The sequence below is a fragment of the Oncorhynchus nerka genome, linkage group LG6 (genome assembly GCF_034236695.1).
Source record: "Oncorhynchus nerka isolate Pitt River linkage group LG6, Oner_Uvic_2.0, whole genome shotgun sequence".
Classification (NCBI taxonomy): domain Eukaryota; kingdom Metazoa; phylum Chordata; class Actinopteri; order Salmoniformes; family Salmonidae; genus Oncorhynchus; species Oncorhynchus nerka.
The window spans coordinates 48,921,512-49,047,962 of NC_088401.1; the positions used below are offsets into that span (position 1 = coordinate 48,921,512).

Below are 126,451 nucleotides of genomic sequence, written 5' to 3' on the forward strand. Positions count from 1 at the left end.
ATGAAGAGCACTTTTTGCCAGTCCTGTCTGGTCCAGAGATGGTGGATTTGTGCCAATAGGCAAAGTTTCTGCCAGTGATGTCTGGTGAGGACCTGCCTTACAACAGGCCTACAAGCCCTCAGTCCAGCCTCTCTCAGCCTATTGTGGACAGTCTGAGCACTGATGGAGGGATTGTGCGTTCCTGGTGTAACTCGGGCAGTTGTGGTTGACGTCCGGTACCTGTCCCTCGGTAGTACTGATCCTGTGCAGGTGTTACACATGGTCTGCCACTGCGAGGACGATCAGCTGTCCGTCCTGTCCTAGCACTGTCTTAGGCATCTCACAGTACGGATATTGCAATTTATTGCCCTGGCCACATCTGCAGTCCTAATGCCTCCTTGCAGCATGCCTAAGGCACGTTCGCTCAGATGAGCAGGGACCCTGGGCATCTTTCTTTTGGTTTCTTTCAGAGTCAGTAGAAATGCCTCTTTAGTGTTCTAAGTTTTCATAACTGTGACCTAAATTGCCCACCGTCTGTAAGCAGTTAGTGTCTTAATGACCGTTCCACATGTGCATGTTCATTAATTGTTTATGGTTCATGAACAAGTTTGGGAAACAATGTTTAAACCCTTTACAATGAAGATCTGTGAAGTTATTTGGATTCTTTCTAATTATCTTAGAAAGACAGGGTCCTGAAAAAGGGACGTTTCTTTTTATGCTGAGTTTATATATAATGGTTTTAACGGTGTTGTTATTCTCTCACATTTGTTTAAGAAATCTGTATTAAGAATATTGGTAGCAGTAATAGTTTATCATAAATTATTTATTGTGTCTGGATTTCCTGAATCAGAAATGCCCTAAACTAAACTGTCTTTCTGGTCTCTCCTCTCTCTATGGCGAAAGTGACCACAGATGGTGTCTAGATGCATGGAAGGGATAATTTGACCAAGAACAGTGTGAACCTCATCCCCACTAACCAGCTGAAGCAATGGTGTTCAGTTTGGTCCTTCACCACTTCTACCATGAGACCGGAATCCGAGCCAGCATGTACACAGCATCCAGTCGAAGCTATCAACTGCCTTTTACTCTCAGGAGTGAGACACGGGTCCACTTGGAGTGAGCATGGAGAAAGATCCCATTCAAACTTGCTGGTGTACTTGTAGGAAAATGGACAGGACATAATGGACTGTAAAGGACAGTGGCGGCTCAGGTGAGAGACATTATCAAGGGTCATCCACTTTGAACATGTGCCATTGAAAGGACAGTTATTTGGATTTTTAGGAATTATCTTTGAAAGACAGGGTCCTGAAAAAGGGACGTATCTTTTTTTGCTGAGTTAGATACTTTTGTACCTGTTACCTCCAGCATCTTCACCAGGTCCTTTGCTGTTGTTCTGGGAATGATTTGCACTTTTCGCACCAAAGTACGTTCATCTCTAGGAGACAGAACACGTCTCCTTCCTCAGCAGTATGATGGCTGCGTTGTCCCATGGTGTTCATACTTGCATACTATTGTTTGGACAGATGAACGTGGTACCTTCAGGTGTTTGGAAATTGCTCCCAAGGATGACACAGGTCTACATTTTTTCCCGAGGTCTTGGCTGATTTCCCATGATGTCAAGCAAAGAGGCACTGAGTTTGAAGGTAGGCCTTGAAATACATCCATAGGTACAACTCCAAATGACTCAAATGTAAATTAGCATAACAGATGTTTCAAAATCCATGACATAATTTTCTGTAATTTGCCAAATACTAAAGGCACAGTCAACTTAGTGTATGTTAACTTCTGACCCACTGGAAGTGTTATACAGTGAATTATAAGTGAAATAAACAATTGTTGGAAAAATGACTTGTGTCATGCACAAAGTAGATGTCCTAACTGGCTTGCCAAAACTATAGTTTGTTAATTAACAAGAAATTTGTGGAGTGGTTGAAAAACAAGTTTTAAATGACTCCAGCCTAAGTGTATGTAAACTTCTGACTTCAACTGTATGTCTATTTCACACATGTACAAGTGTGTATTGTACGCATGCATGAATTGGAAATGTGTCAAGCTTATAGCGTCATACCCAGAAGACGAGGCTGTCATCACTTCCAAAGGTGTACTGAGTCAAGTACTGAGTCAATTTTCTGAATACTTATGTAAATGTGATATCTCAGTTGTTTATTTTTAATACATTTCCAAAAAAGGCTAAAAACCAGTTTTTGCCTTTTCATTCTGTGGTATTGTGTGTAGATTGGTGGGAGGAAAAAAGCCTATTTAATCCATTTTAGAATAAGGCTGTAATGTAACAAAGTGTGGAAGAAGTAAAGAGGTCTGAATACTTTCAGAATGAACTGTACACAGTTGAAGTCGGAAGTTTACATACACTTAGGTTGGAGTCATTAAAACTCATTTTTCAACCACTCCACATTTTTTTTGTTAACAAACTATAGTTTTTGTAAGTCGTTTAGGACATCTTCTTTGCACATGACACAAGTCATTTTTCCAACAATTGTTTACAGACAGATTAGTTCACTTATTATTCACTGTATCACAATTCCAGTGGGTCAGAAGTTTACATACACTATGTTGACTGTGCCTTTAAACAGCTTGGAAAATTCCAGAAAATTATGTCATGGCTTTAGAAGCTTCTGATAGGCTAATTGACATCATTTGAGTCAATTGGAGGTGCACCTGTGGATGTATTTCAAGGCCTACCTTCAAACTCAGTGCCTCTTTGCTTGACATCATGGGAAAATCAAAAGAAATCAGCCAAGACCTCAGAAAAACAATTGTAGACCTCCACAAGTCTGGTTCATCCTTGGGAGCGATTTCCAAACGCCGGAAGGTACCATGTTCATCTGTACAAACAAGAGTACGCAAGTATAAACACCATGGGACCACGCAGCCATCATACTGCTGAGGAAGGAGACGTGTTCTGTCTCCTAGAGATGAACGTACTTTGGTGTGAAAAGTGAAAATCAAATCACAGAACAACAGCAAAGGACCTTGTGAAGATGCTGGAGGAAACAGGTACAAAGGTATCTGTATCCACAGTAAAACAAGTCCTATATCGATATAATCTGAAGGGCTGCTGAGCAAGGAAGAAGCCACTGCTCCAAAATTGCCATAAAAAAGCCAGACTACGGTTTGCAACTGCACATGGGGACAAAGATCGTACTTTTTGGAGAAATGTTCTCTGGTCTGATGAAACAAAAATAGAACAGTTTGGCCATAAATACCATCGTTATGTTTGGAGGAAAAAGGGGGATGCTTGCAAGCCGAAGAATACCATCCCAACCGTGAAACACGGGGGTGGCAGCATTATGTTGTGGGGGTGCTTTGCTGCAGGAGGGACTAGTGCACTTCGCAAAATAGATGGCATCATGAGGCAGGAAAATTATGTGGATATATTGATGCAACATCTCAAGACATTAGTCAGGAATTTAAAGCTTGGTTGCAAATGGGTCTTCCAAATGGACAATGACCACAAGCATACTTCCAAAGTTGTAGCAAAAGGGCTTAAGGACAACAAAGTTAAGGTATTGGAGTGGCCATCACAAATCCCTGACCTCAATCCTATAGAAAATTTGTGGGCAGAACTGAAAGTGTTTGCGAGCAAGGAGGCCTACAAACCTAACTCAGTTACACCAGCTCTGTCAGGAGGAATGGGCCAAAATTCACTCAACTTATTGTGGGAAGCTTGTGGAAGGATACCCAAAATATTTGACCCAAGTTAAACAATTTAAAGGCAATACACTCAACTAGTATTTGGTAGCATGTAAACTTCTGACCCACTGGGAATGTGATGAAAGAAATAAAAGCTGAAATAAATCACTCCCTCTACCATTATTCTGACATTTCACATTCTTAAAATAAAGTGGTGATCCTAACTGACCTAAGACAAGGAGTTATTACTAGGATTAAATGTCAGGAATTGTGAAAAACTGAGTTTAAATGTATTTGGCTGAGGTGTTTGTAAACTTCCAACTTCAACAGTATATATATATTGCCTCCTAATATAATACAATCTGTGTGTCACTTCATTGGCCTGCGCTATTGTTTGTTTGAATTCAAGAGAAGATTGATCTCAGTATGTCAGTGTCAGTAGCCACTCAATTCTGTCATTTGTGTGGTATTAAAAGAGATTCAGCTAATGCCTTCTATCATGTAAATTATGTAGAATTGCATGAAATGCATTTTTTATATAAAAAAAATAATAATAATAATCCGGCACTGGGAATTCCAGCTATAGGAATTCCATTTAATCCTCTCTCTTTCTTATATAAGATGAACGTCTCATTCAGTCATGTTCAGTGATGTGCTAATTTGAGTAAGATGTCAAACCTGTCAGGAATACAGATTACATTCGCTTAAAGCACCAGGTCGGAATTTCTCTATTCCCCAGTCGCCAATCATATTCTTTCTAAAAGATGTTCCCATGGTAACACATCCGGATCTGTCACTATACTGTCAGATGCATGTTTTATAACTTAAAACGTAACTAAAATATATTTAAAAAATACCTTTTTACATTAGGACAAAGGAACGCTATAATCTCAAGAGACAATAATGAAATACTGATCAAATCTAAATGCAAAGCGACACAGAAATATGTGGTTTATTTATATCATACTGGAGAGACACCTACGGATGCATCTATAAGCAGTGTTGAATCTAGCTGCTAATCTAATTACGGCGTGATAATAAGCAGCTACCCACACACGGGGATGCATAACTCATATCTTCTACAATGTATATACCACATCCCGTGTGTGTGTGTGTGTGCGTGCCTGTTTGTGTGTATGTGTGTGCATTCATGCCAACGCTCTGACAGGGGATGTCTTGTTCTGAGGGATAATCCTGTGTGAAGAGTGAAGGATGATATTTTTTTGTTTTCCGACAATAAACACTCCAGATAAGGTTTGAATGACAGTCAACAGAAACCCAGCAGATAAGGTTTGGCACAGCGGCATATGGCACAACAGTGACAACTAACACTTCCCATACTGTTGATGGTATTATCGGTTGACGCTTTATGTCTGACTGACATTGGTGATAGGCCTCTCTACCTAGAACTCTAAAAGCCTTGTGAATAGAAAGCCACATTTCTGACGTCAAAGGATGCAGCCTGAAAACCCCGTTGAGCTTTCATTTCCAGGATGAGAAGTATTCAGAGGAATCTTCAAACGGACAGAAAGGCTTAATAAAACATGAGTAAACAGAACTGGGGGGGGATTTGAATGGAATCTGCTGCTACAATACAGAACAGCACATCGGGGTACACAGGGGTGGGGGGGGTGGGGGGGGGTGTATTCTCGCAGAAATGTAACCGTGCATAGACATACATATCATAATCACACACAAACCTCTCTCACTGCATTGATCGCCTTCTCTTCTCACTCACCCTCTCTTCCTGCCTTTCTCTCTCTCTATCCTGTGGTAGGAGCTGCAGCTGCGGTAAATCAACCTCATATGGTTTCCCCTAGCTACAGCTACAGTATGGTTCTTCTCTATATGCTACTCAGTAGAAAGATGCCCAGACAGCTCTTACAGAATACGTCTCCCCTCTCCCTCCAAGGCCTCTTGCGTTAACAGGGCCTGCTCCCATGCTAACAAGAGCCCTCCTCAATCACACTCCATCAAGCAACAGTCTGCACTAACCACTGAGCTCTCCCCCTCACCCCCACCCTGACGCTTTATTATTTAAAACACAAGGATCCGAGTTGCCATAGAGGCCCCTTAGTCGTCATGGCTACAAACAACTGCGTAGACGTAAGGAGCAGGAGGACGGGTTGAGGAGGTGCTCGAGGGCCTCGGAGAGAGGTTAACCTCTGCAGGGCTGAACTTTCCATCTTCATAAAGAAGTCACTGGCCTCTGAATAAGAGGTTAAAGAAGAGAGGTCAGCTTTAAATATTGTTTAAAAGACACGTCAGAAGCAGTGATAAGGGTTAAGATTAACGTTTCTGTCATTCTAGCTGCACGTTTCCTTCCAAAGTCGCTAGTCTCTAAGAGACAGGCCAGTTCAGAACCTTGGACAGGGCTATGTGCTTTGCTGGACTCAGCTGAGCCACCAAGACCAGAATGTATCCCCTCTGTTTTTCTACAGTAATTGAAGTGACTGAAGACTATGCTTCGATGTGCAGGCCAAAGGGTAATTTACATAGGATAGATAAGTCTACAGTTCTACCAAGGAACAACACAAGTTGACTAAATTACTGAGGAGACTCCAAAGTAGATCCCATCTATCCCATAGCCACATCGATAGAATCTTGCAGATCTATTCCAAAGTCCTAATTCTATAAAGCATTCTAGTCAACCCATGATTCCTCTCACTACTGCACTGCACTGCAAATTATCTGATCATTACAGCTGACCTGACCTGAGTTGAGCTGAGGTGAGTTAAGGGAAAATATAGATCCATTATATGGCTGTTTCCTGTGATCTAGGATCAGTGTCCCCGATAAAGACTGGGTTGTTCCTGCCTTGCAGCTGAAGCAGAGGAGGATCTAACACTGGATCACTGATCAATACTGGATCGATAGCTGTGATCTGATGCTGGAAACCGTGTTTTAACCCTAAATCGGAGGGAAGGGAGAAGCTGGTGGTTAAAGAGAGAATGTGTCCTGATAGCTCTTTGTCCTTCATTGGACAAGTAGGGTCCTATCAACCATTCATGGATTTTAAAAAGAGAAACAAACCGAGCACCTACATTTCATGTACAGTGCTAGAAAAAGGATACTATGATTCAGATAAGGTTTGGAAGATGATGGAAGCAATTCCTGCCGGTTACATTTTTGCTGATGACAAGGTACACCACCCATTGAAAACACACTTACCATATAAAATAGCTAATAGCCCCATCTGGTGGTCAAATGTTCCATAGCAACATCTGTGTGTGTGTGTGTGTGTGTGGCTATGGCTTACCTCCAGAACTCAGCTCTCTAGCCTGCAGTGTGTAAGGTGCATTAACACAAACTGTACTAAAAGCTTTCAGTTCTAATGAAATGTTTATCTTTGCCCATGTTTAAGTGACTCACAATAGGGAAGCTGTATCCTCCTGCCTCTGTCTCCAACCTCATCTCTCTCTGTGGTTAAACAAACTGTAAAATAAGAAGAGGTTATCACATTTTCACTATACAGTAAGCCAACCTCTCAGTCTAAATCCCCCCTCTCCCACTGTGTACTCAGGGTAAAAGCTATAGTCTAGGAGTTGTGAGACTATGATTCGTTTCCTGTAAGGTAGGTTGGTAGCTGCCCACTGGTTCTGAGTATGCTCTGTGTGAGCGTGCGTGCGTGTGAGTACTCTCCATAGATCAGCTGAATGGCCTGGGCTAAACTGTGGGGTGACTGACCACCATCACTCTTCTCACACTGTTAAATGCGACTGACACTTGGTTCACTGCATCCCACAGAATTAGCATGGACAGGTGCCATAAACCAAGAGAGTGTGGGAGAGGGAAAGGGGGAGGGGAAAGAGAGATAGAGAGAGAACAAACAGAAGTAGAAACAGATTGACTGAGATAGAGAAACTACCATATCTATTGGGTGAAATACCACAGTGTGCAACCACAGCAGCAAGATTTTTCACCTGTTGCCACATGAAAAGGGGAACTGAGTGTCAATTGACACGGTGACGTCTAAGTCAGTCCAGAAGTGTGCCAGCATTTGTGCCATTGTACCCTGGTAAAGGGGAGTGTCTAACCCTGTATGCTCCAATCAGGAAGCATTGCCTGGCAACCACTTTCATTCCTCTCCGGTGTCGGGGGGTTTATTGCAGTGTGTGTGCCCGCATACAGTATCTATTTTTGTGGTTGTAGCTAGTTCTGAATGTGTGTGTCTTCAGGAATGAGCCAGGCTGAGTTACACTCTGGTCAGTCCCTCAGGAGCTGTTATGGTGCAACAGCTGAAGTCAGGGCTGCTTAAAGACACAAACATGCACGCTCACACACACGCTCTCTCTCACACACACACACACACACACACACACACACACACACACACACACACACACACACACACACACACAGCTGCTGAGTGAGAGCTGCAGTCCTTTCCTCAGACGGCCACAGTACTCCTGCTACCTGCCGCCCACCAGCCGCGTCAAGGACACCGAGGAGAACCAGGCAGGGGGTCCTACACACACTTCCCTCCCAAGGACTCGGCACTCCTTCCAGGGGACAGCCAGCAGGGACCCTCCCTTGCACCTCCAGACAGACTTACAACCAGACTTCAGACCTCTCCTTGACTAAACTGACAGCAGAGGAAGGTGTCACTACTGCACCCCTCGAACCCTCAGCACCCCCCTCACCGTGCCGGACCCCCTAGGGTGAGGTAGTGACATGGAGCTGCCCTGCCTGCCCCCGAAACCCCCACCACAGCCAGCTCCTGCTCCACCGACCCCTTGTACGACAACTGTCTACCCCATGCCGGGAGAGGGAGGGATAGAGGGTTTAGGGAGATGGAGAAGGAGAGAAAAAGGGAAAGTGGGGGACTTTGCAACCCTGCTGTAACTGGAATCCTTCACCCCTCCTCCCCCCCTGGCCTGGCCCCAGCTGCAGCTGTGGTTCCCACACTGGGAAGGGGGAGAGATGGAAGAGGAGGGGAGAGAGGGGCTGGCGTGCAGCCAGCTCACAGTCACTGCAGCTGGGGAGGCCTGGGAAGGCAGGGCTGGGACATGGGGACAAACAGAGGAGAGAGAGGAGGAGGGAATACGGGAGTGCAGGAGGTGGAGAGCGTTCGGCATCAGCAGAGCCCCAGCCCGAGCGACGGAGACACACACGAGAGCGCTCTTTCCGTCTACGACAACCTCCACGCCGTGACCCCCACCGAGGACGCTGCCATGGAAACCACTGTGACCTTCCCCACGCCCCAGCGTTTCCTGAGGATCCCAGTGCCGGTCTCGGTGTTGATGGAGGATGGAGGGGTCAGCGGGGAGAGTAGCTCCTGGTCTTCCTGTGAAATCCTCCTTGCAGGGAGCAGCGCCAGCAATGGACCAGACCAGTACCAAGACCTGGACCCAGAACCGGACTTTAACCAGGACGAGCCCATGTTCCAACTCCAGCCATTGATCCAACCACAACCCCATCGACCAGATAACTTCTCCCATCTCCAGCCCCTTGTCCCACCTCTACAGGCTTCTGCCACCCATCCAGTCGAGCCTCTCCAGCCTTCTGGTCCGATCCCTGTACCTGTCCCTGGGGCCCGGGTTCCCCCTCCCCTGCCCTTGGCAGACCCCTCAGCCAGCGCCCTCCGCAGCCTCCTCACCAGCCTCCAGCAGCAGATAGCCAGGCAGAGAGAGGAGTATGAGGAACGCATACACAGGTAAGAACTTCGTATCATGATCTAATGTGCAAACACATATAATGAAAAACATGGTGACATGGTTTCTCTGTGTACTTTCAGTGATAAGGAGTTGCAAAGGTTTTCTATCCAGATAGAAAACCTGTGTGTGTCCACTCTGCTGTTTCCCATGACCGCCCCTCCCCCCTACCCCCACATCCTGTTTACTGACAGATATCAGTCATGGAATATTCCACAAACACTTTTCCTGCCCTTTCTTCTATATTTATTTGACATGTCATTAGTACGCACACAAGGAATGAATGCCACAAATGGCATATTAAAAAACACCGAATTCAAAACCGACAATTACACACTTCATGAAATTGTTTTCTTCGGGTGGAGTAATATTATGCTTAAAAACCCAATGCTGCCATGACTGTCTTTTTGAAATAGAGGCTGTTTGTGGGGTGGATGGGAAAAAAAAAGCTATATAAAAAGGTATGTGCTAACCTAGACACTAACACATACCTCACTACTGCTGATATAGACAGACAGTGGATGCCTGGTCAGATTGAGACTAAACTGGCCATACAACTAAAATTAGGAGCATACAGCACACAGGGACGATGACGTCTGACTGTCACATAGGCTAATTCACCATCCTTAGCCCTAACCCCACTCGATCGAGGTGTTGGCTCAGGACCCCTCTCTCTTCCTTACCCTTTTCGCTCTCCTCTCCTCCTTCTCACTCTGTCCCCCTTACCCACTCTCTCCTTCGAACACTTAAGGAAATGCAATTGAGATTCTCCCATGATTCCTCACGTCTTCGCCTCGCCATTTTAAGAGGCGAGAGGACGCAATGAACCAAGGAAATGCAATTGAGATTCTCACCAAAAGTCTGGAACAGAGGAGCGAGGTGCTACAGGGAGAGGTGTTTGACCTGATGGCTAACCTGGCTCAGCAGAGTTAATGTGCCACCCCCATTTTCCTAATATTCTCTCTCCACCCCCCACCCTTTGTCCCCCCCCCTTCCCAGTCTGGAAGAGAGGAACGAGGCTCTCCAGGTAGAGGTGTTTGACCTCAGGGCCAACCTGGCTCAGCAGAGGCGGTGGTACTCTGTGGTCCAGGCTAAGATCTTGGAGTCAGAGAGGGGCCGGGCTGCAGCAGACCTCCGAAACACAGCCCTGCAGAGGGAGATGGAACAGTTCTTTGACACCTTCGGAGAGCTCAACAACGAGGCCAAGAAGACGGAGAAAATCGTCAGGAGTTTCTGAGACTGACCTTTGGCTGAGGGGTGTGTACTGTGTGTGCTGAGGAAGTGAAGTATGTATGATGAGATTGGAAGTGATAAGACAACTGTCTTTAAACTAAGACTATTTACACAATCTTTAAGGCCAGCTGGAGAGGAAACATTTGAGTATGAAGCGCTGCCTTCAGGAATTCTAATGGATTATGGAATGGTTCATTATCAGAAATGTGCATATTCATAAGCTACAGTATATTGTCCATGGATTCAGACCACGGGCTCATACACCTTTATCTTGCGTCATGTTTGGCTCATCTTTGATGATTATATCACACCTCTCTATTAGCACTTTCTAGTGCTGGGTCGGGATCTGGAACAGATGATTTGCCAGTTCGGTGGGGGAAGCGCAAAAGGCGCTCACACACATCTAGAAGGTTCTGAACTGGTATCGATGTACAGTACCTCTGCATTTACAGCAATTAACAGCACATTCTTTGAGTTGTCCACTTTTAATTGATGGGGAAGGACAACATGAAGGCAAAGTGGTATTGTGAAACAGCATGTCATCGCAGACAGTACATTATGAAAATGAACAAAATAAAAGAAAATGAACAAGATAAAAACATGAGATGTACAGTTTGTACACAGTGAATATTTTAAACATGGTACACACACCTCAGTCCTTAACAAATAGGATGTAAAGAGTGAGCCGGACACTCCTCTGGTCATTTAAGGCATGATGAATGAATAAGGCTGTCATGGAAAACAAATATGGGGCACAGTCCTCATCTGACTACATTATGTCCGTTTGTGCATATCCATCACCCAACAGAGTTACTTTTCGACAAAATCTGTTTAGTTCTATCTATGCAGAGTTCTGCTCCAGAACTTCAAGGTTCAGAATCACAACTAGGTATTGTACAGTTATGTGACATGTCCACATTCCAAACCAACAGCTGTGCTCCACCACTGTGTGACTGTCCTTCCGTCCATAGGCATTAATCTACCAATGGTGGTTGTCCTTGTCTTGAAGAAGCAAAATCCATTTGAGGAACGACGAGGGGACAGCATGGTACCGATATAGCACACACACAAGAAAAGCACAGTGAATGTGACACCATGCAAGTTGAACAACAATTGTTAAGTTGCTACATCTCTAGATACTCAATTTCAATATAATGTTTTATGTCATGATTTCTCCCAAAGGATTTCCAGTGCTGATGGAATGGTTTAGAATAAGAGGCCCCATGCATTTGACCCTATGCATTTGACCCCATGCATTTGATCATCAATAAGACGTTTCACAAGGGTCTTGTTGTGTATGGGTCAAACATCATCAGTGGTGTGCAACATTTAGCGAAGAACTCAAACTAAATACAAAACACATGGACCTTTTTTTGTACTCTCAAAATGTACAGGATAATGATATTTCAATATACACATTGTACCTTACGGCATATGGGTTGATTGTACTATATGAAGATGTTTCTATGGGTACATTGAATGTCTAACAAACAAATATGCCTAGCTATACATCTACGTGCATTATCAGAGCTTTAGCTGGATACGATGACATACATTACACTTATAAGGAAATAAAACCTTAACATTGCAACCACAGCCACCCCTGGAGGTCAGGAGGAGTAACAGCTCCAAACCACATCGCTCACGACAATTAAAACACTATACTCAACGCCGGCACCACTCTCACTTGTTCTCAACACTGCTACCTAACTAAAACAAATCTAAAAACGTGATTAGTGGTTGATCGGCAGTTGAACATTTGATGGTTTGATAATGTGATCAATGCTTTGTTTGTGTAGCTGTAGCATGCAGAAAGCAGCTGTTCAAATGTAATGGTTAAAATCTTTATAACCTTAATTGAAAACAAAAACAAAATAACATTTTTTTTTAAAGGGTAGGCAAAGTAAATATCAAGTCCCTTGCCAAGAATTCTAAAGACAGATATTCAAAATGGAAGAATATATTACAGAACACTTCAAATATTAATATTTTAACTTGCGCCTCTTACACACAGTCAGAAAAATAAGGCTTAGGATAGAAGTGAAACACTGCTCTGGGGTTACAGCTAAACTATACCTGTCCAAGATCACACAATTTTTCCTTTAGAAAAATAGACCTATGCATGGAAGTTAGAGAGAGAGAAAAATGGATACGGAAAGAAATATGAAGTAAGCGAGACAAAGCAAGCTAGAATAGAGAGAAAAATATACACTTCCTGGTGCGATCTCATTGGCTCTCGTCCAGGTGTCCAGTGAGTGTGTCAATGCTGCTGCTGTCAGTGTCGGAGGCCAGGGTTTGCTCTGTTGACATGGACGAGATGTCATTGGCCGAGGACGACTGGGAAGCCAACCCCCTCACTGCATCTATCACAAAGAAAGACAGACAGCGAGAGAGAAAATATAATAGGGTTTATACTGTATGTCTAATGCAGTTGTCATCAACCTTTTCCGAGTCAAGATCACTTTCGCAGTCAAAAAGGAAGCCGAGATCTAGTGTTCAGCTAAAAAAAAAAAGAGACTTAAATGGCTTAAATTTGTTTTTAACTACCTAAATAAAAACAATTCTGTAGGAAGAGTCAGCCTAATCACAACATATTGGCTAAATGCTTAGCAATATTGTTCTTCTCAGACCATATTATACACTGCTTAAAAAAATAAAAGTGAACACTTAAACACCACAATGTAACTCCAAGTCAATCACACTTCTGTGAAATCAAACTGTCCACTTAGGAAGCAACACTGATTGACAATAAATTTCACATGCTGTTGTGCAAATGGAATAGACAACAGGTGGAAATTATAGGCAATTAGCAAGACACCCCCAATAAAGGAGTGGTTATGCAGGTGGTGACCACAGAACACTTCTCAGATCCTATGCTTCCTGGCTGATGTTTTGGTCACTTTTGAATGCTGGCGGTGCTTTCACTCTAGTGGTAGCATGAGACGGAGTCTACAACCCACACAAGTGGCTCAGGTAGTGCAGCTCATCCAGGATGGAACATCAATGCGAGCTGTGGCGAGAAGGTTTGCTGTGTCTGTCAGCATAGTGTCCAGAGCATGGAGGCGCTACCAGGAGACAGGCCAGTACATCAGGAGACGCGGAGGAGGCCGTAGGAGGGCAACAACCCAGCAGCAGGACCACTACCTCCGTCTTTGTGCAAGGAGGAGCACTGCCAGAGCCCTGCAAAATGACCTCCAGCAGTCCACAAATGTGCATGTGTCTGCTCAAACGGTCAGAAACAGACTCCATGAGGGTGGTAGGGGGCCCGACGTCCACAGGTGGGGGTTGTGCTTACAGCCCAACACCGTGCAGGACGTTTGGCATTTGCCAGAGAACACCAAGATTGGCAAATTCGCCACTGGCGCCCTGTGCTCTTAACAGATGAAAGCAGGTTCACACTGAGCATGAGACGCCGTGGAGAACGTTATGCTGCCTGCAACATCCTCCAGCATGACCGGTTTGGCAGTGGGTCAGTCATGGTGTGGGGTGGCATTTCTTTGGGGGGGCCGCACAGCCCTCTATGTGCTCGCCAAAGGTAGCCTGACTGCCATTAGGTACCGAGATGAGCTCCTCAGACCCCTTGTGAGACCATATGCTGGTGCGGTTGGCCCTGGGTTCCTCCTAATGCAAGACAATGCTAGACCTCATGTGGCTGGAGTGTGTTAGCAGTTCCTGCAAGAGGAAGGCATTGATGCTATTGACTGGCCCGCCCGTTCCCCAGACCTGAATCCAATTGAGCACATCTGGGACATCATGTCTCGCTCCATCCACCAACGCCACGTTGCACCACAGACTGTCCAGGAGTTGGCGGATGCTTTAGTCCAGGTCTGGGAGGAGATCCCTCAGGAGACCAGCTGCCACCTCATCAGGAGCATGCCCAGGCGTTGTAGGGAGGTCATACAGGCACGTGGAGGCCACAGACACTACTGAGCCTCATTTTGACTTGTTTTAAGGACATTACATCAAAGTTGGATCAGCCTGTAGTGTGGTTTTCCACTTTAATTTTGAGTGTGACTCCAAATCCAGACCTCCATGGGTTGATAAATTTGATTTCCATTGATAATTTGTGTGTGATTTTGTTGTCAGCACATTCAACTATGTAAAGAAAGAAGTATCTTTATTCTTTTTAAGAATATTTCATTCATTCAGATCTAGGATGTGTTATTTTAGTGTTCCCTTTATTTTTTGAGCAGTGTATTTCCACACTCAAGCTTTGATAATAAAATAGATCAGTTGGTATAGCACTTGCGAGGCACAGCTGAGCATTAATTGAAATCATTTGAATTTTTATTTTACTGGACTTGGTTCCTGCATCTGTCATGGTGCTTTCAAGACATCTGGGAACTGGGCGGGGGGGGGGGGGTAAAATCACAACGTCAGAGTTCTAGAAAAGATGCCCGAGTTTCCGAATTGAAATTCAGAGTTGAATGACCATTCAAAACAGAGAGAGCAGCAGAGGGTCTGCCTCTCACGGTCCCTACTCCCTCCTTCCTTCCTTCCTTTCCTCCGGTGAGACTGACCAGAGAGAGGGGACACAGTCTTCCACCTGATGGCGAAACTCGAGTCGCACCTCATGTGACAAACATTTTATTTGATCTGCCTCATGCACAAATTCATGTTGTTCCTATGACCAGAGAAAGTAATATATTCATCGATATTATAAGACACAATGAGCTGCTAATAATAATATTTAAATAGGCAGGGCTATTGATAGACTTGGCTACTAATTCATTGCAGCTGCAGCCCGAGTGGACATAGGGAGAAGCACATTTTATGTTTTGTAATTAGTGTTGAATGAAAGACGTGAACTCACAAAAAACGAATTGACAGTCTCTCTCTGGTCATGGTTTTTAAATCTCACGTAGGCTAGTATCCAACTTCGCTGTGGTCGGGGAAGCTGTTGGCACGGTGATTTAAGCTATCTGATTGGCCATAGCAGGAGACGCACTCGCTTTAGCCGGTCCACCGGGAAGGTGGAGTTGGTCTTTTTTTTGTGTTTTTTTTGTTTGAATTTGTACCCCTTTTTCTTAACACAGCGCGCATCCAACCCGGAAGCCAGCCGCACCAATGTGTCGGAGGCTACACCGTGCACCTTGGTTAGCGCGCACTGCGCCCGGCCCGCCACAGGAGTCGCTGGTGCGCGATGAGACAAGTACATCCCTACCGACCAAGCCCTCCTTAACCCGGACGACGCTAGGCCAATTGTGCGTCGCCCCACGGACCTCCCGGTCGCGGCCGGTTACGACAGAGCCTGGGCGCGAACCCAGGGACTCTGATGGCACAGCTGGCGCTGCAGTACAGCGCCCTTAACCACTGCGCCACCCGGGAGGCCGGAGTTGGTCTTTTCAAACAAATTAAATGGTTCCAAATGGGTAAACTTTGCCTACCCAGTGTGCAGGGCTTCTGAATCAAGTACACCTACCGCCTACAGCACAACATAAAATAAATAAAAAGAACGCAACCTTTTGTCGTTGCCTTTTATACAGAAATGTTTGGTGATCGATGAGGAATGCCTTGAAGAGCAACGAGTCGATCGCGATCCACCGGTTAGTGACCACTGGTCTACTATATACCAGGTAGGGATGGACATTTTTAAAATATTACTATTCAAATAATACCATGAACCAATTTTTAGGCTCTTGACCAAACAGAATGACACAATGCCACAAAAGCAGTTATTTTCAGGGTGCTACTCCAGTGTTTTTGGCGAACAGTAGCCTAGGCTAACAACAACAGTGAAAGACAAGTCTGATGTTCACCATAATAGAACTGATTCTGTTTCAAAAGAAGGTGTTTTGCATTGATCTGTGTCAGGTCTTGTGCACCATCTGTTGGTGCGCGACTATAGGCTAACTGCTATTTGAAGTGAGGACAATTTGGCCAGCAGAGATATCCTTGTCTCATCGCGCACCAGCGACTCCTGTGGCGGGCTGGGTGCAGTGCACGCTGACCAGGTCGCCAGGTGTACGGTGTTTCCTCCAACACATTGGTGCGGCTGGCTTCCGGGTTGGATGTGCGTTGTGTCAAGAAGCAGTGCGGCTTGCGTTTCGGAGGACGAATGGCTCTCGACCTTCGCCTCTCCCGAGTCCGTACGGAAGTTGCAGCGATGAGACAATTGGATACCCACGAAATTGGAGAGAAAAAAAAACCAAGATAACTCAAACAAAATAATTTTATGCATCCTCAGAACTGTAGGCTACATTTACGGTTCGCAACTGTAAACAATTTACTTTCAAAACCATCTGAAGCAGCAGTAGCTCAATGCATGTACGTACATAAATACTACATTTTAAAATGTGTGTTTATATTTAATGAAGAATTTCAAATGTCATTGTATATCCTTTTTCATTGTTAAAATAGGCCCAATTCTTTTGTTGTTTTAAATACTTCCATCCTTTTGGATATTAGAATATGAGAATAACCGTGCCCATCCCTAATACCTGGCAGGGTCCACCAGGATATTAGAATATGAGAATAACCGTGTCCATCCCTAATACCTGGCAGGGTCCACCAGGATATTAGAATATGAGAATAACCGTGTCCATCCCTAATACCTGGCAGGGTCCACCAGGATATTAGAATATGAGAATAACCGTGTCCATCCCTAATACCTGGCAGGGTCCACCAGGATATTAGAATATGAGAATAACCGTGTCCATCCCTAATACCTGGCAGGGTCCACCAGGATATTAGAATATGAGAATAACCGTGTCCATCCCTAATACCTGGCAGGGTCCACCAGGATATTAGAATATGAGAATAACCGTGTCCATCCCTAATACCTGGCAGGGTCCACCAGGATATTAGAATATGAGAATAACCGTGTCCATCCCTAATACCTGGCAGGGTCGACCAGGATATTAGAATATGAGAATAACCGTGCCCATCCCTAATACCTGGCAGGGTCCACCAGGATACCAGGATATTAGAATATGAGAATAACCGTGTCCATCCCTAATACCTGGCAGGGTCCACCAGGATATTAGAATATGAGAATAACCGTGCCCATCCCTAATACCTGGCAGGGTCCACCAGGATATTAGAATATGAGAATAACCGTGTCCATCCCTAATACCTGGCAGGGTCCACCAGGATATTAGAATATGAGAATAACCGTGTCCATCCCTAATACCTGGCAGGGTCCACCAGGATATTAGAATATGAGAATAACCGTGTCCATCCCTAATACCTGGCAGGGTCCACCAGGATATTAGAATATGAGAATAACCGTGCCCATCCCTAATACCTGGCAGGGTCCACCAGGATATTAGAATATGAGAATAACCGTGTCCATCCCTAATACCTGGCAGGGTCCACCAGGATATTAGAATATGAGAATAACCGTGTCCATCCCTAATACCTGGCAGGGTCCACCAGGATATTAGAATATGAGAATAACCGTGTCCATCCCTAATACCTGGCAGGGTCCACCAGGATATTAGAATATGAGAATAACCGTGCCCATCCCTAATACCTGGCAGGGTCCACCAGGATATTAGAATATGAGAATAACCGTGTCCATCCCTAATACCTGGCAGGGTCCACCAGGATATTAGAATATGAGAATAACCGTGTCCATCCCTAATACCTGGCAGGGTCCACCAGGATATTAGAATATGAGAATAACCGTGTCCATCCCTAATACCTGGCAGGGTCCACCAGGATATTAGAATATGAGAATAACCGTGTCCATCCCTAATACCTGGCAGGGTCGACCAGGATATTAGAATATGAGAATAACCGTGCCCATCCCTAATACCTGGCAGGGTCGACCAGGATATTAGAATATGAGAATAACCGTGTCCATCCCTAATACCTGGCAGGGTCCACCAGGATATTAGAATATGAGAATAACCGTGCCCATCCCTAATACCTGGCAGGGTCCACCAGGATATTAGAATATGAGAATAACCGTGTCCATCCCTAATACCTGGCAGGGTCCACCAGGATATTAGAATATGAGAATAACCGTGTCCATCCCTAATACCTGGCAGGGTCCACCAGGATATTAGAATATGAGAATAACCGTGTCCATCCCTAATACCTGGCAGGGTCCACCAGGATATTAGAATATGAGAATAACCGTGCCCATCCCTAATACCTGGCAGGGTCCACCAGGATATTAGAATATGAGAATAACCGTGTCCATCCCTAATACCTGGCAGGGTCCACCAGGATATTAGAATATGAGAATAACCGTGTCCATCCCTAATACCTGGCAGGGTCCACCAGGATATTAGAATATGAGAATAACCGTGTCCATCCCTAATACCTGGCAGGGTCCACCAGGATATTAGAATATGAGAATAACCGTGTCCATCCCTAATACCTGGCAGGGTCCACCAGGATATTAGAATATGAGAATAACCGTGTCCATCCCTAATACCTGGCAGGGTCCACCAGGATATTAGAATATGAGAATAACCGTGTCCATCCCTAATACCTGGCAGGGTCCACCAGGATATTAGAATATGAGAATAACCGTGTCCATCCCTAATACCTGGCAGGGTCCACCAGGATATTAGAATATGAGAATAACCGTGTCCATCCCTAATACCTGGCAGGGTCCACCAGGAGTATTAGAATATGAGAATAACCGTGTCCATCCAGGATATTAGAATATGAGAATAACCGTGTCCATCCCTAATACCTGGCAGGGTCCACCAGGATATTAGAATATGAGAATAACCGATCCCTAATACCTGGCAGGGTCCAAGGATATTAGAATATGAGAATAACCGTGTCCATCCCTAATACCTGGCAGGGTCCACCAGGATATTAGAATATGAGAATAACCGTGTCCATCCCTAATACCTGGCAGGGTCCACCAGGATATTAGAATATGAGAATAACCGTGTCCATCCCTAATACCTGGCAGGGTCCACCAGGATATTAGAATATGAGAATAACCGTGTCCATCCCTAATACCTGGCAGGGTCCACCAGGATATTAGAATATGAGAATAACCGTGTCCATCCCTAATACCTGGCAGGGTCCACCAGGATATTAGAATATGAGAATAACCGTGTCCATCCCTAATACCTGGCAGGGTCCACCAGGATATTAGAATATGAGAATAACCGTGCCCATCCCTAATACCTGGCAGGGTCCACCAGGATATTAGAATATGAGAATAACCGTGCCCATCCCTAATACCTGGCAGGGTCCACCAGGATATTAGAATATGAGAATAAACGTGTCCATCCCTAATACCTGGCAGGGTCCACCAGGATATTAGAATATGAGAATAACCGTGTCCATCCCTAATACCTGGCAGGGTCCACCAGGATATTAGAATATGAGAATAACCGTGTCCATCCCTAATACCTGGCAGGGTCGACCAGGATATTAGAATATGAGAATAACCGTGTCCATCCCTAATACCTGGCAGGGTCCACCAGGATATTAGAATATGAGAATAACCGTGTCCATCCCTAATACCTGGCAGGGTCCACCAGGATATTAGAATATGAGAATAACCGTGCCCATCCCTAATACCTGGCAGGGTCGACCAGGGGTCAATTCCATTTTAATTAGACATTTCAATTCATTTCTTGAAATGGAGAAGTTACGTTGAATTCAATTTGAATTTCAACAACCTTCAAGTTACGGAATTGAATTGGACTGCTAGAATGTTTTGATCTTGGAATTCAATATTTGTACATTTCCCAGTTGATGGAATCAATGCACTTAGTATAAAAAATGGACAGCAGAATTGGTTTAAAAACATTTCAACTTTAATTTCCATTATAGCTAGGCTGTCTGAACAGTGACATGATCAGCCTGAAAGCCTGAGGGATTTGAATTCTAATTTGGAATTTGTGGAATTATTGGGGATAATATTGAATTGGGAATGTCATTCTTGGAATTTACTTAACATTAGAATTGAGAGGAACTGAATTCAAAGACCGAACTGGAATTTTAATTGAATTACAATTGAATTTGTGCAATTAACCCCAACCCTGGGGCCTGGTCCACTAACATTAACCACTGTGTCACAGACACAACAGACCTAGAGGACTTGTTATATAGTACAACCTGTACATTAAAGATGTGATCTTGTATCTGTGTATTGTGTAAAGAATTACCTGACTCTTCTTTCGTCACACCATTCTTGTTCCTCTCCTCCCAGTCTATCAATTCCTCATAAATGAGCTCTGAGGAGAAAGAGTGATTCGTTTCATCCCTGTACAGTCATCTACACTGTGCGTCCGTGCGTGAACGTAACATATCAGAACAGGTGAGAGAGTGCTGTCCCTAGAGGGAGCCACCACCTACCTTTCCACTGTTCGATGCTGTGTTCTCTCTCCTCTAGCTGCTTGTCACAGATCTGTGGGGGAGGCTATTAGATACAACATAGACAACACAGTGACACACATATCAGACCAAACAAATGTATTCCCCATATATATATATATACATACATACACACACACACACACACACACACACACACACACACACAGTTGAAGTCAGAAGTTTACATACATCTTAGCCAAATACATTTAAAATCAGTTTCACAACTCCTGACATTTAATCCTAGTAAACATTTCCTGTCTTAGGTCAGTTAGGATCACCACTTTATTTTAAGAATGTGAAATGCCAGAATAAGAGAGAGTATTATTTATTTCAGCTTTTGTTTCTTTCATCACATTCCCAGTGGGTCAGAAGTTTACAAACACTCAATTAGTATTTGGTTGCCTTGCCTTTAAATTGTTTAACTTGAGTCAAACGTTACGGGTAGCCTTCCACAATAAGTTGGGTGAATTTGGGCACATTCCTCCTGACAGAGCTGGTGTAACTGAGTCAGGTTTGTAGGCCTCCTTGCTCACACACACTTTTTCCAGTTCTGCCCACAAAATGTTCTATATGATTGAGGTCAGGGTTTGTGATGGCCACTCCAAGACCTGGATTTTGTTGTCCTTAAGCCAATGTTGCAACAACTTTGGAAGTATGTTTGGGGTCATTGTCCATTTGGAAGACCCATTTGCGAACAAGCTTTAACTTCCTGACTGATGTCTTGAGATGTTGCTTCAATATATCCACAATTTTCCTGCCTCATGCCATCTATTTTGTGAAGTGCACCAGTCCCTCCTGCAGCAAAGCACCACAAACAACATGATACTGCCACCCCTGTGCTGCACGGTTGGGATGGTGTTCTTCGGCTTGCAAGCCTCCCCCTTTTCCTCCAAACATAATGGTCATTATGGCCAAACAGTTCTATTTTTGTTTCATCAGACATTTCTCCCAAAATTACGATCTTCGTCCCCATGTGCAGTTGCAAACCGTAGCCTGTCTTTTTTATGGCGGTTTTGGAGCAGTGGCTTCTTCCTTGCTGAGCGGCCTTTCAGGTTATGTCGATATAGGACTCGTTTAACTGTGGATATAGATACTTTTGTACCCGTTTCCTCCAGCATCTTCACCAGGTCATTTGCTGTTGTTCTGGGATAGATTTGCACTTTTCACACCAAAGTACGTTCATCTCTAGGAGACAGAACACATCTCCTTCGTGAGCGGTATGACGGCTTTGTGGTCCCATGGTGTTTATACCTGCGTACTATTGTTTGTACAGATGAACGTGGTACCTTCAGGCATTTGGAAATTGCTCCCCAGGACGAACCAGACTTGGAGGTCTACACATTTTTTTCCCCTGAGGTCTTGGCTGATTTCTTTTGATTTTCCCATGATGTCAAGCAAAAAGGCACCGAGTTTGAAGGTAGGCCTTGAAATACAGCCACAGGTACACCCCAATTAACTCAAATTATATAAATTAGCCTATCAGAAGCTTCTAAAGCCATGACATTGTTTTCAGGAATTTTCCGAACTGTTTAAAGGCACAGTCAACGTAGTGTATGTAAACCTCTGACCCACTGGAATTGTGATACAGTGAATTAAATCAGTCTGTAAACAATTGTTGGAAAAATTAATTGCGTCATGCACAAAGTAGATGTCCTAACCGACTTGGCCAAAACTATTGTCTGTTAACAAGACATTTGTGGAGTGGTTGAAAAACAAGTAAATGACTCCAACCTAAGTGTATGTACATTTCCGACTTCGACTATATACATCCCCTCTCTCAAAAATGTGTAACAGTCCACTCACCGCATCTGCCTCTCCTGGATCGTACCACACGTGGATATACGGGTGATTCAGGGCCTCTTCCACTGAGATGCGGCTCTCGGGATCGATCACTAGCATTTTGGACAGCAGGTCCCGAGCTTGACCCGCTGTCATGGAAATGAGACAATGGCACATTCACTGAACTGTTTCTACAGCAACCAAGGCTATCTTGACATCATTTCATTAAGATAGACCCCGTGGTCTCTATGCGACCGCTTAAGCCCACACAAGGTGTTAGATAAGAATACGGATCCAGCTTTCAACTAGATCACTTTGATACAGCAACACACATATTGCTGGATAGTGTTCTTCACTCCTGCTCTTGGAGGGCTACAATGTGAGCCAGATTTTGTTCCAGCCCATCAATAACACACCAATTTCAGCTTATCTATTCATCACTCAGGCCTTGGTCAGCTGAATCTGGTGACGCAGTGATGGGCTAGAGCAAAAGCCTGCGATACTAGAGCCTTCCAGAACCAAGAACTACAAGAAAAGTAAAAAATATATTTTTAAAAAAGATACAAAAATCAGAGGGGAGATATCTTACTCTTGAGTCTGTCGTGTTCGGAATCAGAGGGGAAGGCCCAGTCAGGAAATAGTTCAGCGAAGTTGACCCCTGGGTATTGAGGCTTGTTCATCACATAGTTCCTCACAGTCTCCATCAGCCGGTTCATGAACTCCATGGAGGGAGTACCCAGCACCTCAATCACCTTGTTCCACTGGTCTATGTCTGGACAGGCACCACAGTTAAGGAGAACATGGGTGTGTGTATCACATCAACTAAAAATGAGAGCGAGAGCCCATTCCCATTAGAAAAGGTGAAACAGGCAGCCAGTATAAAATGCTAAATCAGAGGCATCCCAGTTCTTTTTTTCATTATCAATGGAGGTGACGTCTACTGGTTGAGGAAAAACACAATGGAGGTAGTCTCAATCGTCCATGTGGATCTAACCAAGTATAAATACTTATGGAGACAATGGAAGAATCAAGTGCCAGAGAGGAGTGGAGACAGAGGGATGAGGAAAGGGATGAAGAGGAGTGAGATATTGAAAAAAAGAGGGAGTGGGAGAGAGGTGGATGAAGGATACGGTCGGTGCCCTGGAAGATAACGTTGCCCTTCACCATTTCACCCATGATGCACCCCACTGACCAGATGTCCACTGGGAACAGGAAGAAAATGAAAACACACAATGTTCAAACATATGGTTGGTTGTCTTTATAACACAAATCACCAAAATCATAGGAAGACTTACGGCAGTGGTTAAATTATTATATGTTAAATGGAAGAATAATGCTTTAGTTACGAAATGGTTCAAAATGCAGGTTTAGGGACATACTCCAGGCTATTTCCATTCAGAGAGCACTCTCATCAGGATGGGAAGGACAGACTAACTAACTTAACACACAGCCTTTCAGGCTCCTCTCGCATGCTTAGGAGCACTGCTCATCAGTTTACACAGCCGTTTCGCTTTCTCGATTTGCAAGTCGGGGATGAAATAACGCGTGTCCTTGCTGGACACTTTGAAGATGTCAGAAGAACTGTCCACGTGTACTTTACCTCAGCCAACAAGACGAGTAACGAACAGCAAAATCACCAGCCTATGCATAGGCGGCGTTTGAGTTTCACCACAGTTTTTACCATAAAAATGCACCTTTATAATAATGCATCGTCGCATTTCCAGACTTATGTAAAATAGCCTACTATGCATAATGTGAGGAGTAGATTGGAAAATCATAATTTAGGCTAATAATATAACTCTGTCACAGTTCGCAAAGAAAAAAAAAGAGAAAAAAAAAAGACCACGTGTATATTGGCGAGTCCTGGGTTACAGGCTATGTCAGATACGTTTATTCTGTCTTTGCACGGGAGAAACACATTTCATGCAATTCTACTACACTTTATATGACTGGAGACATGAGCAGAATCTTTTTTAATTTTTTTTTTTTTTTTTTTTAAATACGACTAATTACAGGGTAGCCTACTCTGCTGACATTGAAACGGATAAATCAAAACAACGTTGTCCATTTAATAGGCCTACGAGAAGGGGAGACGCAAATAGAATATGACGTCCATCTAAACTGGAGGAAATTGTCCAAAAACAAACTTAAGTGGCATTGACTGAACAACAATAAAGAGTGAACATGCAAGAACCTTTTGTTTTCCAAACTAATGTTTTATTTCTGTATAGACAGGAGTAGGCTAATTAGGCTATATAATTTTGGCAATTTAATTTAAGTTACTTAGGGAAAGCTTAGATTCCCCTAGCCTTATGGATGCGTCACCTATGAGCCTATGGCAATCTACTATTCCCCATAGTAAAAAAGTTTACTATTCTACTGGCCAGCTTGTCGAGAAATAAATAGCCCAAACAGTCTCTGGGACAGTTGTGGGAAGATAGATCCCAAATTCATACAACCACTAGGCCTAGGCAACAAAAATAATACTGAATAGCAATGAATAGATGGAACAGATCATAACATTCATTTAAAATGTAAAGTCTCATTTCTTAACATAATTAGCGCAGTAATGTGCACAAGGCATTTGGCTACCGGACAATGGAAGGAAATTTCAAACCAATAGAATATGAGATAAATAGGCTTTTGGTTTCAATGGCATATGCCCAGGCTACTTTGAAGCAATGTAAAACATGCCTCATAATATGTAGCAAAATGTTCAGTTTTTAAACAATTAACTTCTCTAGGATAGGGGGCAGCATTTGGAATTTTGGATGAAAAGGATGCCCAAATTCAACTGCCTGCTACTCATCCCCAGAAGACAAGATATGCATATTATTAGTAAACACTGTAGTTTCTAAAACTGTTTGAATCATGTCTGTGAGTATAACAGAACTTATGTAGCAGGCGAAACCCAGAGGACAAACCATTCAGATTTTTTGTTTTGTTTTTGAGGTCACTCTTTTCAATGGGTTTGGTGCCGTTCCTACCACTTCCACTGGATGTCACCAGTCTTTAGAAATTGGTTGAGGTTTTTCCTTTGTGTAATGAAGAAGTAGCCCTGTTCAAAACGAGGGTCACTTCATGTGAACTGTTTGATAGAGGCACGTGACCAGAAAGCTAGCGTCAGTTTGTTTTCTTCCTGTATTGAACACAGATCATCCCGTCTTCAATTTGATCTATTATTTACTTGAAAAAATACTAAAAGTTGTATTACAAAAGTAGTTTGAAATGTTTTGGCAAAGTGTACAGGTAACGTTTGAGATATTTTGTAGTCACGTTGCGCAAGTTGGAACCAGTGTTTTTCTGGATCAAACGCGACAAATAAATGGACATTTTGGATATATATGGACGGAATTAATCGAACAAAAGGACCATTTGTGATGTTTCTGGGACATATTGGAGTGCCAACAGTAGAAGCTCGTCAAAGGCATGATTTATAATGGCATGATTTTATTTCTGCATTTTGTGTCACGCCTGCATTGTTTACGGAGGTGCAATCCTCAGATAATAGCATCGTTTGCTTTCGCCGAAAATCCTTTTTGAAATCTGACACGTTGGCTGGATTCACAACACGTGTAGCTTTAATTTGGTATCTTACGTGTGATTTCACGAAAGTTTGATTTTTATAGGAATTTATTTGAATTTGGCATTTTCTCTGGCTTTTGGCCAAGTGGGACGCTACCATCCCACATATCCCAGAAAGGTTTTAAGTAGGTATACGTTTTCAAAAGGCATACTGCTTCCAGCTCATTGCTAAGTGGTGTGTGACTTCCGTTGCCAATGCATTTAAATAGTGAATGGGAAGCCTGCTTCAATTACCAGTTGAGAAATAAAAAGTTATTTTTAAATCGTGGCCACAGAACTATTTAACACGTGATTGCATTTAGAATTGTTGGCAAAAATTGGACTTATAAAAGCACTGTCTGACAGATTTTCCACTCAAAAGGCCCTGTATCACGTGTGATAAATAAGTTGCATAACGAATATACACACGTACCAATTAAATTCCAATAGAATTATGCAAATTGCCCCATAGACCGATAAGCATGACTGGTCAAATGTATTTACATCAACAAATAGGCAGTGGCGTAAAGTACTTAACTAAAAATACATTAAAGTACTACTTAAGTCGTTTTTGGGGGAGGGGGGTATCTGTACTTTACTATTTATATTTTTTGACAACTTACATTATTTTCTTTAGTAATGTACTTTTCACTCCACATTTTCCCTGGCACCCAAAAGTACTCGTTACATTATGAATACAGGAAAATGGTGCAATTCACACACATCAAGAGAACATCCCTGGTCATCCCTACTGCATCTTATCTGGCATACTCACTAAACACAAATGCTTCGTTTGTAAATTATGAGTGTTGGAGTGTGCCCCTGGCTATCTGTAAATTCATATTTTTGGTTTGCTTAATATAAGGAATGTAAAATTATTTATACTTTTGATACTTAAGTATATTTAAAACCAAATACTTTTACTCAAGTAAATTTTATATTAAGGCATCTTTACTTTTACTCAAGTATGACAATTGTTTACTTTGTCCACCACTGCGAATAGGCAACAAAAAAAGCATTATTTCGCAAATGGATTTTTTTCTCCCAGCCTGGCGGCAATTGTGGTTACTAACTTTTGGCCTTCATTTATAAAATGAAGGCCAAAAGCTGGATATTTCTGGCTAAAGCAAACCCTGAGTTCTGGCTAAAGCAAACCCTGAGTGTGTGTGTGTGTGTAGCTGGTACAATAGGATGTGATCAGGGCGTGGATAGTATTTGCTTTGGACTGTGTGCCTTTAACAAATGTTAATAAACCCCTCCCCTGTATTTCTGCCCTGATGAAGACTTAGAGGTATTTTCCTTTGATAAAAGGTCAATTGGAATCTAATGCACTGGAAAAATGTGCCTTAACTTCCTACACAGGAAGTAGGTTTGACTACTGTACATCGATAAAACAAAAACATAAATGGAATACCATTCACTATGCAACACTGCTACATACAAATTCTCATAATCAGAGTAATGTGTCATAAGTGGAATGAACACGCACGCTCTCACACGCACAAAGGATACAGTCTTTTCCAGGGAAGAGGATTTTGTGTGCAATCATCTCAGCCATGATGCAGCCAACAGACCACAGGTCAACTGCAGAGCAGCACAGAACCATCATCAATGGAAACATGATCAAGCGGTATGATCAGAACAGCATGATCAGTCACTGTTCGTTCTCTAACCTTGATCAGCCACCACAATAGTTTAGTAGAATCACTAACTATGATCAATAAAAATATTTATCCAACCCTTCAAAAGGTCCTTGGACACACCAAACATGACCAACAGCACGCCATTTTAAAACCAACCCACTGTGATGGACATTGTTTTTTACTAATAACCAATTTCTGTGTTCATGCAAGTGACTGATTGAACAAATCCTCACTATCAGTATCTGCAATTTGGCAGTACGCCCAGAACCTTGTTTAGAGAAAGGGATATCTCAGTTTCAAGGTCTCAGCTTAGAGAAAAGAAGCCTTGTGAGGTATTGGTCTGTCACATGCATGATCCAGTATTGGTCGTCACATGAATGAATCATGCAAAAATCATGCAAATATAACATATCAGTATATAACTGGGACTGCCCAGTTAGAGCTCCTAATCGACATGTGTACTTGGTGCATTAAGTTTGTTGGAACCACTCCAGCGCGCTGATAATAAACAATGATTCATTTAAAGATTGACTTAGTGTCCCGGTGTAAGAATTTCCATTGGGGGTCTGCGAAGAAAACCGGTGGCACATTTTATGAAGCCTGAGGGTAAATTCCCATTTTGACCAAAAGATGAGACCCGCCCAGACCCTTACTGTGAGCTGCCCAGGAGGAGACATCACCGCGAACAAATGAGGGACAGCAACTGATTACAGTAAGTCCATTTAAAGGAATCTGAATAAAAATATAATCAAAATCAAGGTGAGTAACGCATAAAAAAGGTACCCATAGCCTTAGAGAGAGAAGGCTATTCACAAGTTTTATGAGAAAACTAGCGCAAGGGCATAACGGTACCATGGAAAGCCCCACTGACAGCTGTCTAAGCATTTGTACGAAATGTCTACGTGGTCTGCAGCCACTGATACTAAATATGTACAGAAGATACATATGGTGCAAAGCAAGTAAAAAGAGAATCGTTGAAGATGCACAAGACTAAATACGCAAATTGATTTTCTTCACATGCCTGCATGTAAAAAAAAAAAAGAAGATGTTGGTAATGGTTGACAGTTAAATCCAAATGGATTGAGGTTTCCCCACATCAAGTGATGTGTATTGCTGTTGTCTTCTCATTGTTCTTGTCTTGCTTCAATAACACATATCACCAGACTGGGTCTGTTGGATGGTTGGGATTTCTCCCTTAGGATTAGTCCTGTGCTGCCATCGTGTTAGAAGGTAACAGATGGGGCCTCCCGGGTGGCGCAGTGGTCTAGGGCACTGCATCGCAGCGCTAGCTGTGCCTCCAGAGACTCTGGGGTCGCGCCGGCCGCGACCGGGAGGTCCGTGGGGCGATGCACAATTGGCCTAGCGTCATCCAGGTTAGGGAGAGTTTGGCCGGTATCCTTGTCTCCGTGTTTTCTCCGACACATTGGTGCGGCTGGCTTCTGGGTTGGAGGCGCGCTGTGTTAAGAAGCAGTGCGGCTTGGTTGGGTTGTGTATCGGAGGACGCATGACTTTCGACCTTAGTCTCTCCCGTGCTCGTATGGGAGTTGTAGCGATGAGACAAGATAGTGTAATTACTAACAATTGGATACCACAAAATTGGGGTGAACATTTTTTTTTTAAGAAAAAAAGGTAACAAATATTTTTATTACAATGGTTAAGATGGATTTTCATTGTATTCCATGGTGTTATTCACCCCTAGTGGAGCTTCCTGGTACTTATAAAGACTGTACGCAAACAGGAAGTAGAGAATTCGTTCTGCACGCATAGAAGCAGCTAAAAACAACGATACGGTGCAGGTCTTTCAGTGTAGTTATTTCTTGTCACGCTTCAGCCTCTGAAAATATTTGTTTGTAAATTCAATTCAAGCATTTAGCTAGTGATGACAATCTTGTTATTGATAGAGTTGCTTACATATCAATGTTGGTTGGTTGCATTTACTCACACAAATTGCCTTGCCTTTCATGTACGCCGTCAGCTGTATTACTTTGCTCGTGCGTCATGCAAACTAATTGTAAAATAGACAATACTGTAGTTTTGTTACCGTTTCTAGCGTACTATGCTTTGTTATTAGGGTAATGAAAGGAGTTAGTCAATTACCATATGAGTAACAATTAGCTATATGGTTTGGCGTCATGCCAGATGCATGGTACCTTGGCACGTGCCTTGTATTTTCATGCAACTTCAACTTGAAAGGTATAATGTACAGCTACAATATGTCGATTTGAATTGAATACTAAAGTATATTCTGTTCTGTATTCTGCAGTTTCACATCATAAACGTTTTCAATAATTTCATTAAAGAAAAGTCACGCCTTGGGAGTTTTATTGAAGATTTAGTTGTTAGCTATCTGTCTAGTTTTGCATGGGAACGCAATTCAAGGGCAGAACAAGCCCTCTTGACTCCCTGACCTGTAACTCTGCAGTGAGTTCGCCAAGATGATAGGGGAGTATAAGCCAATTTGAAATATATATATCTAACTCAGCAAAAAACCAGCTCAGTCAGATGATGCTGTGACACACCGCCCCAGACCATGATGGACCCACCACCTCCAAATCGATCCCGCTCCAGAGTACAGGTCTTGATGTAACGCTCATTCCGTCGACGATAAACACGAATCCGACCATCACCCTTGGTGAGACAAAACAGCAACTAGTTAGTGAAGAGCACTTTTTGCCAGTCCTGTCTGGTCCTGCGATGGTGGGTTTGTGCCCATAGACAATGTTGTTGCCGGTGATGTCGGGTGAGGACCTGCCTTACAACAGGCCTACAAGCCCTTAGTCCAGCCTATTGCGGACAGTCTGAGCACTGATGGAGGGATTGTGCATTCCTAGTGTAACTCGGGCAGTTGTTGTTGCCATCCTGTACCTGTCCCACAGGTGTGATGTTCGGATGTACCGATCCTGTGCAGGTGTTGTTAACTGTGTTCTGCCACTGTGAGGACGATCAGCTGTCCGCCCTGTAGCACTGTCTTAGGCGTCTCATAGTACGGACATTGCAATTTATTGACAGTCCTCATGCCTCCTTGCAGCATGCCTAAGGCATGTTCACGCAGATGAGCAGGGACCATAGGCATCTTTCTTTTGGTGTTTTTCAGAGTCAGTAGAAAGGTCTCTTTAGTGTCCTAAGTTTTCATAGCCGAGACCTTAATTGCCTACCGTCTGTAAGCTGTTTGTGTCTTAACGACCGTTCCACATGTGCATGTTCATTAATTATGGTTCATTGAACAAGCGTGGTTAAACCCTTTACAATGAAGATCTGTAAAGTTGATTTTTACGAATTATCTTTGAAAGACAGGGTCGTTTCTTTTTTTGCTGAGTATATTATAATATATATAAAATGGTTTAAACTGTGTTGTTATTCTCTGACATTTGTTTTAGAAATCTGTATTAAGAATATTGGTAGCAGTAATAGTTTGTCATACAATAAATAATTTGTCTGGATTTTCTTGAATCAGAAATGCCCTAAACTAAAAAAAAAACTTGTTCTGGTCTCTCCTTTATGGCGAAAGTGACTACAGATGGTGTCTAGATGCATGGAAGGGATAATTTGACCAAGAACAGTGTGAACCTCATCCCCACTAATCAGCTGAAGCAATGGCGTTCAGTTTGGTCCTTCACCACTTCTACCGTGAGACCGGAGTCCGAGCCAGCATGTACACAGCATCCAGTCGAAGCTATCAACTGCCTTTTACTCTCAGGAGTGAGACACGGGTCCACTTGGAGTGAGCATGGAGAAAGATCCCATTCAAACTTGCTGGTGTACTTGTAGGAAAATGGACAAGACATAATGGACTGTAAAGGACAGTGGCGGCTCAGGTGAGAGACATTATCAAGGGTCATCCACTTTGAACATGTGCCATTGGGAGGACAAACTGAAACACATGAAGAAAACGCCAGAAGGATGAGTGTCGGGAGGGAGGGGGGGGTAAACTGTGTCCGTAATTGATTTAGGCTTATCCAAAATTGTATATTTGAAGTATCAGGTTGATTGTGGAGGTCTGCACACTGAGAAATGTATAGTAATTTTGACTAAGAATGAATTGAGATACCACATCTGTCATTACCACAAGGGATGAGAATAGTTGCCACTGGAAATATAAGAATATACTGTATGTCAATGTACATTCTGCCAGTATCGGTGTGTGCTAAGTTGAGGGTCTTACATTAAAGTGATATTGCTTCAAGTTGGTTCTAAGGTCTACCATTCTAAACTTTGGTTCGACAATTTATCAATAGTTATAATTATGGTTTGGAAAGGCGAGGCTTCTAGACACAGAGCTACACAACTAAAATGTGAGGAGAGACACTAGATTGGGGCAAGGTTAGCCCAAGCTGCAATCTCATTCTTATCAAGGTTGGTGTGAAACTGTTCTCTCTTCCCTGTGAAAGTCAATATGCATGTACCCTAGACCAAATTCGGGAGATCTCTAGAGAAAATTGGCAATGCCTAAAGAATTGCGTAAATTGGGTCTACAAACAGAGAGGCTCTTGACTATCTATTGGCAGTTCAAAGGGGCACTTGTGCAATCAGTTGTATTTATTATGGATCCCTATTAGCTGCTGTTACTCTTCCTGGAGTCCAGCAAAATTAAGGCAGTTTAAACAATTATAGAAACATCACAATACATTCGCAACACACCGTGTGCCCTCAGGCCCCTACTCCACCATTACCGTACTAAATCCATGTGGATGTATAGTGCATATGTGTGTGTGTGTGTGTGTGCGTGCGTGCGTGTATATCGGCGATGAATGTTGTACTTTTGCCCCAGATCACTCCTCTCAATATGACTGATCTCACCGAACACATTGCCACTGTTGTGAAGAATAATTCCCCACAACCAGAAAGGGACGCCTGCAACTTGGTTGGAATCCCTGTTTGGAAGTTGGGGATCCCAAATTGTCAAAATGGGCTACAGCAAGTTTTTTTCCTTTTTTGTCTAAATTGTGTTATTGAACATGCTGTGTATGTTTGATCAATTAATTGCCGTTAATAGATGTATAACCTTTCCTATGATGATAGTGTTACCATACTAATTAGATTGTATAATACAGAACAAAGGGTTTGAAGTGTCTGGTTTCATGTGTTGATTTCCCTTACTTTAAAATTCAAGAAGGCATTTGCACATCTGAGCAAACTTTTTGCAGGTGCATTGCAACAGTTGAATAAGACGAATGAAAAAAGGAAACCGCACACTGCTCTTGAAAGTGTCACGGATCTTTAATAAGCTTATAACGTATCGGCCTCCATCAGAGCTTTCCCCTTACTTTAAAAGGAATATGATAGAGAAGAAAAAAACTAAATGCTTACATTAAAATGCAATGATTATCGTCACACACGTGATAAGTTAAATATGATGGACATTATTACATTTGTTATTTTCTAATAACCAATTTCTGCGTGTTCTGTTGCTGCTTTTCTCAAAACCAATTTCTGTCTTCATGCAAGTGACTGATTGAACGAATCCTCACTATCAGTATCTGCAATTTGGCAGGACGCCCAGAACCTTGTTTAGAGAACTAAATGATATCTCAGTTGTCAAGGTCTCAGCTTAGAGAAAAGAAGCCTTGTGAGGTATTGGTCTGTCACATGCATGACCCAGTAATGAAGCAAACATTATGAACAATGAATAAGCTAAATCATGCAAATACAACTTGTCAGTATATAAGGGAACTAACGGGACTGCCCAGTTAGAGCTCCTAATCGACATGTGTACTTGGTGCATTAAGTTTGTTGGAACCGCTCCAGCGCGCTGATTATAAACCATTATTTATTTAAGATGGAATTCAAGTGTCCCTGTGTAAGAATTTCCACGACACCCCTTTCATAATTCTTCTGCAATTTGTTTTTGTAGGTTGTAACCAGGCACTATGAGGAATTCCAATCACTAACACATCAGCACCTTTTGGAATGGAACAACTCTGTTCAGTGGTACACAATACACAGGACCCAGGACTTGTTAGTGGGTTTGTCAGATTAGTAGCAATTAGGCTGTGTCCTAATTGACACTATTTCCCAAGTTCAATACTTTTAACCAAAGCCAGAGGGTCAAGGGTAGTGCACTACAGGGGAAATAGGGTGTGGTTTGAGACACAGGCATAGCGTTCTTCCCACTTACCGTTCTCCTTGTACTTCATGCCCAGGATGACCTCTGGGGCCCTGTAGTACCTAGTCACCACATAAGGGGTCATCATGAAGTTGGTGCAGGCCGTTCTGGCCAATCCAAAGTCCAGGATCTTCAGAGTACAGTCTGACTTGACCACTATGTTACTGGGCTTCAGATCCTATAGGGAGAGAGGGATAGAGCATACAGCGCATCCGGAAAGTATCACATTTTAATGGTCATATACACATGGTTAGCAGATGTTAATGCGAGTGTAGCGGAATGTGACTTATTCCACATGGTTACGTTACAGCCTTATTCTAAAATTGATTCAATTGCCCCCCCCAAACAATACCCCATAATGACAAAGTAAAAACAAGATTGACATTTTTTGCAAATGTATTCAAAATAAAATACTGAAATATCACATTTACTTAAGTATTCAGAACCTTTACTCAGTACTTTGGTGAAGCACCATTGGCAGTGATTACACCCTCACGTCTTCTTGGGTATGACGCTACAAGCTTGGCACACCTGTATTTGGGAAGATTCTCTTCATTCTTCTCTGCAGATCCTCTCAAGCTCTGTCACGTTGGATGGGGAAAATAGCTGCACAGCTATTTTCAGGTCTCTCCAGAAATGTTCGATCGGGTTCAAGTCCAGGCTATGGCTGGGCCACTCAAGGACATTCAGAGACTTGTCCCGAAGGCACTCCTGTGTTGTCTTGGCTGTGTGCTTAGGGCCATTGTCCTGTTGGAAGGTGAACCCTCGCCCCAGTCTGAGTTCCTGAGCAGGTTTTCATCAAGGATCTCTGTACTTTGCTCCGTACACCTTTTCCTCAATCCTGACTAGTCTCCCAGTCCCTGCCGCTGAAAAACATCCCCACAGCACGATGCTGCCCAGACCATGCTTCACCGTAGGGATGGTGCCAGGTTTCCTCCAGACATGACGCTTGGCATTCAGGCCAAAGAGTTCAATCTTGGTTTCATCAGACCAGATAATCTTGTTTCTTAAGGTCTGAGAATCCTTTAGGTGCCTTTTGGCAAACTCCAGGCGGGCTGTCATGTGCCTTTTACTGAGGAGTGGCTTCCGTCTGGCCACTAACATAAAGGCCTGATTGGTGGAGTGCTGCAGAGATGGTTGTCCTTCTGGAAGGTTCTTCCATCTCCACAGAGGAACTCTAGAGCTTTGTCAGAGTGACCATCAGGTTCTTGGTTACCTCCCTAACCAAGAACCTTCTCCCCCGATGCTCAGTTTGGCCGGGTGGCCCGCTCTAGGAAGAGTCTTGGTGGTTCCAAATTTCTTTCATTTAAGAATGGAGGATTCTGTACTTTTGGGGACCTTCAATACTGCAGAAATGTTTCGGTACCCTTCCCCAGATCTGTGCCTCGGAGCTCTACGGACAACTCCTTCGACCTCATGGCTTGTTTTTTTCTCTGACATGGCACTGTCAACTGTAGAACCTTAAATAGACAGGTGTGTGCCTTTTCAAATCATGTCCAATCAATTGAATTTACCACAAGTGGACTCCGATCAAGTTGCAGAAACATCTCAAGGATGATAAATGGAAACAGGATGCACCGGATATCAATTTCGAGTCTCATAGCAAAGGGTCTGAAAATGTAAATAAGGTATTTCGTTTTTTCTATTTGTTATAAATTAGCAAACATTTCAAAAAACCCGTTTTCGCTTTGTCATTATGGGGTATTGTGTTTAGTTTGCTGAGACATTAAAAAATATTTAATCCATTTTAGAAATGAGTTGTAACGTAGCAAAATGTGGAAAAAGTCAAGGGGCCTGAATAATATCTGAAGGCACTGTATGTAGTCAAAGTGTGTATGCTGGTGTGTGTGTGCACGCGTGCTGCATTCATGCAAGTGTGTGAGCGTGTGCAGGTGTGTGTGTTCCTCACCCTGTGGATGATGCCAGCGGAGTGCAGGTGTCTGATGCCACAGAGGATCTGGTAGAGCAGGTAGGACATCCTCTCATGGTCCAGGTCCATGTGGATCACCTGGCACAGACTGGCATCCATTAGCTCCATCACTAGGTAGCTGGCACAGGGACCGGGAGAGGAGAGGGAAGGAGAAGAGCACATAAGAACAAGCAGAGATTGAATAGTAGAAGATTGGCGAGAACGTCTATCAGCAAACCTATGGGTATTACTGTATCAAACTGGATTTGAGTTGAAGACTAGGGCTCCGTTTCAATGTCCACACTCGTATAGTACGCGTAGAATTACGCCATGCATTGGAATGTAGCGCAGAACTACTCAACAATAAAAGAAAGACCACAGGTACAAGAAGACTTACAGGTCCTGAAACTCCTCCAGTGACTTCTGAGGCGTGAACACATTGATCAACCTGATAATCTGAGGACAGACAAAACGCCACTCATCAGCTGAATAGATTATTAAAGGAATATGGATTATTAACAGGTAATCAAACATAATATCAAGGTATTACTGATGGCTACTATATTGTATCTATTAGGTCATTCTTTTTTGCATCATATGGCATGTGTCAGCTTAAAATAGACAATCAGCTCAATAGACAGGGCAGAGGGCTTTCAAACAGTAGCTTGTTAAAAAAAAAAAATCGGGTGCCATACGTTTTTGTGGTTGACACATTTGAGCAGCACCAGTTCCCTGTAGGCCCGCTTGGCATGAGTCTGGTTCTGGAATGGCCGACACAGCTTCTTTACTGCCACGGGAAAACCTAACACTGAGTCTAGAGCAGAGCAGAGGGTGGGAGAGGGTGGGGTAAAGGGAGGATGGAGAGAAAAATATGTGCCATGACTCATGACAGCGCAAGGCTAAGAGACATACTCATGGAACCTTTCATTCTTGTAGAATAGAGAACAGTAAAACAGTAGCTAGCCTAGTTCTAGGACTACCCAACCTATGGCCCAATCCCAAATGGAATGCACTTGTGGAGATATGCGAGGATTTGACTGGTATAAACAAGTAAGTGAAACTTTCACTTATTAGAGGGCATATTGTTTGTCTACATAACGGTTGTCTTACCAGACAATGCCCTGTGCCCCGGAGCCGATGGCCCTGAGCTCCTGGTAGCGCTTCAGAACAGTGAAGGTGGAGTCTCCCACCTGCACACTGTAGAACTGGCCCTCATCCACACTCATACTGCTGCCGTCTCAGTCAGGGGCCTCTGTGCTGCCTCAGGGGCCGGAACCAGTCTAGGAGACACAGAGATCGATATAGTAGGACTTGTCTTAATATAATTCATAATATATGTCTGAAATTTGCAAAGCATCCTTCCAGCCATCCAAGTCCTGTTAATCTAAGCAGTGTGTGAGGGTCTGTGTGTGTGTGTGTTTAAATGCAGAATAAGAGGACAGAAGCAGTGAGAGGCTAGCTGACAGATTGAGAGCGCCTAGGGCCGTAGTCTAAACAACACTGCTGTGCCTGCTCTAACCCAGTTACACAACATTACTCCCTTACAACAACCTCTGGCAAAACACATGCAGCTTGACACATACATTTTTGGGGCGACCTGATCAAATTCACATAGAAATGAGAGTAATTCGCATTGAAAGCATGTGCGCTATTTCTATGCTTCGTTTTTGCGTCTTTTACTTTTGAACACCGGTATCAAGCAGCTGAAAAAACAATCTTTTTGGTTATGGGAAATATATTTCACTATGGTTTGGATGGTACAATGATTCTCTCTATTATACTTGCTTGTTTTGTCAAACTGAAATTTTAGCAACCAGGAAATGGCGGATCAATTTCTGCATAGTGCATCTTTAAAAAATTTTAAACACGTATACACAAATGGACAAAACAGTTAATCTATGCTGATGAAGATCCATGTCTGCCTGTTAAGCGTGGTGTGTGTTTCAGGACCTCAGAGATAATGTGTGGGCATGCTGTAGCTGATGCTTCTGGCAGGAAGAAAGAGGAATGTTATTATTGGCTGTGTATGTGGGGGAGGCGTGTTTGTGTCAGTGTGTGTGTGATTGCAGATGCCCACACTGTTGAAGCAGTGTGTGGGCACCATGACAAATCCCCACAGGTGAATTGGACTCGGCTACATTACAGGCTTTCAGTCAGGCAAATTGCCAAAAGCAAGAAGGCAAGGTACAGGGGAAATCGTGTCCCTTTATAATTTTTTTAAACACAATAAAAACACTCACAGACAATGACACTAAACACAGAGGTACACATGGAAAAGACATGCACTCATGTCATGAATCTACAATCGCATGTGAAACCACAGGAGTTGTGCGTGCGCACATACAAGGTTAGGGAGAAACGGATTTACGTGTAATCCATTACATGTAACAGATTATATATATGTATTTTTAAACTAGTTACATTACCAGCTAAAATATTGTAATCAGATGACAGATACTTTTGAAAAAACAGATTACTTTTGAATAAAATAAAAAATAAAAAATCTTTGACACCGTTGACGTGTCGGTCCCATGTTTCAGGAGTTGAATTTAAGATCACAGAAAATGTCCATATACACAAGAAGCTTATTTCTCTCAAATTGTGTGCCCTAATTTGTTTACGTGAGCATTTCTCCTTTGCCAAGATAATCCATCCACCTGACAGGTATGGCATGTCAAGAAGCTGATTAAACAGCATGATCATTACACAAGTGCACCTTGTGATGGGGGACACCAAAAAGCCACTAAACTGTGCAGTTTTCTCACACAACACAATGCCACAGTCTCAAGTTGAGGGAGCGTTTAAATTGGCATGCTGAATGGAGGAATGTCAACAAGAGCTGTTGCCAGAGAATGTAATGTTAATTTCACTACCAATGTCGGTTTAGAGAATTTGGCCGTACGTCCAATCGGCCTCACAACCATAGACCACGTATAACAATGCCAGCCCAGGACCTCCACATCCGGCTTCTTCACCTGCGGTATCGTCTGAGACCAGCCACCCAGACAGTTGATGGATCTGTACAACCAAAGAATTTCTGCACAAACTGTCAGAAACAGTCTTAGGGAAGCTCAGCTGTGTGCTCAGCATCCTCACAAAGGTCTTGACCGGACTGTAGTTCAGCAGGTAGCCTAGTGGTTAGGGCAATGGACCAGTAACCGAATGTTTGCAAGATCGAATCCCTGAGCAGACTATGTAAAAATCTGCAATTCTGCCCCTGAACAAGGCTCTTCCTAGGCAGTCATTGAAAATAAGAATTTGTTCTTAACGGACTTGCCTAGTTAAATAAAAGGTTAAAAAAAAGAATCATAACTGACTTCAGTGGGAAAAATGCTCACCTTCGATGGCCACTGGCACGCTGGAAAAACGTGCTCTTCATGGATGAATCCTGGTTTGAACTCTACCGGACATATGGCAGACAGCGGCGTGCGGGCGAGCGGTATGCTGATGTCAACGAGGAGAACAGAATGCCCTATGGTGACGGTGGGGTTATGGCATGGGCAAGCATAAGCTAAGGACAATGAACACCATCTATGCAAAGGAGATGTGTCGCAAAACATGAGGCAAATGGTGTTCACACCAGATACTGACTGGTTTTCTGATCCGTCTCTACATCATTTTATTTTTAAAGGTTCCGTATTCCCAGTCATGTGAAATCCATAGATTAGGGCCTAATGAATTCATTTCAATAGACTGATTCCCTTTTATAAACTCAGTAAAATCTTTTTAAAATTGTTGGATGTAATTTCTCAATAACTTTCAAAATCAGCATGGGAAAAAAACGTGCATGTTTAATTTTGTTCCGCCTGAGCGAGTCTGACCACAAGTCAGAGACCACTATGATGACACACTAAATGTGTTTGATGGATCGCAGGAAAGAGCAGGAAAGGGCTTTTGTGGGCTACAGTCCAAGCTATGTCTTCCAATGGTGTGACTGATGTCAGCATCCAAAGATTATCCAACTTGAATTAACGCGTAGTTGGAGGGAAGGGCGACAGCAGTGGCGTTGCCTACAGGAAATGCTGTTATCACTTATTATTGATATCTACCTGGCACATTGACATGCATTGCTGTGCGCTCATTTAGCCATTTGCGCCTTACGGATTGTGGTTGTTGTGGATGACTGTTTACTTATTTTCCACCATAATTTGCAAATAAATTCATTAAAAATCCTACAATGTGATTTTCTGGATTTTTTTTTCTCATTTTGTCTGTCATAGTTGAAGTGTACCTATGATAAATTACAGGCCTCATCTTTTTAAGTGGGAGAACTTGCACAATTGGTGGCTGACTAAATACTTTTTTGCCCCACTGTATATACTAGCCCGGTGCAGGTCTACAATTTTGTTTCTGGTGTCCTTTGACAGCTCTTTGGTCTTGGCCATAGTGGAGTTTGGAGTGTGACTGTTTGAGGTTGTGGACCGGTGTCTTTTATACTGATAACAAGTTCAAACAGGTGCCATTAATACGGGTAACGAGTGGAGGACAGAGGAGCCTCTTAAAGAAGAAGTTACAGTTCTGTGAGAGCCAGAAATCTTGCTTGTTTGTAGGTGACCAAATACTTATTTTCCACCATAATTTCAAAATAAATTCATTAAAAATCCTACAATGTGATTTTCTGGATTTTTTTTCTAATTTTGTCTGTCATAGTTGAAGTGTACCTATGATATTTTTTGCCCCACTGTATATACAGTACCAGTCAAATGTTTGGACACACCTACTCATTCATGGGTTTTTCTTTATTTGTACAATTTTCTACATTGGAGAATAATAGCGAAAACATCAGAACTATGAAATAACATATGGATTAAAGTAGTAACCAAAAAAAAAAAAAAAGTGTTAAACAAATTAAAATATTTTATATATTTGAAACTCTTCAAATTAGCCACCCTTTGCCTTGACAGCTTTGCACACTCTTGGCATTCTCTCAACCAGTTTCACCTGGGACGCTTTTCCAACAGTCTTGAAGGAGTTCCCACATACTGTACGCTGAGCACTTGCTGGCTGCTTTTCCTTCGCTCTGTGGTCCAACTCATCCCAAACCATCTAAATTGGGTTGAGGTCGGGTGATATGATGCAGCACTCCATCACTCTCCTTCTTGGTCAAAAAGCCCTTACACAGCCTAGAGGTGTGTGTTGGGTCATTGTTTTTGGGACGTTGTCCTCAGATAATCGCATGGGATGCTTTCACCGTAAAGCCTTTTTTAAATCTGACAAAGCGGCTGGATTAACAAGAAGTTAATCTTTAAGATGTATAACACTTGTATTTTTATGAACGTTTATTATGACTATTTCTGTATTTTGAATTTGGCGCTCTGCAATTTCACCAGAAGTTGTCGAGGTGGGTCACTAGTGGAACGCCTGCGCCAGAGAGGTTAACAAACCTCTGAATAATTTTGCACGCCAAATTTTTCAGTTTTTGATTTGTTAAAAAAGTTTTAAATATTCAATAAATGTCCTTCCACTTCATGATTGTGTCCCACTTGTTGATTCTTCACAAAAAAATACAGTTTTATATCTTTATGTTTGAAGCCTGAAATGTGGCAAAAGGTCGCAAAGTTCAAGGGGGCCGAACACTTTCGCAAGGCACTGTACCACCCACCACTGCGACCTGTATGCTCTAGTCAGCTGGCCTTCGCTACATGTTCGTCGCCAGACCCACTGGCTCCAGGTCATCTACAAGTCTATGCTAGGTAAAGCTCCGCCTTATCTCAGTTCACTGGTCACGATGGCAACACCCACCCGTAGCACGCGCTCCAGCAGGTGTATCTCACTGATCATCCCTAAAGCCAAAACCTCATTTGGCCGCCTTTCTTTCCAGATCTCTGCTGCCTGCGACTGGAACGAATTGCAAAAATCTCTGAAGTTGGAGTCTTTTATCTCCCTCACCAACTTTAAACATCTGCTATCTGAGCAGCTAACCGATCGCTGCAGCTGTACATAGTCCATCGGTATATAGCCCACCCAATTTACCTACCTCATCCCCACACTGTTTTAATTTTACTTACTTTTCTGCTCTTTTGCACACCAGTATCTCTACCTGCACATGTTCATCTGATCATTTATCACTCCAGTGTTAATTTGCTAAATTGTAATTATTCACTTCTATGGCCTATTTATTGCCTACCTCCTCATGCCTTTTGCCCACAATATATATATAGATTATTTTTTCTCCCTACTATGTTATTGTTTACTCCATGTGTAACTCTGTGTTGTTGTCTGTTCACACTGCTATGCTTTATATTTGCCAGGTCACAGTTGCAAATGAGAACCTGTTCTCAACTAGCCTACCTGGTTAAATAAAGGTTAAATAAAAAATAAAAATAGAAATTCCATGTGTCATTTCATAGTTGATGTCTACGATGTAGAACATTTTAAAAATATAGAAAAAATACCTGGAACGAGTAGGTCTGTGCCCCCCATCCCCGGCTTACTTTTATGGGTTAATGTAAAGATAACCTAATCATATTATCTATAGAAAGCAATGGGTTGGAAGAAGCCTAACATAACCAACCCATAAAAGGAAATGCAACATCAATTTCTGGCCCGCTATTATGTAAACTCTAACATAGTTTTATCCTGCAATAGATGTTGGTAAATTGGCTATATTAATTTGTCTTCTAATGTCTCTTAAAAGGGAAAGTAATTTGAAAGCAACAAAGACTACTAAGAAGGTATCAGTCGCATTAAAATCATACTTCAATTAAGGGGTTGGCACTGATTTACTATAGACTAGACCACGCACTAAACTATTATGTGAACAGAGTTAGTTTTAGACAGAGTATAAACACATATCCTGTGTGAGCATGAGCATCTTCACAGCTAGCCCTGTGTGACACACAGGGACCCCTGGGGCAGGATGTGATGCGGCTCCCTGGAGCCAACTGACTGGAATATCAGATTATAATACAGCAACACACACAAAGGCAGTGCTTATCTGTATGGAGAGAGAGTCTTATAAAAAGGAGTAGAGGTTGGCCGATTATGATTTTTCAACGCCGATGCCGATTATTATTATTTTTACCATACATTTGTAATAATGACAATTACAACAATACTGAATGAACACTTATTCTAACTTAATATAATACATCAATAAAATCAATTTAGCCTCAAATAAATAATGAAACATGTTCAATATGGGTTAAATAATGCAAAAACAAAGTGTTGGAGAAGAAAGTGAAAGTGCAATATGTGCTATGTAAGAAAGCTAATGTTTAAGTTCCTTGCTCAGAACATGAGAACATATAAAAGCTGGTGTTTCCTTTTAACATGAGTCTTCAATATTCCCAGGTAAGTTGTTTTAGGTTGTAGTTATTATAGGAATTATAGGACCATTTCATATACCTTTGACTATTGGATGTTCTTATAGGTACTTTAGTATTGCCAGTGTAACAGTATAGCTTCCGTCCCTCTCCTCGCTCCTCCCTGGGCTCGAACAAGGAACACATCGACAACAGCCAACCTCGAAGCAGCATTACCCATGCAGAGCAAGGGGAACAACAGCTCCAAGTCTCAGAGCGAGTAACGTTTGAAACGCTATTAGCGCGCACCCTGCTAACTATTTAGCCATTTCACATCACATCTTTACACCAGCCTAATCTCTGGAGTTGACAGGCTTGAAGTCATAAACAGCAGAGCTGCTGGCAAAATGCACAAAAGTACTGTTTGAATGAATGCTTATGAGCCTGCTGGTGCCTACCATCGCTCAGTCAGACTGCTCTATCAAATCATAGAATTAATTATAACATATCATCTCGAAAACAAGATGTTTATTCTTTCAGTGAAATACGAAACCGTTACATATTTTATCTAACGGGTGGCATCCATCAGTCTAAATATTCCTGTTACATTGCACAACCTTCAATGTTGTCATAATTACGTACAATTCTGGCAAATTAGCGCAATGAGCCAGGCGGCCCAAACTGTTGCATATACCCTGACTCTGCGTACAATGAACGCAAGAGAAGTGACACAATTTCACCTTGTTAATATTGCCTGCTAACCTGGATTTCTTTTAGGTAAATAAGCAGGTCTAAAAATATGTACTTCCGTGTATTGATTTTAAGAAAGGCATTGGTGTTTATGGTTAGGTACACATTGGACACGCTAGATAAACTAGTAATATCATCAACCATGTGTAGTTATCTAGCGTGTCCTGCATTGCATATAATCGATGCGGTGCGTATCGTTGCTCCAATGTGTACCTAACCATAAACACCAATGCCTTTCTTAAAATCAATACACAGAAGTATACATTTTTAAACCTGCATATTTAGCTAAAAGAAATCCAGGTTAGCAGGCAATATTAACCAGGTGAAATTGTGTCACTTTTCTTGCGTTCATTGCACGCAGAGTCAGTGTATATGCAACAGTTTGGGCCACCTAATTTGCCATAATTTTCCGTAATTATGACATAACATTGAAGGATACGCAATGTAACAGGAATATTTAGACTTATGGATGCCACCCGTTAGATAAAATACGGAACGGTTCCGTATTTCACTGAAAGAATAAATGTCTTGTTTTCGAGATGATAGTTTCTGGATTCGACCATATTAATGACCAAAGGCTCGTATTTCTGTGTGTTATCATGTTATAACTAAGTCTACGATTTGATAGAGCAGTCTGACTGAGCAATGGTAGGCACCAGCAGGCTCGCAAGCATTCATTCAAACAGCACTTGTGTGCGTTTGCTAGCAGCTGTTTATGATTTCAAGCCTATCAACTCCCGAGATTAGGCTGGTGTAACCAATGTGAAATGGCTAGCTAGTTAGTGGGGTCCGCGCTAATAGAGTTTCAAACGTCACTCGCTCTGAGATTTGGAGTGGTTGTTTCCCTTGCTCTGCATGGGTAACGCTGCTTCGAGGGTGGCTGTTGTCGATGTGTTCCTGGTTCGAGCCCAGATAGGAGCGAGGAGAGGGATGGAAGCTACTGTTACACTGGCAATACTAAAGTGCCTATAAGAACATCCAATAGTCAAAGGTTAATGAAATACAAATGGTCTTGAGGAATAGTCCTATAATTCCTATAATAACTACAACCTAAAACTTCTTACCTGGGAATATTGAAGACTCATGTTAAAAAGAACCACCAGCTTTTATATGTGCTCATGTTCTGAGCAAGGAACTTAAACGTTAGCTTTCTTACATGGCACATATTGCACTTTTACTTTCTTCTCCAACACTTTGTTTTTGCATTATTTAAACCAAATTGAACATGTTTCATTATGTATTTGAGGCTAAATTGATTTTATTTAAGTATTATATTAAGTTAAATTCATTCAGTATTGTTGTAATTGTCATTATTACAAATAAATAAAACACTTCTTTTTTTTATCGTCCGATTAATCGGTAACGGCTTTTTGTGGTCCTTCAATAAATCGGTATCGCCGTTGAAAAACCATAATCGGTCAACCTCTAGTCAAGACCCTGGTGAGGACGCCGAGCATGCATATTAGCTTCCCTGAGACGGTTTCTGCTGTACTTCTTCAGTTGTGCAAACACACAGTTTTGTCAGTAAGTCTAAGCCAGAGTATCCTGGGCTGGCGTGGTTACATGTGGCCTGCAGTTCTGAGGCCGGTTGGACTTACTGACAAATTCGCTAAAAACGACATTGGAGGCGGCTAATGGTAGAGAAATGAACATTAAATTATTTGGCAACAGCTCTGGTGGACATTCCTCCAGTCAGTATGCCAATTGCACTCTCCCTAGTGTTATGCAAGACAACTGCACATTTTAAAAGGGACCTTTTATTGTCCCCAGCACAAGGTGCACCTGTGTAACAATCATGCTGTTTAATCAGCTTCTTGACGTGCCAGACCTGTCAGGTGGATGGATTAATTTGGCAAAGGTGAAATGCTCACTAAGAGTGATGTAAACAAGTTAGTGCGTATTTCTTTGAGAGAGAAATAAGCTTTTCATGCATATGGAACATTTCTGGGATCTTTTATTTCAGCTAATGAAACATGGGACCAACACTTCACATGTTACTTTTACATTTTTGTTCAGTCTATGATACTCTCCTGAGAGAAGAAATTAAAGCTATGGCTTCTCTCAATAATAAATGCATTAAAAAACACCACACACACACACGATATTGCATCATTCAGAACCTAAAGCAAGTGGAAAACGACAATCTTTTAAAAAGTACAAATGAATGAACCTCAAATGCAGTCATTGATTTGGCTCAAGAAAGCGTGAATAACGTAATCTCATTCCATGTAGGTTACTAAATTGACTTCAGACAAAAAATAAGCGATAAAATAGGAGATCGTCCGGAAACACTGAAACGCCCTATAGCATAGCCTACTTCCCCCAAGCGTTAACCCCGCTATTTCGTTCCCATTCAATTCCTTGCTGGTAAACTGGCACAACCCGGTTGATTGAAAGATGAAGTCATCGCCCATCTTCTCATCGACCCCCGGTGTATGACACCGCATACCATCGGCAATCCACTATACCCTACCCTAATGTCAATCGTCAGAGGTTTGATAAAACTCACGTTTTCTGGTGTGCCACTTATTATTCGCCAAGGCCCTGGCTCTTCCGTTTCTATCACTCCGAGCAGACAATGCAGTAGCAGGAATGGAAAAAGGACGGACAGCGGGCAGAATCATACGACACCTACCTTCTCCCTTCGCTTCTCCTATGTCACTCCCATGCATGGAAATGACGAGATACCAGCTCCTCTCCCTCGTTGGGAATATCGGGAATTAAGTAAAGTTGTGAAGACCAGTTTTCCTAATTGCCAATAGAAATGTGAAAATGCTTCCCGAGTTTGAAACCAAAATGACAAACTCCTGCACTATCAGAGGCGGAGGAGGGTATGTCGGGGTTCAAGTGCTTGTTGAAACGAAGAAACTCGGAAAGGTCCGACTTGCTAATTGGTTGTAGTTAAACACGTGCCGCAAGTCGGAAATGTCTGTGTATCCTCGTTCCGACTAGAACGTGAACGCGGCAGTAGTCTCAACACAACAAGTGAATGACGTAATCACGTTGTTTCACGTTGGACTCCTGAAAGTTTGTAGGCAAACTTTTTTTTATTGTCGAAAGAAACATTACATATGTTTCCATTAAACTGGCGACATATTTTAAGCAAATATTCTAAATCCGCATAAAGAAAATATTTTCCCACCAGCAACCACGTTTCCATCCACAGTTTTTATGAGAGTAAAGTCATACCGTATTAAACAAATGGAAACAGGAAGTTTTGGTACAATTTAATAAATGCAGACAAGATCATTTGCTCGTTCTTACATGTCTACATGATGGCATCTTTTTGTATCGGTCAAATGTATTATGCGAGAAATGGCGATGGAAACGCCTTTATGCGCAAGTATTGATATAACAACCATCATATCGAAGTAAACTTGGAGTCACGTGATGCTATGTCTTGGGAAACCATGCAGTTTAAATTAGGCTACAGGAAATAAATTAAGATGAACTTCACAGGGTGGTGAAAGTGCATGGTATGAGCTTGGTGCTCCTTTCCAATATATATCGAGGATCTTATTCTGGTGACATGACCATCGATGCTTGACTGACGTTTTGACAAATACAAACATTCTCGCTCTTATACATAGTCCCATCATGTAAACTTGCCTACCCACACTGTATCTGCAAACTGTTGGCTAGAGTAAATGTGCCAAGACCAGAGTATGCACATTTTTTATTTAACAGTTGTGACAAAACTATCGGTAGATTCGGTGCGAATTACGGAGGAATGAGACCTTAGCTCCCATAAATGCAACAAAAGTGTGTAAATAATGCTAATTTAACCATTCTCGTCTTTCTTTAAAATGTAATGGTAAATATGAAAATAAAAGCTTCCAAATTAAAATAACACCCCATCTCTCTGTTATGGTTTAATCCATTTATTTCTACGTAGCAGTGCTGTCCACTCAGTAGTGCTGAATTTCGGCCTCAGCCAAAGCTCCTTTATGCATAAGATTTTACATTGTACTTCCTCATTTCCACCATTTGTTTGCCATACATTCTTGATTTAAAACATGTACCAATGCCTTTATTCTAATGCATTAGATTTATCTATTGATTTATCATTGTTTGCTTTTGTCAGTCAGCTGTTTAGAGCTCTCATTGCTTTGTTTTTCAAGTGCACAGCTGGTTCTCCCTGACATCCTTGGCCAAAAGTAGTACGCCATTTATTTACCCTTATTATTTTCTATCAATATTTGTTTTCTTACCTGGATCAGCTGATGAGGTCGACAATATCACTAGACCCATAGCCTACAGCTAGACACCAATTCTCATCCAATAAGTATACTTTAATGACAGCAGACCTATAAGGTGATTTGGCATTTGATTTTGCAATGGCATAGGCCTACATTATTTGGGATTTGTGTGCCCATGAGAACTGTTATATGGCGAAGCATAATTAAATGTTACATACGCATAGTTACACTTACGGTACACTTACATTGCATTTTATAAATGCTTAATAATAACAAATAACACAAATGAATGTCATTAAGGTAATGGATGAAATGTAGCTTTTTATGTCACATGATCTGTGACAACTCATGAACTAGGGTGTAAAATATGTTTTTTAATTCAACTCATGTAATATATTGAAAGTAGGCTACCTGTTCTGCGTGTGTTCGTGTGTGTAAAATTGCCTTGGCTGAGAGGGTAGGTTATCTCGGCAGTGGTGTAAACCTAGTGGAGGGTAAACAGTTTTCCCACCTTTTTCAGAAAAATGCATTGAAAGTATAGGGAGCGTAATGGTGATCAGAATTTACCCACTTTTTTTTTTTTTTACAACTACATCACTGGCTACCGGTAGGCCTATTGGAAGTTCATGGTAATAAACATTGTAGCCTAGTCTAGTAAATTGACAGTGTGTTAGGGTGACCATCACCTTTTTCCCGGGACAGTTTCAGACCCATTTCAGGTGTCCATATTTTTCAGGCTACAAAAAAGGCACATTCTTCAGCAAGACGCATCAATTAATGTAGGCCTAATCAATGGTAATTGCTGTATGTCATTAGGCACACTTTTTGGTGTTTTGTAACAGATGTCTATTTTCATTCATCAAATGGCATAAGAATAAAATAAAATAGTATTCGTCACATGTGCCAAAGGAAACAGGTGTAGGTAGATCTTACCTTACTTAAGAGTCCTTAGCCAACAATCCCGAGTATTAAAAAAGTAAGTAAGAACATTTAGCTAAATAAGCTAAAGGATGAATAGTAACACAATAAAATAACAATGATACATACAATGGGTACCGGTAGTCAATCAATGTGCAGGGGTACGGGTTAGTCAAGGTAATTTAGGTAATATGTACATGAAGGTATGGGTAAAGTGACTATGCATAGTTAATAAACAGAGTAGCTGCAGCATGGAACGTTGAAGAGTGTGAAGGAATGTGAACGTATGTGTGTGTGTGTGTGTGGCATCAATATGCATGTGTGTATGTATCCGTTTGTGTGTGTGTTGGAGTGTCAGTGTAGTATGTGTTAGTGTGTGGTTAGAGTCCAGTGAGTATACATCGACCTGTGCAATAGAGTCGGAGCAAAAAATATAAATAATAATAAAATAAGGGTGTCAATGCAAATAGTCTGAGTAGCCATTTGATTAACCGTTCAGCAGTCTTATGGCTTGGGGATAGATGCCTGTTCTGGTGCCTTTTGGTCACAGATAGACGCTCTGGTACTGCTTGCCGTGCGGTAGCAGAGAGAACAGTCTATGACTTGGGTGGCAATAGTCCTTGACAATTTCTAGGGCCTTCCTCTGACACCGCCTGGTATGTAGGTCCTGGATGGCAGGAAGCTCGGCCCCAGTGATGTACTAGGCTATACGCACTACCCTCTGTAGCACATTGCAGTCGGATGCCAAGCAGTGTCTGTCACGCCCTGACCATGGAGAGCCCTCGGGGTTCTCTGTGGTGTAATGGGTCGGGGCATGACTAGGGGGTGTTTCTGGGTATTGTATTTCTATGTTGGTGTGTGTGTATGTTTCCCAATTGGAGGCAGCTGATAATCGTTGCCTCTAATTGGGGATCATACTTAGTGTGTCCTTTTTCCCACCTGCTATGTGGGAATATTGTTTTGTGTGAGTGTCTACGTATTTCACGATCGTTATATCTTTATTGTTTTGGAAGTTTCACTATCATTAAAATGTGGAACTCTACTCACGCTGCGCCTTGGTCCAATTATTCATACGATGGTCGTGACAGTTTCCATACCAAGCGGTGATGCAACCAGTCAGGATGCTTTCGATGGTGCAGCAATATAACCTTTTGAGGATCTCAGGTCTCATGCCAAATCTTTTCAGCCTCCTGAGGGGGAATAGGCATTGTCATGCCCTCTTCACGACTGTCTTGGTGTGTTTGGACCATGATAGGTCCTTAGTGATTTGGACACCAAGGAACTTTAAGCTCTCAACCGGCTCCACTACAGCCCCGTAAGCAGAAAAGTACATGTTGTGTGCACTAAGTCATCACACACTGATTTGTATCTGCAACAAATCAGTTTGGTGGAAACCCACCACCAGTGGGGAAATTTGCATATTTTCTTTATGCAGATCTTTTAATATTCACATGAAAATCTGTCTCCAATTGAATGGAAACCTAGCTAGTAGTTGAATACAGTTTATTCCCGGTATTTTACAAATGTTCCATCACGAGAATACATCTCTTTGTCTGGATTTGATAAAAAATTCTGAACCTGATTAAATACATTTTATGAGTCTCACAATAAAGACATTTCTGTCTTGATTCAGGAAACTGGCCGTATGTCACGCATCACTACTTCACAGGGGAGCTATTTGAATGTAAACTTCTTTAAAAAAAAAATCTAAATGCCTTTTTTTTGGCAGAAATGCCTTCTGGAACATGTGAACTTTCATGTGCCTTAATAACAAACTTGTATGGCATCTGTAAATACGAATACAATTGTTAAATTACAATTCTAGTTGGTTTAGCCACGGAAAAAGACAGGAACCTTCCCGCTAGCCATGATTGGCCGGAGACAATGGATGGGCTGGACATGTGGAGAGATGAGTTCGGATTAGTCTGCCATGTAACACGCTTATGTCTGTAACATGAGCAGGTCAGTATTGTAGGTAATCCTTACTAAAGCATCTTTAAAAAATATATATATCACGGAGTAGAACTGCGTAAGTGTTGCTCTCCACTTTCTGGAGGACTGAGTTTTGAAATCATGCATGGTGGAATTCGAGTATGATAACTAAGGAGATGGAGAAAATTCAGGCGTTTGATGCAAATATGCAGAAGGTTTCCAAAAGAGAACACACAGAAGAAGGCTGTTGTATAAAACACCCGTCTCTGGATTACATCTTCAAATGAAGGACAACCATGGCATCCGTGACAGAGGGAGAAGTGTCCATCCATGTATATGGGTAAGATAGTCTAGCTAGCTACATTTTCAGATATTATACATTTCTAATTTAGCCAGAAAGTCGTTTATTTCAATTAAAGCTTACTGTTAGCTAGCTAGCTAACGTTAGCTGGCTGGCTCGCTAGCTAACGTTACGTGTATGATCTGTGTTGTATTATTATTGATCTCTCAGAGCCATTTGCATTGCTAGTTATAGCCTAATGTTAGCTATCTAGCTAACAATTAACCTGGTTGGTTAGCTACCTGCAGATTCATGCAGGGTAGTAACGTTGTAAGTTGGAATTGTGGTTAATTGTTTAGCAAGCTAGCTAGCTACATGTCTAAATAAAAGACTCTACTATGCAAGTAACCACTTCACTACACCTGTGTCCTGTGCATGTGACACATAAATGTAGACTTTATTTGATATAATATGTGTTTACCAGAGACGGTAATGTGAAGAACATGACCTGCATCAAAGTCAAATTAGGATATAAAGTTAGGCCAACGAGACAGTGTCCAAGTTCTAAAATCCTCCAGTAGAATGCCCTGCTTTTATTTCATCAAACTCACAACCGTAAGCTATTTTCTGTAATTGGCTTGCCATTAACTTAAATGAAAACTTAAATGTAAATAATATTATTGTTGTGAGTTTATTTTCCTGTAATAATGAAGACAAATTAGCTAAATTGAACCTATATGATTTGGTCATTATTTGAACTGGCTAGCCAGCCAACTTAACATTAGCTATCTAGATAACTAAATAGAAACTAATCAAAACATTGTTTAGAAAGTTGCTTTTAGTTGCCTGGTTTACTCGATTGACATATACTAAATCAATTTTTAAATGTTTGGGTTTATTGGTGTTAAAATACACTAGTTATGCTATTTTGGACCCGCAAAACACCAGTCTCAACACCAACAGTATAGAGGCAACTCAGGGATGGTGGCCTTCTAGGCAGAGTTCCTCTGTCCAGTGTCTGTGTTCTTTTGCCCATCTTAATCTTTTATTTTTATTGGCCAGTCTGAGAGATATGACGTTTTCTTTGCAAGTCTGCCTAGAATGCCAGCATCCCTGTGTTGCCTCTTCACTGTTGACATTGAGACTGTTATTTTGCGGGCACTATTTAATGAAGCTGCCAGTTGAGGACTTGTGAGGCGTCTGTTTCTCAAACTAGACACTCTAATGTACTTGTCCTCTTGCTCAGTTGTGCACCGGGGCCTCCCACTGCTCTTTCTATTCTGGTTAGAGCCAACTTGCTCTGTTCTGTGAAGGGAGTAGTACACAGCGTTGTACGATATCTTCAGTTTCTTGGCAATTTCTTGCATGGAATAGCCTTAATTTCTCAGAACAAGAATAGTCTGACGAGTTTCAGAAGAAAGCTCTTTGTTTCTTGCCATTTTGAGCCTGTAATCGAACTAAAAAATGCTGATGTATACAGCCTCCAGTATTTATGCTGCAGTAGTTTGTGTCGGGGGGCTAGGGTCAGTTTGTTATATCTGGAGTACTTCTCCTGTCCTATTCGGTGTCCTGTGTGAATCTAAGTGTGCGTTCTCTAATTCTCTCCTTCTCTCTTTCTTTCTCTCTCTCGGAGGACCTGAGCCCTAGGACCATGCCCCAGGACTACCTGACATGATGACTCCTTGCTGTCCCCAGTCCACCTGGCCATGCTGCTGCTCCAGTTTCAACTGACCTGAGCCCTAGGACCATGCCCCAGGACTACCTGACATGATGACTCCTTGCTGTCCCCAGTCCACCTGACTGTGCTGCTGCTCCAGTTTCAACTGTTCTGCCTTATTATTATTTGACCATGCTGGTCATTTATGAACATTTGAACATCTTGGCCATGTTCTGTTATAATCTCCACCCGGCACAGCCAGAAGAGGACTGGCCACCCCACATAGCCTGGTTCCTCTCTAGGTTTCTTCCTAGGTTTTGGCCTTTCTAGGGAGTTTTTCCTAGCCACCGTGCTTCTACACCTGCATTGCTTGCTGTTTGGGGTTTTAGGCTGGGTTTCTGTACAGCACTTTGAGATATCAGCTGATGTACGAAGGGCTATATAAATAAATTTGATTTGATTTGATGCTCCAGATACTCAACTAGTCCAAAAGAAGGCCAGTTTATTGCTTCTTTAATCAGAACAACAGTTTTCAGCTGTGCTAACATAATTGCAAAAGGGTTTTCTAATGATCAATTAGCCTTTTAAAATGATAAACTTGGATTAGCTAACACAATGTGCCATTGGAACACAGGAGTGATGGTTGCTGATAATGGGCGTAAATATTCCATTAACAATCGGCCTTTTCCAGCTAAAATAGTCATTTGCAATATTAACAATGTCTACACTGTATTTCCGATCAATTTGATGTTATTTTAATGGACATTTTTTTTTGCTTTCTTTCAAAAACAAGGACATTTCTAAGTGACCCCAAACTTTTGAACGGTAGTGTATATTATAAAATACAATCATAGTTTGTGATAAACCAGCCCAACTTTCTTTAACCCCCATAAAAAAACAGATAAATACATTAACTACAGTACATCTCAATGTAACATGTTTACCCTTTACAGTACAAAACTACAATCCATATCGCTTTATGCATATCAGTCTTATATTGAGATGTGAAGCGAAATGCCTCACATTTTCGAGAACAAGAGTTAGGGCATGTCAATATGGCCGTTGTGGATTACACTCTGGGAGATTAAATCCACTATAAAAGTAAGTGCAACCAATTGGTCTTCATCCATAAATAAGCCAATGGAACCCAAACAGTCTTCGTAGAATAGGGCAGAGATGTCGCTCACAATGCTGCATGACAGACAACATAATATGATTGCAATGGTGAACGCCATACAATGACTAAACAGAGAATGATGATTCATGAAAGGGTAGTGAATGAAAGGAAGTATAATTCTTATAGTATCTTACAAGACTGTAGCAGTATAACCCGGGCCCTTTTCAACAGATTGGAGTGTAGATTATGAACAGTAATACTCTCATGATTAAAACCATATTAGATTCACTCTGACAAAGGAGTGATTAAAAAAAAGTGCCCCTTGATTATGGGACTACAAGGAATGCATTTTTGTGTACAGTACACCAAAGCAATGTGTGTAGGCCCTACATCACAAGTGTTATGTCCCAATAGCCTACATAGAGCTTTTCAGAATAGTTCCCTACAATATTCTAGCTATTGGCTCTGCTAAATAACAGAATGCTATGGAATAGCCTACACTCCCCAAGATGCAAAGCTAATAAACTTCCACGGGACAGAGAACCCATTTAACAACGATAATATTATTGGAAACATTCACAATGCCTCCCATATTGCACAATTGTAAGTGCTTCAATACACCAACTAAATGCATTACTCCTACAATATGTATTTTTGGCTCAACTGTTTGTGGACAAGGCACACATTTGGTACAAGGCACAGTGTGCACAGGACTGTATAGTGAAAGGATCTTGCTTTGGAGGCATTATTGGAGATAATGCTGATTTGACAGATGGTCAAAGTTTTGATCTCTCTCTCTACAAGGCCCAAAAGGTCAATGGCACCGCCTCAACAGTGTGTCAATAGGACTTCACATTTCTCTGCTTTAAAAATGTCACGTCCCTCTATTCACACACACGCACACAAACACACACACACACATTTGTTTTAATATCCTTGTGCGTACCATAAAATTGATTGTCATTCAAAATGATATTTTCCCTAACCCTTAAACCTAACCCTAACCCCTAACCTTAATTCTAACTCTAACCCTAAACCTAACCCCTAAGCCTAAAATAGCCTTTTTCCTTGTGTTGATCGGCGAAATGTCCCCCCTTATCCCAAATTGCCTTGTTTAACTTCTTGTCCCCACAAGGATGGTCAAACCAAAAACACACACAAACACCATCTACACACATAATCGCACTTTGATGGCTTCACCTCCTCTGTCTCTCTCCTCAGCAGGGCAGTGATGTGGCCTCTACAGCCTTCTGCCTGTCTGTCTGGTTCTACTCCACTGTGACAGACTTGGCCAGGCTCCTGGGACAGTCCACCTACAACCAGAGGAAAGAGAGAGACAGCCATTAAACCAGCTCAAAACTGAGGAGTAAAGGAAACAACACAAGACTAGATAAACATACAGCATAGTTGATTTTGTGAGGAACTGTAGATTTGAATGCTTGTTGCAATGAAATCGAAATAAAATCCAGAGTAAATACTGGGAATGAAAAGGTACAGTAGTGGAGGTCTGTGAGCAAAGGAATAGATTGCATTAAGACAAGGTAGGTTGCAGTGGTAGACTCACGTCGTATCCTCGCAGCACGGCCAGGTGAAAGGACAAGAGTTGCAGAGGGATGACACTGAGGATGCCCTGGAGACAGTCCACTGTCTGAGGCAGCTCAATGGTCTTATAAGCATTCTTAGACACCTCTGGGTCATCCTGGCAACACAAGATAATCGGCCGCCCCTGAGGGTGAAAGAGATTATTCAAGGCTTTTGATAGTCAGGCTGTGTGTGCGCCTGTGGTTGTATGTATGTTTGTCTTGGTGCAATTCCATGGTAACAGAATGATGCTGAGACTCCGATGTTTCACTTTAAAAGTATGATAAACAAAAAAGCATTGATTGCAAAGTTAAACAAACCATACAATTCTATGCACAATGACTACTTTTAACAATTTCCACAGACAATTTGACAAAAACACATTTACTCGAAGAACAGTGCAGATGTAACGTTTGGTAACAGAATGAAGGTCAAATCTCCCTCAGTTCTTTATGTGACCACATTTTCCAAAAACCTTGTGTTGTGAAAAAATATATTTTGGTGGTTGAACTACAGTAAGTGAAGAATATTAACACACGGTAACATAATGATGGTAACAGAATGACATCTTGGGTCCCTGATCTGTTCTATACAGAAATGCATAATAATGAATGTCCCAATGTTTTTCTAGAAAGGTAGAACATCTCCTATCCTCTTTTGCATGTTTGGGTATTTTTCTACACACTGGCTATTATTCGAATGAGCTCCATCCTCAAACAAGACCACATTTGGTTGGTCCAGACCGGAACAAATCTGTACCAATCATAGACGTCTATGTTTCACAAGTTTGGACATCACAGTACAGCAAAGCACAACAAAGTAGAGTACTGCACTTACTATACAGTATAGTTCAATACAGTAGAGTACAGTAGAGTATAGTTCAATACAGTAGAGTACAGTGCAATAGTCAATTATTGTCGTCTACGCCAGTGTGCTGTACTGTACTTTACTGTACTAAACTTTATTATAATATACAGTAGAGTACTGTATTGTACTGACCTACAATCTAATAAACTTTTCTTTACCGATTTGGTAACAGAATGAAGCGTTTTAATCACTTAAATCATAAACAAATTGTTAGCAGTAAAAACACTATAACTAATTGGCAAGTTAACCTTCACTTGTTACTTCTGTGAACTTTCATTATCCTCCGTCATGAGAGAAATTGGAAAATATCTTCAAGATATGTGGGTTTTTGTAAAAGAATTATAAGACACTAGGCAATATTTCTTAAACTTACAGAAGGCAAATCATTTCAACAAAATATAAATGCTGATATTAGTTGGCTGGGGTCTTTACTTCAGCATTATTGTGTTTTGATGTATTTCTAATACCTTTTTAAGACATTTTCTAAGGCCCCTTTTCCATCTGTTTCACCAGAAATCAAAGCCTTTGCCTTTCCCACATTTTTATGATGGAAAAAGGTTGAAAACAATGTACATACAGTGGGGAGAACAAGTATTCGATACCCTGCCGATTTTGCAGGTTTTCCTACTTACAAAGCATGTAGAGGTCTGTAATTTTTTATCATAGGTACACTTCAACTGTGAGAGACGGAATCTAAAACAAAAATCCAGAAAATCACATTGTATGATTTTAAAGTAATTAATTTGCATTTTATTGCATGACATAAGTATTTGATACATCAGAAAAGCAGAACTTAATATTTGGTACAGAATCCTTTGTTTGCAATTACAGAGATCATACGTTTCCTGTAGTTCTTGCCCAGGTTTGCACACACTGCAGCAGAGATTTTGGCCCACTCCTCCATACAGACCTTCTCCAGATCCTTCAGGTTTTGGGGCTGTCGCTGGGCAATATGGACTTTCAGCTCCCTTCAAAGATGTTCTATTGGGTTCAGGTCTGGAGACTGGCTAGGCCACTCCAGGACCTTGAGATGCTTCTTACGGAGCCACTCCTTAGTTGCCCTGGCTGTGTGTTTCGCGTCATTGTCAAGCTGGAAGACCCAGCCACGACCTATCTTCAATGCTCTTACTGAGGGAAGGAGGTTGTTGGCCAAGATCTCGTGATACATGGGCCCCATCCATCCTCCCCTCAATACGGTGCCGTCATCCTGTCCCCTTTGCAGAAAAGCATCTCCAAAGAATGATGTTTTCACCTCTATGCTTCACGGTTGGGATGGTGTTCTTGGGGTTGTACTCATCCTTCTTCTTCCTCCAAACACGGGGAGTGGAGTTTAGACCAAAAAGCTAAATTTTTGTCTCATCAGACCACATGACCTTCTCCTATTCCTCCTCTGGATCATCCAGATGGTCATTGGCAAACTTCAGGCGGGCCTGGACATGCGCTGGCTTGAGCAGGGGGACCTTGCGTGCACTGCAGGATTTTAATCCATGACGGCGTAGTGTGTGGTTTTCTTTGAGACTGTGGTCCCAGCTCTCTTCAGGTCATTGACCAGGTCCTGCCGTGTAGTTCTGGGCTGATTCCTCACCTTCCTCATGATCATTGATGCCCCACGAGGTGAGATCTTGCATGGAGCCCCAGACCGAGGGTGATTGACCGGCATCTTGAACTTCTTCAATTTTCTAATAATTGCGCCAACAGTTGTTACCTTCTCACCAAGCTGCTTGCCTATTGTCCTGTAGCCCATCCCAGCCTTGTGCAGGTCTACAATTGTATCCCTGATGTCCTTACACAGCTCTCTGGTCTTGGCCATTGTGGAGAGGTTGGAGTCTGTTTGATTGAGTGTGTGGACAGGTGTCTTTTATAGGTAATGAGTTCAAACAGGTGCAGTTAATACAGGTAATGAGTGGAGAACAGGAGGGATTCTTAAAGAAAAACTAACAGGTCTGTGAGAGCAGGAATTCTTACTGGTCGGTAGGTGATCAAATACTTATGTCATGCAATAAAATGCAAATTAATTACTTAAAAATCATACAATGTGATTCTGGATTTTCGTTTTAGATTCCGTCTCTCACGGTTGAAGTGTACCTATGATAAAAATGACAGACATCTACATGCTTTGTAAGTAGGAAAACCTGCAAAATCAGGGTATCAAATACTTGTTCTCCCCACTGTATGCCTTAATTATTGGGGGTGGCAGGTAGCCTAGTGGTTAGACAGTTGGGCCAGTAACTGAAAGGTTGCTAGATCAAATCCCGAGCTGACAAGGGTAAAAAATATGTTGTTCTGCCCCCGAACAAGGCAGTTAACCCACTGTTCCTAGCCGTCATTGAAAATAAGAATTTGTTCTTAACTGACTTGCCTAGTTAAATAAATAAAAAAAAATAGATCCTTAGCTTAAACTTGACACCAAATGTGATGTGCTCCTATGAACTTTACATGTTAGTACTCATGGGACATTTTACATCAAAATGCCCCTACTGAGCAAGTTTTAGTTGTGGGTGTGTGTATTTAGTTGTGTGTATCTGAATATGTGAATAAGGTTGCGTTGATAGACAGGCAGCCAAATTCGGATAATTGTTATCCAGCGCTGAAATAAATCTGATGTAAAAAGATCTGATGTGATTGGTCAAAAGATCAATTCATTTGGCTGTCTTTCTAAATGCAGCCTATGTGAGTGAGTAATGTAACGTACCGATCTGGCTGTGACTTGCTGCAGTGCGTTCTGACACTTGGTGTAGCAGGCGTCTCTCATGATGATCATGATGACCGGCATGTGCTTGTCAATCAGAGCCAGAGGACCGTGCTTCAGCTCCCCAGCCAGGATGCCCTCTGAATGCATGTAGGGGATTTCCTTGATTTTCTGTATGGGAAGAATCAATCAGTTAAATAACATAATAATCAGTATTATCATGTCAGAGTGTGCATATATTGTGTGTATATATAGAGGTTTAATGGTATATAAAGAAGCGGAAAAGAGGAGAAAATGCCAAACATTGCCCCTAGATGAAAAACTGACCTCAGGTCAGCGTCCATGGTTCCTATAACGGTTGACGGTTAGTATTTGGGGTGGGTAAGCTAATGCTAGATCTGTTCTCACCAGTGCCCCCTCTAGACAGGTAGCGTAGTTGAAGCCTCGGCCCATGACCAGCAAAGACCTCTGCTCATATAGCTCATCTGCAATTGACTTGATGTTCTTATCCAGAGTCAACACCTTCTTGATCAACTCTGAGAGAGGGAGGGGAGGAGAGGAATAGGGGGTGAAAAAGTTTAGTAAAGTTTAGTAAAAACAACAAAGTGGTGTTTTTGCTGGTGCGATCAGGCAGTATATTGGTTAAAGTGTGTTAGTCATAGTGATATCATGTTGGTTACAGTGAGAAGGTGATAATGGGTTAAACATTATCATAGTGGGTGTTGTGGTTTATAGACTCACCTGGGAGTATCCTGAGTCCATTGATGATCTCCAGCCTCCTTGTCTGCAGGGAGATCCTGTCCTCACTCATCATCAGACCAAACATGATGAGAGCCACAAACTGGCTGGTGTAGGCCTTGGTACTGGCCACACCGATCTCTGGACCAGCATTGATGTGCACCCCGCAGTCTGTGTCTCTGGAGATGGAGGAGCCCACTGTGTTGGTGACCCCCACCGTCAGAGCACCTCTATCCTTACAGTACCTCAGAGCCATCAGGGTGTCTGCTGTCTCACCTGAGGGGAGGAAGGCGCAGAGGACAGAGGCAACTTAGCATTCATACAAACACTAGAATTCTCCCCAATCCAACAGATTATAGTCTCTGTACTAGCATTCTCTTGTATCGGAGTCTCCACAGTCTCCAACATAGAGAGTGAAATAACAAAAACACTAGCGTTTTATGAAACACTAGCAATAAAATATAAACAGCAGTCTACCCACCAACACAGTATGGCATTACCTGATTGGCTGATGTAGAAGCAGACGTCGTCTCTGAAGACGGGCGTGTTGCGGTCTAGGAAGTCGCTAGCCAGCTCCACCATGACAGGAAGCTCAGTCAGCTCCTCCAGAGCTTGTCTGGTCTGAGAGGTGAAGGGGAGAGGGGAAGAGAGGTCATCACCATCATCTTTCCTTTCTCCTTCTCAATCGCACTTCTGGTTGGTTCACTTACAGCCACGGCAGCATGGAAGCTGGTTCCACAGCCAATCATGATGAGGCGTCTGCAGCGTTTGATCTCCTTCAGGTGGTCCTTCAATCCCCCCAGGATCACTGAGGACAAGACAGGACAGAAGAGAGGAGACCATCAGCATTAGCATATAGAGCCAAGAGGTGAGAGGGATATTGTTTAGATATTTAGGGGTTTTATGTGAATATGTTGGGATTGCGTTGGCAATGTTTTTATTTGTCCAAAGCTGTTTATTCTACCTTTTTTCTTTTCTTTAACATATAATAATCATAATTTAAAAAATATGATTAAAAAATATATATATAGAGGTTTTGATATCTGAGGCTCGGGAATAGGGGGTCACGTAGTAAGTGGGTGTTTGTATTGGTTTATAAATATATGTGTTGCAGTTGTGGCACGTCTCCAGTCTTACAGCACAGTAGGCCTATACTTCCACATAGTAACTGTTAATTATTGTCGCGTAGGCTTCGGTTGAAGCTCAATGTTAAATTCAAATGTCCCTATCATCATATCTAATCCAACATGATACCAAAGTCGATGAAAATGGTGAAGGGGAGAGCGCAAATCACCTTGATTGTGCAAATCACCTTGATTGTGCAAATCACCTTGATTGGCGGCACACAACACATTCCCTGCCTCTCGTCATGAACCGTCAGGCCGTTACCGAGAACCGCATACCGGATTTTGAACAGGGTTGATAGCATTAGGAAACAATATGATTTGCTGCCCCGACCTAGCTCAATGTCTAGGCGTCGGATAAGAACAAGACCACAGGTCCATAACGTGACCATTACACTTGCTACATTTCTGACTGAATAAGTTTCTAAGGGCAACCGTTTGGATGACATTTAGAAGTTATCGCTCTCACGTGCCAAAAGTGAACAAACGAGGTGCTACCTTTTTGGCTGTGCTAAGACCTTCAAAAGTCAACCGGAGTTAAAACGTTGATTTGAATGGGAAGTCATTTTAAAATGGAAGACTGTCCCAATCTAGTTAGTTCAAAACTGATTTTAGAGGGCAACAGTCAGCAGACCAGGGTTTAAACCAGCAACCCTTGCAGTTATGCAAGCACACCACCTATGCCACTAAGGTCCAGACATTTTGCCAGAGGCCGCATTACAGGTTAGAACAGCATTGCCAATGACAGCCTTTTGGTTGCTAAAAAAATCTGCCTTTGTCTCTGGAAATGTTGTATAATTCACCATTAACATAAAATCACCTTCCAGTGTAAAAAACAATGTTTTAAGTGAGAAGTTGGCATTGGCCTGAAGCCAAAAAATAGAGGAAATTTGTGAGCACCACAGTGCCTAGTTCAACCATGCTCTACTAAGGTTTTCCAGCACAAAGCTTTGACCTACTAGAGTAACTATTTTGGTTTATTGTACTAAAAACAATGTATAGGCATGTTGCTTGGGATTCAAACCTTCTCAAACAGTCTAATTTACTATTCAGTGGGATTATGGACTTTACAGTGACCTGCTATTAAAATAACGTGTGTATACGTACATAAATACACTGTGTGTATGTACAGTGTGTGTGTGTATATATATATATATATATATACACACACACACTGTACATACACACAGTGTATTTATACACATACTGCTCAAAAAAATAAAGGGAACACTAAAATAACACATCCTAGATCTGAATGAATGAAATATTCTTATTAAATACTTTTTTCTTTACATAGTTGAATGTGCCGACAACAAAATCACACAAAAACTATCAATGGAAATCAAATTTATCAACCCATGGAGGTCTGGATTTGGAGTCACACTCAAACTTAAAGTGGAAAACCACACTACAGGCTGATCCAACTTTGATGTAATGTCCTTAAAAACAAGTCAAAATGAGGCTCAGTAGTGTGTGTGGCCTCCACGTGCCTGTATGACCTCCCTACAACGCCTGGGAATGCTCCTGATGAGGTGGCGGATGGTCTCCTGAGGGATCTCCTCCCAGACCTGGACTAAAGCATCCGCCAACTCCTGGACAGTCTGTGGTGCACATAGAGGGCACATAGAGGGCTGTGCGGCCCTCCAAAGAAATGCCACCCCACACCATGACTGACCCACCGCCAAACCGGTCATACTGGAGGATGTTGCAGGCAGCAGAACGTTCTCCACTGCGTCTCCAGACTCTGTCACGTCTGTCACATGTGCTCAGTGTGAACCTGCTTTCATCTGTGAAGAGCACAGGGCGCCAGTGGCGAATTTGCCAATCTTGGTGTTCTCTGGCAAATGCCAAACATCCTGCACGATGTTGGGGTGTAAGCACAACCCCCACCTGTGGACATCGGGCCCTCATACCACCCTCATGGAGTCTGTTTCTGACCTTTTGAGCAGACACAGGCACATTTGTGGCCTGCTGGAGGTCATTTTGCAGGGCTCTGGCAGTGCTCCTCCTGCTCCTCCTTGCACAAAGGAAGAGGTAGCGGTCCTGCTGTTGGGTTGTTGCCGTGCTACGGCCTCCTCCACGTTTTCTGATGTACTGGCCTGTCTCCTGGTAGCGCCTCCGTGCTCTGGACACTACACTGACAGACACAGCAAACCTTCTTGCCACAGCTCGCATTGATGTGCTATCCTGGATGAGTTGCACTACCTGAGCCACTTGTGTGGATTGTAGATTCCGTCTCATGCTACCACTAGAGTGAAAGCACCGCCAGCATTCAAAAGTGACCAAAACATCAGCCAGGAAGCATAGGAACTGAGAAGTGGTCACCACCTGCAGAACCACTCCTTTATTGGGGGTGTCTTGCTAATTGCCTATAATTGCCACCTGTTGTCTACAGCATGTGAAATTTATTGTCAATCAGTGTTGCTTCCTAAGTGGACAGTTTGATTTCACAGAAGTGTGATTGACTTGGATTTACATTGTGTTGTTTTAGTGTTCCCTTTATTTATTTGAGCAGTATATATATATATATATATATATATATATATACACACACACACACATACACACACACACACAGTGCCTTCAGAAAGTAGACCCTAGACTCCTGGACTTTTTCTACATTTTGTTACGTTACACCATTAAAATTTGATTAAATAAAAATGTTTGTTTTTTTATATTAGCAAATGTATTAAAAATAAAAAACAGAAATTCAGACCCTTTTCTATGAGACTTGAAATTGAGCTCAGGTGCATCCTGTTTCCATTCATCATCCTTGAGATGTTTCTATAACTTGAGATGTTTCTATAACTTGACTGGAGTCCAACTGTGGTAAATTCAATTGATTGGACATGATTTGGAAAGACACACACCTTTCTATATAAGGTCCCACAGTTGACAATGCATGTCAGAGCAAAAACCAAGCCATGAGGTCGAAGGAATTGTCCGTAGACCTCCGAGACAAGACTGGGTCGAGGCACAGATGTGGGGAATGTCCCCAAGAACACAGTAGTCTCCATCATTCTTAAATGGAAGAAGTTTGGAACCACCAAGCTGGCTGCCCGGCCAAACTGAGCAATCGGTGGAGAAGGGCCTTGGTCAGGGAGGTGACCAAGAACCCGATGGTCACTCTGACAAAGCTCCAGAGTTCCTCTGTGGAGATGGGAGAACCTTCCAAAAGGACAACCATCTCTGCAGCACTCCACCAATCAGGCCTTTATGGAAGAGTGGCCAGAAGGAAGCCACTCCTCAGGAAATGGCACAACAGCCCGCTTGGAGTTTGCCAAAAGGAACCTAAAGACTCTCAGACCATGAGAAACAAGATTCTCTGGTCTGATGAAACCAAGATTGACCTCTTTGGCCTGAATGCCAAGCGTCATGTCTGGAGGAGATCTGGCACCATTCCAACAATGAAGCATGGTCGTGGCAGTATCATGCTGTGGGATGTTTTTCAGCGGCAGGAACTGAAAGACTAGTCAGGATCGAGGCAAAGATGAACGGAGAGATCCTTGATGAAAACCTGCTCCAGAGCACTCAGGATCTCAGATTGGGGTGAAGGTTCACCTTCCAACAGGACAACGACCCTAAGCACACAGCCAAGACAACGCAGGAGTGGGTTCATGCCAAGTCTCTGAATGTCCTTGAGTGGCCCAGACTTGAACCCGATCGATCGTGCGTCTCTGGAGACCTGAAAATAGCTGTGCAGCGACGCTCCCCATCCAACCTGACAGAGCTTGAGAGGATCTACAGAGAAGAATGGGAAAAACTCCCCAAATATAGGTGTGCCAAGCTTGTAGCATCATACCCAAGAAGACTCGATGCTGTAATCGCTGCCAAAGGTGCTTCAATAAAGTACTGAGTAAAGGGTATGAATACATTTGTAAATGTCATATTTCCGTTTTTTATTTGTAATAAATTTGTAAACATTTCTAAAAACCTGTTTTTGCTTTGTCATATTGATGATTGATGAGGAAAAAAACAAATAATCAATTTTAAAATAAGGCTACTCATTCAAGGGGTTTTCTTAATTCTACAATGTAGAAAATAGTAGAAATAAAGAAACCCTGGAATGAGTAGGTGTGTCCAAACTGTTGACTAGTACTGCATGTACTGTATATATATATATATATTTATCATTAGGCTGAATGTATTTTTTGATATAGGCCTATTGTAAATGTCTATTGTAGCATCACCATTATTGCAAAAATAAATACAAACATAACTTTGGACTACATATTCACTGCCCATTGATCAGCACAGTCATTGGTATAACAGGACCAACAACAAGTGGTTATGAGCATATGACAATATTACACAGGTAAACAGTTACAGAAATAATGAATGCAAACAGGCTCTATAGACCTCTATATCTACAGTATATGAGTGACATGTTATGTAGGACACCTTCTGACCAAAATAATATTAAATATTTTGCTAAAAAAAATATTCTATGAAATCCCAGTAGGCACCACATTACTACAAGACAAAACCGCTCACTCAAAAAAGCCTGATGATCTTTTAAGTATAAAAGCTTGTTGTCATATAAACAAATAAACCTTGAAAAGGTAGTGGAATGGGATAATGTCTTGTGTGAAGAATCCAATAACTTACCTTGTATGCAGTACAAATCACATTATTGTGGGTTCACCTCATCTTAAGACTGTGAATTAAGCTGTTTGAGAAGGTTTGAATCCTAAGCCACCTGCCTACACATTGTTTGAAGTACAATAGACCAACATAGCTACTGTAGTAGGTCAAAGCTGTGTGCTGGAAAACCTTGGTAGATGTTGAAGTAGGCATTGTGGTGCTCATGTGAATTTCCTTTCTTTATCGGCTTCAGACCAATGCCTACTTCTCACATGAAACAGTTTTTGTTTTTAATAACGTATGCTTCCGTGAATTGCTGTGCTAATATTGATTGAGCCTAGGGCACTGTGCCATCAGCATCCTGGAACAATGGGGAGGGACCGGATCAGGATATGACATCGTCATGGTAAGCTACCTTTGTTGGTGTCGAAGCAGATCCGCCCCCTCATGGTGTTGAACACAGACTCTGGCTGTTCAAAGATCTCCTTTTGCATGAATGCCTCAAAGTTACCTGCACAGAAAAGATAAGGACACAATAGGGCCTATGGTTAGGTCACAGGTGTAGTTACTCACTAACGTCAGCAGGGGGAGATCTTATTCTAGTGTTCTTAGACCTATAGCAGCTTCAATACAGTATGTGTGGCCAAATGGGTATGTGTTCTCTGTGTAATATCAGACTACATTTCACTAGTATGACATTAGACCTTATCTTTGACATGTCTTTGTGAATGGGAAGGTATCGATACTGACCGGCTCTAGGTTTAAGGTCCCTTTAGGTACATATTGAGAATCAGCTTTCCCTCCTCAAATCCTAAATATTGCACCTTAACCTTGCACAGAACTGACCCTAGGTCAGTGTGTAGGGCCTGGGACACTCTATCTTACTCCTAATTAACCCTTCGGTTTCCATGGCGACGAGCCCTATGACCTCTAACCTCTGACCTTTCATGATCTCCTGCAATTCCATCTGGAGGGTCTGGATGGCCCGGACAGGAACCTCTCCTGCCAGGCGGTTCAGCCTATGGAGGGACAGCTTCCCCCCTACAACCGCTGCTATGTCATCATCCTCCAGGTAGATCACCTTGTTGGTGTGCTCTATGATGGCACTGGGCAGGGAGAGCAAGGAGGAGAAAGAAAAAAAGGATCACGAGACAAGCACAAATGCATGCGCCACACACACACCGTGCACGTGTTCACACACACACACACACACACACACACACACACACACACACACACACACACACACACACACACACACACACACACACACACACACACACACACACACACCTAGGGCTTTCAGCTCACCTAGCGTCAGAAGCAAAGTAGTACTCCACAGCCTTGCCGTCTTCAGCAGAATTCACAGCATTGGCAATATCTGGCCGGTTATGGCTGTTCTTTTCCTGGACCCCCTCTTTGAACATAGCTACTCGACAGAGGGCAGGGGGTATAGGGCATGGGTTATGGTTCATGGCACTGGAACAACCAGAGATGGATCACTGAAATCAACACTTCTGCTTTACTTGAACTCTCCACCTAAAACATTTTGTAATTTTTCATAAACTGGTAAACAGCTGTTTTAACCCGATGATTGCAAACCAAAACAAGTTCATGATTGTGATTGACAAACAACAGAGGAGAGAGAGGAGCCATCTGAGCCAAGGCTCCTTTGACCATAAATGAACATGCTAATCATCTGGTTGCTTCAGAAGATTCTGGAATTAATAATCAGGTGGAGGTTCAAACTGCCATCCGTATTGATTTGTCACCTATTATTTATAATGTGACTGAAAGCAGTTGAGGGACGTTTGCCCTTAAGCACAGTTACAGTAGAGCACTGCAGTCATGATGGGGCCAGGAGTATTAGTCCCCAATAGCAATAAATGACCTTGTTCTCTCCTCGTCTCTTTCCCTTCATCTGTACTCCACAGGTGAATTTACAGTAGGCATCCACTATGTTGCTTTCACCTAATCCTGTGGTTTAAAAGAGACGAGGGAAAGGAGCAGAGAGAAGGAAGCCACTTTATGGTACTGAGAGAAGAAAACCCATTATCTACTTCCCTTCCTCATTCCTTTCTCATTGGACTTTAGACCGGACCCCAGTCTCCATCTAGAAACTGCAATAATAAATCTGAGCGTAGTTAAGTAAACAGATGAAGACACAGTCAACATCCCTACAGGGTGTTCTGTCTCCAAATTGTTGACATACACAAAGAGAACACACCACACCCATGACTGTTATTAACTGAACGAGTAGGTAAGGGGCAGATTTATTGTGACACACTTTTCAAGAAGCATATTTTAAATGTATAATTTGGAGAGGGCTATGATATCTCATAGAGGTTCAACACCGTATTGGCATTTCCACAAGAAGCAAGAGTGATTTCTCAAACACATATAGTACCAGTCAAAGGTTTGGACACACCTACTCATTCCAGGGTTTTTCGTTTATTTTTACTATTTTATACATTGTAGAATAATAGTGAAGACATCAAAACTATGAAATAACACATATGGAATCATGAGGTAACCAAAAAAGTGTTAAACAATGCAAAATATATTTTATATCATCAAGGCAAAGGGTGGCTACTTTGAATAATCTAAAATATATGTTTAACACTTTTTTTTGGTTACTACATGATTCCATATGTGTTATGTAATAGTTTTGATGTCTTTAAAATTATTCTACCTTTTAATGGCATCAGACCGAGGCTCTGCATCTGTCCTCGTGCTCCTAGACCTTAGTGCTGCTTTTGATCATCGATCACCACATTCTTTTGGAGAGATTGGAAACCCAAATTGGTCTACATGGACAAGTTCTGGCCTGGTTTAGATCTTATCTGTTGGAAAGATATCAGTTTGTCTGTGAATGGTTTGTCCTCTGACAAATCAAATGTACATTTCGGTGTTCCTCAAGGTTCCGTTTTAGGACCACTATTGTTTTCACTATATATTTTACCTCTGGGGATGTCATTCGAAAACATAATGTTAACTTTCACTGCTATGCGGATGACACACAGCTGTACATTTCAATGAATCGTGGTGAAGCCCCAATATGGCCATTGCTAGAAGCCTGTGTTTCAGACATAAGGAAGTGGATGGCTGCAAACTTTCTACTTTTAAACTCGGACAAAACAGAGATGCTTGTTCTAGGTCCCAAGAAACAAAGAGATCTTCTGTTGAATATGAAAATGAATCTTGATGGTTGTATAGTCGTCTGAAATAAAACTGTGAAGGACCTCAGCGTTACTCTGGACCCTGATCTCTCTTTTGACGAACACATCAAGACTGTTTCAAGGACAGCTTTTTTCCATCTACGTAACATTGCATAAATCAGAAACTTTCTGTCCAAAAATTATGCAGAAAAATGAATCCATGCTTTTGTTACTTCTAGGTTTGACTACTGCAATGCTCTACTTCCGGCTACCTGGATAAAGCACTAAATAAACTTCAGTTAGCGCTAAATACGGCTGCTAGAATCCTGACTAGAACCAAAATGTTTTATCATATTACTCCAGTGCTAGCCTCCCTACACTGGCTTCCTGTTAAGGCAAGGGCTGATTTCAAGGTTTTACTGCTAACCTACAAAACATTGCTCCTACCTATCTTTCCGATTTGGTCCTGCCGTACATACCTACACGTACGCTACGGTCACAAGACGCAGGCCTCCTAATTGTCCCTAGAATTTCTAAGCAAACAGCTGGGGGCAGGGCTTTCTCCTATAGAGCTCCATTTTTATGGAATGGTCTGCCTTCCCATCTGAGAGACGCAGACTCGGTCTCAACCTTTAAGTCTTTACTGAAGACTCATCTCTTCAGTAGGTCATATGATTTAGTGTAGTCTGGCCCAGGAGTGTGAAGGTGAACAGAAAGGCACTGGAGCAACGAACCGCCCTTGCTGTCTCTGCCTGGCCGGTTCCCCTCTCTCCACTGGGATTCTCTGCCTCTAACCCTATCACAGGGGCTGAGTCACTGGCTTACTGGTGCTTTTCCATGCCATCCCTAGGAGTCACTTGAGTGGGTTGAGTCAGTGACGTGATCTTCCTGTCTGGGTTGGCGCCCCCCTTTGGGTTGTGCCCTGGCGGAGATCTTTATGGGCCATACTCGGCCTTGTCTCAGGATGGTAAGTTGGTGGTTGAAGATATCCCTCTAGTGGTGTGGGTGCTTTGGCAAAGTGGGTGGGGTTATATCCTGCATGTTTGGCCCTGTCCGGGGGTATCATCGGATGGGGCCACAGTGTCTCCTGACCTCTCCTGTCTCAGCCTCCAGTATTTATGCTGCAGTAGTTTATGTGTCGGGGGGCTAGGGTCAGTCTGTTATATCTGGAGTACTTCTCCTGTCTTATCCCGTGTCCTGTGTGAATTTAAGTGTGCTCTCTCTAATTCTCTCTTTCTTTCTTTCTTTCTCTCTCTCGGAGGACCTGAGCCCTAGGACCATGCCTCAGGTCTACCCGGCATGATGTCCCCTTGCTGTCCCCAGTCCACCTGTCCGTGCTGCTGCTCCAGTTTGAACTGTTCTGGCTGCGGCTATGGAACCCTGACCTATTCACTGGACGTGCTACCTGTCCCAGACCTGCTGTTTTCAACTCTCTAGAGACAGCAGGAGCGGTAGAGATACTATCAATGATCGGCTATGAAAACCTGCATTGCTTGCTGTTTGAGGTTTTAGGCTGGGTTTCTGTACAGCACTTTGAGTTATCAGCTGATGTAAGAAGGGCTATATAAATAAATTTGATTTGATTTAGAAAATAGTAAAAACAAAGAAAAAACCCTGAATGAGTACATGTGTCCAAACCTTTGACTGGTACTGTATATATATTTTTTTAAATATGAATCTTGTCATTTTTGCACTTGACTCTTTGGAGAGTAGATTCATGCAATCATACAACAGTTGATTCATTGGAGACAGTCTGATTTAAGGGTATCTGATTGTTGTGAGTCATGCGATTCTTAATAGGTGGTTCAATCAAATGTTATTAGTAAAGTACACATATTTTGCAGATGTTATCAGGTGCAGCGAAATGCTTGTTTTTAGCTCCAACAGTGCAGTAATCTGAACACCAAATCAGAGATCAAGCCACAACACCCAAGTGTTTATTGGGTAGTAGGCTCACATATGGGCTCAGCGGCCCTCTGACCCTCTGGGACCACTGGATTAACTGCACAGTCCCTCAGGACAGAGTAGTACGGAGCTACGGACAAAACGGGATTAGGCTTAGATTATGACATGTTATCACACACAGGAGAACAGGCTTTCATAACCATTAGTCTGGATCAGATGGTAAGTACATTTACATTTACATTTAAGTCATTTAGCAGACGCTCTTATCCAGAGCGACTTACAAATTGGTGCGTTCACCTTAAGACATCCAGTGGAACAGCCACTTTACAATAGTGCATCTAAATCTTTTAAGGGGGGGGGGGGGTGAGAAGGATTACTTTATTACTTTTAAGTACTGCAACTGTTAGTGTTAGGACACAGATACAGATACTGCTCACAAACACAGATAGCTTTGAACAACTGCATTACGTTAGCTGACTGGTTGGTTGGTTAGCTTATGAGTTGGTTAGTTAATTAGTTCATTTTTGGGTGTTTCATATTGACCTGAATCGGGACTTGAACTACAGACATATAACCAAACGTTTCATGCAAATCTCATGTGCAATATTTATGCGTCAGTTCGAGTTACGCCCTCGTGTCTCAAATGAAGAGATCGGTGCGTGAACATAATGTAACCGAATGTGTTGAGATGTGGTTTGATTGAAATACGATGTGTTTTATAACACAGTTTTTGATAACACAGTCAAGTTTCTGTGGGAACACTGACTGAGAGGTTTAAGAACACTGTAACTGAGAGGTTTAAGAACACTGTAACTGAGAGGTTTAAGAACACTGCAAAGTGATAATGTCTGATAGAGGGGAACAGAGCTCACCAGTGTTGTACTGGATTGGAATGTGCTCTGCAGACAGCTCATACTTGCTCCGCACACCAATGAGCAGAGGACTTCCTCTCCTGAAGGATATAGACAGAGAAAGGGGGTGGATAGAGGGATAGGGAGAAAGGGGAAACGAGAGGGCGAGCATGAGAAAGACAGAGGGGTCAGGAGATAAATTGTTCGATTTGTGTGAGAGAACAAACACAAATGCACGAGCACATGCACACACACACACCAACACACACACACACCGTGGAACGCCTTTAGGTCTTTATGTGTCAAAAACGATACATGTTAAATACATGCTCCCAAGTGGAGCAGTGGTCCAAGGCACTGCATCTCAGTGCAAGAGACGTCACTACAGTACCTGATTCGAATCCAAACTGTATCACATCCGGCTGTGATTGAGTAGGCCACCATTGTAAATAAGAATTTGTTCTTAACTGACTTGCCTAGTTAAATCAATAAAAAAAGAACACCATTTGACTCGTGAAATAAGCTTGTTGACCAAGCAGGACCTGAATATAACTGCACGTCACATAATAATTGAACACGTTCATACATTTTTTACGTAGTTATTACACATTGATTACACTATCACTCGTATTTCATTTGACACAACGATTCACCGATTGGTATGCTATGACGCTGGTAAAGTTTTGTCTCGGGCACTTGCCGCTGCGTACGAGCGCAGACACTTCCCCATGCTCTATTCAATCTAATTAATGTGTCATGTATGATGACATCACTCTTCCCTAGCTACAGCTCCCTGCCCAGCGTAAAGAACTGTCAGAGAAGGATACAGTAAACAGAGGGAAAGAAAAGAGCGTAATTGAGAAACGTGCCTGTTTTCTTTAAGCCTCAGGTGGGAATTACCCCAGCCAGGTGTAAGCTGTCAAACACAATGACTTAGAGATTTACGATTGTCATTTTTTTGATGGGTGTGTTATGTATGTCTGAGTACTTTTATCAGATGCTTTGTGTACACACTGTCATAGGTCCTATTTGACACAATAGGAATAAAGGCTTGAGCTATATTCAGGTTATTTTTGCCACACCCTCTCCCCCCACCTGCAGTGGACACTATTTCCCTACTTTCAAGGCCCGTAAATGCAATTCTTCAGAAAGTGTGCGTGGCTTCACAACGTTTTCAGAGTTTAAGAAAATGGCGGAAATATGCGGCCGAGGTCCAACGAGAGCGGATACAAATTAATTTCTTAAACTAATTTCGATAAATGTTAAGAAGTGTAATAAAGTAATGACTTTTCAAATAAGTTACACTGTGTTGGCTGACAATTTGCTACGCTAGCCTTACGAACCGCGTAGCATTACAGCAGTATGTACCTGTATTTTAGCTAGTTACCTAACGTAGTCGGCTACTAATACATCGAACTTTCCAGGCAGTATATTAACTATCTGCTATCTAACTAACTACCCAACGTTTATTGACTTGATTGTTCATATCATGCTTAGCTAAGTGGTATAGTCGTGTGCGTTTCAATTGAGTTAATAGCACTCATCTGAGTGTGCCAGAGCGCCGAATAACGGATGCATTTACGAAAGCTCAACACCCGTTGAATATGGTCAGTGTTGGTAAACGTCGGCACAAAAACCGTAATTAAATTGTTGCCAACAGCACAGTTACATTCACCAATGCTCTGGATCACATTAAAACAGCCTAACCAGCTATGCTAGGGCGAGAGAAATGGTCAGTGAGGTGTTCTCTAATGTGTGTCTGGAAGTAGCTAGCTAACGTTCGCCAGTTAGCTTGGGTGCTTGACTGCTGTTGAACGCTCGGATCATCACTACTCCTCCGCCAGAGCGTCCAGTAGTGATGGGTCGTTCGCGAACGAGTCGGCTCTAAGGCTCTTGTAGGTGAACGTTGGGACCCGGCTCGCACATCAGAGGAGCCGAATCTATTTATAAAAATATTTTAAAATTAATACATGAATAATCAAAAGATAGCTAGCATTTGTTGCCCAAAGCTAACGTCTTAAGGCTCCCGAGTGGCGCATCGGTCTAAGGCACTGCATTTCAGTGTTAGAGGTGTCACTACAGACCCTGGTTCGATTCCAGGCTGTATCACAAACGGCCGTAATTGGGAGTCTCATAGGGCGGTGCACAATTGGCCCAGCGTCGTCCGGGTTATGGTTTGGCCGGGGTAGGCCGTCATTGTAAATAAGAATTTGTTCTTGATTGACTTGCCTAGATAAATAAAATAAAATAAGCAGTGAGGTTTGACCGGATTGGGTTATGTGTTGTGAAGCTAGCCACAATAGTGGAAATGGCGACTGGCCTTCAAAATAAAAGTCCCTATTTGAAAGACGCAATATTTAGACAACATAATGTTAAAACAAGGTTGGAGTGTTGTAATTTGAAATTGGGTATCAGTCTACTCAGTGACACCCACAGAACACAACTGTGAAGAGTGTATGTAAATATTAGCATCATAGCTCTTATCAGGGACTTTGAGGGAAATCACCTCCCAAGTCAGCCTATTGTGCGCACTGACAATCATATTCCACTGTACAGCCTTATTTAAGGATTGGGGATGAATTAAATGGTCTATCAGTCTACTCAGTACCCTAGTGCTTTTTTCCCAACGTCCTCCCCAGAGTTCTCAGACTCCAAAACATCCACGTTGTATTGTTTTTCCTCTGGAGTAGTGTTCAATACACATAGTAGGTTGACTGGTACTATAAATGTGGCTCAATTCAGTGGTTTCATAGTCCCGCAATAAGAGCTATGATGCGAATGTTCTCTGGGTGTCACTGAGTGGACTGATACCCCATGTCATTGATCCACAATCCATATGCAATTCTAAAGTCTAATACAGACATTGTGATTACCACAGATTCTTGTCAAATTATTGTCTTTTGTTGAATTTCTATAACATTCCAACCTAGTTTGGCATGATCTATTCAATTATGGCATAATTCCACTATGCGTATTAATTTGCATCACTGTCAATGACAGACCTTTATTTTGATGGCGAACCGCACGTTCCACTATTGTGGCTGATCTTCACATAGGTGGGTCCGACCATTAATCAAATAAGATCTGTCTTATAAATGAGGGGTATTTTAGATGATGACACCTAGCTAGATAGTTAGCTAGCTAACTGTAGCTACTGAAACAGATTATGTCGTTTTGGTATATTATTTGGGAAGAACATTGTTTGCATCCATCAGCTAGCTAGCTTTCTATTATGACCAGCACTGTCTAGACTATAGAAGCTTGGCAGAGACACAGTCTGAAGATCAATATAGGGCTATATAGAGTCAAGCTGTTATTGCTTTATTGTGGCGATAGCTGAGACGACTAGTCAATGCCAATGGGTGTCGATCCTTTCAAGTCAAATTTTGCACACAAACTTCGCAAATGTTATCGCGGGTGTAGCAAATGCTTATGTTCCCAACCGTGCATTAATACCTAACAATACAAAACGATACACAAATATTAGAATGAGCAATATAAATATATACTGTATGTATATATAGACAGACTTATGTGAGGTCATGGCATAGGCCAGACAGACAGAGACATGTGAGTGGACATGGATACTGACCTGGTGGCTACCGCCTCTCTGGGGAAATGACTGCTTTTAAACATGAGAGCGAAGGCCCCCTCCTAAGACAGGATGACAAAAAGGAGAGAATACAAACATGTCTGTTAGGGTCCATGATGATGATGATGACGAGGAAGAGGAGAAGGTTGAAAATGAGAAGGAGTTGTAAAAAGAAAAAATACAGCGAAGGAAAATGTAGAGGACAGTTTCAGTCGAACAGACCAACAGTGACATTACAAAACAACATTCAAATTTCCTATTTCTTTTTGGAGACAGTCTTTCCATCTGTTTCCCCTCGTGGGGGTTAGTAGTGGGGATGTGTGGAAGGGATGGGGGGGGGGGGGGGGGTCGATGTTCAGGGAAGTTAGGAGGAATAAGACCTCTATTGTATAAAACCAGCTCTGTTTCCAACACACTGCCAGCACTCTCACCAAGGGTGGGAGAGAGATGGAGGAGAGGAGAGGGAGGAGCAGTGGTCATTAGGATGTAAGGGGTCTGTTCTGGTCTGGTTCCTATTAGCCCAAACCCACTGAAGTTGTACATTTTATCCTCTGTGTTCTTCTCAGACCTTTTACAGTGAGCCAAGGAGAGGGGAGATGTGGCTGAGATAGGACTGGCTCCAATAAGACCAAACTCAACAACAAGAGTGTGTGAAGAACTGAGCGAGACAGAGAGAAAAGAGAGAAAATGACTGAGCAATCTAGTTGGTGCAAAAGGGATTGAAAAAGTGTCTCGCTCCTGTTCACCAGATACAGATTGCGATGTCACTAAAGATGTTGTTGGGGTGGTTGCCGTGGTGACAGTTTTGGTGATGACGTAACACTATTAATGGGACGGCCAAATTTGAGGCTAGACTGGACAGTGTGATGATGACATCATCAAGGGGAACTGGGGGAGATTGTTGCTCTGTTGTTGAAAACACTCCCTTACAATGCTGTTTCAGAGATGGAATTCATCATAGGGCCAGATGGGATCTGAGGGGATGTTTTGTCATTTTTGTTAAGCAGTTCATTTTTGTTTCGTAGTAGTAGCAGAAGCAGCCGCAGTAATAGTCGTCGTCATCATAGTAGTTTTTGAAGAATACTTTAAATAAATCTCACGTCGCCTCCGACACCCCTCCCCCAAACAGAAAATAAAACACTTATTTTCCCACTAGCACTGACTTTTTTGATAAATACTTTGTTGAGGGAAAATGTACTTGAAACGATTGTGAAGTGTTGTCCCTCCCAGCTATCTTAATATGTATGCACTAACTGTCAGTCGCTCTGGATAAGAGTTTCTGTTAAATTACTAAAATAAAAAAATGTAGTAGTAGTAGCAGCAGCAGTACTATAGTAATAACATAGTAGTAGAGTAGGTGTTGGTGTAACAGTATAACTTTAGACCGTCCCCTCGCCCATACCCGGGCACGAACCAGGGACCCTCTGCACACATCAACAACAGTCACCCACGAAGCATCGTTACCCATCGCTCCACAAAAGCCGCAGCCCTTGCTAAGCAAGGGGAACAACTACTTCAAGGTCTCAGAGCAAGTGACGTCACCGATTGAAACGCTATTTAGCGCGCACCACCGCTAACTAAGCCAGCTGTTTCACATCCGCTACATTGGCAAAGTGGGTGGGGTTATATCCTGCGTGGTTGGCCCTGTCCAGGGGTATCATTGGGCGGGGCCGCAGTGAGCCCCTACTCCCCCTCTTCCAGTATCTATGCTGCAATAGTCTATGTGCCGGGGGGCTAGGGTCAGACTGTCCTATTTGGTGTATTTCTCGTGTCTTATCTGGTGTCCTGTGCGAACTTAAGTACGCTCCCTCTAATTCTCGTATCTCTCTCTCTATCTCTCTACTCCCGGAGAGCCTGAGCCCTAGGACAATGCCTTAGGACTACCTGGCCTGATGACTTCTGGCTATCCCCGTCCCTAGTCCACCTGGTCGTGCTGCTGATCCAGTTTCTGCTGTTTTGCCTGTGGCAATGGAACCCTGACCTGCATTGCTTGCTGTTTGGGGTTTAAGGCTTGGTTTCTGAATAAGCACTTTGTGACATCTGCTGATGTAAAAAGGGCTTCATAAATACATTGTATTGACTGATTGAGGTGTCCCAGTACTCACCAGCTGTTGAATGACCCTCTCCACCAGGGTAGAGAAGGACAGGTCTTCTCTTTCTCGGTTGTCGTAAACGTATTTGATCAGTTTAGGGATGACCTCTGTGTCCGTTTCTGACTCAAACTCATAGCCCTTGGAGTTCTGAAAGAGGGTGGAGATCAGAATGAATGTTACAAGCTTACTGAAAGCAGCACTCCCGGATATGCCTCTAACTTTTATCGTGTAATTGCTGGGCTTTTCATGCAAGGCTCCCTTGGTCTCAATTGGACTCCCTGCCAAAATAAAGGTTACATGTACATTAGCTAGCATAGTAATAACTCTGCTAGCATAACACCAATAGTCAAGAGGAGTTGGCTTCAGCACAAACAGATCTAAGGGGAGGTAAGTACAGTCAGCATGGTTCACAAAACATGATTTATTGTAACTTTTTTTTACTGTCTGCTAGGATATAATTGCCTTGGGATGGATATCTGCTAGGATGGGTAAGAACAACATTTTATACCCTAAGAATTACGAGTGATAACTAGCAAAACCAGTAGAGGTAGCTATCAGTTACTATTCAGTGTCTCCTGCTTGCATGAATGTATACCCATTATAGCTGAGGAGAAGGTACCCAGCTAGCACATTTGGTTCCTTGGAAGTTGTGGGAACTAATGTTTTTGGTTTCACTTTGGTTGTGGGATCAAAGCCATACGTTTCCTGACCAGTAAAACAGAACGTTTTTTAAACGTTCTAAAACAAAAGTGAACATCTTGCCGGTTCTGGGAAAGTTCATTTTTAAGTTGCAGGGAGGTTCAGAGAACATTTTACTCTGGTTCCTTTGAAAGTTTTCCTGGGAGGATTGATTAATGCTTTGAGAATGGAAATTATAGGTTATTTGGAAGGTTTTGAAAAACGTAAGTCTTTTACTAACACTGCTAGCTTATTTGGGGTAAACATTTTGTAACACGCACAGATAGGATACATTAATTTCCTTAGGCAATAATCATGTGAACACATTTATTTTTTAATGTGACACGGCATCAGTAAGATTCAAACCTCTGATCTTCTGTTCTCTACCCATGGAAGTCCACTGCACCACCAGGATGGAGATAGCATGCCATGTGCTTTTACGAATACGAAGCTGTTTATTTTTGTCTACTCAAACACACCCCCTTTCAAAGGAAACAAGAACTCATTAAGATCAGGTGTGACCAAATAGTTGGTGCGCCGACAAACCTAAAAACACTTAAGATGATTGAGGATAGAGAGATTTTGTTTGATGCTGAGAACCAAATGTATATGTTTTTAAATAACATTTTTAGAACGTTCTCTGAATGTTACAACATTTTTCATGTGTTTTTTTTAATGGAAAGTCTTCTTAATGTTCTGAGAAAATAATGTAGAGTTTATTGATGTTAATGTGTACAATTTCCTTTTTTTTTTTTTATTCCCAGAATATTGCCAAAAGAGAACCATACGTTATCTGAACATTCTAAGGACATCGCTAAAGTCACACCATTTTTATAACTTTCCCAGAATATAGTAAAATAGGACATGAAATAGAACCACACGGGAACTTGTGTGAAATGTTCTGTGGAAGTACTGAAATTCACACAGAAATGAAATCAAATTGTATTGGTCACACACATTTAGCAGATGTTATTGCGGGTGTAGTTAAAAGCTTGTGTTCCTAGCTCCAACAGTGCAGTAATATCTAACAATTCACAATACACACAAATCTAAAAGTTAAATAATGGAATTAAGAAATATATAAATAATAGGACGAGCAATGTCAGAATAGCATTGACTAAAATACAGTAGAATAGGGAGTACAGTATATACACTTCCATTCAAAAGTTTGGGGTCACTTAGAAATATCCTTGTTTTTGAAAGAAAAGCTATTTTATTGTCCATTAAAATAACATAAAAATTGATCTGAAATACAGTGAAGACATTGTTAATGTTGTAAATGACTATTGTAGCTGGAAACGGCTGATTCTTTATGGAATATCTACATAGGCATACAGAGGCCCATTATCAGCAACCATCACTCCTGTGTTCCAATGGCACGTTGTGTTAGCTTATCCTAGTTTATCATTTTAAAAGGCTAATTGATTATTAGAAAACCATTTTGCAATTATGTTAGCACAGCTGAAAACTGTAGTCCTGATTAAAGAAGCAATAACACTGGCCTTCTTTAGACTAGTTGAGTATCTGGAGCATCAGCATTTGTGGGTTTGATTACAGGCTCAAAATGGCCAGAAACAAAGAACTTTCTTCTGAAACTCATCAGTCTATTATTGTTCTGAGAAATGAAAGCTATTCCATGCGAGAAATTGCGAAGAAACTGAAGATCATGTTCAATGCTGGGTACTACTCCCTTCACAGAACAGCACAAACTGGCTCTAGCCAGAATAGAGAGTAGTGGAAGCCCCTGGTGCACAACTGAACAAGAGGACAAGTACATTAGAGTGTCTAGTTTGAGAAACAGACGCCTCACAAGTCTTCAACTGGCAACTTCATTAAATAGTCCTCGCAAAATCCCAGTCTCAACGTCAACAGTGAAGAGGCGACTCCGGGATGCTGGCCTTCTAGGCAGAGTTGTCTGTGTTCTTTTGCCCATCTTAATCTTTTATTTTAATTAGCCAGTCTGAGATATGTATTTTTCCTTGCAACTCTGCCTAGAAGGCCAGGTTTCTGTACGTTATCATTTATTGTCCAGAGACTGAACATTAGCGAGTAATATACTTGGAAGCGGTGGATGGTGTGCCCGCCTCCTGAGTCGGACTAGAAGTCCACTCCGAATACCTTTTCTCCGCTGGCGGCATCTTGAAGCAGCCTCTGGGATAAGTTCAATTGCCTTGGGGGGTGCGAACAAAGGATCCAATTCGGGAAAGTCGTATTCCTGGTCGTAGTGCTGGTGAGTTAACGTTGCTCTGATATCCAAAAGTTATTTCCGGCTGAATGTAATAACACTAAAACATGTTCTGGGCCAATAGTGTTAGAAATAACACACACAAAAACAAATACTGCAAAGTTGCTTAGGAGCTAGAATCAGAGCTGCCATGTCTGTCGGTGCCATCTTGCTGTAAACGTTGTTTCTTAATGTTCTCGGACAATTTGAGAACCAAATTTTAAATAGCACATGAGGAAATGTGTAGGAAACATTATGCTGAAGTACTGAAATTCCCACAGAATAATCTTGTTTCTTAACAGTCTCTGAAATATTTTAGATCATTCCTAATGTCAAACCAGTTGGAGAACATTCCTAAAGCATGACCAAAATTGAAATTTGAACTTTTAGAAAATCTTCTATTAAAATAATGTAATACCAAGAAAATAGAATGTTCCAAAGCCAAGCAACTATCATGCACCATTCCCAGAAAGTTGTGGGAAGGTTGTATGCAAAATAACCATAGGACAACCACACTCTCACCAAGCTCTAAGAAACATATGGTTCTCAGAATATTATTCATTATGTGCTGGCTGGGCAGAACCAGCAAAACTGGACTGACAAAACAAGACAGACAAAAGGCAAGCTGACTCAGAAGATAAAAGATACACTGTATGGTTTCCATGTTAGCCTAAGCAAACATTGATCATTGCTACTTTGTTAATGCCATTTCAATTCTCTTGCATTTGTGTAGAACAATGCAAGAGTCATCGGTCAAAAAGTCCAAAACAAAGGACCCAGAACGAAGATCGTCAAAGGCAATAGATGACAGAGGACTTGAAATCCTATAACCCTTCTGATCATATCTCGGTCCATTACCAAGGGTGTGACCCAAAACAAGCTGAACTTTACTGTGGAGTAATTTATACTTAAATAGAGTAGAACTATAGAAATACAGACAGCGGAGTGGAGGGGTAGAGTAGGACTTGTTCTTACCAGGTACTTCTTTAACTCTTTGTAGTTGGTGATGATGCCATTGTGGATGACAACAAACTCTGAGGGAAAATAGAGACAGCAAGAAATCAGTCAGGAAATAGAGACAGTGAGAAATCAGTTAGGAACTCCTCTTATCATACACTACATGGGCAAAAGCATGTGGACACCCCTTCAAATGAGTGGAATCAGCGATTTCAGCCACACCCATTGCTGATAGGTGTATAAAACCGAGCACACAGCCATGCAATCTCCATAGAAAACATTGGCAGTGGAATGGCCTTTACTGAAGAGCTCAGTGACTTTCCATGTGGCACCGTCATAGGATGCCACCTTCACAACAAGTCAGTTAGTCAAATTTCTGCCCTGCTAGAGCTGCCCCGGTCAACTGTAAGCGCTGATATTGTGAAGTGGAAATGTTTAAGAGCAAAATGTTTAAGAGCAACAACGGCTCAGTTGAAGCACTTAGCGTGTAAAAATCGTCTGTCCTTGGTTGAAACACTCACTACCGAGTTTTAAACTGCCTCTGGAAGCAACGTCAGCACAAGAACTGTTAGTCGGGAGCTTCACGAAATGGGTTTTCATGGCCGAGCAGCCGCACACAAGCCTAAAATCACCATGCACAATGCCAGGCGTCGGCTGGAGTGGTGTAAAGCTCGCCGCCATTGGATCTGGAGCATTGGAAATGCCTTCTCTGGATTGATGAATCATGCCTCACCATGTGGCAGCCCAACAGATGAATCCGGGTTTGGCGGATCCTAGGAGTACCCTACCTGCCCAAATGCATAGTATCAACTGTAAAGTTTGGTGAAGGAGGAATAATGGTCTGGGCATGTTTTTCATGGTTCGGGTTAGGCCCCTTAGTTCCAGTAAAGGGAAATCTTAACACTACAGCATACAATGACATTCATAGACGATTCTGTGGTTCCAACTTTATGGCAACAGTTTGGGGAAGGCCCTTTCCTGTTTCAGCATGACAATGCTCCTGTGCACAAAAAGAGGTCCGTACACAAATGGTTTGACGAGATCGGCGAGGAAGGACTTGACTGGCCTGCACAGAGCCCTGACCTCAACCTAATCGGATACCTTTGGGATGAATTGGAACACTGCGAGCCAGGCCAAATCGCCCAACATCAGCGCCTGACATCACTAATGCTCTTGTGGCTGAATGGAAGCAAGTCCGCGCAGCAATGTTCCAACATCTAGTGGAAAGCCTTCCCAGAAGAGTGGAAGCTGTTTTTGAAGCAAATGGGGGACCAACTCCATATTAATGCCCATGATTTTGGAATGAGATGTTCGACAAGCAGGTGTCCACATACACTACATGACCAAAGGTATCTTAACAGCAATTCCTGTAATTCCTGCCTGACTGCATAGTTAAGGAGTGTATCCTGAGTGCTGACATATGCACACACACCTTTGCATGTGGCGGTCAGAACTAGAACTAAAATGACACGGAACATAGTTATTTTTAGCATAAAGAACACATATGAAAGGTGTGCCTGAGGAAGGATATGGCTGTGTTTAAAGTCAACTGAACAAGACCCTGTCTGTCTGGTTGGCCTCTGTGAAAGGCTGATTCTCTCTGTCCATCTCATGTTCTACATTTGGAAGTGTGTAAATACTCCTTTCACTGAGGCCTCCCACACTCCCCTAGAACTCTCCCTATAAGAGAGAGCTGCGGGGAGGTAATGGCTGATCACAGTATGTAAGGTGTGTTTTACATATTGATATCTCTGGCCAATCAGTAACCAGAAAAAAACTAGCTCGCCTGACTGACTGACACCGCCGTTCCAGAGAACTTTGTCAAAGCCATCACAGAGCAGTGGGTTGGTGTGTATGTCTGCACTGTATGTTGTGTGTAGATATGAACTGTGTGTGTGTGTATGTGTACACAGGTGAGTGTGTGTTACCATTGTTCTTGTCGGAGCGGTGGGGGTGGCTGTTGAGGGCGCTGGGTTCTCCGTGTGTGGCCCAGCGTGTGTGAGCCATGCCAAAGTGTGTGTCCAACTCCACCTCCAGATCCATGCAGTCTTTCTCTGATCACAAAACACATCAAGCACTGATCAACAATACGAACCAAGGTATTCTATCAATGATTGACCAGTAACATGATACGACTTAACGTCAGTCGATAATGGGTACATTGATAGGGTGAAGCTGACAGAGGACTGACTACGTTCGTCTGGTAATTCAGCCGAGCTCAATGTCTTACCATAACCCTACACTGTACCCTCTTTCATTAAAGAAGTATTTGGTTAGGACAGAGCAGAAGGGAAAGCGTGAGGAGAGATAGAAGAGGGAGAGAAATGCACTAGAAGGGTCGTGAGGCAGAAAACAAGTTACCATGAAGAAAGAGGTACAGGCCATAGGAGTCTTTGGAATCATATATGTGACGCCAGAGGAGAGGAATGTGATGAGGGAATGAGAGAAATGTATCCATAAGACCTACTGTAGAGCTCTTCATCCACGGCCTTGACTTTGCCATTCTTCTTAATGAGAACGATGTTGTTGTTGTTGATGCCATCTGTCGTCGTGTTTTTGTCACCATCCACAGCGATGCCTGAGACACGAGAGAAAAACTACTGAGGCAAATGTAGAGCAATACCAACCCTAAGCCAATCATGGTCAATGAAGGCTAAACCTGCTGGCTAGTTGGCTGCAAGGCTAGTCAATGAATCAGTTCAACTTCAACTGAGGCAGTGTTCATGTCCGATTTGAAAACTTGTTTGAAAGACTCAATTAAAGAGATTGAACAAGATCTGAAGAACAACAAATTCATAACATTTTGTACAAATTGGATTTTCAACAATATCATGAGAATTGCTAAATATATATTAACATTTTTTTTGCAGGACGTCACATATCATACAAAATGGATGTCATAGTACACCATTTCCGGGGACCTGTTGTGGCTCGTTAGCACTACTTTCAAAACTACTGCCTGAAATAATACAAAACCTTTATAACGGACCTATCTGAGGAAAGAGCTGATTATTGTGGAATCTCTTGTGAATATCAACCAGCTCACGTAGATTACACGTGTGTGTGTGTGTGTGTGTGTCAACGAACACATGTTAGAATCACCTTTGGCAGCGATTTCAGCTGTGAGTCTTTCTCGGTAAGTCTCTAACAGCTTTGCACACCTGGACTGTACAATGTTTGCCCATTCTTTAAAAAAATGTCAAGCTCTGTCAAGTTGGTTGTTGATCATTGCTAGACAGTCATTTACAAGTTTTGCCATACATTTTCCAAGCTGATTTAAGTCAAAACTGTAACTAGGACAACTGTAAGGAGGAACATTCAATGTGGTATTGCTAAGCAACTCCAGTGTATATTTTGCCTTATGTTTTTGGTTATTGTCCTGCTGAAAGGTGAATTTGTCTCCCAGTGTTGGAAAGCAGACAGAACCAGGTTTTCCTCTAGGATTTTGCCTGTACTTAGCTCTATTCCGTTTCTTTTTATCCTAAAAAAAGTCCCTAATCCTTGCAGATGACAAACTATGAAGACATGAAGACTGGTACTCAGTGATGTGTTGTGTTGGATTTGCACCAAACACAACACTTTTTATTCAGGACAAAAAGTTACTTTCTTTGTCAAATATTACTTTAGTACCTTATTTTTATTATGTTGCTTCTTTTCCTTCTTTTCATTCTGTAATTTATGTTAGTATTGTGGAGTAACTACAATGTTGTTGATCCATCCTCAGTTATCTCGTATCACAGCCTTTAAACTCTGTAACTGTTTTAAAATCCCCATTGGCCTCATGCTGAAATCCCTGTGCAGTTTCCTTCCTCGCCGGCAACTGATTCAGGAAGGGCACCTGTACCTCTGTCATGACTGGGTGTATTGATACACCATCCACAGTGTAAAATGTATAACTGCACAATGCTCAAAGGATATTAAATGTCAGCTTTTTTTTTTTTTTTTTACCCTTCTATCAATAGGTGCCATTAACAAACATCTTTGTGGTTGGATCTGTGCTTGAAATTCAATGCTTGACTTAGGAACCTTACAGAAAATGATTTGTGTAGGGTACAGAGATGCGGTAGTCATTTAAAAATCATGTTAAACATGTGCCAAAGCAATAGTAAATATCAGTGAGGCAGATATCATTGGTGTATGGTGAGGCTCAGAACAGGAATAGGGGCAACAGATTCTCTCCTCACATGTTCAGGACTCTCTACCACTGCATTCTTTGCTTTCTGGGTTCACCTCATCTCATTTATCTGAACACTGTTGACCGATGCCCTGTCCCAAAATCAACCCCTACAGTGGTTCCTCCTTTAAAAGTTGTGTCATACTGCGGCACACCTTGCGGGCTGCTGCAGCATTCTGTGGCACGTTATCTAAATTCAGCAACAACAAAAAAGTCCCTTTTTCAGGACCCTGTCGTTCAAAGATAATTCGTAAAAACAAAAAAAACTCACAGATCTTCATTGTAAAGGGTTTTAACACTGTTTCCCATGCTCGTTCAATGAACCATAAATAATTCATGAACATACACCTGTGGAACAGTCGTTAAGACACTAACAGCTTATAGACGGTAGGCAATTAAGGTCACAGTTCTTAAAACTTAGGACACTAAAGAGGCCTTTCTACTGACTCTGAAAAACACCAAAAGAAAGATGCCCAGGGTCCCTGCTCATCTGCGTGAACGTGCCTTAGTCAAGCTGCAAGGAGGCATGAGGACTGCAGATGTGGCCAGGGCAATAAATTGCAATGTCCGTACTGTGAGACGCCTAAGATAGCGCTACAGGGAGACAGTATGGACAGCTGATCATCCTCGCAGTGGCATACCACATGAAACAACACCTGCACAGGATCGGTACATCCGAACATCACACCTGTGGGACAGGTACAGAATGGCAACAGCAACTGCCCGAGTTACACCAGGAACATACAATCCCTCCATCAGTGCTCCGACTGTCCGCAATAGGCTGACAGAGGCTGGACTGAGGGCTTGTAGGCCTGTGGAAAGGCAGGTCCTCATCAGACATCACCGGCTGCAATGTCGCCTATTGGCACAAGCCCACCGTCGCTGGACCAGACAGGACTGGCAAAAAGTGCTCTTCACTGACGAGTCACGGTTTTGTCTGACCAGGGTTGATGGTCGGATTCACGTTTATCATCGAAGGAAAGCGTTACACTGAGGCCTGTACTCTGGAGTGGGATCAATTTGGAGGTGGATGGTCCATTATGGTCTGAGGCAGTGTGTCACAGTATCATCGGACTGAATTTGTTGTCATTGCAGGCAATCTCAACGCTGTGCGTTACAGGGAAGACCTCCTTCTCCCTCATGTGGTACCCTTCCTGCAGGCTCACCCTGACATGACCCTCCTGCATGACAATGCCACCAGCCATACTGCTCGTTCTGTGTGTGATTTCCCGCAAGACAAGAATGCCAGTGTTCTGCCATGGCCAGTGAAGAACCCGGATCTCAATCCCATTAACCACGTCTGGGACCTGTTGGATAGGAGGGTGAGGGCTAGGGTCATTCCCCCCAGAAATGTCCGGGAACTTGCAAGTGCCTTGGTGGAAGAGTGGGGTAACATCTCACAGCAAGAACGGGCAAATCTGGTGCAGTCCATGAGGAGAAGATACACTGCAGTACTTAATGCAGCTGGTGGCCACAGCAGATACTGAGTGTTACTTTTAATTTTGGCCACCCACTTTGTTCAGGGACACATTATTCAATTTTTGTTAGTCACATGTCTGTGGAACTTGTTCAGTTTATGTCTCAGTTGTTGAATCTTGTTATGTTCATACAAATATTTACACATGTTAAGTTTCCTGAAAATAAACGCAGTTGAAAGTGAGAGGACGTTTCTTTTTTTGCTGAGTTTATTTGTCAGCCATTTTTTCTGTTAGTGCAAGTTACTGCTAGTTTGACCACCAGAGGGCATCTTTGAGAAGCATTTGATAGTCTTCCGTATTGGCATTAACAGATTATTTAAAACCTTTTTGTAATAACATAGTATATGGATTGATTTTAAGAAATTTGGCTTAATTAATTTGATTAATATTATGGTGTTTCTATTCAGAGAAAAATGAAACCCTCAGGGTTTCCATTAGGATGGATTGGAAAATATGGAGCTGTACAATGGGAGGAAGGAGTAGGCTGTCATTGTAAATAAGAATTTGTTCTTAACTGACTTGCCTAGTTAAAAAAAGGTTACACTAAGATCATAACATTTCTGCACCTTAATTTTCTAAATCTTGTCTAACAAATACACAAACGGAGATGAAGTGAAAATAATAATATCATTGATTTATCAAGACCAGTCCCCATGCTTGCCTCAGAGCAGCGAGAAACAGTGCTAAAATAGTTGTAGGCTTTTGCTTCTAACTTCAATATGCTCTTGAAATAAATAAGACCTACACCATTTTTAACAACACATTACTCAACACTAGTGAGACTCATTTCGCCTCTGGTAGGCCTACAGTATATCAAAACATATTTTTTTGCAATGACGTGACTCTCCACCAATAATTACATTTAGAGGATTGGAGGACTCTAAATTTTCCGTTAAGATCTGTGAGAATGTCTGAGAATATCTATGGGGCTTTTAAATCATTCTAAATGAATTTTTAATAATAATAATAATAATAATAAATCGCTTTGTTTAAAAAGTAACAATATTTTAGCCAGTGTGTTTTTTCAAATGATTTATTTCTGGTGAAACTTGCTTATATTCATGAAGATGATGAGCAATCGGCAAAGGCAATCTGTAATCGGCTGGCATCACTACACGACATCAACATCGCTCTAATTACAGTCAGAAGACAGTTGAAGAAACGTGCGTGTTTTAATGACTCCAACCTAAGTGTATGTAAACCTCCGACTTCAACTGTGTACAGTTCATTCTGAAAGTATTCAGACCTCTTTAGGTTTTTTTTCACATTTTGTGGCCTTATTCTAAAATGGATTCAATTGCTTTTTTCCCCCTCTCATCAATCGATACACAATACCCCAGAATTAAAAAGCAAAAACAGGTTTAAACATTTTTGGAAATGATTAAAAATAAAAACCTGAAATATCACAACTGTATATATACACAGACTTAGGTTGGAGTCATTAAAACTTGTTTTTCAACCACTCCACAAATTTCTTGTTAACAAACTATAGTTTTGACAAGTCAGTTAGGACATTTGTTTACAGTCAGATTATTTCACTTACAATTCACTGTATCACAATTCCGTTGGGTCAGAAGTTTACATACACTATGTTTACTGTGCCTTTAAACAGCTTGGAATATTCCAGAAAATTATGTCTTGGCTTTAGAAGCTTCTGATAGGCTAATTGACATAATTCGGGTGAATTGGAGGTGCACCTGTGGATGTATTTCATGGTCTACCTTCAAACTCAGCACATCTTTGCTTGACATCATGGGAAAATCAAAAGAAATCAGCCAAGACCTCAGAATTTTTTTGTAGACCTCTACATTCACTAACACATTTCTCTCAATTGTACATTTTTCCATAACTCGTTATGACGTTATAATTACTTAAATTACCTTCCACCGTAATGTTTTGACAGCCATCTTTGCTGGAGAAAGTCACCAGAGTCAGGTGGCTCGTGTCAAATTCGTCATTGGAACCACGCAATATGATTGGTCATATAAAAACCTTGGAACCCAAATGCATAACGTGTGCTCTAACTCCCCCTTGCAGTGGTCCGGAACAATGAAGCCGTGACGCTGGGTACCTCTGAGACCCGCGGTGTAAGCTAGCAACTTTTAAAGGAGGAACCACCGTAGCTATAGCCAGGATCCTACTACCCAATGGATCAGATGGGTGGAAGTAATAAGGTATTAGAGCTACCTTTTGCCCACTGGTACGCCAGCTAGATGGCATGTCGACACCCAGTTTCAAATGGACCATGTGATCACGTGTACACCTGTGTCACGGATTCCACCGAATGTGGCTCCTCTCCCTGTTCGAGCGGTGCTCGGCGTCGCCGGCCTACTTGCTGCCACCGATCAATTTTCCTTTTCGTTCGTGTCTGTCTTGGTGTTTACACCTGTGTCTTATTAGTTGATTTCGGTGGGTATATGTACCTCCACTGCCTGCTAGTCTTTGTGTGGGATTGTTTTCTGTGGTTACGTTGTTAGGAATGCGTGTCTGCACCACAGGGTTTTCTTTTCTCACGGCAGTTGTGCCGTTTGGTATGAGTTTAGGAGTAGAGGTTTCTCCTCCGTGTGTAGCGTTTATTTCCCTGTGTGAGTGTCGACCTCGTTTGGGCGTGTTTCAGTCCCATGTTGTAGTTGAGTTGGGACTGCTCAATAAACTATTGTGTCACTGGGACTTCCTTTCTCTCCTGCTCCTGATTCCTGGACCTCCCTCCTTTAGGAGGCACGTAACAACCTGCTTCAACAGTACCCTGCATGTCAACATAGGAGGACAATGCACCCATCGGCATGATAACTGACAGTAACCGGCAGCACTCAACTGTAAGTGATTAGATATCATACCTTCAGTACCACCACAGAGTCTCTGTATCAATATTGTCACTGCTTAACCGCCCTGAAGCACATAGTGAAGGAATAACTCGTTTTGGGGGTTTTACAGTGTAATGACAGTGGTTTTACTAATGTTTGTCATAACTGTGCTTGAAGCCATATACCCACTGTGCAGTTCCAAAGTAAGACTGGATAAAACATAGTGAGATGCAGTTGTGGGAGTGGTGCTCTGTGGGCTTTAGTGTGAAGGAGCCGTTGTGTGTGTTCAGGGTGATACTCAGGGCCTTACCTACTGAATCGTAGCCTCTGTACTCCAACCTCTGCAGTCCCTTCACCAATGTCTCAAATATTTCCTTTCTGGTGCGAGGCACACAGTAATTCAGGTAGGCAAAGATCCCTGCAATGAGGTCAAAAAAGAGGGGATAAAGGGGTGAGGGAGGGGAGAGAGAACGAGAGAAAGACTATTTACTTATTTCACCCTCTCTTTCGGTCTATCGTTACAGTCAACTCAAGCTGTTTTATGAGTACTTTCACTGAAAGACTTGAGCAGTGTGTAGTTTTAATGTAGACTATCCATCCAGTACTAGACAATGGTTTAGAAAACAGTTGAGGCGGCAAGTACTGTACTGCTGTAAGGGATCTCATCCTCCTCTTCTGAGGAGGAGAAGCGAGAAGGATCGGAGGACCAAAACGCAGCGTGGTAAGTGTCCATAATGTTCATTTAAAAAAATAAACTGAACACTATGAAATACAAAACAATAAACGTGAAATGAACGAAACAGTCCCGTGTGGCGACAAACACTGACACGGAAGACAAACACCCACAACCCAAAACTGAAACCCAGGCTACCTAAGTATGATTCTCAATCAGAGACAACTAACAACACATGCCTCTGATTGAGAACCATACTAGGCCGAACACAGAAACCAAACATAGAAAAACACAGCCCACCCCAACGCATTATCTACCAAGGGAATTCTCTTCGATTATAATCACAGCCGTATATATTCCCCCCCAAGCAGACACATCGATGGCTCTGAACGAACTTTATTTGACTCTTTGCAAACTGGAATCCATATATCCTGATGCTGCATTCATTGTAGCTGGGGATTTTAACAAGGCTAATCTGAAAGCAAGACTCCCTAAATTGTATCAGCATATCGATTGCGCAACCAGGGCTGGAAAAACCTTGGATCATTGCTATTCTAACTTCCGCGACGCATATAAGGCCCTGCCCCCCTCTCCTGTCGGAAAAGCTGACCACGACTCCATTTTGTTGATCCCTGCCTATAGACAGAAACTAAAACAAGAAGCTCCCTCTCTGATTCCACACTCCAAGACTGCTTCCATCACGTGGACTGGGATATGTTTCGTATTGCATCAAACAACAACATTGACGAATACGCTGATTCGGTGAGCGAGTTCATTAGAACGTGCGTTGAAGATGTCGTTCCCATAGCAACGATTAAAACATTCCCAAACCAGAAACCGTGGATTGATGGCAGCATTCGCGTGAAACTGAAAGCGCGAACCACTGCTTTTAATCAGGGCAAGGTGACCGGAAACATGACCGAATACAAACATTGTAGCTATTCCCTCCGCAAGGCAATCAAACAAGCTAAGCGTCAGTATAGAGACAAAGTAGAATCTCAATTCAACGGCTCAGACACAAGAGGTATGTGGCAGGGTCTACAGTCAATCACGGATTACAAAAAGAAAACCAGCCCCGTCACGGACCAGGATGTCTTGCTCCCAGGCAGACTAAATAACTTTTTTGCCCGCTTTGAGGACAATACAGTGCCACTGACACGGCCCGGCCCGCAACCAAAACATGCGGACTCTCCTTCACTGCAGCCGACGTGAGGAAAACATTTAAACGTGTCAACCCTCGCAAGGCTGCAGGCCCAAACGGCATCCCCAGCCGCACCCTCAGAGTATGCGCAGACCAGCTGGCTGGTGTGTTTACAGACATATTCAATCAATCCCTATCCCAGTCTGTTGTTCAAGAGGGCCACCATTGTTCCTGTTCCCAAGAAAGCTAAGGTAACTGAGCTAAACGACTACCGCCCCGTAGCACTCACTTCCGTCATCATGAAGTGCTTTGAGAGACTAGTCAAGGACCATATCACCTCCACCCTACCTGACACCCTAGACCCACTCCAATTTGCTTACCGCCCAAATAGGTCCACAGACGATGCAATCTCAACCACACTGCACTAACCCATCTGGACAAGAAGAATACCTATGTGAGAATGCTGTTCATCGACTACAGCTCAGCATTTAACACCATAGTGCCCTCCAAGCTCGTCATCAAGCTTGAGACCCTGGGTCTCGACCCCGCCCTGTGCAACTGGGTACTGGACTTCCTGACGGGCCGCCCCCAGGTGGTGAGGGTAGGCAACAACATCTCCAACTCAATCATCAAGTTTGCGGACGACACAACAGTGGTAGGCTTGATTACCAACAACGACGAGACGGCCTACAGGGAGGAGGTGAGGGCCCTCGGAGTGTGGTGTCAGGAAAATAACCTCACACTCAACATCAACAAAACTAAGGAGATGATTGTGGACTTCAGGAAACAGCAGAGGGAACACCCTTCTATCCACATCGATGGAACAGTAGTGGAGAGGGTAGTAAGTTTTAAGTTCCTCGGCGTACACATCACAGACAAACTGAATTGGTCCACCCACACAGACAGCATCGTGAAGAAGGCGCAGCAGCGCCTCTTCAACCTCAGGAGGCTGAAGAAATTTGGCTTGTCACCAAAAGCACTCACAAACTTCTACAGATGCACAATCGAGAGCATCCTGGCGGGCTGTATCACCGCCTGGTACGGCAACTGCTCCGCCCACAACCGTAAGGCTCTCCAGAGGGTAGTGAGGTCTGCACAACGCATCACCGGGGGCAAACTACACCACCCGATGTCACAGGAAGGCCATAAAGATCATCAAGGACAACAACCACCCGAGCCACTGCCTGTTCACCCCGCTATCATCCAAAAGGCAAGGTCAGTACAGGTGCATCAAAGCTGGGACCGAGAGACTGAAAAACAGCTTCTATCTCAAGGCCATCAGACTGTTAAACAGCCACCACTAACATTGAGTGGCTGCTGCCAACACACTGACTCAACTCCAGCCACTTTAATAATGGGAATTGATGGGAAATGATGTAAAATATATCACTAGCCACTTTAAACAATGCTACCTAATATAATGTTTACATACGCTACATTATTCATCTCATATGTATGCGTATATACTGTACTCTATATCATCTACTGCATCTTCATGTAATACATGTATCACAAGCCACTTTAACTATGCCACTTTGTTTACATACTCATCTCATATGTATATACTGTACTCAATACCATCTACTGTATCTTGCCTATGCCGTTCTGTACCATCACTCATTCATATATCTTTATGTACATATTCTTTATCCCCTTACACTTGTGTCTATAAGGTAGTAGTTTTGGAATTGTTAGCTAGATTACTTGTTGGTTATTACTGCATTGTCGGAACTAGAAGCACAAGCATTTCGCTACACTCGCATTAACATCTGCTAACCATGTGTATGTGACAAATAAAATGTGATTTGATTTGATTTGATTTGAACTCACGCCCTGACCATATAAACAAAGACAAAACAAATGAACTAAGGTTAGAACGTAACAACACAGTCAGTATCCCAACATTTTTCTGTTGTTCATAATTCTCTATTCCTGTGTTTGGGAATATGATCCTCTATTATGTGTGGTTAACATGGAGACAGTGGCCTACGCATATAAGTTACTGACATGGCCAACTGAGACAGCTAAGACATGAATGGAAATCAAAATATATCATTAAAAGTGTATATCAACAAACTAATCCCTGTCCAACTGGAGAAGTAATGGAATCATATAATCGCAGCTTTGGAAATAAAAAAACCACTTCATGGGAGATTTATAGTGGTGCAAATTAATAATCCGTGTTGATGATGCATGAGTGTCATGCTGAAAATAGGTTTTGTGTTTTTCGACACACTGTTTAGTTTTTGTGGCACTCAAGGTGTGGGTTGATGGTCAATAAACTTGTAATTAGTTATTCTCACATCAAATGATAGTGATTGATGCCAAAGGACACACTGATTATTCACTGTTGTATTGTATGAAGGACATTCTGTGAACACTTGACTCTGTAGCAGCTGACAAAGTCACTGCCTTTTTGTTTTGATTTCCTACCCGCATCTCCCGCTGTTGTTTACAGAACATTTGGGGCTGTCTGATTGGGATATAAAGGGCCTGTCTCAATGAGCAACCTTACCGAGGATTTAATTAAATATCCAATAGAGTGTAGCCTACATAGGTTTCTGATCAAACGCGAATGACACATAATGCTCTGGAGAGCGCCTCAAATGGTCGTGACGTCTGCAATTAAAGGTCCCAGTATGTGCACCAGGCTGGAGGGAGTTTGGATTCAGAGCAACACAGGTGGCCATTGAGAGGAGCACATTGCGCGCAGTGTTCGCCTCAACCAGGTAGGATAACTTTAGGCCAAATCCCGGGGGAGTTCCCGGGAGGAAACTAACAGACCTAGATTTACAGTGGGAGATGCCAGGAAGAAACTGGCCGACTTACATTTACAGTTGGCTGCAAAGCTTTGCTTGGATTGCTTCACTTCGGGGCAAATAGTTACTATTAGAACCCTAAAGCATTTAAATAGCATACAATCATATATTTTTTGAGAATGCAAAATCATATTTAAGCAACATAAATGTGCATAGTGCATAGGCCTAGAGTCCAACGACTCGGATGAGAGTCCATATCTTTAAGCATAGCCTACATTTCGTTAAATTTAATATTTGAGAATGACGCTCCTGGGCTGATGGTATCCTATTGATGTAGCCCATCATCATAATCTGAACATAATACAATGTTGCCCGACCTGTCATAGCCTACAACGTTGCCCGACCTGTCATAGCCTACAATGTTGCCAGACCTGTCATTAATACCCCAAGGAGCTACATTGACACGTAGCAGCTCAGAACATGCCATGAGACTGGCATGTTAATTGTCTAAAGCGGAAGGATTGTCGTCCAACCAATATATGGACTGCTGCTGAACACTGATAGCCTATTTTGTTATTACTATAAATAATACAAGTTATATTTATATATAATCTAGATTTATATTTAAGTAATTGGCCAACGGTGGCGTGTAAATTGCCTACAAGGATGGCACCTCATTGACATAGTGTCAGAGACACACACACACACACAAAAACTGTTTGCCTTGGTACGGCTCCCAACGGACTGGTTTTAAATTACAATAACAACATAGCTAATACTATTGTACTATTCCAATAGTGTCTACTAGACGAGCCTACTGTAGGCTATTGCTTGTTATGCGTAATGTGTAATTTGTCTCCCGATTATCTAGATTAGATGTAGGCTATCCGTTCTTACCACACATAGTTCTGATTATCTTGTCCTAACTGGATAGTGTTCAGGGCGACGGTCGGTACCTGGTTGTTTTCCCTGGTACTATACTATGTAGCCTAGTTCAGTGTAAAATCCAAATGAGACTGTGTAAAACCTCTCACTCCAACGACATATTTAAAGGCAGTTTCCGCGAGCAGCGGCCCCACCCCCGTCTCCAAGGCAACTAAAGAAACCACCCCTTCACTGTCTTTAACCTACACCAACTTTATAGCCTATTGTTGATATGAAACTACTTCCTTGAACTCTAGTTTTACTGTTAACCTGTCCTTACATATTTCAGGGACTACCATCACAATAATAATGTGCATTGTATGGAACTAATAATAATTATCAAAAAGAGCCAAAGGTCTGTTTCCTGGAAGCATATTTTACATCATCAGTGATGGTTATGAAGAATCAGGAAATGTAACTTGTGAAGAACTGTGAAATTAATTTCATATGGAAAGTCTTCAAACATCCTTATCACCCTCATCATCAGCAGCATCATCATTATTCAATGTCCTTGCATATAGACTGGTTTAGCTCAACTGCCTGACTTACTTGGCAACCCTAGCAGTTTGGATGACCACCTGAGAGTCAAACCTCAATACACCTCAAGACCCTGTTAGTCCATGGAGCTAAAGGCTTGGGTCTTCAGGTCTCAGGTCAGATCACTCACCATGCAAGCATAGTTTGGATTTGGATTTTGCTTCCGAACAATCACATCGCAAACGTCATTATTGACAACAAAACAACTTGCATTGTTGCATCTCGTTGTTGTTGTCCTCCAGTGGCTAGATAGCTAGCTAAAATCAGCCCTGTCCTAAATTAGCCATGGATGGAGATAGGGATTTGGACTTGTAGTTTTACTTAATTCTCAGTACTGGCCAATGATTATAACGGATCCAACCATAAATTCATACATTGTGCCCCTGTCCTGAGAGAATGGAAGTTGAACATGTAGCTAGAAGTAGAATGCTAATGTTAAGTTGCCCATGAAAGGTAGTTAGGCTAGCGAAAAAAGCATTTTACCTGGGAGCATAGGATAACAAAAACTTAAAGTGTGTACTGCATGACAGCCATAGACCATTTAGGCAACATGAAGAGGAGGATAGCATGGGCGTGAGTCAACATGTTTTTTCTACTTGCACACACACACACACACACACACACACACACACACATAAATGTTGCTGGATTAGTGGAGGCAGCTCCTGTTCTCTCTATCGACTCTCCGTGGTTCTTAATCAATAGCTGTTTAGGTGTCCGAAAATGTCAGAAACACTACCTTGCTTGACCATGCTGTAGGTCATGTAACTGTTTGTTACATGCAATATGTTTTGTTGACTTCACCAGACAGATGTTGCTCTCTGGTTCTGTGATGATACAAAGGTGTTGTTAAATGTATTTTGCTACTCTGTCTTCTTATTGTCTTTGCCTTCGGTCTATATATCACGGTTTCAAGGGATATGAACTAAAAGGTTATAGAGCAAACAACACAATTATCACAACACATAGGTTGTAATATGTATTTTGGTCAATCTTGGCAGAGGGGGGATAGCTGAGAGATGATACTGAGAGATGATACTGAGAGATGGTACTGAGAGATGGTACTATGTTGAGAGGCAGACCCTCTAATGCTCTCCCTCCACTGAGACTGATCATCAGATTGCAAGCATAATCAGTCCAGTAAAATAAAGAAAGCATATTATTTGAATTTATGCTCTCTCAGCTGTGCCTCACAAGTAATACAACAAATGATGATTTATTACCAGTGTGATCATATACCTTAAGTTTTGAAATATCATTTTAAAATGGTCTCAGAAGAATAACATTGGCAGGGCAATTCAAGCTTAGCCAATATGCAGTGATAATGTTTTAGGCATATAGCCTACTACAAACATCATTGCTACATAATTGTTTTTAATAGGTTCATGTTGCATAGGCTTACGTCTTTTAAGTCCTGTTTATAAAATACTCTGAGTGGTAGATCTCTGCCTTAATTTTGACTCAGAAAGGGAACTCGACTCAGAAAAGTTCGAGGACCACTGATTTAGAGAGACAAAGAAAGAGAGAGTGGGCAGAGAGTGTAAGAATGAGAGAGACTGTAACAAAAGGTCCTTCCTGTCAGCCAATAAGTGTGCCCAAATGGACATTTTGACTCTGGTCCCTCCCACTCCTGTTTAGAGGGGTTATCGTTGTTGGAAGATGAAGACGCAAGTTGGCAGACGGCCTGGTGTAGGATTGTTTAGGGACAAAGTTGTGGGATAGGATGATGGATTTTGGGGATAGTGTATAAGGTGCAGGGTTAGATGGTTGTGCAATCTAAAAAAATGACCTTCTCATTTTCACTTTTTTGTGACAAATTTGCAATAGACCTTACGAAAGGCAGTAATACGCAGCACAGCATCTAGTCTGCCTGGAAATTCACACAAACATTTTATGCATATCAATGTGCAGGTCCATTGTTCCTATGTTAGGATTCCACTTCCAAATGAGGTTCTAGTTCTTGTTGTACCTCCAGCAGAGGCCTCAGCCCGTCCTTTACTGCTGGGGATCTCCCCTCACCATCTGCTTCGTGTTAGGCCTGGAGGCTGGGGGCTGGAGGACCTAGCCTGGTGGACTCTGCTTCTCCGTGGGAGAGCCTTTCAACTGCAACCCTCCTCTAAAGACAGACCACAGAATCAGAGGTCCAGGCAGGGCTCTAAAGTAATCCTATGACTCTGGAGGTTGTGTGTTCAATTCCATTCGTGTACACTGTTTTTTATTTTATTTTTTATTTTAACACTATCCCAAACTTTAACCATTCGGAATGAGTGCCCAAACTTAACCCTTAACTTAGAAATGTGATGTTTGGAGCAACTTTGAAATGTTACATTTGGAGAACGTGGATGAATGTCTAATTCTGCATTGAGACTGTGAGAGCTTGTTGCCTTATCATCCTGTCACATCCACCCAAAGATCAAAGGTTTCCTAGTTGCTATGGTGATGTGAAATGATGGGTGTCCGTTGTGCACTCACCCATATCAATGAGACAAGGAGGGTTTGCTTAAACATTCTTCTTCATCTTTCTTTTTAAGCCTTTTGTCAAGAACATATTTAGCTTTTATATTAGGATATGGTGTGTGTGTGTGTGTCTGTGTGTTTGTTTGTTTGTTTGTGTCTGTATGGATGAGCCATAAACTTGAACTCTGAACCTATTTTGTAGTTCCTCAAATATTTATAACTATGTTAGCATTGTAAATGTGGATTAATAATTATTAATCAGGATGAGGTTGTCAGTTATAATCAAAACTCAACTCGCCTCAACAAAGTAGGTTTGTCTTTCTGACCATAATCTGACCATAATTTGTTCCTCACTCCTCACATATTTATTTTCCTCTCATCCTCTTCTAACTCTCTCTCTCTTATCTCAAAGGTCCCATAGATAGTGACATATCATAACTCCACCTCTACAGCTCTACACTTCAATAGCTCCAGGTCCATTGTGCCTATGTTATGATTCCACTTCCAAATGAGGTTCTAGTTCTTGTTGTACCTCCAGCAGAGGCCTCAGCCTGTCCTTTACTGCTGGGGATCTCCCCTCACCATCTGCTTCGTGTTAGGCCTGGAGGTTGGGGGCAGGAGGACCAGACCTGATGGACTCAGCTTCTCAGTGGGAGAGCTTCTCAACTGCACTTATCCCCTAAAGACAGACCACATAATCAGAGATCCAGGCAGGGCAGTCTGACCAAGGCTCTAAAGTGTGACAATTTTGGTGATATGCTCCTAGATATTTTGCTGTGCGACCTGATATTTTATTTTGGGAGAACCAGTGCGACCAGGGAAAAAAATCACCCCAAAAATAATTGTATTGATAGGCTTCACTGTGCAGTTGTTTCCGAATGACCTAGTGAAAAACGTGATCACAGATTCGTTCCATCCGAAGCTTACATGTAAAGAATATTAGTGAATGCATCAGCAATTTGTATTTCTTTCAACTTTCTGAAGACTGCATGGTAACTTTGCTACCACTTTGTGTAGCCAGTTAGCGATGCGAAACAGTCATTTTTAAAGACTTTCCATAAAACCAGGGCCGGCTCCAGCTCCAAACTAGAGGGCCCCCGGCCCCCCCCTCCCCCAGGAACTCAGTCGGGTTGTCAACTTATTGTTGAGACTTAGAATAGTAGAATACACAACAACAAAAAACATTGCGTCATGTGTAATGGAAACGGCAGCTACAGTGCCTTGTAAAAGTATTCACCCACTTTGGCATTTTTCCTATTTTGTTGCATTACAACTCATAATTAAAATTGATTTCATGTAATGTACATACACAAAATAACCCAAATTGGTAAAGTGAAATGAAAAAATAAAAAATAAAATAAGAATCGGAAAAGTAGTGCGTGCATATGTATCCACCCCTTTGCTGTGAAGCCCCTAAATAAGATCTGGTGCAACCAATTACCTTCAGAAGTTACATAATTAGTTTTTAAAAAGTCTACCTGTGTGCAATCTAAGTGTCACATGATCTGTCACATGTTCTCAGTATATATACACCTGTTCTGCAACACCACTAAGCGGCACCATGAAGATGAAGGATCACTCCAAACAGGTCAGTGATAAAGTTGTAGAGAAGTACAGATCCGGGTTGGGTTATAAAAAAATATCAGAAACTTTGAACATCCCACGGAGCACCATTAAATCCATTATTGAAAAATGGAAAGATTATGGCACCACAACAAACCTGCCAAGAGAGGACCGCCCACCAAAACTCACAGACCAGGCGAGGAGGGCATTAATCAGAGAGGCAACAAAGAGACCAAAGATAACCCTGAAGGAGATACAAAGCTCCACAGTGGAGATTGGTGTATCTGTCCATAGGATCACTTTAAGCCGTACACTCCACAGAGCTGGACTTTATGGAAGAGTGGCCAGAAAAATTAAGCAAACATGTTTGGTGTTTGCCAAAATACATGTGGGAGATTCCCCAAACATATGGAAGAAGGTACTCTGGTCAGATGAGACTAAAACTGAGCTTTTTGGCCATCAAGGAAAACCCTATGTCTGACGCAAACCCAACACCTCTCATCACCCCGAGAACTCCATCCCTACAATGAAGCATGGCGGTGGCAGCATCATGCTGTGGGGATGTTTTTAATCTGCAGTTACTGGGAAACTGGTCAGAATTGAAGGAATGATGGATGGTGCTAAATACAGGGAAATTCTTGAAAGAAACCTGTTTCAGTCTTCCAAAGATTTGAGACTGGGACGAAGGTTCACCTTCCAGCAGGACAATGACCCTAAGCATACTGCTAAAGCAACACTTGAGTGGTTTAAGGGGAAACATTGAAATGTCTTGGAATGGCCTAGTCAAAGCCCAGACCTCAATCCAATTGAGAATATGTGGTATGACTTAAAGATTGCTGTACACCAGCAGAACCCATCCAACTTGAAGGAGCTGGATAAGTTTTGCCTTGAAGAATGGGCAAAAATCCCAGTGGCTAGATGTGCCAAGCTTATAGAGACATACGCCAAGAGACTTGCAGCTGTAATTGCTGCAAAAGGTGGCTCTACAAAGCTTTGACTTTGGTTATGCATGCTCAAGTTTTCTGTTTTTTGTCTTATTTCTTGTTTGTTTCACAATAAAAACTATTTTGCATCTTCAAAGTGGTAGGCATGTTGTGTAGATTAAATGATACAAACCCCCCAAAATCCATTTTAATTCCAAGTTGTAAGGCAACAAAATAGGAAAAAATGCCAAGGGGGGTGAATACTTTCGCAAGCCACTGTATGGGAGAAATTTTCTAAAGATTGACAGTGTTTTTATCCGTTCGACATTGGTGAATTTTTCTTTTGTTGAACTTTATTGTGACAAATGGTAATGGAAACAGTTTTTTTTTTTTTACAGTAAATGATGATTGCTGAATAATTTACGCGGGGCAACAGATAACTATAAAGCACCACTCCACATTTAATTCTACATTTCTTCTGCTTACTAAATATATTTTTTAACTATAAAAATAATGTTTCATAGAGGTCCTGGTTCGAGTCCTGCGACAGGGAAACCCATGGGGCGACCCGTAGGGCGGCGTTCAATTGGCCCAGCGTCGTTCGGGTTAGGGGAACGTTTGGCCGGCAGGGATGTTCTTGTCCCATCGCGCACTAGCGACTCCTGTGGCGGGCCGGGCACAATGCATGCTGACATGGTCGCCAGGTGTACGGTGTTTCCTCCAACACATTGGTGCGGCTGGCTTCCAGGTTAAGCGAGCAGTGTGTCAAGAAGCAGTGCAGCTTGGCTGGGTTGTGTTTCGGAGGACGCACGGCTCTCGACCTTCGCCTCTCCCAAGTCTGTACTGGAGTTGCAGCGATCGGACAAGACTGTAACTACCAATTGGATACCACCGATTGGGGAGAAAAATGGGTAAAAAAATTATAAAAATACAAATAATAATAATACTGTTTAATTGCAGTACTGGGATTGTCTTGAATTTCAAGAAGGCCTGAATTGCTTCGCCTCGCTTTTCTGGTTGGCTGGATGCAAATTTCACCATCCAACTATTTCAGATCTACAGGAGTGCAAGTATCACCATGGCATGGACCGTGGCCATATGTTGGCACATGAGAATGATTAGAATGTGGCAAAATTTGTCAATTCTTTCATTCTATCCATGCTGGCTTTTGTGGGCTACCTGAAACATGAAACAGATAGGTGAAAGGGTATAATTAGCCTGGATGATGCGCAACCCACATGACGACACAGCAAGCTGTGACTCACTAGTCTGGAAACTCCGGCTTGTAAATTCTGAGCAACTTTGAACAACTTTTTGATTCGTTGTTATATGCATGTGCAACGCCCCCCACACTTCCTCATCAAACCAAGCTAAAGTTAGGCTAGCTGCCTAAAACTGTGGGGAGAAAATTCAGTGATGGAGCTTTCTGAAAAGGAGATAAAGCAACAACACTGCCACATAGTAATGACCAACTTATGGATCAAATTAAAATAGTATCAACTTGAAGCTTTTCAAGCCTTTGATTGAGGGAAGGCGGTATTGGCGGTCTTGCCAATGGGCTTTGGAGAAAAACCTAATATACCTGTTATCTAGCTAGTTCTAAGAGGTGAGATCTTGCATGGAGCCCCAGGCCGAGGGAGATTGACAGTTCTTTTGTGTTTCTTCCATTTGCGAATAATCGCACCAACTGTTGTCACTTTCTCACCAACCTGCTTGGCGATGGTCTTGTAGCCCATTCCAGCCTTGTGTAGGTCTACAATCTTGTCCCTGACATCCTTGGAGAGCTCTTTGGTTTTGGCCATGGTGGAGAGTTTGGAATGAAAACCTGCCTTTCGGAAGAGTTTCAGCAAGCTTGGAGAACTGAATTCTTTGTTGAAAGAAAATGAGATAACTATATATGAGCATATGATGTTCAAAAGTAGTATCAGGCAACATTATTTGAGTGACAGTTAGAGAGAGAGAGAGAGAGAGAGAGAGAGAGAGAGAGAGAGAGAGAGAGAGAGAGGGGAAAATAAGATGAAGAAGGTAGTACCTGCAAGAGGGTGTTGTGGATGAAAACAGACAAAGGAAAAGCTCAGAGAATCAAGCCAGCGGTCCGCCACTGACATACGAGGTGTGCCTCAAATAACCTGCCTGGCTAGGCTACCTAGACATTTTCATTCTGAATTATTGACTGAAATGAACCGATCAACATATTGATGACATACACTGTGTGAATAACTTTTTAATTACTGGTGCTTGCGAGACAATGCACCCTGAATAGAACAAGCTCAGCCCTATTTATTCTATTGTCCGATTGCAGTTGTTCAAATCAAATTGTGTTTGTCACAGGCCCCGAATACATACTTACAAGCCCTTAAGCAACAATGCAGTTTTAAGAAAAATGCCTACAAAAAAAAGAAACAAATGTAACAAATAATTAAAGAGCAGCAGTAAAATAACAATAGCAAGGCTATATACAGGGGGTACTGGTACAGAGTCAGTGTGCGGGGGCACCGGTTAGTCGAGGTAATTGAGGTAATATGTTATTAAAGTTATTAAAGTGACTATGCATAGATAATAAACAGAGAGTTGCAGCAGCGTGAAAGGGGGGGGGGGCAATGCAAATAGTCTGGGTAGCCATTTGATTAGATGGTCAGGAGTCTTATGGCTTGGGGGTAGAAGCTGTTTAGAAGCCTCTTGGACCTAGACTTGGCGCTCTGGTACCGCTTGCCATGCGGTAGCAGAGAGAAAAGTCTATGACTAGGGTGGCTGGAGTCTTTGACGATTTATATGGCCTTCCTCTGACACCGGCTGGTATAGAGGTCCTGGATGGCTTGCGATCGGAGGTCGAGCAGTTGCCATACCAGGCAGTGATGCAACCAGTCAGGATGCTCTCGATGGTGCAGCTGTATAACCTTTTGAGGATCTGAGGACCCATGCGAAATCTTTTCAGTCTCCTGCGGGGGAATAGGTTTTGTCGTACCCTCTACATGACTGTCTTGGTGTGTTTGGACCATGTTAGTGTGTTGATGATGTGGACACCAAGGAACTTGAAACTCTCAACCTGCTCAACTACAGCCCCATATATGAGAATGGGGGCGTGCTCGGTCCTCCTTTTCCTGTAGTCCACAATCATGTCCTTTGTCTTGATCACTTGGAGGGAGAAGTTGGCACCACACGGCTAGGTCTCTGATCCCCTCCCTATAGGCTGTCTCGTCATGCCTACACTGTTGTGTCATCAGTAAACTTAATGTTGGTGTGTCTGGCCATGCAGTGATGAGTGAACAGGGAGTCCAGGAGGGGACTGAGCATGCACCACTGAGGGGCCCCCGTGTTGAGGATCAGCCTGGCGGATCCTGGAGGCGGCCCGTCAGGTAGTCCAGGATCCAGTTACAGAGGGAGGTGTAATCAATGAATAGCATTCTCACATAGGTGTTCCCTTTGTCCAGGTGTGAAAGGGCAGTATGGAGTGCAATAGAGATTGCATCATCTGTGGATCTGTTGGGTCGGAATGCAAATTGGAGTTGGTCTAGGGTTTCTGGGATAATGGTGGTGGTGTGAGCCATGACAGCTTTTCAATGCACTTCATGGCTACAGAGGTGAGTGCTATGGGTCGGTAGTCATTTTGGCAGGTAACCTTAGTGTTCTTGGGCACAGGGACTATGGTGGTCTGCTTGAAACATGTTGGTATTACATACTCAGACAGGGAGAGGTCGAACATCTCAGTGAAGACACTTGCCAGTTGGTCAGCGCATGCTCGGAGTACACGTCATGGTAATCTGTCTGGCCCTGCTGCCTTGTGAATGTTGACCTGTTTAAAGGTCTTACTCACATCGTCTACGAAGAGCATGATCACACAGTCGTCAAGCTGATGCTTTCATGCATGTTTCAGTGTTACTTGCCTCGAAGCGAGCATAGATGTAATTTAGCTTGTCTGGTAGGCTTGTGTCACTGGGCAGCTCGCGGCTGTGCTTCCCTTTGTAGTCTATAATAGTCTATAATAGTAGTCTATAATAGTTTGCAAACCCTGGCGAGCGTTGGAGCTGGTGTAGCACGACTCGATCTTAGTCCTGCATTGACACTTTGCCTGTTTGATGGTTTGTCGGAGGGCATAGCAGGATTTCTTTTTAGCTTCCGGGTTAGAGTGCCGTCCTTGAAAGCGGAAGCTCTAACCTTTAGCTCAGTGTGGATGTTGCCTGTAATCCATGGCTTCTGGCTGGGGTATGTACGTACAGTCACTGTGGGGACGACATCATCAATGTACTTATTGATGAAGCCAGTGACTGATGTGATGTACTCCTCAATGCCATCGGAAGAATCCCTGAACATATTCCAGTCTGTGCTAGAAAAACAGTCCTGTAGTTTAGCATCTGCTTCATCTGACCACTTTTTTATTGAGTTGTTGTCTCTGTGTCTGTGCGTTTTTGTCTCAAACAAGTATAAGATTGCTGTAGTTTGACAGATCATTCATCCTCCCTTGGGTCTCAAGTTGGAAAAACACATAGGCCACTGTGAAAAAATATATTTTATATTTGAGATTCTTCAAAGTAGCAGCCCTTTGCCTTGATGACAGCTTTGCACACTCTTGGCATTCTCTCCACCACCTTCACCTGGAATGCTTTTCCAACTAACCTGTACCCCCACACATTGACTCGGTACTGGTACCCCCTGTATAGTGCCTCTTTATTGTTATTTTACTGTGTTACTTAAACAAAAAAAAGTTAATTATTACTATTAAAAAAATATAAAAAAACATTTTTTTTACTAACATAGGCTAATGTGATTAGCATGAGTTTGTAAGTAACAAGAACATTTCCCAGGACATAGACATATCTGATATGGGCAGAAAGCTACAATTCTTGTTAATCTAACTGCACCCTCCAATTTACAGTAGATATTACAGTTAAAGAATACCATGCTAGGGTGTACAGTTATGAACATGAAAAGTGTCACGGTGTGTATAAAGGCGAAGTCAGGTGCAGGAGAGAAGAGTATGATAAATAAAGTGCACTTTATTATGGTTCCAAACCGGCAGCACAACAAAACAAACGTGTTCAAAAAAACAGAACAATAAAGTAAAGCGCTAAGGAGAGGTAGCGGGTAACTGTACCCCACCGTGACTTGATTGAGACCTCGATAGTCAATGCACGGGCGTAACCCTCCATCCTTCTTCTAAACAAAAAGGAAACTCGAGGAGGCAGGTAAAGTAGAGGGCCGAATGTACCCCTGATGCAGGGATTCAGAGACATATGTATCCATAGCCACCGTCTCTGCTTGCGACGGGATACATGTGCCTCCTGGGAAGCACAGCGTCTGCCAGGAGATTTTTTGCACAATCCCCCAGTCATTGAGGTGGTAATTGAGTCCCTTCATTTTACATAAGGCGAGAGCCAAATTGGCATATTCTGGGGGGATGTGCAGAGCCATCCAGGGAAGGCCTAGTATGTAGGTAGGGGTAAAGTGACTATTCATACAGTGCACATGAGGTTGGTGGCACCTTAATTGTGGAGGACAGGCAAGTGGTAATGGCTAACACATGGTTTGATGCCATTCCATTTGCTCTGTTCCAGCCATTATCATGAGTCATTCTCCATTTTGCAGCCTCCACTGATACAGTGCAATCGGAAAGTATTCAGACCCCTTGACTTTTTCTCATCAATCTACACACAGTATCCCATAATGACAAAGCAAAAACAGGTTTTTAGACAGTTTTGCAAATGTATTAAAAGAACAGACATAGCTTATTTACATAAATAAGTATTCCGACCCTTTGCTATGAGACCCCAAAATTGAGCAAACGTGTATCCTGTTTCCATTGATCATCCTTGAGATGTTTATACAACTTGATTGGCGTCCACCTATGATAAATTTAATTGATTGGACATGATTTGGAAAGGCAGGTCCCACAAATGAGAGTGCATGTCAGAGCAAAAACCAAGCCACGAGGTCGAAGGAATTGTAGAGCTCTGAGACAGGATTGTGTCGAGGCACAGATCTGGGGAAGGTTACCAAAACATGTCTGCAGCAGTGAAGGTCCCCAAGAACACAGTGGCCTCCATTATTCTTAAATGGAAGATGTTTGGAACCACCAAGACTCTTCCTAGAGCTGGCCAAACTGAGAAATTGGGGGAGAAGGGTCTTGGTCAGGGAGGTGAACAAGAACCCAATGCTCACTCTGACAGAGCTCCAGAGTTCCTCTGTGGAGATTCGAGAACCTTCCAGAAAGACAACCATCTCTGCAGCACTCCACCAATCAGGCCTTATGGTAGAGTGGGCAGATGGAAAACACTCCTCAGTAAAAGGCACATGACAGCCCACTTGGAGTTTGCCAAAAGGCACCTAAAGGACTCTCTGACCATGAGAAACAAGATGCTTTGGTCTGATGAAACCAAGATTGAACTCTTTGGCCTAAATTCCAAGCGTCATGTCTGGAGGAAACCTGGCACCATCCCTACAGTGAAGCATGGCGGTGGCAGCATCATGCTGTGGGGATGGTTTTCAGTGGCAAGGACTGGAAGACTAGTTAGGATCTAGACATAGATTAACAGAGGAAACTACAGAGAGAACCTTGATGAAAACCTGCTCCAGAGTGCTCAGAACCTCAGACTGGGGCAAAGGTTCACCTTCCAACAGAACATGACCCTAAGCAATCATCCAAGACAATGCAGGGGTGGCTTCGGGACAAGTCTCTGAATGTCCTTGAGTGGGCCAGCCTGAGCCTGGACTTGAACCTGATCAAACATCTCTGGAGAGAACTAAAAATAACCTGACAGAGCTTGAGAGGATCTGCAGACAAGAATGGGAGAAAATCCCCAAATAAAATTAGTAAAAACATTTTTTTATGCTTTGTCATTATGGGGTATTGTGTATAGATTGATGAGGAAAAGAAACAATTGAATCAATTTTAGAACAAGGCTGTAACGTATCAAAATGTGACAAAAGTCAAGGGGTTTGAACATTTTCAGAATGCACTGTAGATAATTAACAATGAGTAGAAGCTGCCTAAAAAAACAGAGTAAATGCAAATAGGGTAGCCATTTCAGTGACTTTTTAGCAGTCTTATGGCTTGGGGGTAGAAGCTTTTAATTAAGTAACCTTTTGAACCCAGACTTGACACTCCGCTATCGCTTGCCATAAGTTAGCAGTTACAAGAGTCTATGACTTGGATGGCTGGAGTCTTTGACAATTTTAAGGCATTCCTCTGGGCCTTTCTCTGACACCACCTCGTATAGCTATTTCAATAATATTGAAATAAATGTAATTGTCGTGACTTGACTTTAACATTAATTTGAAGACTTATGTATCTAATTAACAAACTAGGTTTAATTGTTTCCCGATTTAAATGAATTATGTAACAATTAACTCATTAGGATCTGGAGCACCACGAGCAGTTCTTTAAAGAGTTACCATCTCCCGAAGAAAAGTGTAAAAGTTATTGTCCTATCACATCTATAAACAGCCACCTTATTAATCGTAACCTCGTATCATATCATCATTCTGAACAGTTGTAACCTCCTTGCATCTGCAAAAACCCAAGCCTTACTTATGATTCAGTACTACACAAATTGGTTTAATTATTTATATACTAGCTAATTAAATGGGAACACAGGAAAACATACACACTGCACTGGTTATTGACTGGAGAATTAATATGCTGAAAACAGGTCCCTAGCGGAATGATAACAACATGGATGCTTGATAAAGAAGAGATGGAGAGGGAAGCAGAGACACTTAACATTGCAACATTCAGAAACTACTATCACCTACAGTAACCATATACTTTGCACACAAACCGCCGCCCACTGTGTGAAAAAAATCATGGATGTATTTGCGTGAAATGCCTGGGTTCACCGGGGGTCTTTCAGTGAAGTGGGCAGCATTGGAAAGGGGTTTGGGCCTTTTGTCCGGCATCCCGTGACTTGTCGTGTAGTCCTGAACAGAACTACAGAGTTGAGTTTCCTTCCATTCGCTCTTGAAGATGTTTCTTTGAAGATAGGCTAGCCAGCCATATCGAAGATCCCCAGTGGGGTGATGAGAGTAGCGTAATACAATAGTTTGAGCAGAGTAACAGAATGGTTCTATTTAAATTGGCTTTCGAAGGAACTTTACTTAGAACAGCTTATCAGGCGCACCAATTGTCCTCATGCTGAGATTCAAAGTTCAAACCATTTTAAACGCGCAGCTGCAGTTTCACGTTTTTCTGGTCTAATGTGTTAACTTCTTAACCCATCCTTTATACCGTTTGCTCAAAAGGGGCGGTTTCGGCAGGCCGGGACGCTACCTGATGTCACGAGTGGCGCTCGGCGGTCGTCATCACCGGCCTATTAGCTGCCACTGATTGTCTTTCCTCCCCCTCCTTGTATGTTTATTGGTAGCACCTGTTTAGGTATGATTAGTTTGTCTTTATTAGACAGCCGGCCCGCCTGGTTGTTGTGCGGGATTATTTCAGTGTAACCTTCGGCTCTGTTGTAGAGGTACGTGTTAGTGCCTGGTCGTGACTTTTCCGTTGTACATTTTCATTCCCTGTGTTTGGGGTCGTTACTATTGTGAGTACCCTGTGGTGCGTTGGTGCAATTAAAGACGCACAGCATTGCACTCTCTGTCTCCTGCGTCTGACTCCACACCCACGACACCCGCAGCATTATAGAATCCCGCACCTATATCAAATTGAATGAAGTCAGCAGGAGCAGCAGCCAACCCTCTCCCATCGATGGAGGAACGGGTTCTCCACCACACCACCGTTCTCCATCGGATCGGATCCGCGATGGATCAAGTAATGGAGAGAATGGACCGATGGGAGAGGAGTGGTCTCCTCTCTCCACCTTCGGCACCCACGGCTCCGGACTCCCCATCACTCGACTCCAGCACCCTCCGTCTGACGCTACCGAGGGCTTATGATGGAGCGGCGTCGGGTTGCCAGGGGTTTCTGCTTCAGCTGGAGCTATACCTGGCCACCGTTAGACCCACTCCCTCAGGAGCGGAGAGGGTGAGTGTCCTCATCTCCTGCCTCACGGGTCGTGCTCTGGAGTGGGCGAACGCAGTCTGGAATGGCCCAGACTCAGCGCGGGAGCACTACCCAGAGTTTTCCCTCCGCTTCCGTGCCGTGTTTGATCACCCTCTAGACGGCCGAGCGGTGGGAGAACAACTTTTTCATCTCAGGCAGGAGAGGAGGAGCGCCCAGGATTACGCTGGAGTTCCGGACCTTGGCAGCCGGATCTGGGTGGAACGACAGGGCCCTTATGGACCACTACAGGTGTAGTCTCCGAGAGGACGTCCGCCGGGAGTTAGCGTGTCGGGACACCACTCTGTCACTGGATCAGCTGATTGACATGTCCATTCGACTGGACAATCTGCTGGCTGCCCGCGGGCGTTCAGAGAGGGTCCTGTGCGTTCCACCACCCAGCCCCTCCGCTCCCATTCCGATGGAGTTGGGAGGGGCTGCGCCGAGGGGTACCGGAGGAGGAGGCCTTCCCTGCACCAACTGTGGTCGGAGAGGACACACGTCTGATCGGTGCTGGGGGGGTCCGTCTGGGAGTAGAGATGGCAGGCGGAACGCTTCTCGATCATCCCAGGTGAGTCTGCATCAAACTCACCCAGAACCCCCTGTTGGCCACATGTTTGTCTTAACCTTTTTTCTTCACTTTTTTCCCTCTTCCCAGCATAGGGCGCTAGTCGATTCAGGCGCAGCTGGGAACTTTATGGATCGCGGACTCGCCCTTAAGTTAGGGGTTCCGCTGGTGCCGATAGATTCTCCTTTCCCCGTGCACTCCCTAGATAGCCGGCCATTAGGGTCAGGGATGGTCAGGGAGACCACGGTCCCACTGGACATGGTGACGCAGGGGAATCATAGGGAGCGTATCAGTTTTTTTTATTATTGATTCGCCTGCGTTTCCAATGGTGCTGGGGACTCCCTGGCTGGCCCGGCACAATCCTAAAATTTCGTGGAAACAGGGGTTTCTCCAGGGGTGGTCAGAGGAGTGTTCTGGAAGGTGTTTGGGAGTTTCCATCGGTGCTACGTCGGTGGAGAGTCCAGACCAGGGTTCCACGGTGTGCATTCCCCCCGAGTATGCCGATTTGGCAATCGCTTTCAGTAAAGTGAAAGCGACTAAATTACCACCTTATCGACCGGGAAGGGATTGTACGATAGATCTCCAGGTAGACGCTGCGCTTCCCAAGAGTCACGTGTACCCGCTGTCCCAGGAGGAGACGTTGGCAATGGAGACATATGTCACGGAGTCGCTGGGACAGGGGTACATTCGGCACTCCATTTCACCCGTCTCCTCGAGTTTCTTTTTGTGAGGAAAAGGAGGGAGGTTTGCGTCCGTGTATTGATTATAGAGGTCTAAACGCCATCACAGTGGGGTATAGTTACCCTCTACCTCTCATCGCTACGGCGGTGGAATCATTCCACGGAGCGCAGTTCTTCACAAAACTGGATCTCAGGAGCGCGTATAGTCTGGTGCGTATTCGGAAGGGAGACGAGTGGAAAACCGCATTTAGTACCACATCAGGCCACTATGAGTACCTCGTCATGCCGTATGGGTTAAAAAATGCTCCAGACGTTTTTCAATCCTTTGTAGACGAGATTCTCAGGGACCTGTGCGGGCAGGGAGTGGTTGTTTATATCGATGACATTCTGATCTACTCGGCCACTTACACCGCGCATGTGTCTCTGGTGCGCAAGGTGCTTGGTAGACTGCTGGAGCATGACCTATACGTCAAGGCTGAGAAATGCGTGTTCTCTAAACGAGCCGTCTCTTTTCTGGGATATCGCATTTCCACCTCGGGGTAGTGATGGAGGGCGACCGCATTAGGGCCGTGCGTAATTGGCCGACTCCAACCACGGTAAAGGAGGTGCAGCGGTTTTTGGGTTTTGCCAACTACTACCGGAGGTTTATCCGGGGTTTTGGCCAGATAGCGGCTCCCATTACCTCACTGCTGAAGGGGGGCCCGGTGCGGTTGCAGTGGTCAGCAGAGGCGAACGGAGCGTTCAACAAGTTGAAGGCGCTGTTCACTGATGCGCCCGTGTTGGCGCATCCGGACCCCTCTCTAGCATTCATAGTGGAGGTGGACGCGTCCGAGGCTGGGGTGGGTGCCGTGCTATCGCAGCGCTCGGGTACGCCACCAAAACTCCGCCCCTGCGCTTTCTTCTCAAGGAAGCTCAGCCCAGCGGAGCGTAACTATGATGTGGGGACCGGGAGTTGCTAGCGGTGGTTAGAGCTCTGAAGGTGTGGAGACACTGGCTTGAGGGGGCTAAGCACCCTTTTCTCATCTGGACCGACCACCAGAACCTGGAGTATATTCGGGCAGCTAGGAGACTTAACCCACGTCAGGCAAGGTGGGCCATATTCTTCACCCGGTTCCGGTTTACTTTGTCTTATAGACCGGGCTCCCAGAACGTAAAGGCTGACGCACTGTCCCGCCTTTACGACACGGAGGATGGGTCCACCGAACCTGCTCCCATCCTTCCCGCCTCAAAGCTGGTAGCACCAGTGGTATGGGAGGTGGACTCGGATATCGAGCGGGCGTTACGGGCTGAACCCGCTCCTCCTCAGTGTCCAGCGGGGCGAAGGTACGTGCCGCTTGGTGTTCGGGACAAGCTGATTCGGTGGGCTCATGTCCTACCCTCCTCGGGTCACCCTGGGGTGACGAGGACAGTGGGGAGCCTTCAGGGAGGTATTGGTGGCCTACTTTGGCTAAGGACGTTAAGGGTTATGTCTCCTCCTGTTCAGTGTGCGCTCAGAGTAAGGCTCCTAGGCACCTTCCTAGAGGGAGTTACAACCCCTCCCCGTTCCACAGCGGCCATGGTCACATCTGTCCATAGATTTCCTGACCGATCTTCCGCCGTCTCAGGGAACACCACGGTTCTTGTGATTGTGGATCGGTTCTCTAAGTCCTGCCGTCTCCTCCCGTTGCCCGGTATCCCTACAGCCCTACAGACTGCGGAGGCGTTATTCACCCATGTCTTTCGGCACTACGGGGTGCCGGAGGACATCGTTTCTGATCGGGGCCCCCAATTCACGTCTCGGGTATGGAGAGCGTTCATGGAACGCTTGGGGGTCTCTGTCAGCCTGACCTCCGGTTATCACCCGAGAGTAATGGGCAGGTGGAGAGAGTGAACCAGGAGGTGGGTAGGTTTCTGCGGTCGTATTGCCAGGATCGGCCAGGGAGTGGGCACGCTACATTCCCTGGGCTGAAATGGCTCAGAACTCACTACGCCACTCCTCTACTAACGTGTCCCCTTTTCAGTGTGTGTTGGGGTACCAGCCGGTCCTGGCACCATGGCATCCGAGCCAGACCCAGGCTCCTGCGGTGGAGGAATGGGTACAGCGCTCCAAGGAGACCTGGAGGGCCGTCCAGGAATCTCTACAACAAGCGAGTGGACGGCAGAAGAGGAGTGCTGACCGCCACCGCAGTGAGGCCCCCGTGTTTGTACCGGGGGACAGGGTCTGGCTCTCGACCCGAAACCTACCTCTCCGCTTGCCCTGCCGGAAGCTGGGTCCGCAGTGTGTAGGGCCCTTTAAAGTCCTGAGGAGGATAAACGAGGTGTGTTATCGATTACAACTCCCTTCCTATTATCGTATTAACCCCTCGTTTCATGTGTCTCTCCTCAGGCCGGTGGTAGCTGGTCCCCTGCAGGACAGTGAGGTGCTGGAGGTCCCTCCCCCTCTGGACATCGAGGGGTCCCCGGCGTACACGATCCGGGCCATTCTGGACTCAAGACGCCGGGTGAGGGGCCTGCAGTACCTCGTGGACTGGGAGGGGTACGGCCCGGAGGAGAGGTGCTGGGTACCGGTGGGGGACATCTTGGATCCATCCATGTTGAGGGATTTCCATCGCCTCCATCCGGATCGCCCTGCACCTCGTCCTCCGGGCGACCTCGAGGCCGGTGTCGGCGCTGCGGGAGCCGCGCGTCAGGGGGGTACTGTCACGAGTGGCGCTCGCGGTCGTCATCACCGGCCTATTAGCTGCCACTGATTGTCTTTCCTCCCCCTCCTTGTATGTTTATTGGTAGCACCTGTTTAGGTATGATTAGTTTGTCTTTATTAGACAGCCGGCCCGCCTGGTTGTTGTGCGGGATTATTTCAGTGTAACCTTCGGCTCTGTTGTAGAGGTACGTGTTAGTGCCTGGTCGTGACTTTTCCGTTGTACATTTTCATTCCCTGTGTTTGGGGTCGTTACTATTGTGAGTACCCTGTGGTGCGTTGGTGCAATTAAAGACGCACAGCATTGCACTCTCTGTCTCCTGCGTCTGACTCCACACCCACGACACCCGCAGCATTACACCTGACCTTACTGTGCAAAGTTATGGAAAACAATTAGCTTTTATAACTTCTCAAATCACATCCCTCTCTTAACAAAAACACTTTGATAATTTTTCATATTAAATGCAAAACACATAGTTTGGAAACGTCATATATATGTAGTGGGTATATTTTCCAAGTTGCAGTATTTCCTTTCTAACATTTTTAATAACATCACAAAATAACAAACACAATTACATTAGTGTCCTACAGATCGCCTCTGACCATTCCCCATGTTCTACGTTGGAAAAATTGTTCCAGTATTCGCATTTGAACATGTTAGTTTCAGCGGGAAAAAGGTTTGTTGAGATAAAGCACATTCCTTTAGTGAATTTGGAGAGTGCAGGCCTGGATCTTCTCCCTTGATTTTCAACAGGACGTGAGTTGTTAATTGTTGGGGAATAATCAGAATTGGTTGGTAACATAGGTAAGATGTTTTATTTTCATGATATGCTTAGGAATGTATTTTGTTGTACTATAGTGGTGGCCATTGGCAGTTATCTGTTCTGTGTCAAGACTAAGTTGCATGGGCCGCAGAGAGGGGAGAGGTCAAGGTGTCATCATGTGTAAACATATCTTTTGCTCCACTGTGTCTGTGTGCCAGTCACTCCCTACTTTTCCCATCGGGGAGAGGAGGATGGCAGTGTCTGGAATCATTCTATGCTCTCCGTGAGTTTGTCCAGGATTGGTTGTATTTAGAATAGGTTGTATCTAAATGACAATTTGATATATGCCTGTTGATATGGAGGATTGGTTTATGGTTTCGGGGTTTGAGTAAGGAGACAAAGCTGAACGATTTATTATGTCTATGCTGTCTGACTATGTGTGTTTTTTGCTATTAAAGGATCTCAGTTGCAATGTAGAGGGGGCTCTCAGAGAATTCATTGATAGACACTGAATTGATCTGAGAGTCACAGGGTTGTGATAGAGCTCATATAATTAAAGATGGACTTTGAGAACTAACTCTGACTTGTGTTGTGGTTTGCTCCCATGATTTGGTAAATAGAGGAAATTTCCACGACATTAATCCACACTAGTTCTTTCCTTCCCCCACTACGGGTGAGAGGGGGTCTGATTGAAGTTAATCATTGCAAACCTGATCTGACCTGTTTGGATTCTCGTGGACAGTCATTTCATAATGTTAAAAGAATTTCGTTCTAATTTGAGACTAGGCTACTGTCTGTCATTTTTTGCCTCAATGTGTTTCATGATGTGTGACAACATGTGTACAATGATGTGCCCGATTTAGTGCATTATTATTGGGTAAGCATAATAAGCCGCCCCAATAGCCTATTTGCAACCATATCTCTCTAGGAGCTGATCCGTTGTCAGTATTGTAGAATAATTATGGTAAGGTAAGATTTGAATGGAGAAAGCTGATCTGAGAGCAGGGCTGCTTTTCTTTTGATCCTATCAGTATCGACACATGTTCTAACAACGCACTTAGCGAACGTTCTCTCTACATGCTTGTTTGGGAAGTACTAAAAAAGTTGGCTCGTAAATACCGATGGATCTAGTACTATCATCGTAATGCTTACGTTACATTGCAATTGGGAAACGAGGCCCAGACATTACCTATGGCACAATCTCTAGTCTCATGGTAGCTGACATACCATCAGGTACCTGAAAGTCAGAGCAGTTAAATAAATACTGTTTTCAAGTCAGTTCCACATCACTGTTCCATTGTTTTCACGTCAGCTAGCAATCCTGACTGAGCCACCTGGCATCAATGAAGTTAATCAAAGAGCTTTATTTCCATGTCATCTGACCAAAGCATTGGTTCCAATCCAAGTGCCAATGCCGTTTAGCAAATTCCAGGGATTTACATTTCTTGGATGACATGAAAATATAGTTCTTTGACCACACAGACCAGTGGTGGGTTTTGCGTCGAAATGAGAATGCATAAGTAGAAAAGAACCCCATACTTACAGTAAAATATGGTGGTGGATCTTTGATGTTATGGGGCTATTTTGCTTCCACTGGCCTTTGTTAACAGCATCATGGACTTTACCCAGCTTATTTTTTTAATATATATATTTTTTAACCTTTATTTAACTAGTACCAGGGCATTTTAGCCAAAAACCTGCTTGCTTCTGCAAGGAGGCTGAAACTTGGCCGCAAGTGGATCTTCCAGCAAGACAATAGCCCCAAGCACAATCTACAAGAAATTGATAATTGGCTTAAAACTCCATTGAAACCCTGTGGTTTGAATTGAAGAGGGCAGTCCATAAGTGCAGATGAAGGATATTTTTTATTTTACCTTTAAAGGAACTGGAAGGATTCTGTATGGAGGAATGGTTTAAGATCCCTCCCAATGTGTTCTCCAACTCATAAAACATTTTAGAAAAAGGCTCAGTGCCATTATCCTCGCAAGGTGAGCTATTGAAAGTTACTCAGTAAATTTGGTTTGAAATATACTTAAGTATCAAAAGTAAACATGTAATTGCTAAAATATACTTAAGTATCAAAAGTAAAAGAATAAATCATTTCAAATTCCTTATATTAAGCAAACCAGAGGGCACCATTTATTAAAACATGTTTATATTTAAGGATAGCCAGGGGCACACTAACACTCAGACATAATTTACAAATGAGGCATTTGTGTTTAGTGAGTCCGCCAGATCAGAGGCAGTAGGGATGTGTATTGGACCATTTTCCTTTCCTGCTAAGCATTCATAATGTAACGAGTATCTGTTACGGCCGTTGGTGGAAGACGGTGAGGACCAAGGTGCAGCGTTGTACGTGTTCATATTATTTATTCGAAACTGAACACTAAAATGCAAAAGAACAACCGAAACAGTTCTGTCTGGTGTAGACACACACAAAAAAACAAAACAGAAAGCAACTACCCACAAAACTCAGGTGGGAAAAGGCTACCTATGTATGGTTCTCAATCAGAGACAACGCTAGACAGCTGCCTCAGATTGAGAACCACACCCGGCCAAACAACAAAGAAAAACAAAACATAGAAAATGAACATAGAATGCCCACGCTAGTCACACCCTGGCCTAACCAAAATAGAGAATAAAAGCCTCTCTATGGCCAGTGCGTGACAGTACCTATGGGTGTCAGAGAAAGTGTATGGAGTAAAAAGCACATCATTTTCTTCAGGAATGTAGTGAAGTAACAGTGAAAGTTGCCAAAAATATGAATAGTAAAGCAGAGTACAGATACCCCACAAATTGTATTTTTACACAAGTACTTTACAACACTGCGCAAAAGGCACTCTTTTCGTGGAACGACCCTAGTATTGATGCCTGGTTTATATGTAGTTTATGTCCTATCTGTTTATCACCAAGTCCTGGAGTGAAGACAATAATCACAGGCTACTGGACTAGGACAAAGACTACTGGTTATTGACCTAAACCCATCTCCACCTGCCTGGGTAACCAGGTAACACCTCCAGCCCTCTCCTATATGGCATGGATACCCATAGAGACATTACTCTTTAGCTCCTTGAGCACACACATTTGGTTAGACAAGTTATTCCATCTATTAAATGGTGCATAGCTGAGACGTGTCATCCATGTAGTGTTGTCTGAGTTAGGCTGCCTTATGGTGCTGGCCTGGGTGGTGCTGGCCTTCATACATCTGTGAATGATCTAAACATCTCGTGTGGACCCAGATGTGTGTGATAGGCAGAACGTAATGTTAGAGGGTAAAAAGGGTATTATGTAATGGTTGTCCTGGACTGGGACTCCACCCTTTTCTCTCTCTGTCTCTCTGTCTGTCTCTGTTTGTCTCCCTCCATCTCTTTTCTGCTTGTTTCTTTGCCTTAGCGTGCTGGAAGTGTGTGTTTAATGTTAGACAGAGTCAAATTTGCACCCCACTTGACTGGGCTGACGTAACTAGGGGAATCCAGCTGTGGTTATGGGCTGAGGCCACAGCTAATTCACAGCTGGATGGATTTTGTTTTCCTCCAGTGTTGTGGCATCCGCCTGTTCCCCACAATAACCTGACGAGTGACAGGATAGGCCTAAAGCTTCCAACTTTCAGCTCCACCACATACCCTATGGTATGGGACATACAATATGTGTGTGTGCTTGTAAGTATACTGAGTATACAAAACATTAAGAAGACCTGATCTTTCCTTGACATAGATGACCTGGATTTCACCAGATGAATCCAGGTGAAAGCTATAATCCCTTATTGATGTCACTTGTTAAATCCACTTCAATCCGTGTAGATGAAGGTTGGAGAGTTAATTAAAGAATGATTTTGAAGCCGTGAGACAATTGAGACATGGATTGTGTATGTGTGCCATTCAGAAGTTGAATGGGCAAGACCAAAGATTTAAGTGGGTATGTCAAGAACGCCAATGCTGCTGGGTTTTTCACGCTCAACAGTGTCCCGTGTGTATCAAGAATGGCCCACCATCCAAAGGACATCCAGCCAACTTGACACAACTGTGGGAAGCATTGGAGCCAACATGGGCCAGCATCCCTGTGGAACGCTTTCGACACCTTGTAGAGTCCATGCCCCGACGGATTCATGCTGTTCTGAGGGCAAAAAAGGGGTTGCAACTTAATATAAGGAAGGTGTTCCTAATGTTTGGTATACTCAGTGTATGTGCGTGTGAAATTGTGTATGCATGTGTGCGTGCAGTCGTCTACTTGGCCACATAACACCAACATTATATCCCCCTCGCCTGCTGCTCTCCTCGAGCCACATATTACCAAACTGATTACCGCTGCGAATGCGCATAGCGAAACAGAATGAAAGCTTGCGAAGTTTCCGGATGGTTGTACGAGGTTAGGTCTCCTCCTGTCCTCACTTCACTCTCTCTCTCTCAGTTTCTCTACCGTCTCTCCTGGTCCTCAATTTATGTCCTTCGCTAAACTCAGCAAAATCTGGACCTAAGCTTGTAACTCATGCTTGTACATGCCTGTTCTCTATCTCTGCACCACCTAAAAAACAGAGCTGGATGCCCTGAAATCCTGTGATTTAAGCCTAACTATAAGTGGAGGGGGTTGGGAAACTACCTCCAAGCCAATGGCATCGGCCACTTTCAAACCAGCAAGGGACATAGGCAATGTTCCCTCAAATGTATTTGGCACTGAGCAAATTTCAGGTCTGCTGAGTGCAAACTTTTGTGCAACTTCCAATACGCATTTACTGTGAACACTGACACTGTACCCACTTTAAGTTAAAAAATTTAACTATTTGATCACAATGTAGGCCTACCGGAGTGGCCTACCATCAAACACATTGGAGAACATACACTGCTCAAAAAAATAAAGGGAACACTTAAACAACACAATGTAACTCCAAGTCAATCACACTTCTGTGAAATCAAACTGTCCACTTAGGAAGCAACACTGATTGACAATAAATTTCACATGCTGTTGTGCAAATGGAATAGACAACAGGTGGAAATTATAGGCAATTAGCAAGACACCCCCAATAAAGGAGTGGTTCTGCAGGTGGTGACCACAGACCACTTCTCAGTTCCTGGCTGATGTTTTGGTCACCTTTGAATGCTGGCAGTGCTTTCACTCTAGTGGTAGCATGAGACGGAGTCTTACAACCCACACAAGTGGCTCAGGTAGTGCAGCTCATCTAGGATGGCACATCAATGCGAGCTGTGGCAAGAAGGTTTGCTGTGTCTGTCAGCGTAGTGTCCAGAGCATGGAGGCGCTGCCAGGAGACAGGCCAGTACATCAGGAGACGTGGAGGAGGCCGTAGGAGGGCAACAACCCAGCAGCAGGACCGCTGCCTCCGCCTTTGTGCAAGGAGGAGCAGGAGGAGCACTGCCAGAACCCTGCAAAATGACCTCCAGCAGGCCACAAATGTGCATGTGTCTGCTCAAACGGTCAGAAACAGACTCCATGAGGGTGGTATGAGGGCCCGACGTCCACAGGTGGGGGTTGTGCTTACAGCCCAAACCGTGCAGGACGTTTGGCATTTGCCAGAGATCACCAAGATTGGCAAATTCGCCACTGGCGCCCTGTGCTCTTCACAGATGAAAGCAGGTTCACACTGAGCACATGTGACAGAGTCTGGAGACGCCGTGGAGAACGTTCTGCTGCCTGCAACATCCTTGGCAGTGGGTCAGTCATGGTGTGGGGTGGCATTTCTTTCGGGGGCCGCACAGCGCTCCATGTGCTCGCCAGAGGTAGCCTGACTGCCATTAGGTACCGAGATGAGATCCTCAGACCCCTTGTGAGACCATATGCTGGTGCGGTTGGCCCTGGGTTCCTCCTAATGCTAGACAATACTAGACCTCATGTGGCTGGAGTGTGTCAGCAGTTCCTGCAAGAGGAAGGCATTGATACTATGGACTGGCCCGCCCGTTCCCCAGACCTGAATCCAATTGAGCACATCTGGGACATCATGTCTCGCTCCATCCACCAACGCCACGTTGCACCACAGACTGTCCAGGAGTTGGTGGATGCTTTAGTCCAGGTCTGGGAGGAGATCCCTCAGGAGACCATTCGGCACCTCATCAGGAGCATGCCCAAGCTTTGTAGAAAGGTCATACAGGCACGTGGAGGCCACACACACTACTGAGCCTCATTTTGACTTGTTTTAAGGACATTACATCAAAGTTGGATCAGCCTGTAGTGTGGTTTTCCATTTTAATTTTGAGTGTGACTCCAAATCCAGACCTCCATGGGTTGATACATTTGATTTCTATTTATAATTTGTGTGTGATTTTGTTGTCAGCACATTCAACTATGTAAAGAAAAAAGTATTTAATAAGAATATTTCATTCATTCAGATCTAGGATGTGTTATTTTAGTGTTGCCTTTATTTTTTTGAGCAGTGTATATCCCATAACATTTTATCATGGAATTAGCTGTTCTATCATTCAGCCTACAGTAGCAGCCAATGTGTGGTGTTCAATGTAGGTCTATATTCCATGAGACTTTTGAAAAAAAACATGCAGGGCTTGACATTAACCTGTTTATCCACTTTATACCTGTTTATCCACTTTATCCACTTTCTCAAAATACAACACTGCCCCTTTAAGACAAAAAAAAAGTGATTTACCTGACTCGCTTTTCAAAGATGTCTAGAAATGTACACATTTTGTGCTCTTGTAGGAAGCAATCACCACCCTACTGCTGACTACAAATGATCTATAACTGGGCTATTATCTCACTAACTTACAAAGGATATTAACAAAACGTGCAGCTCTTGCCTTGATTTCAGAACAAGCGCTTCTACTCATGACCGCTCATGCTATTAAACATAGTCCAGTTCAAAGTAAATTGCACAGATGCATATATCCATCTATTTGCATATAGGCATACTGCAGCTCTGATTGGTTATGCCGCACCGGTCTGTGTAGAGTACAGACTGAGTATAGCTTGTCAATGCAACAGAATCCCACTCCAATGCGTTCTGCCTACAACAAAACCTGTCTTGCATAGTTCATTTGTTTCAGTATGTCGCATTGGAAGTGGCTAATATTGCGTTGATTCGATCACAATTGCCACAGGGAAACGTTGATAGTGTTAACAGGGAAAACTCTAGAACAGTGGTCACCAACCTTTTCTAAGTTAAGATCATTTTCTCGGTCAAAATGCTAGCTGAGATCTACTGCTCAGATGTCTTTTTTAACATGACCTTTAACAATAGCCTATGTAACATGAACCAATTAAAAACAGTACTGTAGCGATGAGGTTTGTGCAGTAAGCTATAGGCCCAATACATTATCACCACATTTTGGTGCTATGTGAGAATGCTGTTCATCGACTACAGCTCGGCATTCAACACCATAGTACCCTCCAAGCTCGTCATCAAGCTCGAGACCCTGGGTCTCGACCCCGCCCTGTGCAACTGGGTACTGGACTTCCTGACGGGCCACCCCCAGGTGGTGAGGGTAGGCAACAACATCTCCTCCCCGCTGATCCTCAACACGGGGGCCCCACAAGGGTGCGTTCTGAGCCCTCTCCTGTACTCCCTGTTCACCCACGACTGCGTGGCCATGCACGCCTCCAACTCAATCATCAAGTTTGCGGACGACACAACAGTGGTAGGCTTGATTACCAACAACGACGAGACGGCCTACAGGGAGGAGGTGAGGGCCCTCGGAGTGTGGTGTCAGGAAAATAACCTCACACTCAACGTCAACAAAACTAAGGAGATGATTGTGGACTTCAGGAAACAGCAGAGGGAACACCCCCTATCCACATCGATGGATCAGTAGTGGAGAGGGTAGCAAGTTTTAAGTTCCTCGGCATACACATCACAGACAAACTGAATTGGTCCACTCACACTGACAGCGTCGTGAAGAAGGCGCAGCAGCGCCTCTTCAACCTCAGGAGGCTGAAGAAATTCGGCTTGTCACCAAAAGCACTCACAAACTTCTACAGATGCACAATCGAGAGCATCCTGGCGGGCTGTATCACCGCCTGGTACGGCAACTGCTCCGCCCTCAACCGTAAGGCTCTCCAGAGGGTAGTGAGGTCTGCACAACGCATCACCGGGGGCAAACTACCTGCCCTCCAGGACACCTACACCACCCGATGTTACAGGAAGGCCATAAAGATCATCAAGAACATCAACCACCCGAACCACTGCCTGTTCACCCCGCTATCATCCAGAAGGCGAGGTCAGTACAGGTGCATCAAAGCTGGGACCGAGAGACTGAAAAACAGCTTCTATCTCAAGGCCATCAAACTGTTAAACAGCCACCACTAACATTGAGTGGCTGCTGCCAACACACTGTCATTGACACTGACCCAACTCCAGCCACTTTAATAATGGGAATTGATGGGAAATGATGTAAATATATCACTAGCCACTTTAAACAATGCTACCTTATATAATGTTACTTACCCTACATTATTCATCTCATATGCATATGTATATACTGTACTCTAGATCATCGACTGCATCCTTATGTCACTAGCCACTTTAACTATGCCACTTTGTTTACTTTGTCTACATATTCATCTCATATGTATATACTGTACTCGATACCATCTACTGTATGCTGCTCTGTACCATCACTCATTCATATATCCTTATGTACATATTCCTTATCCCCTTACACTGTGTATAAGACAGTAGTTTTGGAATTGTTAGTTAGATTACTTGTTGGTTATCACTGCATTGTCGGAACTAGAAGCACAAGCATTTCGCTACACTCGCATTAACATCTGCTAACCATGTGTATGTGTGACAAATAAAAATTTGATTTGATTTTGATTTGAACAATAGCCTATGTAACATGAACCAATTAAAAACAGTACTGTAGCGATGAGGTTTGTGCAGTAAGCTATAGGCCCAATACATTATCACCACATTTTGGCTTTGCTTGAATTGCCCTGCCAATGCATTGTTGTTCAGGACGTTTAAAAAATATATATATTTCAAAATGTGGGGTAGGCTGTATGATCACACCAGTAATGGAGCCTTTATTGTATTACTTGTGAGGCACAGCTGAGTGAGCATACATTTAACCCTTGTGTGGTGTTCATGTTTTTGTTATTCACCCAATGTTCGTGGGTCTGATGGACCCACAACATTATTGGGTTTTTAAAAGAATACAGCCATAACAATTTACATAAATACTTAACCCACCTGTTGTGTTCGTTTCATGTTAATTCATTCTGTGTTCCTGGTCCAAAATGACCGCCCCATTATAGCTTATTATAAATCATAATAATACATATATTATCACCTAATGTTGGGTTAGATCTTTTTATCAATATAAGTTATTGTGAACATTATAAGGTTTGAACTTCTATTTGCTATTTATGGCCTCATTGACCTGAGCTCAAACAACTCGTTTTTGAGTGAAAAAAGAAAATGTATGGATTATTTTGACTATAACAAATACTCAAATGAAACATATTGTGCTATTTATCACAGACTACTTTGTGTCAAAGTTTAACAAGGACATTTGTTTTGAAACCTTTTCAAATTTTGTTACAGGCCTTTTCTATTTTTGTTTCATCAGACCAGAGGACATTTCTCCAAAAAGTACAATCTTTGTCCCCATGTGCAGTTGCAAACCGTGGCTTTTTTATGCCGGTTTTGGAGCAGTGGTTTCTTCCTTGCTGAGCGTCTTTCAGGTTATGCCAATATAGGACTCGTTTTACTGTGGATTTGAACTCAGGTACTGAGTTTGAAGGCAGGCCTTGAAATACATCCAATGATGTCAATTAGCCTATCAGAAGCTTTCAGAAGCCATGACATAATTTGCTGGAATTTTCCAAGCTGTTTAAAGGCACAGTCAAATTAGTGTATGTAAACGTCTGATCCACAGGAATTGTAGTCTGTAAACAATTGTTGGAAAAATGACGTGTGTCATGCACAAGGTAGATGTCCTAACCAACTTGTCAAAACTATAGTTTGTTAACAAGAACATTTTGAAGTGGTTGAAAAACGTGTTTTAATGACTCCAAACTAAGTGTATATAAACTTCCGATTTCAACTGTAAATCTCCAGCTTCAGTGATTTTTGCAATTCGTTCCAGTCATTGGCAGCAGAGAACTGCAAGGAAAGGCAGCCAAAGCAGGAGTTGGCTTTGGGGATGACCAGTGAAATATACCTGCTGGAACGCATGCTACGGGTGGGTGTTGCTATGGTGACCAGTGAGCTGAGATAATGCAGGGCTTTACCTAGCAAAGACTTATAGATGACCTGGAGCCAGGGGATTTGTAACGAATATGAAGCGAGGGCCAGCCAACGAGAGCATACAGGTCGCAGTGATGGGTAGTATATGGGGATTGCACTATCACAGATGGCACTGTGATAGACTACATCCTTGATAGACTACATCCAATGATCGGAAGGATAGTCAGTTTTACAAGGGTATGTTAAGCAGCACGAATGATGGAGGCTTTGTTGCGAAATAGGGAGCCGATAGGGAGATGCTTAATGTGAGTCTGGAACGAGAGTTTACAGTCTACCCAGACACCTAGGTATTTGTAGTTATCCACATATTCTAAGTCAGAACTGTCCAGAGTAGTGATGCTAGATGGTTGAAGAGCATGCATTTAGTTTTACTAGCATTTAAAAGCAGTTGGAGGCCACGGAAGGAGTGTTGTATGGCATTGAAGCTCGTCTGGAGGTTTAACACAGTGCCCAAAGAAGGGCCAGAAGTATACAGAATGGTGTCATCTGTGTAGAGGTGGATCAGAGAATCACCAGCAGCAACATCATTGATATATACAGAGAAAACAGTCAGCCAGAGAATTGAACCCTGTGGCACCCCCATAGAGACTGCCAGAGGTCCGGACAACAGGCCCTCCAATTTGACACACTGAACTCTATCTGAGAAGCAGTTGGTGAACCAGGCGAGTCATTTGAGAAACCAAGGCTGTGAGTCTGCTGATAAGAATGTGATGATTGACAGAGTCGAAAGCATTGGCCAGGTTGATGAAGACGGCTGCACAGTACTGTCTTTTATTGATGGCGGTTATGATATCGTTTAGGACCTTGAGCATGGCTGAGGAGCACCCATGACCAGCTAGGAAACCAGATTGCTAAGCGGAGAAGGTACGGTGGGATTCGAAATGGTCGGGGGATCTGTTTGTTAACTTGACTTTCGAAGAAAGGCAGGGCAGGATAGATATAGGTATTTTATTTTATTTCCATTGACGGCCTACCCCATCGAAACCCTAACCCGGACAATGCTGGGACAATTGTGCGCCGCCCTATGGGACTCCCAATCACGGCTGGTTGTGATACAGCCTGGCATCAAACCAGGGTCTGTGGTGACACCTGACCAATAGGATATTATTTCGGAACCAAAATTCTAAAACCAAATTAGTATTTTTATACAATCGGGATATATTGTATAAAAATACTTCGTTTTTAGAATATTGGTTCCAAAATAATATCCTATTGGTAAGCCAACTGGTAAATGCAGAGGGTCGTTTACTTAGTTATAAGGAATTCTTATCACTTTACAAGGTCCCTGTAACACCTAAAGATTTCGTAATTGTTTTAGATGCCATTCCCTCAGGTGTTGCTATGTTATTCAGGAACATGTCAAGACCTGACCCTCAGAGCCTACCTTCTGTTGACCCTGTTGACTCATTAGTAGGAAAGATTTGTTTCTCTTTTGGTCCATTCAACAACAGAGCGAAACAAACCTTGTTTCAGCAGGATGTTGTATCTATAACTTATTCCTTATTGGAATGGATTTATTGATATCTGTTGGAAAAAAGTTTGGATGTTGCCACACACATACCTACTTGTTAACAAAATTAAGGAAGTTTCCATTAAAATTATTCATAAATATTATCCTGCCAACCACTATATGAAGAAGTTTAAGGAAATCATCAACTCAAATTGTTCCTTTTGTAATGACCACCCAGAAACAGTGTTGCATATTTTTTGGAATTGTATTCATGTAAGAACTGTGGCAAGACATCAGTAGATTTATAATCGAACACATTAATGAAGATCTTACACTATTGTGGAGAGATGTACTGCTTGGATTCTTTACCTACGATAGAAATAAGATGAAACATTTTTATGTATTTAATTTCATTATTCTTTTGGCCAAATTTCATATTCACACATGTAAATTTACAAACAAAACACCACATTTTCTTACCTTACAAAAATTAATTCAACTGTATTTCAAGACAATACTCTACTAACAAAAAAGCTGTATAATAAGTGTATGTATGTCCCTTAAGGTCCTTGTGTAATGTGATATTGTACCCCCTAGCCCAATTGTCCTTTGTATATTATTTTTATATACACTTGTGTTCCCACATGTACTTCCTGTATTGATTTGTTGTTATTAAAAAATATGTATAAAAAATAAAAACATTTGCAAGGTTCCGCATAGGATATTTGAATTGATTG

The 126,451-nt window shown here is 43.0% G+C and overlaps 3 protein-coding genes across 8 annotated transcripts; 1 reads left to right on the plus strand and 2 right to left on the minus strand.

Annotated features, from left to right (window-relative positions):
* Positions 1-8,269: 8,269 nt before the first annotated feature.
* On the plus strand, positions 8,270-12,614 carry LOC115130520 (rho GTPase-activating protein 24-like). Its single transcript, XM_029661753.2, has 2 exons — positions 8,270-9,286; positions 10,284-12,614. The coding sequence occupies exons 1-2, from the start codon at positions 8,424-8,426 to the stop codon at positions 10,519-10,521; spliced, it is 1,101 nt and encodes a 366-aa protein (XP_029517613.2). The 5' UTR covers positions 8,270-8,423; the 3' UTR covers positions 10,522-12,614.
* Positions 10,984-46,658, minus strand: LOC115130519 (mitogen-activated protein kinase 9-like). 5 transcript variants are annotated; one of them, XM_029661749.2, is made up of 12 exons: positions 46,444-46,658; positions 36,925-37,094; positions 36,510-36,639; positions 36,212-36,270; positions 35,815-35,953; positions 33,918-34,083; positions 27,672-27,743; positions 23,185-23,367; positions 22,620-22,744; positions 20,796-20,859; positions 20,606-20,674; positions 10,984-12,880 (listed from the first exon to the last, which is right to left on the minus strand). In XM_029661749.2, the coding sequence occupies exons 2-12, from the start codon at positions 37,038-37,040 to the stop codon at positions 12,744-12,746; spliced, it is 1,260 nt and encodes a 419-aa protein (XP_029517609.1). In that variant the 5' UTR covers positions 37,041-37,094; positions 46,444-46,658; the 3' UTR covers positions 10,984-12,743. The 5 variants fall into 5 exon arrangements, with proteins under 5 accessions (XP_029517609.1, XP_029517610.1, XP_029517607.1 ...); XM_029661750.2 differs by lacking the exon at positions 27,672-27,743 and adding an exon at positions 23,726-23,797 and having other exon boundaries at positions 20,796-20,847; positions 46,444-46,656; XM_029661747.2 differs by lacking the exon at positions 27,672-27,743 and adding an exon at positions 23,726-23,797 and having other exon boundaries at positions 46,444-46,656.
* Positions 46,659-53,279: 6,621 nt separating this feature from the next.
* On the minus strand, positions 53,280-95,028 carry LOC115130521 (glutamine--fructose-6-phosphate aminotransferase [isomerizing] 2-like). 2 transcript variants are annotated; one of them, XM_029661754.2, is made up of 19 exons: positions 94,879-95,028; positions 89,719-89,826; positions 83,420-83,530; positions 82,881-83,006; positions 80,971-81,029; positions 77,106-77,240; positions 75,001-75,062; positions 71,430-71,509; positions 70,610-70,687; positions 66,806-66,923; positions 66,437-66,600; positions 65,910-66,005; positions 60,497-60,594; positions 60,287-60,407; positions 59,790-60,062; positions 59,457-59,584; positions 59,052-59,219; positions 55,476-55,637; positions 53,280-55,224 (listed from the first exon to the last, which is right to left on the minus strand). In XM_029661754.2, exons 1-19 carry the CDS (start codon positions 94,883-94,885, stop codon positions 55,180-55,182), a joined length of 2,139 nt encoding a protein of 712 aa, XP_029517614.1. In that variant the 5' UTR covers positions 94,886-95,028; the 3' UTR covers positions 53,280-55,179. The 2 variants fall into 2 exon arrangements, with proteins under 2 accessions (XP_029517614.1, XP_029517615.1); XM_029661755.2 differs by lacking the exon at positions 70,610-70,687.
* Positions 95,029-126,451: the final 31,423 nt, after the last annotated feature.

Excerpts from the sequence above, each read along its gene's own strand:
- LOC115130520 (XM_029661753.2), top strand. The coding sequence starts at position 8,424 with ATGGAGAAGGAGAGAAAAAGGGAAAGTGGGGGACTTTGCAACCCTGCT. Across the intron at positions 9,287-10,283 it reads TATGAGGAACGCATACACAG|TCTGGAAGAGAGGAACGAGG; the intron begins GTAAGAACTTCG and ends CCCCCTTCCCAG.
- LOC115130519 (XM_029661749.2), bottom strand. The coding sequence starts at position 37,040 with ATGAGTGTGGATGAGGGCCAGTTCTACAGTGTGCAGGTGGGAGACTCC. Across the intron at positions 27,744-33,917 it reads CATGAAGTACAAGGAGAACG|TTGACCTGTGGTCTGTTGGC; the intron begins GTAAGTGGGAAG and ends GCTGCTCTGCAG. Across the intron at positions 20,860-22,619 it reads ATCCAGGAGAGGCAGATGCG|CCTCCCCCACAGATCTGTGA; the intron begins GTGAGTGGACTG and ends TGTATCTAATAG.
- LOC115130521 (XM_029661754.2), bottom strand. Across the intron at positions 66,924-70,609 it reads GAGGGCCGCTGAGCCCATAT|CTATGTTCAAAGAGGGGGTC; the intron begins GTGAGCCTACTA and ends TCTGTCGAGTAG. Across the intron at positions 55,638-59,051 it reads AGCAAGTCACAGCCAGATCG|GGGCGGCCGATTATCTTGTG; the intron begins GTACGTTACATT and ends TTTCACCCTCAG.